Here is a 143,439-nt window from a genome sequence, read left to right on the forward strand (position 1 = left end):
TGGAACATTGATTTTAGTTATATAGGAACGCTGACTAATTCCTATATAATTATCGAAAAAAATTGAAAAAATCACTTCCGGTCGGATAATACACCGGAAAAAACTCTACTGATAAGAAGTTCCGACTACTTTGGATTTCACTGACTGAGGTATTATTTCATTTTCCTTAGTATATTCCGATGGGAAGTGATTTTTTTTTCTCGATAATTATATATTTATTAGTCGGCGTTGAATTAATACCTAAAATTAATGTCCTAACATAATTATAAGTACCACTTTACCTCAACCACTCAACCAGTGAAATCCAAAATCGTCAAAACTTGAATCTGTAGAGAGTTTTTCTTCGGTATTTACCGACCGAAAGTGATTTTTTTTTTCTCGGTAATTGTATAGGTAGTCGAGTACAGTTTAATGATAACAAAAATAGACGTCCTAACTCAATCAAAAATACCACGTTTACCTCAATAACTGAAGTCTGAAATAGTTGAAGTTCTAATCATTAGAGTTTTTCAGGTGTATTTTATTTCCGACCGAAATTGATTTTTTCCCGATAATTATATACTCGTCCACAGTGTAATGATACAAACAATCGTCATTATAACTCATTTATAAATACCTAAATCAGTGAAATCCAAAGTAGCCGAACTTCTAATCAGTAAAGTTTTTCCGGTGCATTTTCCGACCGTTAGTTTGATCTGTACCCGAGCAACGCTCGAAAATTGCCATCCTTTTCTAAAGGGTGTTCGGCCGTCAGTGGCCCAATGTCCCCGAAGGGGTATTTCATTTTCTCCACAGAAAATAGTTGTGTCAATTATACGCTTGAGTGAACCTCTGTTTTGTTCTTTTTCTTTCTTATCCAGTGAATCCAACATCACTTTGGTGCCTTCTATTCGGCCAGAATTGAACTTCGTAAAGTTTCTGTAGCTGTACAAGAAAATTTGTGGTACTAGAGTTGCTGTGAGAGTTGAATTAGCCTATTACACCTTTCCACTTTCTATAAGGCGTAGTTACTAAAGCTCCATATTTTTGGTATTTACCTTTTACCAGTGAACTCATTGGCAAATAACACACAAAACGTCCCCCGGATCCCCCGGTTTCGGACCCAAATTTTCGGACCCCCCCCGAACGAAATTTCTGGCTACGCTACTGTATGTTGATGTCGAGCAGCAATTCGTGGAGTGACGTCACGGCTGGCAGATAGATTCTACTCGTACATGGATCGATCAGATAGAAAAAGTTTTTATGTTTATGCTTATTACATTACTAAATTGTCATTTTATTTTATACATTTAAATTAGGTTATCTTTATTTTAGATTTAGTTCATATTTGTATATCAACAACTGTAATCACATTATGCATGGTTAATATATATCAAGGTGATACAAATTAACTTTCTTATTTTTATATAATGAATGAATTGGTTTATTTTGTGTAACATTGTTTTACACTGTTCTCTGTTAGAGTTGTTGCATTAGCTAATTAAGTTGTCTTTAAAAAGTTTTAACTTTAATTTTCTTTCTATAATCTGGTTACCTTTTTATATTTTACGATATTCTTCCTATTAATTACCTTCTTTTTTTATAACATACGTCTTAATTCCCACATTATTAACGTCATAATTTAGCTTATTGATTTCTTTTAAATTTCTCGTCACCTTTTATTTTTTTATGAATGTAGAGCAAAGTTAATTTCTAACGTGTCATTAACTAAAATACTCAAATGATAAAAGCCATTTAATCGTAATACGTTTGTGAATATAGCAAATCAAGTACAGTACAGTGAATTGGTGTAAAAAAAAGTCTTGCAACACAAAGTGGTACGTGACATACGAGTCAATGCAAGCCTGGATGTGACGCGGTATTACCAGCTGTAACGGAAGAATGGTTACTGATGGAATAATCGATTGAATTCAGCAATCGATAGTTCATTACCTTACATCTCATCTATTTTCCTGAACCCTATACCTTCATGATTTAAATTATCGCATGTTTACACGACACAGAACGTGAGCAAAAGATAACAATAATATAAAACATGCAGAATAATTTAATGCCGAGGAGCAAAATAGATGTAAACAACCGGAAGAAAGTGTAAACATAATCGCGTCGCCTCATACTGATAATCAGCTGGTAAAAGAATTTGACAACACCCTAAGGTAAGGGGGAGTAGGGTGCGTTAACTGCACATAAGCCCAGGCTTGCATTAATGCGTCTCATATTATAGTCACATTATTGGACAATATTTTGTACTTTCACAAATTATCCGCTGATTGTTAAATGAGATCGGCTATATTCTACCTAGCCTAATATCTAACAGCTGACATTTAGTAACAATTTTTTGGATTTCAGTAAAGTGTTATTTTCTCTTTCAACTTAAAGATCAACTCCACAGATGTTATGAAGGACTTGGTTTGACAGAAATATCAGATAGAAAACCAAACTTGTACTAATCTAAAGTTTACTAATCTATGTAACTTTGGTTCATGAACTGGAACAAAGCTCAAGGAGACCTCAAACTGAGTAATCCATCAGTGAGATTATTGGTACTTGGAAACCAGGTAATCCACATAGTAAAGCACTATGTCCTCCAGGCTTTCGGAACATCAATGCAACATATTCAGAGAACATTAGCTTAAAACCTTGAAGAACATTAAAATCCTGCATTGAAGAACATTAAGTGTATACTTTCTCTTTATGATAATCCACTACTGAATAAAAGGCAGGTTTTATAAGTAAAAATAACTATACAAATGTTGGTAAATTGGTTAGGTCCATCTTACTGAGTAATCAATTAATAAGCTAGTTTATCACAAAGCTATAAAGTTCGAAGAAGATAAAAGTTGCTAAATTTTAAACATATAAACATTACTAATAATGAAAATAAATAAATATTATCTTTTGATTTCAGAAATAATGGCCTGCAGTTATAGGCTAACAACCAGTAGATACATTTTAATATCATCAGAATACTGCTGAACGCCATAGTCCAGGAGAAATATTATGTAACTGATAAAAAATATGCATCATAAATTGGAGGCACTTTTGAATTAGGCATGAAATTCTCAGATTACATACCACCAGAGTATACAGTAAGTACTTTCCAGGTATATATATATATATATATCAGAAATATGCATCTCTGGTTTGATATTTCCATATGACAGCCAATGGTCTGTTTAGATTTATTTCTTAATGCTCTCATTCATCAAAAATTTTTACCTACAACTAGATAACCAAACACTTTTAAACCTATGTTTATTTTACTTTTAGTTCAAGAACTGTCTCTGAAAATATTTACTTTTCCTAGTGGAACATCCTGATAAAACATAAATAAAAGATAAAGAAAATTTGGGTTAAACCAACCAAAATTGCTGTCATTTGAAGTTTATAATGTACACATCTAAAATACACTGCGTGAAATACTGATTCTATCCATACAAACTGTCAAGGCATTACAAATTTCAGTAAATTAATTATAATAATATAGTGACCATCTAAATAATACTGGCCACACATATACAAACATATTTTTTCATATTTTAAAAGATTTTCAACCCTTGAACTGCCCGCCAGCATTTTTTCTAAAAATGCCATGGCATTATCTCTACTATTGCAAACTTTACAGAAATAATTAAGTACTGTTTCATTGTATTTTTCTTAGTGACAAAAAGACTTTCAGACACAGTAAAGTTGTAAAAATAATGCAAAAAGTATGGCTTTTCCTAAACTAATTTTGGTTATAAAGATACAAAACACATATTTACAACAATAAGACGATGTACACAATTTTTGGATTATTTTCGGCACTAAAACCTCAAAGCGTGGCATCAACAGTTGACTGCATCTCAAACTAGGTGGTGTTACAGCTGATCAAATATGGAACTAGTAAACACAAAAGTCAGGTCATAGACAGTGGAATAACTTGAATAACAGTAATCTGTAAATTATGTATCAGCCACTACATGTGATTTCATGTGAAAATTCTGACTGACCTTCGAATAATTAATAAAAAAGTGAGTTGGTACTATGTGGTACCAATAGACTTGTAGAAAGGACGGTTCTGACCGGCAGCTTGAGAATTAATCTTATTACTTATATTGAAAACTCTGGAGGTTGTGTTATCAATACACAAAATTTACTTGAAGTGAAATTTCTCAGCTACCTAACAATTAATGGGCATTCGCAAGTTTTATTGTTTGTACTTTTTGGTGATCAAAGAGAGGAATGCTAATGCACTACAAGTACTCAGAGCCGAGAACAATCGAGGGACTCTTAACCACTAAATATCCCATTGACCCAGACTTCCTTTGTTCTTAGAATTGCTTTGTACATTAACATACTTTTTATTGTTTGTACCGTACATCTGTTATATGTATTAAATTTAATACAAAAACATGTAATTAAATATCTGGAATGAAAAATATATATTTTGTGGTATAGAAAATTTTTTGATATACATGAGTTTTTTGACATAATATAAATAAATAAAATAGTATAAATATGTAAGTTGTAGAATTAAAGTGTCATATTATCCCATTTTATCCATGGTTCTGTTATATATTTGTAACTATTAAGTAAATTACCACATTATTCCTGTAAATATTTAAAAAATGCATGTATGAATGAATGAATGTTTATTCCAGCAACTGTACATGAAATACACTTACAAATTACAATAGTAATGCACTAAACAGAATTATTTTGAAAACAATAGTTTTACTAGTTGTCTAGCTAAGATATAACTTATATAATTAATAAGGAATAAAGCCTGCATGGGCATTCAGCCTGTACGCAGGCTTCAGTTGATCGTCCGCCACGATAATTTAAAATGAAGAACTTGATACCTTAAATAGCATGTAATAGATTGTGCTAGAATTTTTAACATACAATTTATAATTTAAAATAAAAGAAAGAAAAACGATTTAATATGAGAACTGGCTTGTTACGTTTGATAAAATAATAAATTAGTGTTAATATATTTATAATAAAGCAACGGCATCACACATTGTGCTTGACCCAGGGGAGATCAAGTCAGCATGGTTCTATGTAATAATATTATAGTAGTATGTGTACTAATGTAGCGTTTAGTTTGAATGGTAGCATAGTATAATAGTAGTAGTAGTAATAGTAGTAGTAGTAGTAGTAGTAGTAGTTTTTTTTGTTGTTTAAGATAGAAAATGCACTATGCACCGTCAGGGACAGATGTTTGCCCTGGTGAAACCTACCGGTCCAGGCATTGGAAACCCTCTCGGGAACGCATCTCTGCAACTACTTCAAGAGGGTGCCATCGTTCACCCAATGGGCATTACTTCATTCTAAAATCCACCGACATGAGCTATTCTGGTGCTTTAAAGCTGCTCTCTTCTTTTTTGCCTTAGCACCCTCTTGCAGAACGCAGCGATAGCGCTCCACGATTCGGGACTGGACAACATCTCTTTGTAGTAGTAGTAGTAGTAGTATGGTTTAGTAGTAGTATATGTGGTCGGGTGTAATATTAGGAAGTGTCTGGGATGTAGCAGAACATTATTATATGACACTGTTGTATACACCAATAAATATTTTAATCATTATTTACAAAGCGAAATAAAATCTCAGGATTGGGAGCTGGCCTCCCCCAAAGAGACATGAGTTTTTGGAAACTTCCAATTATCTGAAATTTATTTAATACTTATCAGTCTTTATAAAAGTTACCAAGAAACCTTGTTTGGGAATGAAATCCTAGTTAGGGAATTTATAGCTTAAATTATCAATAAAGTATTTAGAAAATAATGAAAAAGCTATTACTTATAAGTATTTCGTGATATGTGTACTATTTTCTGATCAACTTAAGTCCATGGATGATGGTAAACATTAAATAACAATTAATAACTGAGTCTAAATTTTACAAAATAAATAAAATTCATTTTAAATTTATGTAAAAAAATCACTTAAGTAAACATTAAAACTAATTAGCACAAACGTTAATTATCTACTCTTAACAAATCCTTGATAGTACTTTTCAATGAGCAACACTGGTATTGTTGAGTAACATATTTATTGGCTAAGGAAAAGGTTGTTGAACAGCTTAGAGCTGAAGTTTAAAAAATGTATCCTTCATATTACATTTTTAATTTTTTAGAAACTAAGCTGATAGTCATGATGGGTGCAAAATATCACACATTTGGCCTTAATTCAATGGGATGATGCAGAATGTAGATAAAGAGCGTAAACATTTAAAATTAACGTTTAAAACTGAACAACAATTGATATAAGACTGACTATAATGACAGTATACCTTTAGTTACCATGTAGGCTATGCTAGTTTATGCAATAACAACATTAGCACCAGCCTGCTATTCATAGCACTTTTGTTTATAAAAATACTCTGAAGTATTACTTTGTAATTTATCTGCAAACCTATTACTTTCTTGTACCTATTACTTACTACCTCTCGAGTGTATGGCTGTACTGTTTTCATCTGCCTAATGCCAGCCCTGAGGTCTCCTCTCAGAACAACAGTCTCTCACTCAGGATACTGTTATTTCCTATATGATAGGACCTTGTGGACCAGATAACATGTTAGTTTGTATTGACATAAACTTTTCAGTATCCTTGTAGAGTTATACATGATCAAACCGTTTCGGATTGAAAATTATAAAATAGAGAAGCCTCTGATTTTATCCATGTCCCAGAGGATGTAACACACATCATTACAACACAAGACGAGCGACAGATTTTCACCTTCCTGGACATCGACTTTCTCTGTTTGAGGAGAAGCCCTCTTACATGGGTTTAAAACTGTGGAACCACCTGTCAGAATACCTGAAGGGACATGGTGCGGCAAAATTCAAGAAGGAGGTGAAGTTGTGGCTGCTGCAAAATCCATTCTACTCATTAGAAGAATACCTGAACAGAGAGCAAAACTAACAACCAAACTGGACATTTACCTTCTGTCATTGTTTGTAAACTACGCAATTGTATTTATATGATCTGTAACAAATTTTGACGAGTTACAATTCTCAAAGATTGTGTCTATTGTCTATTATTATCACTGGACATTCTTTTACAGAACTGTAAGCAGAATAGTTCATCAACTGCATGAACTGAAGCTTAATGTATTCTGAACATAGACTTATAAATTTGTATACAACTCCTGTCCTTCCAAGAGCAAGCTCAATGACATGATTAGGGAACATAAGGTTGCTATCAAGTAAGAGACTGAGTCTTTTGATCTGGTCACTTATATTTTTAAATATACTGTCATGAGCTATTTCCTCTACCTATCAGATCCACTACCTGTACCAGATTGTGTGAAACAAACATGAACTGGCTATACTTAGCTTAAACACATTGTCTGGTAACAAGAAACTGTTATACAAGTCTTAAGTTTTATAGGAAATGACCCACTGAGAAAGGCACGTAGGGTAGGTAAATGCAACTAATATCCATTAGTCTGCAATGTTACATAGATGAGCCTTGCAATGTTGTATACACTTATGAAAGCCAGAAGTGTACCAGTTAAAAAGGGCTGGATGAAGATATCTTCTTTGAAGTACTCCTTGTTTTCAATAAGAGATGTAGCCACCTGCTTTCTACATAACTGTTCTCAAACTATAGATTTGCAAAATATAGTATTCACTAAATAGCAGTTTCACAGAAAACTGTAGAAACGAATCTTAACAACAACATATTTTTACTGTATATATGCAGGGAAAAGTAATGTTTTAAAAGCATATGTGTAGTACATTAAAAAGGAATTTTAAAGTTCATTGCCTCTCACCTTAATTAAATTACTGAACAAATTTTCATATTAGGTACTAGTGAAAACACAATGATTTAATTTAAAGCCAGATTGGGTACTTTCATGTTTCCACCATTTGCATTGTGACTAAGGTTTCCAAAAGTTAAGACAGCAGGTGATATTCAAGTGGATCTGAATTGTTGAACACTGTTTAGATGTGGTCCTTTAACCAGTATATGAACTTTCTTTCCATTTCTGAAGAAATACTGATTAAGAATGACTCCTTTATCAGATGTGCTGTATCGGTACTATATGCTCATGGTTTTTGTCTTATGTGTATAGATATTGTCTCCATATTGTAACACTAACGATAGTATTTTTTAGTAAGTTTTTGACTCATAGAAGCAAACTCATAATGAACTCGTAATTGAAAGAACATCTTATCACATGCACAAACACGTAAAATAGTAAATCACAAAGTGTGGTGCAAAATACTAAAGTATACTTTTGAATTAACAACTAGCAGTGAGAGTTGTGGGAGATTCTTGTTACAAAATGAAAGTTTGTATGGGTCAAAATCATCTACAAAAGATCCTTGATATGCCAGAAATTCCTATAGATTTGACCCAAAAATGGCATACCGTACACATTCTATGGAATAATGTTTAATGTTTAAGAACCATGAACGCTTTCCATACAACTACTGTGAACGTCTAGTATATGCAAATGGGTTTGACCCAAAATTGGCATATAAATTGAAAAGATTCTAATCTATGATGGTTCCTAAAGCATTTTGGATCCATTTTTCACACATCTATCCTAGATTTTTCCAGACATTTGCCATTGGTCAGTGATACACAAAATCAGTAACACCTACACGATTGAAAATTTCTGAAAAAATCCGGTTTTCTTCACAATCCTTCCATCGTCCCAATAAAATTTCAAATTAAGAACTACACTGGACCACATATATGGATATAGTTAAAAATTGGAATGAGCTGTTATTTACTGATCAACACATGGGAACAAAAAGCTTCATGGGAGTGGATCTTCATGACCAGAAACATTTTTCACACCCTTTACAAGATGTAGTTTACAATTTGGATGCTGGAAAGAAAACTGTGGATCTTTTTTGATCTTAAAAAGAACTTTAACAGAGTTAACCATCTAAGACTTCACATGAGAGTATGCAATTGAGAATATGGGAGTTCGAGGTCTATCATTAAAATGGATGCAATCTTAGTTAGATGGTAGAAATCAGTGTGTCAGTCTATTTTATTGGGAAAATCTCAGATCCGTACTGGGATCTGCCCTCTATAATATATGTCAACAGTTTGACACCTCTGTGGAGAATTGTCATTCAAATCTATACGGACAATATTCCAATCAGTTTTGGTTGTCTGTCTTATGACATACATTGCACTAACTCAATATTTAAAAAATTTAACCTTAAAATATTTAGAAAAATGATGCTGTGTACTATTTTTTTCTAAAAAGCACCTAAGGCCTATTTTATATTAACATGAATGTTTCAAAATTGAAACACACTCCCAATATTTAGGAACTGTCTGTGGGAAAGATACTATAATTTCTTTTGTTAATGAGATGGATATCTCAGTACAAAAACCCTTGACTATTAAAATTGTATTACATGTGCTTCATAGAAACAAGACTGAGACTTGGTATTTTTGTTGGGGAAAATTTGCTCAGGTGCAAATGAGAAGGCTCTTCAAGGCAAATTGGTATAAGAATAATTTTAGAATGAAAAAGGGTAAGTAATGCAGCAAGGCATTTAGGGATGTTTTTTTCTCACCTTATAGTCCATATATATTTTGGGGACAATTATTTTTGTCAGGTATCCCAAGGTCTTCACACCCATCACAGTTATGCTTGATAACAACACAAGAAGAAGACAGGACATACGCCCTGGACCTTGCCAACTGAATCTATTGGCTGCACTGCCACAGAGTTTTGGTGCAATCCTATTTAATAAGTTGCCTGATGAAATAAAAACCATTACCATCAGGTAACTATTTAGAAATTAAATAAAAAAAATACCTTTATTTCAGCAGAGTTAGGGCTATCAAGCCCTCTTTACTATAAAACTATTTAAAACATGGCTCTGGAAATTCCTGGTTGAGGTGTATTACATAGTTCATGAGTTTTTTTTATTAAAATCTTGAATTACTAAGTATTACAATTCTCATATATAATGTTTAATTTTTTAAAGTATAATATTATACATTTTAATATATGACAATTATGCAAATGTATCTAAATGTATAAATATTTATACCAAATTTTATTATGACATTTGATAAATACTACTTGTGTCACTGCCAAATAAAATATATTTGAATTTGAATATTCTACTGAAGAAATTAATACTAACTGAAAAACCTGCATGAAGGTGCTTAAGTAGATTACTCATTTAGTCTTATTACACATCTTTATACATGTTTTTTGATCTGTAATGGTTTTACCCTGATGAAAAAATACAAAGAAAAAGTAAACTTGTTAGAAAAGTATAAAAGGAAACATAAACCGCAATAAAAACTTAAGATTCTAATAGGATACAATACATGACTTTAGTATGGTTTGTATGCTATAAATTGCTGTTTGAATAACATAATTTATGGATTCTCCTTACAGCAAAATAAATGTGGAATAGAGATGGAAAATCCCATAGTTTGACAGCTTCTAGAAACTGGAATCATTGAGAGGCAAGAAGCTTCCAAAGGTAGAAAACATTCATTGGCTGAATGGTTCTACAGACAGAGCCAGACTCAGCTTAGACGGGGCCCGGCCAAATGTCTTTTCCAGAGAAGATATTCAGCCGGGCCCCGTCATGTGTCACTACTGCAACACGGTTTTTAAAAATAGACGTGTGGCGAGGCCCCAATAATATTGTCTAAAAACACTGGTTTGAGTACGGGCCTATCTACAGGGCAACATATTTTATACTAAAATCTTCAAAGACCGTAAATCATGAAAAATATAGAATGCAAAGTCCATGTTATAAAGTAATTTCTAAAATTTGATTATCACCCACTCTTGCATTGTGGTATCCTTCCTAGCTTACAGGATACGGGTGATCCTAGTTATCATCATCTCTACATATATCACCAATTTCTGGAAGCTTTCAGAGGGTAGCAGCTTTCTGAGACCAGAAGCTCACCAAGGGTGGAAACTGCTACATGTAAGATGCTTCTTGAGACTGAAATTTTCCCCCCAAAAGCTTCACTTGGTCTGAAACTAGAAGTAGTAGAAGTAGAAGTAGAATATATTTATTTCCTCAAAATACAATACATATTTACATGTAATTCATTTTACATAGAAAAAATTAAAACTAAAACTCAAATGCCTTATTGTCAGGTTTGTTTTAGGCTACAGAAGCCCTACTTAAAAATAAACTTTAATTTAATTTAATTTGATAGTTTTAAAACAAAATTATAAAAAAATGTTATTAATATGTTTGAGGAAATAATAGGGCCTCCAAGGCTAAGCCTGTTTAGAGGTTCCATCAATGTATTATGACAAATGGTGTACAAGAATCCAGCTTCAGAATTACAAAAACATAAAGTTCAACTTCTCGCTCAGAAATAAATGAAATAAAACACGAATCTATTTGAAGAGCTCAAAGCTAAAAGGATGAGGGTCCATTAATTGTCGTTTTGGAGCTAACACTGATTTCTTGTATTTTATTTATTATAAAATATTACATTGGTATTTAACTAAGCTGAAAAGATGAAGGTGTACAACCTATAGAGGTTTGAAAAATACGTGTTCTAGGCTAAAAGGATGAAGGTGTTATAAATGCTGGCTAAAAGGATGAGAGTCCAACCTAGTCCAGATTGCTGACCACAGAGGTCTCTGCTCTTAGTGCTGTTGTTTGTTGCCCATCTGCTGATTGTTTGTGTTTTGGAAATTTGCATTCCAGTGTTTATTTACAGCTTCAGGTTAATTGTAGTGTAGATTAGTGTTGTTTTGTGCAGTTTAAAATGTCTGACAACGAAAATTCTGTAACAATTGAAAACTGTGCAAAGAAAAGGAAAAGTTTTGGCGTATGCAAGATGTAATGAAAAGGTTGAGGTTGTGTAGCCATGACTTAGGACCAGACTGTAAATGTTTAAGACTTGAGTGTTTTAAAAACATAAGTTTAAGTGAAAGACAAGATATTATTTCTAAGTTCAACCTACTTTTCATCACATGAAAAACAATCAATGTATCTTTGTGGACTAATATTATGCTGTCCTGTCACGCGCCATAGGTCAAAAAAGTCTGAGGCTGAAGCAGATTTTCACACCTTTTCTTATACTTTACAAAGGTAAGAGTAATGAGAAATGACCAGGTAGTAGAAATACCTGTTTATTATAAGGCATTTCTGTCCCTTCACGGCATCACGGCCAAAAGAGTACAGAATTTACAAAAAGAGCCTAAAAACAACAGGTGTTAGCCCCTTTGGACATGCGAGGAAAGCATTCTTCTAAGCCTAATAAGATTCCAGATGATATTGTTGCCTCAGTATTTGACCACATTAAATCCTTTAAAACAAGAAACTCACACTATGGGTTAACAAAATCCAAAAAAACAATACTTACCTGAAGAGCTTAATGTAAGTAAAATGTTTTCTTTATACAAAGAAAAATTATCCAAACAATAAAAAAGTATCTCTGGAAAAGTACAGACAAATATTTAATACTAACTTTAACTTGTCTTTTGGCTATCCCAGATGTGACACCTGCAGCACCTGTGACGAACTTACAGTAAATATTGAATCAATTCAAAGTAAGTTGGCCCTACTTGCCGATAATCATAATGATTTTGCAAAACTAAACTGTGAACTAAAAACTCTTTAAAAAAAAAAAAAGAATTACATTTAAGGAGAGCTGATTCTTTTTACACAAATTAAGAGAAATGCTAGGCTTGAAGCACAAAGAGATAAAACAAAAGAAGCGATTACTATGGATTACCAGAAGAATCTGCCAATCCCAAACATTAGTACTAACGATTTCTATTATCGTAGGCAACTATCTTTTTACTTATTTAATATTCATAAAACTTTCAGACTCTGAATCTTTTTTTTTATACATATGCAGAAATCTATGGCAAAAAAGGAGGAGATGAGGTTTGTTCCTTGCTTTGGGATTTCATTTTCAACCACCTTGACTTGCAAGTAAAAGAACTTAAACTTTTCTGTGATTCCTGCGCAGGACAAAACAAAAACTATGTTGTTTTCCGTATGCTTCACTACATTGTACACTATACTAAAAGACTTGAAAAAATAACAATGATTTTTCCAATTAGGGGCCACTCATACCTGGAGTGTGACAGGAATATGGCATTGATTGATCAAAAATCTGTGGTCGAAACTCCTTCCGAGTGGAAACAAAGTTATCGAAAACTCCAGATCCAAACCAACTCCATTTAGAGTGATTTCTTGCGACAACCAGGAAATTTTTAAGTCTTTGACTAAATTTCTTTCTCATTTATATGCAAAATGTTGTCCTTTCAAAAACACAACCTGTTACGGCAACTAAGCATAGTTTCCCATCACCCTCGAATGATGTTACATCGTCCAGTCTTTTAATGGCATAAATGAAGAAAGTGTTGTTACTAAAGCCTAAAAGGAAACACGTTTCCCTGCCAGAAGGCTGTTTTCACACTGCCAGAGCTTGCATATTGTGGACTTTTACCTTTAAAAAAAGCAAAATACGATGATATTCAACATTTAAAAAGATTTTGCTCTGTAAAGTCTCTATCATATTTTGACACACTGCCATATGCTTAAACTGTTAAATGTATCCATTACAAACAATCTTGTTATTGAATTTGTAGCTGTAATCAACATAAGCAGATCTGTAAACAATTTTTGAAAATTTTAGTCTATCTGTATTTGTTTGTTTCATTTCAAGACTTGTTTAGTGGACCCTCATCCATTTAGCCTAAGATTTAGTGGGCATTAAAAAAATAAAATTACTAAGATTTAATTTTAAAATTTATAATTATAACCAAAATACATAGCATATACGTTCCCAGTAAGGTACTGCATGAATTTAGTAACCAAAATGAAGAGCTCTTTATTTTAATTATTTTTCAATTTAGTTTTAAAATCTTAAAGTCTTGATTTCTCAAAACTTGTTATTTTGGATCCTCATCCTTTTAGCTTTGAGCTCTTCATTTTATATTCTTAAATTGTGCCATATAATGTCAAATAAAATAACTCCTTGTAAAATATAAATTCACACATATGTCTACATACATACATACATACACACACATACATACATATGTACATAAAATAATATTAATACAGTCATTACAAATACAAAAATATATGAAATCAAACAATTAATTAACAATACCTTGCTGCAATGTATGCTACTACAACTTTAATTTACTTCATCCAGGAATCTCTAGCAGTGTTTCAATCTCTTTCATACTAAATAACCAATGTCTAAGTCTTTTTATGAATATATTTACATTTTGAAAAGTTTTAACTCTGAGAGATCAAAAGCTCACAAAGGCCAGAGATTTTCATTCCAAATGTCATGAGTTCCCATTTATTAAGCTCCTTTATATCCGTAGTTCCTACAGGCCAGGTGTTGCCAAAGGCTGGCAGCTCTAGATGTTAGAAGCTGCTATACGTAAAGTAGAAGGTGAGAGGGCCAAGGCTCCTATGGATCTGGTAGAGAACCACATACATATTACGGACTGTTTCTTTGGAACTCTAAAATGTTCAGAAATCAGTTAGCTTTCAAACACTGAGTAAATCTAAAATAATACTGAGTAGTATTAGAAAGCTGAAAGTGTTTAAAGACTAAATGATCCTTGTAACCAGATTCTTCTTAGCTAACATAATATTTTATCCAGACCATCTTATTGGGTTAAAAAACTTGCCTGATACTTTGGAATCATAAGTCAAAACCAGACTGAGAAAAAGTGAGAAACAAATTTAAATTACATTTTCATGCATGTTTGAACTTACATGGATATTTATCCAATACAATGCTATTGTATAGTGAAAATATTGACAGCAGCCAAGAATCTGAGGAAATCCTTCACTTTTTCCTAGCTTTTATTGAAAAACGTGGTTAACATGTAAAACAAGCATCCTTTTATTGAATTTATTCCCATTCACTGAGATAAAAATTTAAATTACATTTTCATGCATATTTTAATTCACATGGATTTTTAAGTAATTCAATACTATAGTATAGTGAAAATATTGACAGCAGACAAGAAGCTGAGGAAATCCTCACTTTTTCCAAGCTTTTTATTGCAAAATCATGGTTAACATGTAAAACAAGCATCCTTTTATTGTATTATATGCTCATTTTAAAATCAAAATCAACAGTCAAACATATAATTATCATACATACATCCTTCATTCATTCAGCAATCCTTCCACTTCAGGTGTTAATGTTGATCTCCTAATTGCCTAGTATCACAGTTATATGCCATTTATATTGTAAAATACTTATTACAGTATAAATGTTTTAGGTGAGTTTTAAACGCCTTGGGCATTGTAACATTCTTTATCCAGTTTAGCAACTTGTTAATGAAATCAACACATGACTGTGCGCCTAAATAAATAAATAACTATTTATTTTCCAACATTTACATTCATGTTTACAAATAAATACAATCATAGCTCATTTAGACATACAATACAGATCTGTTTTCTAATTTCAGAGACAACGGAATCAACAGTTGAATTTTTGGAAGGTTTCTCTGAAATTCTAATTAATGATCATGTGAATTGTATGTTTTTGTAATCTGAACACTCTCATCACTTAATTATTTTCACAGGCACCCTACAATACAACTCCAAAGAAGAGGTAGAGGTAAAACAGTCCATAATAAACCATCATCAGGACCTGAGGGATGCTAAATTCGGCTAAATACACCAAAACATAAATGCATTTGGAGAATAATTTTGTGCAAATATGGTCAATGTGACCATTCCAGCTGCTTGATGATTTGAGTGGGCTCTTCATCAGTGACAGATGTCAGTGCCAGTGACATCGCTGGACATGTGGGATTTACTTGAAGTTGTAATAGTAGGAGGCTCACAAACCATTCTCAACCCAATCAGCACAACAAACGTTTGTCCTCAATTTTGACTTTGGTTTATTTGTATTTTTTCTTTATTTACGATGCCCCAAACATTTTTAGAAACAATTGAATTAAAGAGACATTATATCATGTTTTTACTGCTTGAATCAGTTTTTTATATGTTTCTCTGTATTTCTTGAAAAAAGTTTTGAAGTCATTACTTGAAGTTTTTTTTTTAACTACGGAGAAAAACTTAAATTTTTCTCTCAAATTAAATATGACTTAATCCAGTTATTATGTGTCTTTTTTTAACAAACTTTTTTTGTATTACAGCACAAATTCAGGTGAAAACTCAGAACATTGGTACCGTACTGATTAAAGTTGTCGAGAGAGTTGAGAAGAGTAATGTCTTATGTCTCTTACTGTTTTTGTAATTTTGGGCACCCTTTGAATTTGTTTGCTATTAATCAAAGCCTCTTTTGCCCTATTGGTCCGAGATTACACTGTGACATTAGGAAGTTTGGAAATGATGCTGTATAGCTGTTTGAGTGCTATAGGATGGGGATAGTTGGTGGTAGGGGACACTTCCTGTCATGATCCCATGAGGACTGATTATATTACATTTAAACTGAAATATAATATAATTTCAATTCAGTTAAATTTTAGGGTCTCTGATAGAACCAGAAACCCCAATTGACACATTCTATACTTTATTTCCTAACAGATTTATTGAAAAACTAGTACATGAGTCAAATCAAAACTGAATGAGAGTAAATCGAACCCCTAGAAACATTGGCGAAATTAAAGTATTTTTAGGAATAAATCTTATAGGCATAAAAAGATTACAATCCCACTAATATTATAAATGCGAAAGTTTGAATGTTTGGATATTTGGATGTTTGGATGTTTGTAAGTTTAGATGTTTAAATGTTTGGAGGTTTGTCCTCGAATCACGCTGAAACTGCTATACAGAGTGTGCTGAAATTTGGAACAGGTATAGTTTTTGGTCTGAATTAATATTTAGAGTGCTTTTTACCACCCATAACACATTAATTTCACCAAATAAAGTCGAATTCAAATTGAAAAATTAGTTTGTTTACATTCGAATGTTATGATAAGAATGTAAACGTGTTTTATATTGGATCCAACAGACACGTAATACAAAGCAAACTGATACTTAACCGCTGTTAATACTTTCAGCTGAAGTTCATCAAAGAGGCAAAAACGTTTACATTTAAAATTTAGAAAATTGTTATTGTAAAGTGATTGACCAGTAGTGTAATGCAGGTTGCATACAAGACGTCATTGACTAAGTTTACATTTAGATTGTACCAATGATCAATAAACTATCTAATGCAATGAAAATATTATTAAACGCTATTATGAAAACAACCTCATTGTACAAATCCATGGATGTTTGCACATAAGGTAATCGAATTTGGTTAGATCGAAGGTAAATGAAAAGAGCTGAAAGAAGACGCTTTATGATCGAAATTAGTTTTCATTGATACATTTTCTTGAGGCACACTCCTCAATAATACTGGAAATATCTTAGACAGAAAATTAATTTTAACAGACCAAATCTGATTCTTTATAACCTAATTAGTTTATCGAGATTCATCCATATAAATTAATTGTTCTGAATAACTTATCAACACCTAGCAAAAACCACGAAAGATACAGGCCGGAAATATGTTATTATAATACATACCTTCATAATGCGCCCAAGAGGCTCATGAAGGAACGACTATCAATTATCTCAGCAATGTTTAGAATGTGATGGAAAAAGAATACGTGAATATAGTGTACTGTTTTTCAACGGGAAATTGCGTGTGAAACCGCGGGCAACTGCTAGTCATATATAAAGACTATTGGTCCTTAGCACAAGAGATATAACATGAGATACCATTTTTGTCAACAGGTTTGGTTATATTCTTACTAATTTCCTCATAAATGACAACAATAAAACCTCGCCCTCGTGAATTATTAAAATACAATACGTTTTAGAAAACTTATAAAAACTAATACTATACACCATGGTTTCAGTCATTTGATGAAATTATTGATTGCTCTCAAAGCTCATATTTGTATCAAACATTATTCACCAAAAAACCCACTAAAGGTGCCAACATAGTGTGAGTTCAAGCTGATCAAAGAGGTTATAATCTCAGTTTTAGCTTTGATTAATCAAAGGTTTTAGGCATATTAAGGAAAGAGGCAATATAAAATTGAGAATGATTTGGGCTTGAGGGTTGTTATTGTACTAATAGAGCATTTGTCAGGAAAAAGTAACAGTACCTTCCTTTCCTTTTATAACTGCATGGCAGCAAATGAAAATTGAGGATATGGCACTAAAAGACTGAAAAGAAAGTCTGCCCAAAATAATTTCTGTATCGCAAATATATGACAAGAGAGAGGTAGTGTACCAGGTCAGGTATTAATAAAAAAAGTAAAATAAAGAATTTATTATTTTACCAGATAAAATTAGGAATATTATGCCCTCTTAAAAACATAAATTGGGGACTAAAGGTTTAAAGGACGTCCGAAACCACCACCAAATCCCAGGCAGGTAGGCTGCTTTCAAGGACAGGATTGCTTAACAGTCACCTGCACCAATACAAAACAATTTAAAAAGGTGAAGTTTTTTATCAAATATTTAGTTAAAAAAAATTATAAATTTTGTTTTTTTCAATGAACTCACTTTTTTATAATTCTGTTTATTGTTGAAAATAACCCCACAAGAAAGCCTCACAATGCATGGCAGTATTTGTATCATAACATTTCAAAATTATAGTAAAATTAATTTTTGTGAATATAGGAAATTATTATGAATTTTTGCATACTAATACAAAAACCAAAACTTATGTTATATAAAAGATTTAGTACACATAATGTAGCTATGGTTGGCAGGGCTGATTTAATGTAAATGTTGAGTTGTAAATGAATTGCTAGTCCACTTTCGTCTTAGTGCAGATTCTGAGATCTGATGCCAGAATCTGGAGTCATGTTCGTCTGAAGAGATAAAAAAATATTAGCACCAAAGAAGCTCAAAACGACACAGAAGCTTATCATTTCGACATCAGGGACACCCACACTACAAAGTAAAGTTTAATCTAGGTGAAAAGGTATTCTCATTGTCTCATAAAGTGCATAATTGAGTGCACTACGACATTTTAGACACGATCTCAAAGAACGGCGGAGTGTTCTACACATAACATAGCTATAGTGAGAAGGGTTGATTCAATTTGATTTTTAAGTTTAGCTCCAGTTCACCTTCGTCTTAGTGCAGCATCTAAAATTTGACTTTGTTACAGACTTGACTCCTGGAATCTGGAATCATGTTCGCATGAAGAGATCCTTGGAAGGTGAACTGGAGCTGAACATTTAATCCTGGATGTCTATGTTACTCTGCAGTATGTGTAACCTTTTGCAGAATCAAATTGCATTTCTGGTAAATACTATCGAACCCTACAACTTTTGAGACGAGTCCTGAACGATACTTTTCATCACAATGCATAAATACACACAAAATCAGTGTTTTCTTAGATTTTCTGACATTTTATAGTCTAGTAATTATTCTTCCATATGGAAATATTAAACTGCTTTAAAATTTATTTTGCTGTTAAAAAGTGCTGTTTGTAATAAAAATAAAATGTATTAATGAAAAGTTCAATTTAACAAAAGTTACTGCTCTTTCTCATCATTTTACAACAAAAATCATAAGTACTCCTGTTGGGCAAACCGGAAATTTTCAATTTTTTATACAGGGAAAGTAATGTTTGCGAGAGTGAAAATCAGCTGACTTAGAAAAACAGGCTTTCCCATATCTTAGCTGTATTGGGAAAATAACCCATGACCATACAGAGTGATGAAAATATTATTATCAAGAATCTTTACATGGGAGTAATGTTCTGTATACTTATCTTCCTTCCTTCTATCACAATACTGTAGTTTAACTCCTTCAACTTTCTCTCTGTTCTTTTTACTAAGGTTCCATCTATATGTGACTCCTGTCTCTGTAGCTCAATTTTATTTCAAATATTTTGTCTCCAAGATTTTCTCACATTAAAACTAATCTACTCACTATATTTCTCTAATCAAATTTCATTCCCAATTATATTTGTCGATGGAAAGTTAACACCGTTATTTGTTTATACAAATGTTGTCTTTTTAACATTTAAATGTATAAAATAAAACCTAACAATATGGCAAGTAAGATGATGTTAATCTATACTTAACGTAACTATGGTAGGAAGGATTGATTCAATTTAAATGTAGGATTTAGCTCCAGGTAACCTTATTTTATTGCATTGTTTAATATCTGAAGCTGTCTGACTTGACTCTTGGATTCTGGAGTAATGATGAGATCCAATGAAATTCGTCCAAGAAGAAGCTCAAAACAAATCTTTACATTGTTTTGACATCAGAGACACCTAGACAACAAGATACAATAATATAGTATAATTTAGGTGAAGTGCCATTCTCATGTTTGTTTTCAGCTTCTTCGTCCTCGACTTTCTTCAGACCAATTCAGACGAACATGTCTCTAGATTACAGGAGTCAGTGTTTGTTGTGGTCTGAGACACCGCCAGATTCCAGACGCTGCATCAAGAGAAGGATGAACTGGAGCTAAACTCAACATTAAAAATGATGTTAATGTTTTTCGTAAACTTAAATTCATATGAATAATCAAATAAAAATATCTAAAATAATCCAATAAGTTTTTTTATCTGCAAATTTATATGTTTGACTACAGTTTTTATTGTCCAGGCAGATTTTAAATAGTTGTAAGTTTTCTTCCAATTTTGCCTCATGATTTCTAGACTGTACAAGATTATTAGTTTAGTTTACTTATCTATACTGTTCATATGGAATTTACTATGGGCAAAGCACAAATTGGAAAGAGGCGTCAGAGGTTAGAATAAAGTGGTCACAATCATTACCAAAATAAATTTCAGAAGTATTTTTACAGATTTCGAATTTAGGATTATAAGAAATGAACTGACTTCAATTCACTGTAATGTTTGCCAATAGGGTGTAATTATAAATATTAAATATAAGGAAAATTTGATAATATATTATTTCTCTGTGACAACAGGAGCCAGAACCCCTTTTCTTACTCAAATCCGTGAAAAGAATAGAGTTTTTATAATCAGATTAGTATTACTCTAATAATAATCCTACCAAACTTTAGGTATAGTAATTAGGTAATTAACTTAGTAATTAGGTATATGCTACTTTGTATCAGAGCTCAAAGTGTTTTTCCTCTTTGTCGTGGCTCAGTGGCCGTTGAAACATAGTATTGATTGTTTGTGAAGAACACAATTGTAAACATAATCAGCTGATAAACAATATAGTCGAACTGCCTGTCAAAAATATGAAATTCCCAGATTATATTCAAAATTATCAATATAGTTTAAAGGAAAAAAAACTGACCCGGAAAGATTTCACAAACAAGAAAATTACATTCGTTCCGAAGAGTAGCGCGAGATAGTTTCGCAAGTCGTCGCCAAAGCGCTGGGATCGCTCCAAAGACCGCTTACCGCGTCCTTTCAAACACGACAGCAATAGTAAGAGTAGAGCAGTGCTTGCCGTGGACGTGCGCGCGACATGCGCTAGTGATAGTGATACAGATTAGTGACAGTGATACCAGTTGGTGATAGTGATGATGAACGGACAATGCTTAGCCGCCGAAAAGACGAACAAGGATCTCGTCAACCCATTCGTACACCACCTGGAACTGACTACCACCTATGAGAAAATTAAAGTGAGCATAGCATATTCCACATTATTTTAATTAACCCTCATATTTTAATTCGTTAAAATATTGATATAGTTAAATTGGCTTTAGCGTGTTAAGTACGGTATTATTTCCAAGTGATTTTTTATGTGTTCCACGAACGAAAACAGTTTTGTTTGACCGGTTTTAAATTAATTCTTAGGAATGCCCATTGCCTCAAAACAACTTGACATAAGGCCTAAACACTTGAACGTAGATGCAGAACCACATAAATGTGGACTTAATAAAATAACTCTTTGCCCAATTTACATGTCTCTTACTGAATAATTCACAATTCTTAGTGAAACTGAACGCTCTTGTGTACTAAACAAAATTATATCAATTAAAAATAAAAGTACATAGCATTGTCTAAATAGGCAACAAAATTCCGCAATGTTCGTGGATTATTTACAAAGAAAACTGGCCGTACATTTGGGGTTGTTTGGGTTTAAACTTTAAAAAAAGAATTTCTGTATTTATAGTTTACTCTCTGAAAACATCATCCAACACTAAACATTGTAAGCTTGTCCACTACTTCTGGTGTTAAATTGCCTTAAGGATATCAGTGAACAAAAACTGATGCGAAAAATACCAAATCGGATATTTAAATGATTAATAAGGATACTAATCTAACGAATATACGTAAGGAATTAAAATTACCTTTAGCTCGTCGTAGTTTATTTGTTTCCCTCCTTTTTATGTTGCCCAAACAGTTACAGTGTGTCTGGTATGACTTAATATGCCCAAAAAGAAATAAGAGCAATTAAAATCTAAATTTCAGTTACAAATTGTAGAAGTTACCGGTTAAAATGGAGAAAAATAAATACTTCAAAGAGCTCTAAATTAGTTAAATTTAGTTGTAAATGATGTAAATGCATCTCGTGGTTGTATGTTGTAAGTATATCTTATAACTTACGTACATTAACATCACATAAACATGTCAATTAGTGATATCTTAGAGCCTTGTTTTCAGTTCAAATGTTTATCTTAAGTATGACTTCTATCAAACATTATTTCAAAAGTTAGATTTTAAAAGATCAAGAGTTATATCGTCCACGCTTGTTTATGAGTAGATTAAAATGTTATATCAGCATACAATGTAAAGTATTGAAACTGTTAAATTGTATTAAGTGTGGTATAAATATCTGTAGATAATAATTCTGTTCTATTTTAAAATTAACTAGTACCGATAACGAGCCTTGAACGTACGAGAATCTTTACATTTGTGTTAATCGAAATAATTAAAGTATTATTGATATGAACTTTATAATAACAATAAACAATATACATATATAATACGTCTAAGCGAACACTATATAAAGGCGGGGATATACAAAAATCAATGGTTAGTCTTAAAAGTATGATAATATTTTAAGAAAGATTTAGTAGAGCACAATAAATTTTCATATATTATGTCAAAATTTGCACCGAATGTTAAAATTCAGCCCTTGGTACTCATGATCTTCAATGATTACTTTCCTTCAGTGAAACTTCAGTATACAATATTATTGTATAGACAGATTGTGAACAATATCTAACTTTTCTACTCGTTCTCTTATCATTGTCTCTTAAATTTTCCGATTCTTTCCTAAAAAGGTTGGCTGCATGTTATATATGTATATATAGTACGTATAAAACTGTGCATGCTTATTACGAGGTCTCGAAAACTACGTTTATTTCTGAAAAATTATAAATCAATTCAATTACTTTGGATTACTTATATAAAAAAAGTAAAAGTTAAAATAAATGTAGTAGATCTAATTTATTAGTTTACTATCATTCATTGGGGTTACTAAAGTAGAATGGGGTTGAAATATTAATGACAGATCTTTAATAACGTAAGACTTCACTTAACATAGTAAATAGTTATGTCTGTTACTGTATTAGTATACAATTATACATAAGTTATGCGACAACATAAAATTTGGACATATTTTATTGGAAACTGTTTCTCGTGGTAAGACCAAACAAAGTAAAGTATCTCACAATTATTGTTACACACGCATATTACGTCATTTTGCATTGTGGCGGAAACAGAATTGTATATTATAATGAGTAAAATCTTGACAACTGATTTTTGCTCCATGTCCACGTTGAGAATAGGTAAATATTTCGTTAACTTCACAGCCCCTACAGATGTCATCGCTGGCAGAAAATAATGTAATTTTCCGAATAACTGTGACCTGTGACCTCACTCATAACATTTTATGATCACCACTTTATTTTCTATTTGGTACGTGTTTAAAGAAGGTCAGCAAAGAAACTTTTAATGAGCTCGATGAGTAGGGACATTGTTTCGCTGGCAAGCGGCAACTGGGACGCTGACATCGGCTTGTTGACCTGGGTCTTGTGCTGACACAGGCATTCCTACTTTTGCAAAGCACCAGTAGCAAACTGTGGCGATATCCGACGGCATTGGTTGAACGTGCCTGCAATACATTATAATTAGTTACGTTTGAAATTAAGTTCCGGCAGTCTCAGGATGTAAAATATGTAATTTAAAAATGTAAATTTCCAAAAAAGAAGGCTTACTAGCTAAATGTTTATTGCTTTATGTATACCATCAAATATCATTAAAACGAAATACATTTTGCGCATTAATTTTAGTCATCGAAATATCCGATCTGGGTGTCAAATTCTGTGCAAAAATTAGTGAATCAACAAAAGGTAAAGAATGAGTGTGGATACCCTGCGTCGTCTAGCAGATTTTACAGTTCCATGAGGTGTCCGAACCACACTTGTATTAGTCTGATTGGTTTTATCCTCTAATATGATGATGGCGATCTCTGTAAGACTTTCAAGACCGTCAGAGGACAATGTGGCAGCGGGCGAATACCGTAGTGTAGTCTACAGACTACAATATCCTGAAATGCTAAGTGTTAGAGTACAGTAAATCTTATAACGCAGGTTCAGATCCTGTCACTTTGTCAGTAGGTGCCACATTATTACATGTAAACAATATACCTGGAGCGTGTCCAGAATGTGGCGCAAGGAGCCGGGTAGCATCGTGTAATGACTTCAATGTCTGAACCAAGTTCCGTTTATGCGAAATAGATAAACTATATTGTTGATAAGTGTTTTAGTGAAAATTAATGATAGTATAGTTTTTAGTTTGGTTATATTTCAAAATTTTATCTCCCATAGGCTATTATTTTTTTCGACACTCTCCTGTTATATTACATAGCTATTTAGAAACGGTCAATATAGTGATAAACAGTTAGTACAGTGGGATTACAAAACAAATTAACACCATTTTAACTGGAATTTTGAGTTTAGCTTCAGTTTTCTTCCTCTTGGTGCAGCGTTTGAAATCTCACTGTCACAGACTTGACTCCTGGAATCTGTAGTCCACGTCCACGTACGTCTGAAGAGATTTGCATAGTTTGCATTGTATAGTGTTTTATTGAAACACAAAATCTGAAATCTAGTGGATCAGATAATGGTTGCCACTCTTTCATCAAATTCCAAACTTCAATTTTGAGAGGATAGACAAAATTAAGGTTACTCCAAAACGAAGGTTACTTCAAGGTACTTGATAACTGTCTCCTGAAGATTTTAATTTCATGTTCAGTACACTTTTTATAACAATTTCGGATTTTTATTTAGCTATAGACATATACATGACGTAGTTTTGGCGGGAAGGGTTGAATCAATTTGAATGTTGAGTTTAGCTTCAACTCACTTTCCTCTTAGTGTAGTGTCTAAAATCTGACGCTGTCACAAACTTGACTTCCATGTTCGTCTGTAGAGATAAAAGCGCTTACGAAGAAGCTCAAAACGAACTCTTTACATCGTTTCCACGTCAGAGACACCTAGACTACAATACAAAGTGTGATCTAGGTGAAGAAGCTCAAAACGAAACTCTTTACATCGTTTCCACATCAGAGATACCTAGACTACAATACAAAGTGTGATCTAGGTGAAGAAGCTCAAAACGAACTCTTTACATCGTTTCCACGTCAGAGACACCTAGACTACAATACAAAGTGTGATCTAGGTGAAGAAGCTCAAAACGAACTCTTTACATCGTTTCCACATCAGAGATACCTAGACTACAATACAAAGTGTGATCTAGGTGAAGAAGCTCAAAACGAACTCTTTACATCGTTTCCACATCAGAGACACCTAGACTACAATACAAAGTGTGATCTAGGTGAAGAAGCTCAAAACGAACTCTTTACATCGTTTCCACGTCAGAGACACCTAGACTACAATACAAAGTGTGATCTAGGTGAAGAAGCTCAAAACGAACTCTTTACATCGTTTCCACATCAGAGATACCTAGACTACAATACAAAGTGTGATCTAGGTGAAGAAGTGTTCTCATCGTCTTATCAGGTGCACAATTGAGTGCAGTAAGTAGTTATATACACGATCCAGAGTTTTCTACACATGACATGACCTTGGTTACGAGGTGACACCCGCCGCCTTCATACACATACTCGGTATTAATATTAATGCGAGTATGACAATACGAGATACCAATTAAAGGGCACATCCAAGCTCGGGAGGATCTGTAGATTTAATAAGTTGCTTGGTTGCTGATTAAAATGTTCAGACTTTTGTTTTTATAAGAACGCCTTTTGGGTTATCCTGTGGTCCCTAACTCAAGATAGATCTATCAAATATATTAGATATTTTCCAATTTAAAGCCCAGGGTTATTATTATTATATCGAAACGAAATGTCGAAATTAATATGTTTTTCAAACCGCCATCAAGATGTGTGGGATGTATGTTGCGTTGACTAAAATAAATAGTCGCTCCTGTTGTTTTGCAGGCGGTAATGCGAGTGAAGCCGCGGGTAACAGTTAGTACTAAATGAACTGCTTGTAGAAACAATAACAATGTTTATAATTAATAACACATAAAGCCTTATCAACTAAAAGAAAAATCTATTAACATGTAAACATATGCTCATCTCGGTAAATCTTCGCCAATGCGTTAGTCCGACACAATACTGTCAAGGTTAAGTTTAAGAATAGACCAATGAGGTTGAGATTTTGCTGCAATAAAGAAGAATTTCATCTCAAAATACACAGATTACATGAACTGAATGGAGTATGTTTTCGAAGCGGGATCTCAATTGTTGTATCGATAACAGTCATTAAAAATAACATTATAATGCTTCTGATTATTTCTGTATATAAGCGTGTGAAGTTGATAATTTAATTAATCATAAGTGCAGTAGTAATAAATAATATGATTGATCCGTACGACTTAAACAAATCAACCTTTTCCATGTAACGGTCATGTTTAGTACACAATTGTTTTAACGTTTTCTGTTCAATTCTGATCGTTCAAAATCGATAATTTAGCAATCGCATGGTGCGGCTGGCGTCTGTTTGTTAATCGAATGGTGTCACAGATCTACAATTTTCTCCCTATCTGACTCAGTGTTTTTGACACCTTTAATAGCAAAGGTTACGTTCGAACACTTTGTTGAGCTATATTTTTCCAGAAAAAATGTATAAAGGGTTTTTTTCTCTGCAAAAAATGGGAACATCCTGGCAGAGACATTAGCCAGAGCATTAGCCGGTGTTGACATTCAAAAGTCGTGGAGGAGTCTATCGCGGCGTACAATTATTATGTCAAAAGAGCGACTGTAGTGTTTAGAATAATTGCGGTTTACACACAAGCTAACTGCCGCTGCCATGCCGCGAACTACGTCTCCTAGAAACACCATGCCGAAATCACAATTCTTTATAATATTCGGAGATTTGATTATTTTTATAATAATAGACTTGAGTGCAAAATTGAAATTCATGCATCTTGGCAGAAATATGAATTTAACACTTTATTATAGAATACATAAAAGGCAAGATCCCAGTAATTCATATACCATGAAGAACGCTATGTATTGTTACAGACTACAATTTGTAAATCTATACTATCATATAGAAATCTAATGGTGTCTGTCTGTGTGTTACTCACTTTGGTATAAACTACGATTCTTATTTTCGAAAACCCCTCCGGGCTATGTCCCCATGGTCTCTAAAGTCGCGAAAATGCCACCTAGATCTCCAGCAAACAGATTTTATTAATTGAAAGGTCCTGTTAAATGTAATCAACTGTTCTGTGTTATCTTTGTTTCATGACAACACAACCATATTGCAACGAATTGAACCACTATTTTCAATTTGTTTATACTGTATTTACAGTCTTGAAAAGCTTTGAGCACGGAGTAAGAAAATATCGAGATAAGAAAATTAACAGTTTTAGTCCAAATATACTTTAAACTGTGCATTTTAAGTAAATATTAAGTATGCAGTGCTTGTTTAATACTATAATGGAGACATTAAAGAAAAGTTACTATCTAAATTTTTCTGTAAATTGAAAAACTGTTATAAAACCCATCTTAGTTAGTTGTCTTTTGACAGAAGTAGGCTTCTCAGACCTATGATTCAGATATATTTTCTTGATCGGGGAAACAAGGTACAAACAACAATGACACAACAAATATCAAGACTGGAGTAAATTACAAAGGTTATAAACATACACTTTTTGACACACCTTGATCGTGGCAACACGGCAAACTCAACATTGGCGTTGGAAATATAACTCACTCGAACCAGATGTGCTCATGCACATGCACAGCCTACGAAATAGCGTGCGAAGTCGCGGGTAACTGTTAGTGTCTTTTATAATTTAATTGATTGGTTTTGTTTGTAATTGTATAAAATTGATATATTTCGAATAGTATAAGGAAGTTTACTAACTGCTACTGCATACAAGAAGAGCTTGTGACAGATTTATATGGATTTCATTTTGAACACAGTAACAAACCAAAATCTTGTATAACCCAGTGTAGGTTTATTATTGAGTCCTAAATAGATGATAACACTAACTATTTATATAATATTCATATTAGTAGAAATATCGCTATATTGAAGTTAGTAAAATTACAATTACTTCATTCATACTAATTACCACTTAACTTTGTTAGTTAAATTTTGTTTATTATCTATATCTAAATTTAATATTATGTGATATGTAGTATTGTATTGTTACAGACTGCAATTTGTAAATCTAAACTATTATATAAACAATCTAACAGTGTCTGTCTGTGTGTCACCCAATCACCTAAAAAATACTGGACAGATTATACTAAAACTTTCCGTAGACATTCCCTTTCCATAGAGTCTCTGGTTTACATATCTTTAGGCCTATTCTTATTTCGAAAATCACCCACAGGTCTCTAAAGTTGCATTATAGCAAACAGATATTATCAGTTGAAAGAGCCTGTTAAATTTAATCAACTGTTTTGTGTAAATAATGAGCCTCTTAAAGTGTACAGTATATTCTATGAAGCCAATAACATTCCGTAATTTTGGCGGAAGTAAAGGTAAAGAGTCGTCTGACGAGTTGTTAACAAAAACAATTTATTTGTATTTTTTATTCTTTAAAACTGAAATTTGTAACCGACATCGTGTTAATGTTGATACAAAATGCAGTTCAGTTAATTTAAAAAAACGTTAACAGGTTAGGAAAAAGCAGTTTACATACATCAATTTACTTTTTCTGAATTGAAAATTAATTTTATCGTATTACACTCGTCGCCTTCTTTAGCAGAATTGTTTTAGTCTTTTATCCTTAGATTATCCTTTCTCCACCTAGTGAAATGTTTGGCCAACCAACTTTATAAATTTCTAAATCTATTATGTTTTATGTCCGCGGGTAATCTATGAAGATGAATGGATCGATATGATCGCCTGGGGTCCGGACCCGCACAGTTGGCACGGCAGGTACCGTTGCCACAAGTAGGCCTCTGGGTCATCTCCCAGCACTTTCTCGCTTCCTCTCTCCTATCAGCTGCTCTTGTGTTGTGTTCTGCTGAGGACAATGCTCGATTTACCGCACCCTCTCCCTTCCTTCAGGAGTAACCGCGCGCCTTCCAGACCATTCCACGTGCAGACAGGTGGATGCCACAATTCTAGCGGCAATTACAGCTCACCGATGCTGTAAATATTCGCTCCGAAGACGTAAAACTTTCTTGCGCCTCTTTCTCCCGACCTCGTTGCGCTGTATTGCCTTCTGTTCTGTCATCTCGAGCTGCAAAACGTTGCTCCAGTCACTGCAGTTTCTCCGGCCACACATGGTCGGTGCAAATTTCGGACCGAAGCCCAATTCAACGCTCTATTGGACACGCCCCAAGAGGGTATATGGGTTTACCGCTCTTTGATCGGACATTACCATATTGGTTTGGTTCTGGAAGGAATTCTCCTCCAACCCTCTTTTGGCAAGTACTCTCTACAGTCTCCAAGAGAAGTTCGATCTTATTGTAGCCGGTGATAATCCCGAATCAACAAGTATTAGGCCACCAATATCTAAATCAAAATTCTGGGCACAACTATACGTGTACTCTGGTGTAAACAAAAGTAACTAAACATCCCGTAAAATTAACATTTCGCCTTTGAAATTTTAACTTTGTTTTTAAAATCCGTGGTTATTTTAAATATAAATATATCACTAGATTACGAGTTTTGAAGGTACGTGGTAACATTGGACAAATTTACTTTGAACCATAAAACTTTACTGCTGAAAACAAAGTTTTCTCTCAAGAAATTAGAGTCTTCTTGTTGAATTCTTACAATGGGCCAAACATTGTTGCCGGGTTCAGTGAACAATGTTAATACTGAGCGAATCATCACTTCGGAAAGATCCTCCAGTTGGCCAGTGGAGCAAGTCGAGTGTTCGAACTCCTGGAGCGTGCAATTTCCGTGTCCAGATGTCACCAACACTGGAAGCAGATGTTTACAGAAACGTTGTTTGTGTATGACCTGAAGATATTGCCTAGAACATTTTATTACTCCATTCAGGCTGGGATTAGATGATTCTTTGTTAGCTTACAAAAATAGTTTATCCGAATCGGGATTTGAACCCGGGTCCCATGGTTGATTAGCTGAGACTGTTAACATTCTTGACAGTAAGTTAAGGTATTGACATTAATTCAATCTGATGTGATGCAATATATTTATGTAAGCCTCTATAGTAGATGATTCATGGCTTCAGTAGATGTTTTATGGTCGCATTAAAACAAAATAATGAGCTCTTGATGAATTTCTTGACAAGATCTTGGTCTTCTATAGGAATGAGAGTATCGTGACATCATATAACAGGAGCAGGAAGGTGGATTTATCGGATACCTGTACAATGCCTGCTACTAACACTAGGCCCGGTAATCCGCTTATAGATTGCGCCCATGAACCCAACTCCGTCACGTTGCGTCGCACGTGTTGATTCTCCCACGACATGTCGCTGTACGGCACGTACAAAGGGGTAATCGGTGTACGTGTTACCATCATTTTATCCTGGCCCCAGGAAAGCAGTGGGTTCGATCTTCTTCCTCAATTAACCAGCAAAAATACATAGAAACACAAACTAAAACGTCACACTACTCAGATCATAAGCAAGAAAATATTCGAGTTTGAAAGGAGCTTTACCTCTATGGTCTCTAAGGAATTTTACGATTTTAAGGTTATATTGTTTACGTCGCTAGATGGTTTTTCCAAAATCCAAAACGTTTTACGATTTCAGTTATGTAGTTATTTCTGGGTAATAGAATTCTTTCTAATGGCATTAGTATGAATCTTTTTCCAAAATAGTTTCAAGATCTTGATAGTTTACATCGATACAGCAAATTAAAAAAATGTTTCCCAAGTTTTTTTTAGCTTTTCTTACAAACTCGTTTGATCTATATTTTTTTATGTAGCGATTTTTTTTCAATGCTTAGTATTGTACTCGGAAAATATAAGGAAATGCGTACAATTTTAAAATAGGGTACTGTTATTTATCAAACCACTGTCTTTTTAAGGTGGGGTTACACCAATAACATTTTAATCTATTTAGACTAAAGGCTTTTAAGGAGAAAACGACCTAAAACTATTTTGGAATTTGTATATGCCTCCCGGAAAACGAACCTATAGTCTTCTACGCTGCGGTCAATGTTATATGAAGCCCTTACTACGAGTATAAGTATTTATCGAACTCCAGTAAATGTTTTTTTAACTATTACTCCCTCGACGGATGTATATTGTTTTTTGAACAATATAATCTCCTTCCTCCGTAATAGTTTGGTTTCTTTTGCAACAAGTCAAAATAGTCACCATAGCGAATTTAATTCCCCTTATAGAATTTTTACCAGTCCTTTTTGACATATCCAAGCAATTCGATTAACAATGTAAGGTTTACCAATCTCCACGGCTTCGTTGCGTCGCAGGTAGGAATGCACAGCTCAATACTTGAGTATTAAAAGTTTTTAAAACAGATTTAATATTACACAGAACAGTATATACGCGTACTCTCAGCTCTCAGCCTATTACGTTCTACTGCAGAAGATTACGCTGAACAATAGTGTCGTTAGAGGAGATGTGAATAATGCCGTATGCAGATTGAAACATTTTAAATTGTAATTTTAATATGGGGTAGAATATTAAATACAATATAAATTAAAACTCTTCCAAATTAAACCTCATTAAATGATTGATTGATTGTTCTTCGGGTTGGTCAGCATAAATGTTAAAACACTGTCATTGCACTTGGTAAAAATAAATGAATTTAAATTTAACCGTTGTAATGGTTTATTTAAATTAACATGGGATCTAATTACTAATTAAAAATGGAGCTTTAAAGTCTCTATTCAAATATTGTTCTGATCTGATACTGATGATAATGTTACGGTATGATTTAACCCCGCCTCTCTTTTGGTGAGAAGGTTCAAAAATGCAATTTTTAAGACGGATTTTGAATTAGAACGTGGGAATATCTAACAACTCTCATATAGATACCTTTTATTGTTAGAAATAATACTAATATTTTACACTGACAACATAGGCTTTTGTGGATATCCTTGACATCGTTTACACAATATATAAATAGGTAACCTTATGCCAAGCTGCACCTTGATCGGTAGATCAGGTTAAGTTCAACTTCAACTCATACTTCACTGTACGGATTGGTGCCACCGAGTGCCGATGACGTCATCATCTAAAAGTTCAAGTTCAATTTTAAACATTTATATTATTCTGTAAACGATTACTTATAATGCATATATTTCGTAACTCACTGAATCTCACAGAACGTCAATTCTTTATATTGAGAAGTAGTGATTATTCGATTAACCGCTTCTCATGGTATCTTATACAAGCCCGTTTAGATACTCTCAATTTTAGAGCTAGGTACACTTTCAGAGTTCTCCAGAGATAACATATGACTATAACATTCTGGGTAGAGAGGTGGCTGCACCTACGCCTATGGTCGGTCATGTTTTACACGATGCCAGCATAAATAAATGGGAAAAGACGGAAAAGAGTAACTGGCATGTAATTCACTAACTTCCAAATGCATGATGGTTGATGGACTAGCTGCTCTCGCAAACTTACCACAATTTTCCTGGCAATCTGTTTTTTTCCTAGCAAATTCTTATGACTACTACTTTGCAGAATTCATTTCGTTATTCTTCTAACAGTCAGCATATAAGTCTTAAGTGATGAACCTCGCATTCCGAGACGATGAGTAAACAGTACCCGTTCTGCCCGGGTGCTAATAATCCAAATATTTAGACATTTATCAATAGAAAGCTTTGAGGATCATTCCATGATCGTTGTATTTTTCGGCGAAGGATTGATAGGAGGTAAACTTTCATAATTGTGGATATTTTTCTTGCTCATCTGCTTTCAATCCAAATCACTGAGCCAGTTGAGGGTTTCTCATCGGGTTAGAAAAAGGAACTTGTTCTGGCTTAGAAGTATTAATGGATTCAATACATCTTGCTCATAATAACATCATGGCAGATGAACAAGCTCTACAGGCATTCAACTGATTGTTCACTTTAGGATTGAGGATCTGTGTAAGGAGGTGGCGATTCCAAAATCTGATTTGTTGAATAGCAGAAGACGACCCTCATTCTACTATTCCATTCATAGTGCTCTTACGTTATTCATAATTATTGTGAAAATATTGGCAGACTAATCTATAGAACCGAGGGCTTAGGTGGAATTTGATGAGCAACTACTGTCGGAAGTCGAGGCTGTGTTTTGTCAATAAACAGTTTCAGGCCAGTAAGACTAAAAATATCAAAATTTGATAAGGCCTTAGGCCTCTTTTCTCCGGTCATTTATCACACCTAAGCTCCTCGAGGTGGTTTAGGGTCCATGCGACTGGCCAAGGCTTCGAACCGTATATAGTCTACGCTAAATCATTGCTCGGCAGAGCCAACGACTTGAAGGTGATCTGTGCTTCGACTCCTTGACATCGAACCATAACACTATAAAATATATAACAATCTAATTATTAATTTCATGATATAAATTTCTACCCGTATAAAATGTGTTGTTTTAATTAAAAGTGTATTAAACCCCTTAACCAAAGTTTATTGTTCTAGATTAACCTTGAATTTCTGTTTTATCCTGCTGTTATTACTTTTATTACATGGTTTTTTACTCGTTTATTACGAGATAGTATAAATGTTACAAATAATAAATTAATTACAATTTACAAATTGTTTATACACACATTCTAAGCAATTACATTAAAAACATAAAACCAATATTTAATACATTTTATTGTTTTGTGAGGCCTTTCGATATCCAAGATATCTTCTTCAGACACATCACAAGAAGAAGATATCTTGGATATCGAAAGGCCTCACAAAACAATAAAATGTATTAAATATTGGTTTTATGTTTTTAATGTAATTTAACAGTGACCAATATAAGCTCCATCTACAGAATTCTAAGCAATGTTTGTTTTTTAGTATATTGTCTATACTTTATATCTAAATAAATGTCAATTAATTTGAAATTTATTTATTTGGAGATGTAATTAATTTTTGAATTGAATTTATAAGTAGTCAAATTATTACTTTTCTAGTATAACCTTAGTTTTGAGGTTCAGTCAGCCTAGACACTCGATACAATTTTCAAACCTTACAGTACAGTTGGTATTTTGTGGCGTTACTCTTTACTGAGACGTTACTCTTCACTTGTTGGCGTGAACTTATGGCGTGTGTATATTTTCAATATTTCCAACAGCCATTCATCTTGATCTTCATATACTGAATATGGGGTGAATTAGCTCAAAATATGTTCAAATGAAGACTAATAATAGATACCTACCCTAATACGGCTAGCATTTAAAATGGTACAAATTATAACATTATAAACTTAGCGATTTTTAAAATGTTATTCGCTGACTTTTCTTCAAAATTGTTAAACAGTATAATGATTGTATAATGTATATAAAATTTGTTTTGTCTATTTTTATACAATTTTCATCGACCTGTAATTTTGATGGAAGTAATTACGACAAAAAATATAAGAGAAAGAATCGTGAGGGAAGCGATTAATTTGATTTATGTTTCATGAAAGCTGTCTACGGCCATGCGATTCGCAGTATACAGCGTGTCAAGTATTTATTTTTGGGCAATTTCCGGGAACACATTAGTTGACTAATGGTAAATGTGAATGTTGCCTCAAATATTTGTAAGAATGGAAATCGTCTGGGATTGTACAAATTATAAAATCAATCTATTTAGCCAATATGTAAAGATTGAATCAAATTGTTTACCCAAAATATCAGATTTTGTTAAAATCTGATGGAGTTATACGATATATACAGACAAAAACCTGGTTTACTATCTAGGAAATTCATTGTGATACTGTTAAATATCACAGGCTGATGAGATTAGTAATTATACAGGGTGCCGTTCACCCTGCAGTTAGAAAGAAGGAAACTGGAAGGGTGGTTTCAGCTTAATAGTGCTTACTTTTTGAGGCATTACATTTTTCCTGTAGCAGTCTGTTTATGCCCATTTTCAAACTCAATCTGTTTTGGACCACGTTACATTAATTGATTAAGTCCACTACTTTTCGTCAAACAACTTTGGACAAATTTGATTAACTCCATTATGTAAAATACATTTTATACACTGCCATGATGGTGGATTAGGTTTTAATAGGCTTTTATTCCATTTTTTGCTTCTCGTAATAAAGTAATTTCGTATTGGCGAGCCTCCCAAACACTATCCATTGCGTCTTCAGACTATCGTCGACAATACTGTATTTATTGGAAATGTGCATGAATAGTTTAAAATTTCGATTTAACATTGTGGCCTACATTGATTGGTGTTTATACAATGAATGGAGAGTTAGTACGACGGATAAAAATATGAGAAAGGACAGATGACACGACTCGTCTTGATGGAGACATCATGAAACATTGAAGGCGGGAGCGAAGCGACCTAATCCATATATTGATCGGGCACAGCAGCGCCGAGCGTCTGTCCGAGGAACTTGGTCGTCATAGCAACCGCCGGTGTGCAACACAGGAATCACGGTCAAGGTCAAGGTCACAGACTCGCTGCGGTTACAGATAAGGAAGCCAGCAGAGGTGACTAATTGTGGCTTTCGTTAGGGTCGGCGCGTGAGGGTTGTTACTAACTCCTTTGCCGTCTTGATGATTCTTGCCGTTAAGGGATTCAACTCAGCATTTGACGGTACATTTGTTACATTATTACATGAATAAATAAACAACACAAGGACCATTCAAAACAAAAGTAAGCAAATTTCTATTACAAGGCCATTTTGTAATAACGATCCTTAACTGATTTAGAAGACGTAACAAACTAAACTATTTCATAGGAATTCTCCATTGTTAGTGCAGTAAATCAAAAGAATTTTAAATGTTTACAACGATTTAACTATGCAAGGTATCGGTAACGAATGAAGAACTGAAGGGAATCCGCAATGCAAGATCATAAAACATATTCAGAGAATTAAAGCAAAATACATAAGTATTCCCTGAGTAATTGTTTTAATCAAGTTTATTTAATGACGAATAGAGCTGAAAAAAATCAAATAATACTACTGCACATAGATTTTAAATATATTCATAAAAATGTAATTTTATACCAGAAACAATCAAGTGGTACATATCGAAGTTTGGGTTTTGGAGAGTTCTTATAAAGGATCGAACAGTACTTACTAGACACTACCTTGTGGAGTTTTAAATAGAGAATATCTTTATAGATAGCTAGATTTTGGATTAATTGGAAATTTAAAACTTCAATATAAGACCTAATAGGATCCAAAGTGAAACTTTACCGAAACAGATAGTCGAAATTGGTTTTGATTAGAGAAACCGGTAAAACATCTTATATGAAAACAATGGTACTCCAAGTCTATAACCAGGATAAACCTTAAGGGAAGAGCCAAACAGCTGACAAAAAAGACATAACCAGACCTTCATAAGCTCGAGTATGACAGCATCTAATTTGTATGACAACGATAATACTTGCAGCAGGGAAGGTTAGGTGTGGGTTGAAGGCCTTGGGCAACGAAGGCCTTGACTCAGATAATACAGACAGAGGTAGCAAAGGTTTTAGAGGCCTTCGGCACTTGAGTGTGGCAGCGATGATGTAGTGTCCTCTTGACATTTATTGGTGGTCAATGGACGTCATGAACACGCCGTCAAGAGTATGATGGATTGATCAAGGATTTTTGCGCAAGAATTCACCATTTTCATACACAAGTTAGAGATTATTTGATTGACAATATTAGGAGAGTGTACAAAGTGTTCAACATATCCCATTCTTAATTGAAGTCGGTTACAATTATGTCTTAATTCAAATTAGTTAACATGATGTACTTAATTAAAAACGAGCTATGTTCAGCACACCAGATTTGTGAGATAGACAGAGGTAGCAAAGGTTTTAGAGGCCTTCGGCACTTGAGTGTGGCAGCGATGATGTAGTGTCCTCTTGACATTTATTGGTGGTCAATGGACGTCATGAACACGCCGTCAAGAGTATGATGGATTGATCAAGGATTTTTGCGCAAGAATTCACCATTTTCATACACAAGTTAGAGATTATTTGATTGACAATATTAGGAGAGTGTACAAAGTGTTCAACATATCCCATTCTTAATTGAAGTCGGTTACAATTATGTCTTAATTCAAATTAGTTAACATGATGTACTTAATTAAAAACGAGCTATGTTCAGCACACCAGATTTGTGAGACAATGCATCCCAACAATTAAAGTACGAGTGTCTTATATTTTAACCAATTCGTGACATTTTATCATATCTTTTAGTTTATTGCGAGCATTTAAATACACACACCATCTTTTATATTAGACAAAAATGTCCATGTAACAGCAGTTTTAAGCTACTACCACGATCTTGTTGCTTAAATCTTTAATATTCATATTTTAAATGATGGACATACGTCTATACATGTACAGGGAGGTCCAAAAAGAACTGGCACGTTTTAACACAAATCAATAAATTAACAGTAATCAATAAATATCGATATGGCCATAGTTTATGGCTGTGCAGGTATCAAATCGAAATTAAATCTCCCGCCAAAATTTCTCAGTATTTCTTGAGTAATGCTTGTAATATCTTTCCTTACCCACTATCCTAGGTGCTTCAGGTTACTAATCTTTTCTGAATACAATATATTCTCGAGATGGAACCAGAAAACAAAATCCATTGGAGTTAATTCTGGACTCCTTAGTGGTTCTCTATTCCCAATCCATCGATCTCGAAACTTGTCATACAAAACTTGCCGAACATAGTTATGGAAATGTGGAAGAGTACGATCCTGCTGGAGTTAAATTGGGCCTTTCTCTTTTGATGTTTGTGGCCTCCTTGATGACTTGCCTTTCCAAACACTGCCTGTTTCATTAAACTTCTTTACACGTTGCTTGATTGAATTACGCGAAGGAGAGTAATTAACACCATGTTCAAGTCTTAAACGTTTTTGAACTGAGACTATTGATCTAAATTTAGTAAACCACAAGACGCACTGTTAAAACAGTTGTTTGAACAATGAACTGCAAACAATAGCTGGCAATAAAGCAATTACTCAAACAATGTTAATTCAATGCCCAATGCAGGAAAGGTGTATAATATGCTAAATTTTGAGTTCAAGCCTGCAGAGCCATACACGGTGGCCATATCAATATTTTACTGAGTTATAATAAAACCTTTTTGAGGTTACCATATAGTTAAATTACGTGAATAGAACTGATGTTAAATGTGTGAGTACTTTTTGGACTACACAGTATTTGCATTGATATTGTTGTTATTTTTGTGCTTTGTTTATAGCTGATTGTGTACTATGCATTAGCGACTGACTCAGTAACTGTTGACTGATGCCAGCTGGATTTTGATTGTGTTCCCCTTGTGTTAATATGGGAGACATTTTTTAAGCAATAGGTTTCTTACTGATTGTGTAGAGTAGAAACATTTTGCAAAAGAAAATAGTTTGGACAAGCGATGAAACAATGTACAAAGTTGTTTAGTCAACTTATTTCAGTTTTTTATTGATCATAACACAACACGGAATATGTTCCCGGGAAATAGAGTCCTAATACTGTATTGTATCTGCAAGCTCTCATTAGAAAATAGACTTGTATCCACACAGAAAATACATTTATGCGTCAATGGTGACAAAAATCGAGCCAATTTAGTTTACATGAGATTCCAAAAAGGGTTTTTTTAGGTTTTGGAAATCTTGAAATTGGGGTTTGGAACGCTGTCAGTACACTAAACTTTGGCTACCTCGGAAGAATAAACGTACTTCAAGAACTTCTTGTCGGTGCAGGAGCAAACTTAAACCCTAGATCACTTGCTACACGTCAAAGCCGGTAAGAAAGGGAATAGACGATGAGAAAAGCTAGAGTGCTGGAAAAGAGAAAGAAAGGTAAACACGAGGATATAAAAGATGAAGAGAGGCCCTGGAATTGACACAGTGAGTTTGTTTATAAAGCTAATTTTTACTCCAAACTTGACTATCCGAAACCTTTTTGTTTTTTATGCAATTATTACAAAAAGTATTTAAAAATATAAAAAATTAAAACACTCTACATGATATATCATGTTATTATTTAACTAATATTAAAATAACGGTAAAAATTATACAATCTGAAAAATGATGAATTCATATGGAAGCCCTAAATTTGTTTACTTGTATTTCAATGATTTGTATTTGTCCGTTTCTGTAACGATTATGTTTAGGCAACCAAATTACAATGTGATTGGAAGACAAAATAAGCAACTTTTAATATCTATTAAATTTGTATAGGTAGCGTTCTCGCCCAGCAAGTGTGAGATTCGGGTTCGAGTCCCAGCGGAGCAAATGGGTTTTGTGACGCCGCTTAAGATGACAAGAGTTGGAACATACGTGACAAACGCAATTTCTCGAGGGCACACAATTCTTATTTTTGACAATCGTACATCACGCCCTCATTGCCCAAGCGCGTTATTTTTTAAGATATGAATTTGCCTTGAGATCTGTTTGCCGCAGAACGGTTCTAATAGACAAAATTCAAAAAAAGGCGGAGAGTTCGATTGAGCTCCTAACAGACCTAATCTTGCGGGAGGCTACTGCTTCAGCTGGTCCCTGATGGTGACAGATTGACAAGTTTCTTAGATTTTAATAGACACACAAGAACTGGCTGGGGTTTAACCTTAATCACGGTTTCCGTTAAGTCTATATTTGAACACAACACCTGGAATAGTCGATCACTCTAAACTTTCCCAATACGGAAATATGACGAAAGTTTGAAATCTAGGTTAAATGCCACTGAAATGCAAACCTTAGGTGAATAAACACGTGTGGTTCACCGTAATGTTATTGTAGAGCTCCGAATGACCTTGTTTGTTAGGTATATGGACAAATCTGTATTGCTTATTATCACAATCTAAGGCATTAATAGGCATTAGAGATTCAATCACGACAAAACACCATAATTATGTTTGTCATATTTGACAAAGTTGACATTAATTCTAATCATAACAATATTATAATTTTATAATTTTATAGTCTATAAAAAATGAATAATGCCTGATTTTAAATTTGAATGACTAAAAGTGCATTTTAAATTAAATTGTAAAGTATTTGAGATTGAGAAAACTCAAAAACGTAATACACTGACCTTACAAGTATGTGTTACTAATAACCTACCAGTATCTTTAATGTCATTACAGGTCATACAGATTAATTGGCAATTTAGATATCTAAAAATTGACTTATTTCAATTATAACCTTGCTGTAATTAATTTTATCAAGAAAGTAATTATTATAGCTACATATTTTAACTATCGATGTGAGGATATGACATATAGACTGTACAACAGATTTACATGCGAATATTGAGTTTAGCTCCTTTTTACCTTCCGCTTAGTGCAACGTCTAAATCTGACAACTGTGCTCTTGAGATAATAATACCTCTTCATCTAGGTTACACTTGATAGCTGCTGGGTAACCAGACAGAGCTCCTTTGTTGCCTAGGTGTCGAAATGATGTAAAGAGTTCGATCTGAACGTCTTAGTCACCGACTTCATATGACTCTTTTGAGACAGACGTGGACTCAAGATTTCATAAGTCAATCTTTACCAGTGTCAGTCAGGTTTCAGACGCTGCACTAAGTGGAAGGTGAAATTCAGATACACCGATATTAACATTAAATCCGTCCTTCCCACAATGTTAAATTTACATGGTTTCAATACATTGTAGTATTATACATAATACACCATAAAAGGTGTAAGAAATAAATAATAAACAAATAAAAAAACATCAAATTATGGTATAAACTTCAGAACCGTGGTTAAATGGTTAAAAGAGTCACAACCGTTTTGTCTATAACAATAGTTTTAGTTTGAGCAATAAACTCATTCTAGTAGCAAAGATCAAATCTTAACAATAGTCTTCGAATAAAATCCCGATTGGTATCACCACTTTTGTTTGTTTATTAGCAGTCTATTATTCTCATAAGAAAAATGAGGTTAAAATGTAACAATCCTGACTTGTTAGTTTTATCGATATTGTTATTTATAGGTTATTCCGCAAAATTCGTGTTTGTACTTTATCGTCTACATGTTAAAAGATTATGCATTTTGCTAGAAAAACTAAACGTGTTTCGATCCGTGTTAGTACTATACTCGTATATATATATATATATATATATATATATATATATATATATATATATATAATAATATCTGTAGAATGAAACATCACTCATAATTCTTATAACACAAAATAAGTACGTAAATACGTTAACACTGTTTTTACGGTTTAAACAGATAGACAAAAAGACTTTCATATATCTTTGACCTCAAAACTGATGCCAATCCTCTTTGGACTGGTTTCTTTGGAAGTCTCTAGGGCCTTTAAATCGAGAATTATCGCATTAACTGGCGAATAGACGGACGAATAACGTCCCGATTTCAAGAAAGCCCTGACGGGTTCTTAGTGAGTAGTAGTGGTAATAAGTAGAGTACTTCGATGAAATAAATGAATGACCATTTAATAGCAGTAATTCTTCCTATCGATCAGTTATACTAATCCAAGTAAAAAAAGGGTACGTAAGTATATATATATATATATATATATATATATATATATATATATATATATATCGAAGTGGTTGGTGGGGAATTGTTGTTGAGTGGTTGGTGTTGTTATTGGTGTTGTTATCGTTTACTTACTGTATGGATGAGGTTTAGCTACAAACAATAAAGGGACTATATCTTAAATATATTTCATTTTTATTTGATACACTCATTGTTAGTTTGAAAGTACACTACTCTTCTGCTCCTAAAAAATGTAGAAAGTTTTCTGTCAGTTTCCTCGTGAGGCGTGCCATTTTTTATTTCACACCTGCAATTGACTGAAATCTTATTACTTTTAATGCATAATTTGTCTTGAAGAAATAGAGTAATATCACATGGTGCGTCCAAGGTCAAGCAAAAAAGGCGAATGGCGATCCCTTGGGTTTTGCATTTTGAACTCTCTAGAAACCTCTTCACAGACAACGTAGAACGATCAGACACATTCTACTGTTGAGAACCCATGACGTCATACAATTCGGAAGTTTTTTCTAACTATTTCACGGAGTTGAGTAAGAATGCCAAGGTAGAAATATCGATCCACAGCGTGACCTTCAGGAACCCAGTGAAGTGCATAAGCCCATGAATGTTGGAAAACAACCATCGTCTTTTTAAATCTTGTTTTACTTCTTCGAGATGTTTTAGATCTCCAATAAGTTTCCTCTGTGGCATATATTGGTGTTACATATCACGATCATACGTCGAAATCATTCATCACATGCGCTTCTGAAGGAGAACTGAAGGATCAATGCACATATATTCACATTGCTAGCTTATTTTTTGTAATATCGAAAGAATGATAGGTATCATTTTCGTGCAGAATTTGTGAATAGTAAAATGCTAAGCAATTCAATTTCCCTTGTTCATTCTTTGCCCATTCTTAGAGTTTAAGCAAAATAGTTAACCTCGTATATTGTAATGAGGTTGTACTTTCCTCATCGGTCTTGATTATGTAGAATTCGATATAACTTTTCTGATAAAGAACGGCCAACTTTACCTCGCTATGCCCAATCTTCAATGTCTGTTAGAGGCTCTGACTGCTAAGTCCCCGCTATGTTTCTATGTGGGTGTAACGGTCCTCTTGGATTAGTTTCACGAACGGGACTTTGGTTAGGCTTCCGATAAAGTTATTCGACGTGGTCTATTTTTCGTACACATAATGGATCACCAAAGCGCCTAGTCATATGATATGTAGCCTGAGGCCCCTGGTGTTACCATTGTTACCAACGCACTCTCTACTTTCCCCACCGCCGCCGCCGCTGCGTCACGTCTCCGCAATGGTAATCGTCCGGAACGGAGGATTCTCATTGTATACATGTGTGGGTGCGCATGATACACGTCAGTCACGTGGTAAAGACATGGGGAGTGATCGATTTATTTAGAACAGCACGTGAATATTTTCGTTACCGAATTCATAATGTAATTGCTAATCTTAAAGTTAAAATAAGTTGAATTTTGTTCATTTCAGTAATTAATTTCCTGTACTTAATTTACCAATTTAACTTTAACATTTTTTGATTTTAAACTTTATTTTTGTATCGGATGAAATCCAGATGAACTCCTTCAGCTGGCTAAAAAGGGAAAATATAAACTTAGCGCAGACTAAGAGACTTGAATGGAAGTAATAAATCTGTAATTGACGAAATATTTTTAGATTCTATGAATATCAATTCTACTACTGGCTTCTGTGCTATAATTTTGGAAATAAGTATTGTATTAGTTACACAACATATAATTCATTCAATGCTATAAATTGAGTACGACAAAAGTGACTGCCATTTGTGGAATGGGATGACAGGTAGCAAATATATTTGAACGGTAACAATCAAAATTACACCTAGCGTCGAACTTTGGACCTTAGCACATCTCGTTCGTATAAATGATTTACCTCCTGTGTAATTAATACAGTAAAAGCGAAACTGTAGTAATAAAAAAATGTATTTATGGTATATACGTAACTAGCTAAAAATGAATACCTTGAATTACTAGACTGAAAAATTCTTCATGATAACTGTATTTGGATTGTTCTCGTTTTCAACTTATAAAAATGAGTTTAAACGAAGAATTTCCTAAACGGCACCAAGTAAGATAGTAAAATTTACTATTTCTGACAATGGATTTTTGTTTTATCGTTTCTGTTTTGTGTCAAATATAATATTGCACCAATTAAATTATTTATGAAATTGATACTCACCATAAACCTAAATTGCTATCATTAGGCATGTACTAGCCGAAGCGTTGACTGGTGTGGAACTGGTTTAGACTATTTGTTCAAACAAGCGTACTAACATATCTAAATATCCTGAGATATTTCTATGAGTTTTCCTAATTTGAAGTCATCCAGGTGTACAGAAATATGTGGGTTTCTATTCGAATTCTTTTCGTCCATGATAAATGTACGTAATATACGATCACCAGCACCAGGCTAGGGCTGTTCATGCTAACATATAAGGAGTGTCGTTGAACGCGTTAATGGATACTTTTATCTTCATTTATTAAGTTTTTTTATGACGGGGAAAATGCGTTAAACTGGAGCTAAACTCAACATGTGTAGAAAACTCGGTTGCTCCACCGTGCATAGAAATTTTGTCAGAAACGTTGTAGTGCATTCAATAATTGTACACTTACGGAGACAATGAGAATACCAATTCACCTGAATTACACCCTAGTTTTAAATTTTGTAGTCTGGGTGTCCTTGATGTCGAAAAGATATAAATAATTTGTTTTGAGCTTCTTCGTTGCCGATTTAAAAAAATATTGTTTGGGAAGAACATGACTTCAGATTCCAGGTATCAAATCGGTGACAGTGTCAGATTCCAGACGCGGGATTGAGAGGAAGGTAAACTGGAGCTAAAATCTACATTCACGCTTTAGAAACTTTAATATAAACGATATTAAATTTGTCTTGTTAAATCAAATTGGTTGCATTAATAAGGAACTCGCAATGATAGACTTATTTCATTGTATCCAGTGTACAGATAACGTAGAACTCACTGGAAACAGAGGGAAGAGAGATCTCACTGGATTACACAGCGCGATCCTACGGTGATACCTTGGAACTATAACCGGCAGGACTTAGCGTACCCCTAGCGAATCCTTTTGACTGGCACTAGTTATTTATTACCCTCAGTGACACGTCTGGGCTTAGATTTTCTTTTATCCAGTGTACGTGAGAGCTCAAAAATCATTGACGATGAGCAGTGTGAGTTATTGATGACTCTAAATTCTATACTATTAGGTATCAGCTGTAAAATACATGTAGTCCTTCTGTTGTTATTAAAACAATGTTTTCTTTCTCCCATAACGTATTTTGATTACCAGTGAATGACTCCTTACTCCAAATCGTAACGGATACTTACCAGATCATAAAAACAGGAACTTTTGTTGGGATGGACGAAAGCAGCGGTTCTTCTTCAGAAATCGATGAGTATTTGTCTTGTATCACGCCTTCTCCATGAATACAACAGTCTGAGGAATTAATAATCAACTTTGGTAGTAATGGGGGCAAGGAGGTTTGCGTGTTCGTAAAGTTGTCGCGTTCAGGGGTTCGATAGCAGTGAATTGTTTATAGTATTGCAGTAGGTTCGTTGTTGGCTGTTGTGTATGCTACGTGGAAAAATATGGGTTAATTATCTTCAACATCAAAATACAGGACTTCTTGTTGGTTAATATAAGGTTGAAAGAAAAAGACGGTTTATTTTTAAAATTTTAGTTTTATGAAATGTAAGATGTCATTTCGATTATACAAGTACTTCTGTATAGATTTATGAATTATTCGATTAATCAAAATGTTGATGAAAGTCCCATAATAACACTGTGTTACCTTAAAATGGTCTAATTGAAATATTAATAAAATAGATGGTTACGTTTAAAAACATACTTGATTCTGAATTAGTGCTGTTTTGAAATTATGGATTAGGTAATGCAGTCCTGAAAGCATTACTATAAAGTAATATGAACTGTGCTATCACAACTGCATATATTAGCTGAGTTCATTTAACCTTTCCAGTACCGACGAGCAGAAGGTTCGCTAAACCTATGTCCGTACAGAACATCGCGAAAAGGACGAGGAGCGCGATATATCGATAAGACATGCAAGCCTTCGTAGTACTACGTTTCTCCGTAATTTGGCCGGTGTACGTTTTGTATTTATTATTTTTGACCAAAATTAACGTTCGATATAGTTTCTTGCAGTCAATTCTTACATATAACTGACGTTTAATCCATGCCTAATTAAGACTGGCACATTAATTAGATGGAGTTTGATAATACAGCTTCAACGTTCACTTAACACTGGAAATTTTATTGTAAAATCAGATAATATAGATATATCATATGTAAATTAGGTTTTTGTTATGTGTGTATATATGTATAGCACATTGTCTAAACGATTATTTAAATATCTGAAGTTTAATTGTTTTTGTTAATATGTTAAAAAAAGAACAACACAAAGAGAGGTTTTATGTAAGACATGACCATATGGTTCTAATTTCGCATCGATAAAGAAGTGTTTCTTCTTCTTCTCCTTACAAAGTACACTTTCCTTGATTAAAATAATGCCGCACCGAGACCTCTATAAAGAATAAAAAGTTGTGTACATTTTATATGTACATGTTGAAGTTTGTTTATTCACTTATGTATTAACGATGACATAAAAGCCTATTGTGTTAGTTTAGGCACAGCCTTGTGATGTTTAGGCTGCTTAAAAAAAATCAGCTTTGATTCCAAGGTGTCTAATGCTTCGAAATTCACAAATTAAGTTGTCATTGGCTTTACCTGCTCATGGACTTAATGACATTTTCACATAATGACGTAAACATTTTCACTATCCGACAGTAAAAAGTAATTCTTAAAAATGAACCATGCAGATGTTGTAAAAAACATCCATTTTTGTTGCAATACATTGTAATAAAAAACCATTAAGCCTTTATATTTTATGAGGTGCTAATATCATCCTAGATCTTAAAGATCCCTCATATTGACAAATGCACAAGACGATTAGAAGTGTATATAAGTTAACTGCTAAAAAGTACCAAATTCTGAATGTTTTTTTATCTTCTATTTCTGTATAGATTTGTAGAATTTCCTTGGAACCTCACCAATTTCTAGAGGGCCAGCGGTATTCAGCCAAAAGTGTGAACTGGCAGGTGAACAGGTGGGGATATTCGTACGGAATGCCGGTGTAGCGGTCGCTTAGGATCAACAATGCGGAGAAAGTCAAGTTCGTAGCGACTGGTCCCTCTCCTGGACAGATTCAGATTCGCTTTCTTTTTCTCCACTTCCATATCCTCCGCCCATCAAGTCCGGTCCTCGACTGATCCGATGCAGGAAGTTATATCCACCGCTACCGGTCCAAACTTAATCAGGACAAAAACTTGATGCCGAAAAGATCGAGATTCCTAAAATCCAATTTCTACTTTCTAAATAGGGCGTTGCCAGTTACATAAATAATTTTAACCCTATTACATTTTTTCTCACGGCTCTAGTTTTGTTTAAGATTTACAACTGGAAAGAGTTTCTGATGGGTTTGAAAGACATAGTATATCGCATTTAATAACTAACAATATTTACTTTGTGTGCGCTCTTGCTCTCTAATCATAAAAATAACTTTTTTTATAATGAGTAATAATTTTATATTGTTATAATTGGCTGAGCGTTAGTGAAGCCTAGCACAGGGGTTGGCAAAATTTATCTTCTCGAGAATGAACTGAGCTACGTAGTAGACACTTTGCATGAGGCTCAATTCTATATAGGGAATATAGAGTTCGATTATGGTGCACGTCCCTCCATGGAATTTGGCTGAGCGTTAGTGAAGCCTAACTGTCCGCGGGATATAAGAAAGATTCAGCTACAGACTTGAAATCTTGCATATCTTTCTATCACTCCGCTGGGAGGGGGTGGCAAACTTCCATTGTTTCTGGTTTCCAGTTTGTTTGCCTTTATTCCGTACGATATTTTGAGAACGAATTGAACTATGGACTTGAAAGACAAGATAGAGTTCGATGATGGTTCAAATACGTCCATGTGAGTTGGCTGAGCGTTAGCGAAACCTAACTATCCGTTGGGTTTCTCTAGAACGAATAGTGGTAAAGCCTATTACGTGATACGTGGTGTTGTCTACTCCCACCTAGTTTTAGTACATGGCTAGACGCGTCACGATCTTATCTATAAATTAGATTTTATGTAAAATTTAAAGTCTACAGCTCAAATTTTTTCTCCGGACAACCTGTGGACAAGCTTACGGAAGAGAAATGTTGCCAACCCATAATCTCGTAACTGTTTAAGTTCTCTCCTTTATTATTTACGTAACTAAGCATCAATCGTCTATTCTTTTCTGCCGGCCAAATTAAATCCATCATTGCTGTTAAACAATAAGGAAATTTTAAGCCTTATGCACAAGGACAATATACTTAATATTACGTTATACTATGGTATAACGGAACCCACAAAGAGTAATGTGTTTACAAAAACTGTGTTGCTACACCCATATGGTGAGATATTAAGCTAAAATTTCCACAGAGTATTCTCAACAACATGGTGGATTAAAAAAAAAAAAAAAAAAAAAAAAAAAAAAAAAAAAAAAAACTGTGATTGGTGAAAAAAATGCTCATTGTTTCAGTCAGTCGAATCAGAAATCTTCGAAGTGTAATGAGTCAAACTAATGGTCTTCTGTACTTTTCAATTAAAATATAATGGGAATAATTGTTACAAAGTGGCAATATATTATTAAACATTACTGTATATAATAGTTGTACATGTAAAAGTTATTTACTTGTGTGTGTGTGTGGTGTGTGTGTGTGTGTGTGTGTGTGTGTGTGTGTGTGTGTGTGTGTGTGTGTGTGTGTGTGTGTGTGTGTGTGTGTGTGTGTGTGTGTGTGTGTGTGTGGTGTGTGTGTGTGTGTGTGTGTGTGTGTGTGTGTGTGTGTGTGTGTGTGTGTGTGTGTGTGTGTGTGTGTGTGTGTGTGTGTGTGTGTGTGTGTGTTGTGTGTGTGTGTGTGTGTGTGTGTGTGTGTGTGTGTGTGTGTGTGTGTGTGTGTGTGTGTGTTGTGTGTGTGTGTGTGTGTGTGTGTGTGTGTGTGTGTGTGTGTGTGTGTGTGTGTGTGTTGTGTGTGGTGTGTGTGTGTGTGTGTGTGTGTGTGTGTGTGTGTGTGTGTGTGTGTGTGTGTTGTGTGTGTGTGTGTGTGTGTGTGGTGTGTGTGTGTGTGTGTGTGTGTGTGTGTGTGTGTGTGTGTGTGTGTGTGTGTGTGTGTGTGTGTGTGTGTGTGTGTGTGTGTGTGTGTGTGTGTGTGTGTGTGTGTGTGTGTGTGTGTGTGTGTGTGTGTGTGTGTGTGTGTGTGTGTGTGTGTGGTGTGTGTGTGTGTGTGTGTGTGTGTGTGTGTGTGTGTGTGTGTGTGTGTGTGTGTGTGTGTGTGTGTGTGTGTGTGTGTGTGTGTGTGTGTGTGTGTGTGTGTGTGTGTGTGTGTGTGTGTGTGTGTGTGTGTGTGGTGTGTGTGTGTGTGTGTGTGTGTGTGTGTGTGTGGTGTGTGTGTGTGTGTGTGTGTGTGTGTGTGTGTGTGTGTGTGTGTGTGTGTGTGTGTGTGTGTGTGTGTGTGTGTGTGTGTGTGTGTGTGTGTGTGTGTGTGTGTGTGTGTGTGTGTGTGTGTGTGTGTGTGTGTGTGTGTGTGTGTGTGTGTGGGTGTGTGTGTGTGTGTGTGTGTGTGTGTGTGTGTGTGTGTGTGTGTGTGTGTGTGTGTGTGTGTGTGTGTGTGTGTGTGTGTGTGTGTTGTGTGTGTGTGTGTGTGTGTGTGTGTGTGTGTGTGTGTGTGTGTGTGTGTGTGTGTGTGTGTGTGTGTGTGTGTGTGTGTGTGTGTGTGTGTGTTATAAATCTCAATGCTTGAATTGTTGTAAAGTGCAAAAAATTAGAATTTTAAAATTGTTTGATTAGTATTTAATTAGTAAGTATATTCATAAGTATCTCAAGTCATTGGACGTTTCAATAAATTAAGAAAATTAAGTAACGAAACAATTTAAAATGTAGAATTAACTTACAATATCTCTATATGGCTAGTCTGTATCTTGTACTAATTATAACTGAGTAGGGTTTTTACTCAGTTGACGAGATTGCGATAGGCCACTAAGATTTAATGTAGAGATTGGGATATTCTCTTTACATTTAAAAAATAATTTTTCTAACTCCCCTTCTGATATCCAAGTAAATTTGGCCACAATCGAGGAACCGGCGACATGTGTCATCTTAAAAGTAATTTTTATTTAATATTTATCTATTAATTTTTACTTATATTTAAATTGTTTATTTATTAGATTAGAACTTTTATTTTTATATGACGCTTCCAATACAATTATTGCTAATTGTTTCCTGCAATAAAGAATATTATTACTATCCGAAGATATCACAGTACTCAAAGTTACACAAATAATAAATAGCAGTTTTTTGGTACAGGTGCATTAAGGATTATTTGAGGTGGATTGAGGAGGAAAGTCCCTTCAACGCGTTTTGCCGTACTAGGTACGTCATGACACTTTTACTTGAGATCGCGTTTTGCCGTACTGAGTACGTCATGGAGTAGTCGGTTATTTTTGTAGCTGTAACAGACGACTATCGAATGTCTTCAATGAAAAATGTATACCAATCGAAAGGAGAAGATTCAAACTTTCGATTAATTGAGACGATATCTCGAAAAATCGATCTTTAGAAAAAAATATCTGAGAAATCAGCTGCATTCAAGACGACGTCATTGCCGTGCAGCCGATCGTTTGTCAGCTTACGTTTGTTGTTGTTTACAGTCATTGTTAGTGTGATGGTTATGTTCAACTGACATATTTTTGTGTGTTTTACGTTCCTTTGTTTAGTTATTATTATTAGTTTTACAAGCTAACTATATTGTTTTGAAGAAGGAAATCCCGTTTTGACAGGAACAATTTGTTGTGTTTTATAAACATGAGTTGGGGATGGTTTGTAGGTTAGCTAGCTTTTAGGGAAATTAACCTAAAGTAGGTTAATTTTGTTTAATTTGGCTAATTTTAAACACTAACAACATAGAAGTATAATAAAATAATTATAAACTTGGGTAATTTGCTTATATTATTTATAAAACACAAAATCTCTAAAAAAACCGCCAGAAAAATCAACGCAGGAGGGAGTATGACCATGAAAAAAAAAATAACGCGTTGAAGGGATTATTTGAGGTGGATTGAGGAGGAAAGTCGAAGATAATCAGATATGACCGATGTGTGCCTTGCGACCACTAAACCAAGCAGTGAAACGCGTATTTAATGATGGCTGCGGGCGGGAACTGTTCGTGCGCAGTGCGGTAGCCGGAGCACGCGGAAGCGCGGGAACGGAGCAAAAGTGTTATCCAAGGTCTGTTTTGGGCAGTTGCGTCACATGTAGCCTTGGAGACCTGCTACACCGGTCCGGTCAGGCTCACCGGTAGAGTCATCACCCTCACCGGTCAGGAACTGCTCTGGTTTTCCTTGAAAAAGTGGAGTTTTTGCGCGATTACATCAAAACCGCCACGCCAAAGTCCTAAACGTTTCCTGTTATGAATGTTGAACACACATGAATGAAGTGTACACTCTGCTGGCCTTGTCCTTAGAGGACTTCATAGAAACAACCAGTTCCGGGTTGCTTTCAAACTGAGAATACAAACAATTCCACGGAGGTTATTGGACAGATGTAGGCCTTGGGCACACTTTGAATGCGTCTACTCTTATCAACCTACAAACTTATTATCTACAGGTTCAGTGAAAAGGCTTCATAGTACTGCGTTTGATGACAAATACACAATGATTTATAATACATAGATGTACATTTCTATTTCTATAAGGAGACCTTAAAATTATTTTGCTACGCGAAACTCTTTATGCTCGCAGAACAATGTTTATACTAGGTTAGCTAAATCGCAGTTCTGGTGTTATTCATAACGTCACCGTGTGTAAATCAAAATTCTAATGGTTATGCCTGGTATGGTTTGGCTTTTAACAATGGACCAAACTTTACCTATTGTGGAAAGGGGAACTATTATTGAAATTTGATTTTGTTATAATACAATCCATCTTTTATCTGATATGTAGCAACTCATCATAAGGTTAAAATGTAGTTTGATACATTTACTCTGTTTGATTCATTCAGTTGTGTGTATGGTAATTGTTAAAGTTTTTGCTGGAGTCTACAGAACACATCACACACAGTCCACCACCAATTACAGTGAAAGGTTGTGAGATTACTTGGAGAAATCAACAACTTCGGGACCCCGTTACAGGTGGAACAGTTCAGAAATCCAATTAGCGTTGGAGACCGCTGGTGCAGGGAATTATGGTCTGAACCAGTGTGGTTTGCATTACACATCAATATTTCCCTAGTTTTCCCTATAAAAAAGGGCCAGAACTACGACACCAACAGAGCATATCCACTAATGCTAGATTCTATCAGTGCGATGTATTCGGGACGTATATATCAAGAATCAAGAATAATTTATTTTCCTCAGATGTAGGTATAAACAATAAATTGCTTACAATAATTCCATTCTATGCCACAAAATTAACCCACACAAACGGAAAACAATAGGGCCTCAAAGGCAAGCCTGTTATGAGGTTCCTTCATAACTTAACATAATAACATAACCTGCTGTCACCAGAATTAAATAATGGTAGGTACTATACTTTTTAGATATAATCAGTGCAGTCTTAAATAACAATTTGTCTTTGTAAAATTCAAAACTAGACACAAATAGATATATACAATTTACAACACAATACAAAACAATCAATTTATATAATAGATATACAGTAATGACCAAAAAACAATAAATAATACTTTTATCACCCAAGAAGTTATATTTAATTCAGCAGATCTTCTATGTGGCTTATGGTAAACAGCCATTTTAAAATGCCCTTCTTAAATTTATTAAAACTGCTTACATTTTTTAAATCATATGGTAGCAAGTTGTACATTCCTGGTGCGATAAACTTATATGTTCTTTAGAAAAGGTTATAAATGGTCCAGGGACATAAATATTTTCCCTACTTCTTAATTTATTTCTAAACATATTCATATTTCTTGGACAATTGCTTCTCTGTTTGTAGAATGCTGCCATAACCTTAAAAACAAAAAGATGTCTTAATGGTAGAATTCTCAAGCTAAGGTACAATGGCCATGAATGGTCAGAAACTTGTTTCTTGTCATAACTCTAATTAGATATTTATGCTGGATTATCTGTGGGATAAGGTTGCTGATGTAAGTTCCACCCCAGCATACCAATGCATACTCTAACCTAGTTCGCATATATGCACATATGTTAGCTTATACAGGTATGTAGCGTACTTGTCGGGGCGTTCTAATGTAACTTTGCTAAACAAGAACAATTCATATTACAATTCAGAAAAAACTGACGTCATGAAGCACGGAGTAAAGAATAAAAATACAGTGGAAAATACACAACAAATCTGTATCAACATTATTTCTACTACCACACTCTCTCGTGTTGTATGTAGTTGTCCACTCATTTTAAGAACTGCCCTGACATTCATCATTTTAAATCCATGCTGTGATCCTTTCTTATGAATGTTGACTTTTACAACTTATCTGAATTTTTTAACTCTTTTTCATAGTCTCTAATAATTTCAGGAGTTTTTAACAGTAGTTTAAGAAATAGTATTTATTATACGTTATGACTATGTTAGAAACATTGTAATATTTCTATTAACAATAAAGTATTATATTCTTTTAGTTTTCAGAAACAGAAAGGGTTAGTTTTTGGTAACTTACACGTGGTACCAATTTAAATTCATAAATAACATATTAATTTTATAAAAAACTAAAGATTATTTTACTAACTTAATTCATAGATATTTCGCTCCAATTTTCAAATATTATTAGGTTGTGCTTATAGAATGACAGAATTAGCGCACATTATTTGTGGTATATACACATGGTTTTAAATATTGTACGTATTAGTATGAATAAACCGGCCAATGCAAATCAATCACGCTAATTAATAAGCGCGTTTTAAAGATATTAAGTAATAAATACGAACTGCAGTAAACTTAAGTAATGGAAAATGTTATTAACTTATGTAAACAGTTGAACCTTTAGAATTATTAATATATACAGTCAATTGAAAGCGATGTACCTAGGCTAGGACTACTTTTGGTCTACACGGTATTCAACTTACTTCCATAACCGAAATTGAGGAAACCCCCTTGGCACAATAACCGTTATGTGAGTTAATCAGCCCTGGATTGAAATATATTTCAAAATATTCAAACATATTCATGTGTATGTATGTTCGAACAGAAGGAACTGCACGAAATTCAATGGAATTCTCATTACTTATTTTTACAACAGATTTTTATTTATAATTAAGAAATTTCAACTATTATCATTGCATAACGCCTACAGTTAATACAAAAGGCAGATCAAAGTTAGTTCCATTTTTTTTAGAAACATTTAATCCATAAAATGTTGAAGTGCTTAGAAATGAGTGATATTTTAGATCGAAGGATAGAAAAATGTTCCATAGAAAAGCATCCCGATACCCAACTTCGTTTATATAAATCAACCAACAATTTTTCAACAAGTCAAAATTGGCTAGTCAAAGGAACTTAATCGACGTAATGTATTAAAAGGAAGATAATTTATATAAGGATTTTAGAGGTCGTGTGGGAGAGAATCCGTGTTGTTCGCCTTGTGAACTTTTTGTGCTCTGACGTGCAAAACGCCGGCTCGTATACAGCAAAAATGAACAGTTCAATAGCCAGGTCGGACAAGGAAGACGACAATCTCCGCCATTACTGGCCGGTAGTAGCGCCTAATGGGCGAGGAAGTTTCACAATTCACGTTCCACAAAACCTAATAGTGCCAAGTTCGAAAACTGCAACGAAACAGGTTTTAAGGTAAACATTACGAGTAGTACAATTGGTGGACCAAACACGTAAATTGTGTCGGAGACAACTGACACCCTGCACAATTTCTTGACCGTTGCTAACTAATACAACGCTTGGGTGAACCGATATCACTTTGCCATTGTGAAATTAGGTGTTGCTAATCTGGGAAATCGATGTTATAGTTATAAGTTATAGTCCCAGCAACATAAAAGTACACCATATAAAGCTCATTAGATCTTATTATTGTAAAGTACATTTAAATTCCAAAAAAGTCGAAAGAAGAATGTAGGCTATGGTATTAGTGGACTGATAAGTACGAGATCTCGTATAACGGTTTTGTGAATGTGGTCAAGTTTGCAAAGACGAATTTCTCCAAGAGCAAATCTATATATCGCAGTTGTAATTAAATCCTCGGTGGTATGGATAGCTGAGATCATGGTTTTTAAAAGAGACTTCGATACAAAAAGCAGACATGTATAATTCATCCAAGAGTTTTGCTTAGTTTAGTTGCCAAGATTTCAAATGAAATATATTTAAAAATTAGTTTTAAAGTTTGGTTGATATTACCCAAACGCACACTGTCATTTTGTAAGCGATATGAAGCCCATGCAGCATAAGTTTACAAGAAGTCATTAAGAAGTTACAGTACAGAGAGCATTTCGTCTCTGTTTCACCAATTGAACAGTCAGCTAGAAAAGCATTCGTGGTTGGCTTAGGTAATTTCAAGAAACTAGATGTCTCTACTAAGAAAAAAGGTACCAAGACAACCGCGTAAGTGAATAAAATATCTTTGGAACACTTGCTTGTACCTCAACTTAGAATAGATTCACTAAACTTAAGTCTTCACCAGGATGAAGCTCCACTCTATTGGCACTATGATGTTAGATATTTTTCATCAATCCATTCCCTAACGATGGATAAGCAGAATGGTAAACAAATATGGTTTACGCCTCTAGCCACCTGATTCTCTTGATATCACACTAAAACTTTTCATGTGGACATATGTCAATGAGAGTGTTTGCATCCCACCTCTGCCAGCAACTCCAACCTACTTAAGAAAACGCGCTTCTGCAGCAATAATTTGCCTTACTTTTGCCTACTTGTATGTTGTTTAACACAATACATACTTATACACGTATGCTATGAGTTTTTTTACAGCTTGATTATTTTTATGCATGCAGCAAATGTGAGACATATTGGACATTCACAAGGGGTCTAAGCTAAGCTTTGAAATTTCATTTTTTTAAATTATTATGTGGATTGTTCATGTATAATGTACACTTCGTTAACGGAAAAGATTTAATTACATTGGGTCCATTTTTACCCCTGGATTTTGTTCATTCACTTAAAATGATGGTTTTTACGTACATACACGTATAAACATGTTAACATTAAAGGAAAAGGCAACACATTATAAACCAAAGCAGTTAAATGTGTTATGTCCTACCTATCTGTTATGGGTCGGTTGCAGTGATCTCAGAACCAGAAATACCGAGTGTCGGAATAATTTCGCCAAAAAATAATGTCACCAAAATGGTTCCTCTATGTATGACAACCTCCTTTAGCATACACATGCCAAATTAGTATAAGATCACATATCAAAATAGATCTCTCTGGAAAAACATCAACATTTGAAATATAAACCCAAGTGAAATTAAAAAATAAATCAATAAATGTCGTACTATCACGTCCTATCTTGTCGCCCTATGTACGTGATTTAGATTGCCACATCCTACTCTGAATGTGAAACTCAAATCGTATGGTAAATTAGTTCAAATATATATTTTTTTTAAATATTTTAAACATTTCAAAATGTAGTAATTTTATAATAATCAACTTAAAAACAAAATCGTTTTAAATAATGTAAAGTAATATTCCTAGAAAGTATCTGCTATATTCTATTAGGCTCGGATGACAATTTTTTTTGTAAAAACAAGGAGAGGACAATCCCCTTTTGAGCCTTATTCTGCCCGTCCTCGTGGGGCCCCTGGCCTGTGCTAAGATCTTATCAAACAGAATAAGGAGTAGAGTCGATACAGTACAAGGTCGATGGTACTGATAAAAAGCGCAACGGTCACAGACAGGATTTGATCCCGCGCTGTATCTAACTCAGGCCCAAAGTCCAACGTCAGACCACTCGGCCATCGGCACTCCCAAAAAGGTACACGTTTTACTGTTTAAATAAAAATACTTTGAGTAAATTGATTTATTCTTTTTATTTCAGAGTTAAGATAAATTTAATTTTCCCATTGGTTTCTATTCGATGCCCAGTGGATACACAATTGAGTGTAATTTGTAAAGCCATGTTTTAGCATTCTTTTAAATGTTTTTCTTTTACCTGTTAGAATTGAATTGCAACCAATGTTACACCATTTAGTATATTGTTTATTGTTATCACTAATCCTTAATGTATCCTAATAGTATAAATACCGTTACAAAATTAAAATGCTGTAACAAGCAGACGGCCACAGTTTAAGTGAAGCAATATAACCTTGTTTAAATGTCAGACATATTTGTTAATTTAACCATTTATTAACTTTTGTTCATATTTTTCGAACGCTCTATATGATTGGGAGTGAAAGTGCCACATGATTGGTTTATGACGTCGGAGTAAAAATCTGAGTTAGAAAAAGCGCAGGGTCAAATCCTGTCTATAACCGCAGGACTTCATCCTCAAACACTTCTATCCATTCCCCTTTATTTTATTTTATAAGATCCTTGCACAAACCAGTGGTCGATAAGGGCAGGCAGAATAACGTTTAAAAGGGGAATCGGCCTCTTTTCTAAAAAAAGAATGGGATTTTAAATTAAACGAATGATTTAATACTATACACAGATTTGTTCCCCTCCAGAACTTAAATCACGAAAATGCCACTGGATTGATTCAGAAAAGAGTTTGGTTTTACAAGAATTGAGGAACTTCTTACTGTATTTTTAGCCTTAAGCTTCGGGTTATTGTAGATTTCGTAACCTCTTCATCTTGACAGGTGAGAAACCTTCACACAGGTCTGCAAAATTCCACTCGTTGAATCATCTGTCGTTAAATCGTGTCTCACATCTCATAATATAGCTAATTGAGTAATACACATAAATAGGAATGTTTTCAAGAAATTTTTCTCAGGAAATATATATATCAAACTTTCCCACAAAAATCCTGTCGAACGGTTGTCAAAGTTGTAAAAGAGTAAAAAAATGCTCTCGCTGTTTTGCTTGAAAATGTAAGTGTAGTAAGAGAATGTTGTGGGAAACAAAAGAAACGTGGTGCATTATCCTCTGAACGTGGAAATGTTTAAATGTCTAAATTCCCCATATAAAAAAGAAAACAATCAGTAGAAAGTCGGAAAGACGGTACTCGAGGTAACTGGTACGTACCAACCAGAGCACTAGCTAGGTGTGTAAAACAGATTTGTTCTTTTCCTGACATGGGTCTCAACAGATTTCTCCACCTGCAGAGGTGGTAAGAAAGATAGGAAGTCACAAAGTAAGTTTCTTCTGCAGAATAGAAACCTGTCTTGTAACTTCCTATCTTTTTTTATGTTTTACTCGGCGGTAATGTCAAAATAAATTGTAGACGAATTCTAAACGGAATTCTTGAACAAAATATTAAATAAGCAAAATTAGAAAGAAACATCTAACGTGCATTTTATTTTCTTGACATTCTTCAATATGGAGATCTCGATTTACGAGGGTGGTTTGATGTCTGGTAAAAATAGAATAAATATTGTTTTGAAGGCATAAACTCACTTTATTTCTCGGCAAGTCTCCTTGTAAGGCTATACACTTGGTTCAACAAGTTTCAAATTTTTTAACCCTTCGGCAAAGTAGGCTTTGTCAAACTCTACAAAATAGTCTGTCACAGCGGTGGACATTTCCTCATTCGATGAAAGATTCTTCCCACCAAGCCAAATTTTCAAGTTTGGGAATAAGTCAGTCGGAGCCAAGTTTGGTGAATAGGGTGGATGAGGAACAAATTCGAATCCCAAGTCGAGCACTTTTGCCATTGCGATAGCTTCTGTGTAGGCTGGAGCATTGTCCTGGTAAAACAGCACCTTCTTCTGAATCCAATCTTGGAACGTTTTCCAATGATTTCCTTTATCAAAAGATCCAGCAGAGCAGCATAATGGGCCCAGTTATCGACACTCCTTTTTCTAAATAAAATATCAGGATTATACCCTGGACCCCTGGGAATCCCAAAACGCAGTGGCCATCACCTTTTCCGCTGACAAAACAGTCAGCATGGAGTGTAATAGTGGATCCAAGTTTCAGGCGCGGCACCAATCGCGCATAGAAATTTTTCATGGAGGATGCAAAGCTCTTGTTCGATTAAGATGTCTATAATGTTAGCTATCTCACGAATCTTTAATCTTCGATCTTCCATTACCATCTCATGCACCTTATCGATCCTTTCCTGTGTGGTGACTTCAACAGGCCGACCGGAGCGAGTGCTTCATCCTCCGTGCTTCTCCGGCCACGTTTAAACTCATTGATCCAGAAGTAAATGGTCTTCAGTGTTGGTGCTATAATACCCGTGGAAATATCAGACTTACAAACAACAGTGCAGGTTTCGAAAATTTCCCGCTCTTTCATACAAATTTACCAGACTTATAAAACCGCCCTGGTAAATGTCATAAATGTCCTTTAATCATCACGGACTTCCCCCTAATAGCGATGACATGGTATGCAGTTTAACTAACCTGCCTTTGAGGGAAAGATGCCAACAGTATCGAGGAAAACTAGTCTCTGGATAAAAAATCTGAACCCTACCCAAGGAAAATTGAATTCAATATAGGCAATACGCCAATATCTAGATAGCGCGTCCAAGTCAACTAGTTGACCGCGACGTATGTGTTCCACCTCAATAATGGTGATAATGAGCGCCTCTGATTTAGTGCACAAATTTATTTATAACCACATTTATATGTATTTTGAAATGTGGTGAGAACGCACCGATAAAAAAACAAGCTAGGAGTACGCAAAACGTACGAGTTCAAGGAGTAGGTCACCAAGTAGCTCACCAAATATCCTGCTGCAAACAAACAGATATCATACAGAGAAGACATTTTTACATCCCCCCACAGGCAAAAAAGTATATTTTGCCAGCCCACTGAGTAAGGGGCTTCAATGACGCAGAGCCCAATCCAATGGACGAACATGAGCTCATTCTTGTCTGTGTAAAAATGGCGTTTTATGCAAAACGTATAGTTTACAGATGTAATCTTTCTCATGATATCATGCCACTTGATAAATTCAGTTTTTTTCACTACTCTGGGTTTCATAGCATTATTTAAATAATAATAGACTAGAAACCATGCCATTAAGTTACGTGACGTCATGTGTTGACGACTATGTCACGTGTTAAAATGGCATATGCTTGTACTCAGTTTGTTTAAAAATTTATCTATTCTGCGATTTTCTTGTTAGCATCACGGTTACCTGTAAGGTAAATGTAAAAATTGTTCACTAAGCTCAGTCAAATCCGACGAAGTGGCATTCAACGAAGTGTTTCCTACATAGAAATGGAGCGTTGTGTAAAATGTCAAGTCTATAAGTCAGTGTGTCATCGATATATTGTGAAAACACACAACGATCAGTAATTACATTTTCCAGTCCCGCGAGTGATAAGCTTCGCTAACGCTCAGCCAATAAAAGGATTTGTATGAAATGGTGACATTCGGGTGCTGATATTTAAGAGCATTTTTTATCCCACTTAAAAGATCTTTCACAATTGTGAAAAGGCTGTTGCAACAAGTGGTTGACAGGTAATTATCAACCGATTTCCGTTAATTGTTTGTGTTCTCCCATGTCCTGCACTCTCTGTGGGTGACGGCAGTGACGGTTCATGGCGACCGCCTTGGCCTGGATAACCTTACTTGCAGCGGGCTTTACGTTACCCTTCGACCGACGCTACGTCACCGTTACTTTCGGTTCTTCCGCTGCGGCTTCGTCGTTATTAAACAGACATACACGACTTTTTATGTTCAAAATCAAATTTAAAAATGAAAAAATATCCACAACTCGAGAAATTGAATATCGCTTTTTCCAGTCCTGTATTAATAGTGTCATAAACTGCTGTAAAACATTTTTCTTGGACCGAGTAAAACACTATTAGGACATGAACATGGCTCAATAGTCCAATGCCTATTATTCCGTCTATAAAAATACATTTTCCATTTAAAGACTCATGCATGACTCACTGGTGGTTTAAGTTATCGAAATTGCAGTATTGTGTAATTGGTTATTGCGTCGTTGCTTTGTATAATTCCATTTACTATTGCTCTAGCGGTTGTCATTTTCTAACTGCTTTGATTTGAATCGTGAATCTTTCCAGCCGACGTAAAAATACAATTATACTGATTGTATGTGTGTTACAATACAATAACTAAAAATGCAAATTAACCAATCATTTTACAAAAAAAAAGGATTAGCATTGGAAGAAAATGCCTTATTATAGCATATTGTTATTTTGCCTAGCAAAATCATTGATTCACCTTCAAAGTCAGGTGTATTCACTTAACTACAACAAATTTTATATTAATGTCTTTTAATATGAATATAGTAAATTTTGGAATACACTGATATAGAAGTGTTAGTTCAGGAGCCGATAGCCAATTTGCATTGTACTTTAGTTTCTATATTATACGCAATAAGCATACAATCTAGGGTTTTTTGAAAAGGTAGAGAAATTTTCCTTAAGAAAAAAAATTTATGATTTTTCCCAGATCATATTTTTCTTAGCTTACCACACTAAAACCAACCGTCAGACACATAAATAAATAGTAAATCAGCGCCAGCTAACCATGTATAAACCCTAGAAGTTGCCTGGAAGAGGCGTCTTTCAGTCTCTTCATCTAGGTCTGACGATGATATAACTATTGATTATGTGTTTGATGGTCGTTTTAAAGTGTGTAACGATATTTTATAAGAAAATTATCATTTCATATTTTTAACTATTTTGATATCATTCCACTTCAAATTGTACCAAAACTAGAGCGGCTTACGTTCGATTTCATTCTTAGAGGATATTATTCTATCGATTTCAAGAACAACTAGGCTGTATACTGTGCAATGTAAATTGTCTCTTGGTTCCTAGACTTCATTGTCTAGGAGCTTCTTGGCCATTATGAAAGAGATACACTTCACTTCTCATCGTACAAGATTGATGTTATAGTGTAGAGTAAGTATGCAGTGCACTTTTAAGTGGGTTATTTCTTGATTATTAATAATTTCATACAAAAAATTTCTTTTATTAGTCAGTTGGGTGATGCAAACAATCATTAATTTTAACAAATGTTGTTATCCCATTTTAGATAAGATGACGGATCTTTTAATATAATTGTGAGAAGTTGTGAGATCTATAATACAGCTTTTATTCAAAGATACCATGACTTTTTGTAACAAATATTGGTTGGCCAATGGGTTTGTATCCTAAGTATTTTCTTGGAATTGATCGTCTTTTATTAAACAACTCTAACACCTGTAGACTATTTGTGACCTTTACATACATGTTATAGGCTGGTATCCTGACAGTGGTGGTGCTGCCAGTCCGGCTGCTGGTGATCGTCTGCCTTTTGGTGCTTGCCTGGCTGCTGGCATGTGTCGGCTTGATGGGACTGTCCGAGGCGGATCTTCAAGAGCGACCTCTCACACCATGGCGACGGTAACACTACATCCTCTGTCGATATATTGTACCTACTGGTAGAATATGTGGTTGTGTACTTGTATAGATGTACAAGTAGTTACAAAGCCACACTATAATCTTGACTCTTTACTAGAATGGCAAATGAAATAAAGTTGGACTGATTTACTTCTTATCAATTATTTTTAATTAAGCAGATGTTTTTATAGTATATATATTAGATGCCTGATTGTTACATTACATCATTTCGGTAGTCTGTACAGGACGTTAACGGCATTATTTTTAAAAAATGTCTTAAGTTGGCACATACTTATTTAAAATTCTTGGTAAACAAAGTTAACTTTTATTTTCTTTGCCATAAATATATTCTCACAAAAGTATTTTCTTTTCAAGTCCAAAAGACTACAATACTTTGTGATGAATTTAGTTTTTTTACAAAGTAAGTCAAGTGGTTCAATATTTATCAATTACTTATCAATAGATTACTTGAACCATATCAAATAGCCCCCTAAAGGGAGGGAATCCTTGTTTGAGTTACTCGTTTGACACCTAGAAGCATCGGTCCAGATAACAAAATTATGTTCACAGTGTTAATAAAACCTAGCCACATTAACAATACAATAGTTTTGCATTGGAGTTTAATGATTATTATTATTGTTTCATACCTCTAATTCAATATTATATGTTTATAATCAGTAACATAGTTACCTCAAATATAGTTTTAGTAATTATTAAATTGAGTATGATTTATGATATTAAAATAAATATTTTTAATCCATCATATTTTGGCAACCAAATTGTTATAAAGAACACTTTGTTTATTCTGTGTTTGTATATAGAATATATTATATATAGAACACTTAAGGTTTATCTACATAAAATCTTAAGATTAATTCTGAATCTCGATCAATCCTATCAGCCATTCAGGTAGTTTGTTCAGAGTTTGATGAAAATTATCAACCCAAATCATATTGATCGAACAGATTGATTAAGGTTAATCAAGTTTGATCTTCCAATAAATGTATGATCTGAGAATGTTCCATAACCCCAGGTGAATAAAATAAAATAAAATTAAAATTATTGATGTATTACTTTTTTATAAACATTTGATTAAATATTTTCAAAAATATTGTAACAGAATGTGACCCCCTTCCACTTGAGTGAGGAGATAAGTATTAAATAAAAAAATAATAAAGCTATGATATGAATTAATATTACAATGTTGGCTACTGAACCATATTTCTAAATCGTATAGTGATATTTCTATTTACCCAGAATGCCTACTCAAGAATACTTTAATTGACTGTGTATTAAATTTGAAGTCACATAATTAGCTCTAATCTTCACTGCTCAGTAAGAGGCTGAATTCAAGTATTTAAAAATAAGCTGTAAAGAGTAAAAATTGGTGCAGTGTTTATAATTAAGATATGGTAATGTTAAGTTTAATATAGTTTTTAAACAGATTATGTTTGTAAACTTTTATTTTTTTCTAATATTCCTCTGTGTACTGTTTGAACAAAACAGCATGTGTAATTGTAATGGTATTGTGTCTTTGAGAGTACTGAGTCATTATTGTCTGCATAAATGTCTTTGTTGGTGAAATGAGAGTGAAAATCAAATATTGTGCAAGAATTTTAAAATCGTTTGCTTACATTTTGGATTGCAAATGACCTTAAAACTGATTTGACATGAAATTTTAAAATCAAATTGTCATTTCAGTAATTAATAATGAATTCTTGTACTAAAATTGGTTATCACTCATTGAATATTTTTGTTTTGACTAATTTCTCCAGGTTGCTTTGCTAACATTTCCTCTGCAGTGTACATGGCTTTTACTAACACAAAACTTATGCATGACAGTAACCAAAGTGCTGTAAGGTGATCAGAATAGTGATGATCTATTAAAAAAACGAACTGTTCTTTTATCCCGAACAATCAGTTTCTTTACATTTCTTTAACGAATTGCATTATGATAATAACTATCTTAATAAGAACCCGCATAGGTAAATAGACAATCAAATTATTAAACTGAAGTTGAATGCTACTTTAATCGAGACTCTAAAATGGTTTTATTAAATAATGAAAGAGAATCTAACAACAGGTAAAACCTTTTCTTAGTTATGTTCATAAACATTTATTGCGATATATAAAATGGAGGAAGTCGGAATTCTTTTACTAACAGTCAATTTAAATACTAAAACTTTAAATACAAATTTATATTTATTTTATGACTGTCTTATTATTATTTATTTATGACTGTAGCTGGCAAATCAGTACCTTACCAAAAATTCTGACTTTAAAGATTATAGGGTTTAACGTAACGCTTGCTATAAAAAAATGTACTGAATTATCAAAAAAATGATGGGCGGACATTTAAAATTTTACTATTACAAAACTTATGTTTCAATGAAAAAAATTCAAAATTTATTCTAGTAAAGAATAAAAAAAAAACAGATTTTTGGTTACCCACTAATAAAGAAACAATCTAAACTGTTTGGAAAATTTTACATTAAGGAATAATTGAGTAAGTAGTTTTTCTACAATTTTTATGTAAATAATGAAACCTTTGTGTTATTAAGTCAATAATATATTTTATTATTTACCATGCATTTTGTTTCTGGTATTCAAACTGATAAGTATTTCTCATTCTTACTCAATTTTGTATAAAACCCGAATACTACATCTGATTGTCTTAACAATACAATAATATTCCGAATTGGGGGCAGGATGGTAATCTCAGAGTAACTGAAAAATAACAGATCTCTTGCTCTCTTTTCTTTTATACAATATCACCTTCTAAAAAAAATTATCAATCGCCAGTGCCTGTAATTGTAGACAATCTGTTGGAATTGAAAGAAACTTTCTGATCGCCTTGCAGCCTGGGTATATCTGCATGACCTTGCACGCAGGACTGTTCGTGGGGTGTCGGGGGTGGTTCTCCGCTGTATGATGTTCTTCTGGGGATTCCACTGGGTGCATGTGACCGGCAGGAAGGCCTCGAGATATTGTGCTCCTCTCATCGCTGTCGCGCCGCACTCCTCATTCTTCGACATCCTGGCTGTCCTCATCATAGGCGACTGCAGTGTTGTCACTCGCACTGAGAACCTTGACGTTCCTATTGTTGGAAGTATGACAGTTGCTGTTTTATAGCCACAGTGGGAGACTAAGATTTACTTTATTGGGAGGGAGCATTTTATTTAAAAAAGCAACTCTTCTAGAAGCATACAATAACATTGTTCTCTCAAAATTGGGACACGGGAAGAGGAAAATTTTAATTTCTCCTTATCCATATGATTATGGCACTGATTTTTTAAAATTGTCGGTGTAAGGAGGAAGGGAGTAGAATTGTATCCTTCCTTAACCTCTTGAATGCTAAGATTTCGATTTACCTCTCAAGACCTTATGGGTTTTAAAAAGTTCACACCTGATGAAAAATTTGTTATACATGATTGTATAGTTTAGTCTTTACTTAGCCTTACATGGACAGTATGATGAGTATTTTCTAAGATTTGTTTTGCTCACACTATGTCAAAATATTGCAAACGTAATTATAATCTCGAGATATTCCAGCCTCACTTTGTTGAGCCATCCATTCTCAGTCAAGAGATTAAAACTGAAACTTAAGGCAATCAATCAATTGATCAATACAATGTTTTGAAGTGGTGTGAACCAGAAAATCTTAGAAGATAATTATATTTTTAGTCTGTTGAATTTTATGACTAAGGATTCCAAATTCTTTCTTGAATCTCTGAAGATATTGTCCTTTCGTATGTTTTATTCCCATTTGTACCTCTAAGTAAACCTTCGCAATACATATAGCAGTGTGAGACTGCAAAAATTCTTATCCAGTTTTTGTTGATATCCCTGTCAACACTATCAAAACTTTCTCTAACTGTGTAGTTAATTAATGTTAATTTAGTGGTGGTCATATTATGAAACAAGCTTTAATTTAGTAATAAATTTAACTTGATTTTTACATGTATTTTATTAAGATAGTCTAATGAAATGAAATGGTGGACTAATTTACATTATTCATCCAGCACAACTGTGTTGTCCATTATAAAATGATGTAATTATGATTTTGGTTGAAAAAACACACATGTTAAAGTACGTTTATTTGTAATTTTGATTTAGCTAATTGATTTAACGAATAGCCTAGGTTAATTTTTGTATGAAGTATTATTTTATAAAATTGTTATTACATGGACATGAGTTTATCATTTAAATTCTTTAAATTTTAAGAAGTACATCAGTGTTCCATATTTAAAAATATCATTTGGACAAAATCGTGTATATACACTTTTGTTACCCAAAGATATTTGTTATTAAGAGCAGCACATCATTCATGCAACTTAAGAGCCAACTGTAGTAAAACAACCATGAGTTTGTCCCTATAAGAACAATTTTAAATTGTATGGACTTTTACAATACAAAAGCATCCATATTTTTCATTTTCTTATCGTATTTCTTAGCATAATGGGAGAAGTCTTGTTTTGATGGTATAATTAATATGCAACCAAATGCTTTTTGATTTGTTTTTAAAATGTATACTTTTTTGAATATTAAAATGACGGAGAATACAGAATTTAAGATTTTCTTCTCGATACTGTAAAAAATATCTAAAAAACTAAAAAGCGTTTATATGTATATCAATTATATATCTTCAAAATGAGACATCTCCATTATTCTACAACTAAAAATAAGATTCTAAAAGTATTCGAAATTTAACAATGTTCTTATGGGACCCAATAAAAATAGCTGCCAGTACAGCCCCTCTTAATCATTTGTCTAGGTGATTATGTTTTCTTCATTTACTAAATTCAGTTGTAAACTATCATTAGTTATTGTCGGTTGTTTTGAGTATTTCAAAACATATTAACACAATGTAGAATAAGTTGTAAAACTGCTTGTTGGTTGCTTCTAAACATGGTGGTGGCATTGCATCGCATAAACTCTGTATCTTATTATTGAATGGCAATGGTTGAATGAAATAACAATGTGGCAGTAACACAATTGTTATCTGTGCATTCTGCTTTTACTGTTTGTCTTTTTAATTAGTATGTGTATGTCTGTGAACTGAGAGTTCAAAAGTTAAATGTTCTTTTAATTTTAATCATTAGAAATCATTCTTGCTTTAAAAATATAACTCTATTACTGTGTAAACTTAACAACTTCTGCAATTATTACCGGTATACTTATACTTTAATTTAAAAAAATAATTTCATCCTAATTTTAGAAGTAGAGTATAAAAAAAACTACCAAACCAATAAATTACTTAATGATTATATTGTGTAATTTGTCCCACATAAACTAACTTAGCAGCAATCTTTTACATTATCAAGAACTCAAATTCCTTTCTGAATCCAGTCCCTAATCTTTTGATAGGTTCATCAACATACTGTACATTTCTTGTGTTTAATCTTTGCTTTCTGGAACACTACTATGTTTTCTGAAGCTTTGAACTTCCCTTTTCTATTAATCTATTAATGCTTTTTTCTTAACAAAGTGTTTATTTGTTCTTTTAACTTACTGTACATTCGCACCAACTTTAAAATGGTGTGAATGGTCTCTCTCAACCACGTGTCATCTTCATAAATCTGTCATTAATTTCTACTAATTCAATCTTATAGATTTATATCCTTTCTTTGTTTTACTATCATTGTTGTGTCTGTTGTTTGCTGATTTTGGGAAGGGGGTGGAGGACTAAGTCTCAAGGATAGCCCGGTTTCATGTAGACTTGTCAATGGGCATGAACCTGTTTGCAGCAAAGTGCGAGACCTGGTGGCATGTCTGGGACGGTGGACCTACTACGCAGGAGGCATGCGATACTCAGTTCGAGGCACCCAAGCTCCACGTCATGAAGCCCCGATTCTGGTCATCGCTCCACACTCGACGTTCTTTGATGCTGGGATCTGTTATGTCACCGGCTTCCCATCCATCATCGTCCGACGGGAGAGCGGTCTCCATCCCTTCATGGGCAGTAGGTCTCCGGTACACTACGCTTGGTGGTGGGGGGTCGGCAAAGTTCTACATAGGGTCAACATTAACAAAGATTTAAACAATCAAGTGGCTGAGCTTTCAGTAGTAAATTAGAAAAATCATAAATGTTCTATTCAGCTTATGTGCATTTTTTTAAAGACAAATTTCACTATTTGTGATACGAATTTGGTTGAATTTAATGCTGTGTTGAAATTCTGTTTGAAATGTAGCCTACTCCGAAATTCTCTTTATTCAAAAACTCCTCTAAACATCAGTTATAATAAATATACTTTATACTTCTGCAATAAAGAGAGTATTCTATTTTAATTATAGAAATAAAATTTAAACCTTAGTTCAAAAGATGTCTTATGGCAGTAAAAGTAGGCTATAATTAAGTTTAAAGAACTACATGGTAGATTAACTAACACATACTGACCTCTGATATACATTGATTTGATGCATGCCTCCAATTAAATACATACTGTATGTCACACTCATAAGTAGACATATTGCAACCTTTTTCTTGAAGGCTCAGTACTTATTCTTTATAGATAAGAAACTAGAAGAAATCAATTTAACAAACTTGATTAAAATTTATAGTATTGTCCGTTTTAAATTTAATTGATAATTAATTAGTTCTTGTTGTTTATTTTGTCAAAATTCAAAAAATTGGTGGTGTCCCTCAACAGTGCTATGTGTTTTAAGAAACTTACTCATCACACTAACATTAAAATAAAAATTTAATGAATGATTTCTTTATTAAAATAAAAATCACTATAATAATAACAAATGTAATTTATAATTACACTAAACGGCGTTGTTCAGTGTGTATGAAACTTTTGGTGTTATCTAAAAAAAACTGCTTGAAGTACAGTATAGTTAAAGCCCCTTTTACTCATATAACGGTGATGTATCCCTCATATGTGAATAAACTTGCAACTGTAATATAATATGTTTATATCAGATTTAAAATAATTTTAAATTATTAATTTCAAAAATAGATAAATAATAATATTCTACAGTATAATATGAGAATACTGGTTTTTTTTCATATGTATTTTACAATTTCATTTTCAGAATGAAGAAGGTCCAACACTTACATGATCCAAAAACTAAATTTTAGACCAAGATAATTGTCTACATATGTGTCTCATGTGAATGACAAATAATGGTACTAGTATAAATAATGCTATAAAGATTATTTTTTGATGGTCAAATAATCAAACAATTTTTGTGTGATACATAATTAACTGGCAGTGCCAAAGTTACTCCTGTGCAAATCTGTGACCTTATGATATATTATTATATATCATATTTATATATATTATATATAAAGCCACCTCCAATTACAAATTGTGTTGCTCAAGCCATACAATGATAATTTATTGAAGATATACCTGTTACTTTAGGTACGGTAAGAGTTATTTTCAGCACTAAATGATAATATCACTTCATAGATGGCCAATTACTATTCTTATGTTCAGAACTCATATATTTTTGGGGAGAGCTGAGTTAAGGGAGATACATTTTCCATTCCATGTTTTAAAACAAACCATCATGTGTATAGTGGAAAATACTTACTTTTGTAAGAAAAGTAGGCCTTTACTGTTCCTCGCTGCCTTTACTATGAGAGTGGACTGGAAAGAATGCTTCCCTAAGGTCTAACCTGTAATAACAAGAACGGATCAAGTACTGATTTTCGGAAGGGGCTATCTTGGTTAAAGTTGTCTTTACTGTACACAGGTCCGTACACAGCTTCGGCGGGCCTGGAAAAGATATTCTGCCGGGCCTGTCATTTCCTGCTACTATGCCCCCATCACACCTCTTCACTCCCCCTCCCCCAACCATTATCCAATCAATAACATCGTATTATTTTGTTAATGGTAGTAAAATTCAGTATTAAGTTACAGTTATTAGATTGAGCTCTCTTATCCGTCGAAACATCCCTTCAAATATAAGTGTGGTGGGGCCCGGCCCGGACTCTGAAAAAACTGGTCTGAGTACAGGCCTGCCTGACTGTACAGATGATACTGTACTTTACAGATGACTTAGCATTTCGATGGAACAAAACAAATGTTTGGGAAGAAATATACGCGTACTCTTACTGAAGTTTAATTCATTAGTTAATTTTCTTTTTTATGCTTACAACACGAGAGTGATTCATTTTTTGACAAAAAGTCTTTTATCAAAATCTTGGAGGTGGCTAGGCATCCCATTGTCTCGGCCTTAGATCTGCCACTGGGTTTATAACTTTTGTATTTTAGGAGCCAAGAGTTAATTTAGCATAAACAGTATAAACAAATACCCAACTTGGTTTTTTCTAGAAATCAATAGAGGAATTTTTCTAAGAAAGAAACTGTTGTTAGCCACACTAGTTTGGGTGGAGATCGAAATGGGGTGGTATCGAAAGGGTTAAAAATGTAGAACGATAATTTTTTCCCAGATCATACGTTTGTTAGCTTGCCACAACTAAAACTAATCATGAGACATAAATAATTTTAAATCAGCTTCACCTTCTTAGTGGTGACATACTTTCATCTCTTTATCTAGTAGGTCTGGCGATGATGTTATTATTATTTATGAATCTGATGGATTTAAGTGTCTCCAGCTGGGAAACTTATAATCTGGAAAAATATTATCGTTCTATATTTTTAACCCTTTTGATACTCACCCGTTTCGACTTCCACCAAAACAAGTGCGGCTGATGATTTCTGTCTTAGTCAAAATTCTTCTATCAATTTCAAGAAAAACCAGGTTCTGTGTTTACACAATGCAAATTGGCTCTCGGACCGTAGACTGTTAATTGGTACTGTGGAAGCACCACTCACTCTAACCGTAATCTTCATTAGTGGTCAGGTCTATCGAGCAAGGTAGTCTCTTTTTATCTGCGGTTCATGATGTAGTTCAAGTGTCATTTCAAATCTCAATTTCTGATAGAACATCAAATCAGAATTAAGAGTGTTTTCATGCAAATTTAGGCTAAGCACGAACAAAATCTTGATACAAATTAACGATTTAGTGTGATTATTAATAACGCTTAAATTTAAAGAGAAAACAGTGTAAAAATGCAGTAAATTTTGGTTGCTTTTATTATATATTTAAGTCAAATGGAAGATCATGGTACTCTTTGGTTCTCTAGGGAGGCCTCTAGATCTCCTTTAGAATCCATGCAATGCCACCACCTGTAGGTAGTAATTACAAATAGTTAAAAAACTATATTAAGGAGAAGTAAATTTGACATAAAATTACATTTAAAAATTAAATCTAAAGAAGTAGAGCTGAAATAAACTTTTTGTTGCTTATACCATCTCATTGCACATGTGGTGAATTTGCTGTTATGCTACAAATGTATGTCTGTGGTTGACAGAACTGATCAACTTCACGCAGCCCGTATATGTGTGGAGGGATGACCCCAACTCTCGCCAGCGAACCATCAAACAGATTATTGACCGAGCAACCTCCAGTCTTGACTGGTCCCAGGTAAAAACATATAGCATACTGAGCATTTATGGAGATGAACAAACATGTTTCTTTCAGTAACCAGTCGCAACCACATGAATCACAATAAAAATTCACAATTTAGTAATTTATGCAAATTGGCAGGCATGACTGAGCTGTCTATAGTGGTATTGGCGTTCTGCCAATTGAAAAGCATCAGCTTTTTTTGACACGTTGTTGCTCCCGGATTGTGCAAGCTACCTTTTAAGTGCTCATGCTCGCTTATCCATTGACGGATTTCATTGAAATAAATAATATTGGAATTTTAATAAAAATTAAAAATACATAGTTGGTGTCTTGTAAATGTGTTATAACAATAACTGTTTTTAACCATATGTTTTTGTTTTCTTAGTTTATTACAACCTATGTGCAAATTTTGGTATCTCTAGTTAGTAGAGATAATAATTCTATTATAAAAATGCAAAATGGTGGCTATTACATGGTACATTTCCCAACCTATATTTATAGGACATTTTTATTCAAAATAATGTGTACTATTGGCCACAGAAACAAACTTCCTTCCTTTCCTGAACACCTATATATATTCATATACGCAAGAGGTCTCACACAATAATTTGGTACATTTTCACGAATTTGTATTTTTATCTAGCAATGGTAGCAGTTTGAAAGTTTATATTATCTTTCCTCCAGCTCTTGAACACCACATACTCTGTCTACAACCTATCTTTCTTCACTAGTAAATTTTTTTACATGCTTTTACTATGAGAGTATAGCTTGGATGCAACATATAAAACACATTTCAGTTTAATTATGCATGTTTTTAATTTATATATTAATTAAAACAAAATCTATTTAGTTGAATTCCCTAAATTAATATGTGACCATGCAAATTGCTCATGCAAAAGCTCTTTGGTAGTGTAAATTTGGTATCAGTGTGTGCAATACTTTTAATATAGTATATATATATATATATATATATATATATATATATATATATATATATATATATATACTTAGTTATGACACAGGTATTTATTGTAAACTAGGTGTTATGTAACAGGCTTTGCTGAGGACAGAGTGAGGGACATCTCATGGAGGGATATTGCTGTATGGTTTTTCTATATGAATTCTTATTCTGTATGAATGGTTTATCTCTATTCTTATTCCAGATAAGCCATGCACATAATTATGACTTATTCTTAATGAATTATAAATTAAATACAGTATATGTTATTTTTTTGGTCATCTTGTTCAGGTGTTGATATTTCCGGAAGGCACATGCACCAACCGGTCGTGTCTGATCACGTTCAAGCCGGGAGCGTTCTATCCAGGGGTGCCAGTCCAGCCTGTCATTCTGCGCTACCCCAACAAGCTGGACACTGTTACCTGGACATGGGAGGGCCCAGGAGTGTAAGTTTACTTGACTACATTGTATTTGTATTCTTGTAAGTTTAAATTGAATTAACATAATGAAAAGAACAAAATACCATATTAAAAAGATATATTTAATTGCAATAAATTGGATGTAAATTTTAGTAGATAAAAATTAGACTTTTGCTTGGTGTTTAAAGATGTTATTACTCTAGTTCCATTATTGGGGCAGCAGGGAAGTCCAGTAAGTTGCCGGCGGCTATAGAATCCTCTAGTTCTTATGCTAATATATTAATTTAAATAAACTGCAATACAATGTTTTGCAATAAGAGGTTATGTTAGTGCAAGATTTTGTTTTATTGTACAAATCAAGTGAAACAGAACAGTGAGATTGGTGTGGGAGTTGCCCGACAGATTTTAATTTTGAGATTGTAGTCAGTTAAGGAAATCTGTGCAGTCAAAATTTCTGGTGACCAACTGTTTTTGAGTGGCAAAGCAGCAAAAGGTTTCCTTTTAAGACTAAAGGAAGTAGAGTATTGTTATTGACTGATTGATTTTTTGGTGTCCCAGGCTGAAACTTATGTGGCTGACACTAGTCCAGCCACATAGTAACTGCGAGATCGAGTTCCTGCCGGTGTACAGACCAAGTGAGGCAGAGCGCCGAGACCCCAAGCTTTACGCAGAGAATGTACGGCAGCTCATGGCACGTGCTCTCGGCGTGCCTACCCTGGACTACACGTATGATGACTGTCAGCTCGTAGCCAAGAGCAACCTGCTCCACATCCCACGATCTTGCCCAGCCCTCAACATCTACAAACTGAGGATCAGGCTCGGGTCAGTTGTTTGTAATATTTTCTTCATTTTTAACTCGTAGTTTTAAATGAATCAATTCACTCTCCAAAACATCTCTCAGTAAATTTATGATATGGTTAAATTTGATACCTTCCATGAGAAAGAAAAAAAAAACACTAAACAATTTTTGTACCACTGCGTTATAAGTGTCAAGGAAAAGGCACATATTGAGAATCAAGGAAAAATAGATGTAAATAATAGTTTAAGTTTTTTCATTATACATATGAACTATGACTTCAAGTAATGAGATATATTTTGAAATTAAATAAAGTTTATTAAGTGAAATAAAACTTTTGAAATTTGCTTACATGAAATATGATTTAAAGGAATTACATGTCTTATATATAAAGAATGGAGATTTTTGGGCATTGTGTGACTCTTCTTCTCTGACATGAAGGAAGATAAACATCAACGCAGGGGTTAGAAGAGGAGAATAGGAGTTATAAATTTCACAAAACATTGTAGAGAAAGGTGAAGACTGAGGCTGAATCTTATTCATGTATTTAATGTAAGCAGTTCATGTACACCATTGATAGGATCTGTCAGGTAGTTAAACTTCATACTAGGGTGAAGAAACTCTATGAAAAGAAAACTGACATATAATCAATCAACCTTCATCATGATTCAAATGGTATCATTAAGGTGGTTGGCAGGGGGTCTTGTAGTATAATTATATTTTACCACCATAAACAATATCCATTCTGCTCTGAAACAAAGCTTGAAAATTGCTGAAACCCTTCCTTCTTCTAAATCAAAAACTTAAAAGCTCTCAAAATGGAAGTCAGATTTGTTTAAAATAAATTTATTGAAACAGAACTAATCATAGTTTGCAGGAATGACCAGACAGATTCAAATATTAATTAAATTAATCTTTGCTTTTACAACTAATTTAAGTTTATACAAAATTAAGATGAACCTGAGAAAAATTTGTATTTCTTTGACTGTATTCCTGTCACTCCCATTAATTTTTGGTCGTAAGTGGTTAAAAAAGTCTTTTGCACGGTGTTGAAAATTTGTTTATTTACAAGAACTTGTTAAACAGGTTAGTTCGCAATCAGAGGGAAGAGAAGCTGGTAAGGGAACAGCCCGAGCTTCTGTGTTCAAAAGCTGAAGTGGGAGTGACCTGTGAACAGTTGGCAGCCCTGCTGGGAGTCCCGACAGACTCCACACTGCAGGAGCTGTTCTCCCTGCTGCAGCCTGATTGTAGTGGGCGAGTGGATCTGGGCTGCTACCTCACTTCTGTGCTGATGGTTGACCGGACCCACAGTGGTGCCCATATGTGGGAGACAGCATTCCATCTGTGGGGAGACCGAGGGAGACTAAGTCCCCAACAGTTGGCTGCATTGTTACGCCTCACCCAACAGCTGCCCACTGAGAGAAGTATAGATGTGCCGACCGATCAAGATGGAGTTATATCTTACAGTTAGTATATTTGTTCAATAATACCTGAAATTTCACAAATGACAGTTCATTTGCTGCTAGTTATTTGAATAACAGAAAACAATTGGTTTCAGTTAACAATAAGAATTCAGAATTAAGTAGTGTTAAAATAGGTTGTTCCACAGGGTTCAGTTCTTGGACAGTTTTTCTTCATTGTAGCGGCCAATGAACTGCCATCCAAAGTTTTAACAGTGGTGAATTTATGTATTTTCAGTGTATTGATGTACATAAAAAACATCTTAAATGAATTTATCATCAGATATATACAGTCATAATATGTGTGGGAAAAACAAACTGATATCCCAATGCATAGATTAACAAAGATTGTCAATCACACAAAGAGTACAGTATGGTATACACTTTTTCAATAAACTACCACTGTCTGCTAAAACTGCACCTATGCAATTCAACTAGAATTTACTATGTACTGTAGAATGTCAGTACTAGAATGTAAAGCTGGTTACTGAAAACTGCATTTTATACTATTAAAGAATTTCTTGGCTGTGAGATTACTGTCGATTTTAAATAGGCTTAAACATATATACTTTTAAAAGTAGTATTATGTATTTTAATTTTGAAATATATGGACGAAATCTATTTCATTACATATGATGAAACTGCAATATAATTGTGATTCAAAATTATTTAAAAACTTTGCTGTCAGATATAGTTTTCCTATGTTCTGATATACAGCCCCTCCACCACATACTTTTAAAAAACTGGATTTATTTCCACATCTGAATTTTTTAAGGATTTTTGACATAAAGAATCAGCCAAAACTTTTAAAAACTCGATTTATCCACATCTGAATTTAAGATTTTTGACATAAAGAAACTGCCAAACTTCTATAAAAACTGATTTTATCCATACATATCGGAATTTTAAGTTCTCGACATAAAGGAAGTAGACACACTTTTTAAAGAATTGATTTAGTTTGACAACCTTAAACCTTTTCATTTTTCTTTTTGACATTTCAAGAATGCCCACCAAAATATCACTGTGGCCACCAGTGTTCAGTGGTAGTGAGATACTCGTGGAGTTTAAAATTGGCAATGGTCCTTGTCAGCTATGGGTACCAATGCTGGCATGCCAATAGTATCAGCGGAAAAAGCTCTGAAAAAAAATTAACTTGTACTGATAATAAATCGAACTGGAGAATGCGTCACCTGTAAAAGAAGGACTCTTCACAACAAACGCCTCCAAAAAGTCGAAGAATTCTCTGCCTTTGGACTAGTCAAAATTGAACTTTCATAATCGAGATAGAGGAAGTTCATGATAAGATTAAAAATCTCAAGGATCCTGACGACTTGGAAACATCCCTACTCACAATAGGATGCTGAAGCTGGAAATTGCTTTGTTAGCTGAAAATAGAAATCTTTAAAAGAGGAATTGTATGATATGACACCAGAAGAATTTCTCAACTAAACTCAGCACATGAGGGTCACCTTTTGTGCTTGAGAAATAATTAATATATGAGGCCAACATTGAAGAAATTGAAAAGTCAGATTCACACCCTAGTACGAAAACAGAAAATTCCTAGGTTAGCTGAATCTTTACAGGGGGGGGGTAATATCTGAAACTTCAATTTTGTAGAGAAAAATGGAATCACACACCAATCTTATACAAGCTTTCGTAAGAAACAAGGATAGGGAAAAAAGAAATTGGCAATTTTTAAACTATCGAGAAAGAAAATAAAACAATATTACATACAACCTTAAAAAAATAATCTTAAGCGGTCCTCATCAGAGAATACTGACTCACGATAAGGGAAATTCAAAATTTTATAAAACCTCGGAAAAACTCAAACAGGAAACATACAATCACAGTGTAATGGTACATAAATTTATGGAAAATCAAACAAACCTTACTCTTACTCAGGATATCTGATAAGCCTGGAAAAGACCGCCAAGAGCAAACGGAAAAACTCAGCGTTAAGCACTACAGAACCAAGTTTCAGAGTTATGCCAACAAAATTCAAGGGACTGGCCACAGGCACGCATACACTATAGCAGGAAATAAAAGAAAAAACAAATGACCCATTTTAGTTGTATCCCTACAAATTGGCTAAAAATACTAGGATAGGGAAAAAAGAATTGGGGGCCAATTTTAAAACTTATGAGAAAGAAAATAAAACAATTACATGACAACCCTTAAAAAATCTTAAACGGTCTACATCCAAGTTAGGAATCCTGACTCAGATAAGGAAATCAAAAATTTATAAAACCTCCGGAAACTCAAAACAGAAAACATACAATCACAGTTACTGTTACTATATTTCTGGAAAATCAAACAAACCTTACTCTTATCTAAGGATATGATAAGCCTTGAAAAAAAAGCCGCCAAGAGGCAAACGGGAAAAACTCAGTGAAAAGGCACTTACAGAACCAGTTTCAGAGGTTATGCCAACAAAATTTCAAGACTGGCCACAGGCACGCATAACACTCTTAGCAGAAAATAAAGGAAAAACAATAGGACCCCATTATTAGGTGTATCCCTACAAATGGCTACTAAAAATAGGTTCAAGTAATCAAAATTCAAGTTGTAGCTCCTGCAACACAGATATCTAACTCCAATGCTAAACAGAGCAAATAGAAAATACGTCAGTGGTTTGGTTTTTTTTTTTTGGCCCTCTCCTTTTTTTAGGGATACTGTCTTCAATACTGACTAAAAGCACGCCTCTAATTAACTCAAAGCCACGAGCCTAAGGGATGAGGAACATGTGAGGAGTTTTTTGCCAAAAACAATTGTAGTTTTTCCTAAGGAACCACATGATCACAGCATTACAACTGCTTGGACAGAGAAAAATAACTCCACTGACCTATCTTTCATTCCTCGATCTCCTGTGCAGGCTGAAGTCCACCAACCACACAATTTTTTTTATTGCCACAGCAACATGACAAACAGCAAATTAAAATCATAACCAGTCCTTGGATTGGAAATCCTTCTCAACAAAGACCGTGTATACATCATTTAATCAGTCCTTCATCAGACATGTAGAATAGAATTAGTATAATAAAATTTGACCCGTTTTAAACCATTTTCTCCCAAATAGTGAAGCCACACACTTAATTGTTACATAACAGGAACATGGACTGACTACAAGATTCACATTCAAGTAACACTCGACTTGAAGATTTCGTGTTCTGATAGCAGAATATAGTCCGACAATAATCATTTGAAGGGAGGTGTATGCAATTTATTGTAAAGGCATCTCTAAGCGATCAGGTGGAAAATGGTACAAGTGCAGAATTTCAGTATTGAACTTGGATATTTGTGCGACGATAGCCATGGTGCGGACGTGAAAACTTTAAAACCAATTATGTCTATTATTAATGGGCATTTTATTACCGTCCTCCTCAGAGCTCACTAAAACTGATGAGCATGGGTGTGATTGCTTCTCAGTCGTTAGACACGGTTGCCAACCTGGAAGAGCCCAATTGTTTTTAATAGGTGACCATTAATATCGACTACGCCTTAAAACTCGAAAACATGACCAAGTTGCTATTTGATGAGACAACTTTTTAGACTACAAACATGACAAGAATCCCTCTTCCACCAACTAGAATAACACCACAGTCACACAAACATTCAATTGGACTGTGTATGTACTAATCAAAAAGGGGATGGGAGTGTCAATTAAGTTACTCTATAAATTCTGGGATTTCTGCGACCACACAGCCCATATTTTGCACGGCTCAAATGTTTTTACGAAGGATACTGGTAATGTTACAGGACAAAAAGAGAAATTTTAATGATGACAATATCCACAATTTAAAACTGGCATTGTCTAATGAAACCCTGGGAAGAGTCATCAAACTGTAATGACCACTGAAATCGCTTATAAAAATTTCTCTAACATCGCTTACATCAGCACTGAACCATAACATGTCCTATTATAAAAAATATAAGCAATGCAAAGGCAAAGACAAAACTATGGGATCCCTGGAACTGAACAATCTTCGGAGGCAAAGAAATTCTTTACGGTGCCAAATGATTCGTTATCTTCTTTATGGGATCATTTAGAACACAAGCAGGAAGTTGGCCTACTAAGAAAATAGGAATTATGACTTGAAGATTAAAAGATACTCAGACAGTCAGTCAAACTGTCGACCGAATAGCACGTTCAGAAAATATAACTAAAGCCCTATTGGAATATTATAAATAATGAAAGATAAGAACCAAGAAAATCGTTCTGTAGGCACTGAAATGAAAATTTAAAAAATTGACAATAAATACTCATCAACGATCCTCAGCAAATTGTGGAACATTTCACACACTGTTTTTACGACCATGGCTCGACTCTGCTAATTTTAAACAACCACATCCTCTAAAGGAACAGAACTCCTAGTCCTATTCACCTCAGCAGCTTGACACTTCGCTCTTTTTATCTCTATGACACAAACAAATTGAAGAAGTCATCAAAACAGATCAACTCAACTGCCAGCTAACAGTCTCTGCTGGTATTGAACGAAATATCTCACCAAAGTTGTTGAATGATGCTTGTAAAACATGATAATAGACTACCCTTTAACCACTCTAAATTAAAACATGTCCTTCCACATTCTGGTAGATTTCCACATCAACTAAATAACTATCTAAAAGTAATCACCCATTTTTAAACAAGGTGATCAATCTGAGCAGCATCAAACTATCGCCCAATCTCGCAAATTTCAACATTTCTCTAAAGTATAAATTTTGAAAGATTGTGGCTTAATTCGTCTCCTAAACTACATTGACATACAATTAATCTGCTTAATGATTCAACAGCATGGTTTCAACCAAAAATTAAATCTACATCGACAGCTTGTAATTTATTTTTATTGAATACGTAATAGATCAAATAGAAGCTAAAAATACACAACTAACAGCAATATCTTAGATTTAACGCAAAGGCTTTGAAACCCTTGACCATGAACAACTGCTGACCCAAAATAAATAACCATGGGGGAGTACGGGGCAATGAAGCTGAGTGGTTCAGGAGTATAACCTAACCAATAGAGAACAGGTAGTTGAAATCCGGCATTAATCACAAACAATAAAATTGCACACATCAGGATCCAGTTCCACTTCCAGTCTTTAAGGGGCGTCACCCCAAGGATCAAGTTCTGGGTTCCTGTACTCTTTACTCTATTACGGAACGATTTTACCTAAGTACTTAGATGAATTTGCTACAACTCTGATGTATGCAGATGATTACCGTTCTACTTTTTAGCCGATAGAAACCCCAGAAAAACCTGTGGAGATAGAGTCATTCACTGCACATGTGAAACATGGCGGTACAGTTACTGCCATATTAATAACCTGCGTAGTTAATGAAGCTAAAACCCAGCTAAAACCTCATATTGGGCCCAAAAAAAGGAACAAAACCTGTGCACCTGCCCTAACGTCCAAGCAGCATCAGGAGGCAAAGTAGTACTTGGTGTGACAAATAGATGAAGATCTCAAATGGACAACGCACATTGACAACCTGTGCAGGAAATTTAGGTACTGGACTGTATGTTGTTAAAAAGAATTAAAAATTCAATAAGTGATTGTAACCCTCTGCAAAAAAACAGCCTACTTTGCTTTATTTGAATCGTACCTTCGCTGATGGTAAGTCTCCTGTGTCTGGGGTAATTCATCTGCAGGAAAATCTCCAACGTGGTGGTGTTTTTTTGTGCTGAGTAAACACAGAAAGAAAAAAAAGCAGTGAGAACACCTCATTGCTGAACTTACAGCCAAGAGAGAGTTGTCGACCAGCTTTTATCATCCTCTTCAAGTTCTGACGGTTGTATCCTTGTACGTTGCTGGAGGCAGTGTAAACCTGTCGTGCACGAGAGAATAGGTTTTACCCAAGAGGATGTATACACACATCTTTACAAACACACACGACGAGCGACAGATTTTCATCTTCCTGGGGCATCGACTTTCTCTATTTGAGGAGAAGCCCTCCTTACATGGGTTTACTAAACTGTGGATACCACCTGGCCAGAAGACCTGAAGGGGACTATGGTGCAGGACAAAATTCAAGAAGGGGAAGGGGTGAAGCTTGTGGCTGCTGCAAAATCCATTCTACTCGTTAGAAGAATACCTGAACAGAGAGCAAAACATAACCAACCAAAAATGGACATTTACCTGTAAATTCATTGTTTGCTAAAACTACGCACATTGTTTTTATTATGATCTGTAACAAATTTTTGACGAGGTACAATTCTCAAAAGAATTTGTAAATAAAGAATTTGTCTATTGTTCTATTGTCTATTGTCTATGTAATTGAAATCAATATTCTAGTACATGTTTTAGTGTACCCTCTAAAGTAGTAATATAATAAGTGATGTTTTACTTTGAGTTGTCAAAACTGTCAATGGTGGATTTCTTTATCAAGGTTTGTGAAGATAAGAAACCTATATAGTTGCTTATTAATGTCAGAGTAGATAAGATGAAGAATGTGGATAAAATGTCATATTATGAAACTAGGCAATTGTTTTAAAATATCTAATGTAAAACTTGTATTAGTCCAATAATACTTCTAATAAATCTCATTGCTCAATCTAATGTTTTAAATTTAACTCAGGTTAGAACATTTAAATAGGTTCTTCTAAAGTTGTAAAATTGTGCAATAATGTTGTGTAATACATCTATTGCTATTTTGTATCTAGCAATTTTTAAGCTATTAGGAACATTACCTATGATGAGAGATGAATCTATTAAATGCATTAAGAGTTTTAGTAAAAATGAACGGGCATGCTTAATGACAGACAATGGAATGTCTTCATAGCTAGATGAGAATTTGTTACTGAAAGAGAAGATAATTCCATCTAATTCAATTTCTGTTATTGTTTTTGGAGAGAAATGGTAGGGGTAATCATAGACATTCAACACATTAACACCAACAGTATTAGTTAAATTAGGTAAAATTTGTTCCTCAACCATTTGTGTAAGATATTATGCTGGTGCCAGTAGTCTATTGAGAGCACAATATACATGTGTGTTAAATTTATCCTCTCTAGGACAGTGGGAAGTTGAAAAACGAAACATAGTTATTCTGGGAATTGCAACCCTATTTCAACACTTATGACAGATTGTTCTCCATAAATAATCTTTAATTTGTCTGTTGAGAGCATAAGGTGTAAATTTCAAATCTCATCGATCTATGAAATCGGGAAATTAAACAAAATTATAGTTCTTCTAAAGGATGAAACCCATATGGGTGGTTGATCTTCATAAAATTGCTTTTGTTTTTGTATTTAACTGATAAGGCATGTGTGTGTGTGTGTGTATGTGTGTGTGTGTGTGTGTGTGTGTGTGTGTGTGTGTGTGTGTGTGTGTGTGTGTGTGTGTGTGTGTGTGTGTGTGTGTGTGTGTGTGTGTGTGTGTGTGTGTGTGTGTGTGTGTGTGTGTGTGTGTGTGTGTGTGTGTGTGTGAAATTTCATTTTTCTAGGCCATCAGTAAGTTGAAAAACATACATTGCAACCCCATCTTAAAGGTGTTGCATCTCTACCTAAATTCAACCTCTAACTTCAACCTCTACAGGCGGTTAATCTGCATGAAAACCTTGTATTTTTTTGTTGAGAGCATGAGGTACATGTCATATCAAATCATATCAAATTTCGTTGTTGTAGGACTTCGGAAAGCTGGAAAACGAGATATAAATTTTCCTGGGATTGCAACTTTATTTCAACCTCTATGGGTCATTGATTTTAATAACAGTTTTTTGTCTACAGAGAGCATAATACGTGTGTCAAATTTCAATTTCCTAAGACATTGAGAAGTTGAAAATCAAAATATAATTCCTCTAGGATTGCAATCCCATTTCAACCTCTATGGATAAACATCTTTATGAAAATACTTTAGTTTTTCTATTTGTCATGAGGCATACATGCGCCAAATTTCAAATGTGTTAGGCCTATATTAAGAAGTTGGAGAATTAGTGATTAGTGAGTGAATGAGCGAGGGTTTTGCCTTTTATATATGTAGGACTATACATTATCAGTTGTTCATCTTACTAGTTTGCTCTGTACTCTGGGATCTATGTAAATTAACTTTTTACTACATGCTATGAAATAATTCAAGACAAAAACTGTAAAAATGTTTTAACTACAATTTCTATTGATAGTATGATTGAATTTACATGAAATAAGCTTTGTATTAATAAAAAAGTGATAGAAATGATAATGATTATGTTATCTTCACTGCAGGAGGTTTATCTTTATTGCGCCTTGACTGAAAGATTATTTTTTAGGTTCTCTGGTAATCTTATGTTACCTAAAAGGTTTCCTCACGAAAACCATGCTTTAGCTTCATTTTCAGGAGAATTTTTAATTATGATAGTATTTGACTAGTAATTTTCTGAAGCAAATTTTATTGAGACACACTCCTAATCTTAAACACTTGTTAATTTTCCATATTGTAGTCACATAAGGGTTTACTGATTTGGAATTATTTCCCTTTACAGGTAATTTTGAATCCTTCATGAAGATGAGGCCAGAAATGGAGTGGGGTAACAACAACAACGCAAGACCTAAGGTCGACTGATTGCCCTCTCATCCACCTCATATTGTGATAAGGCTGTGTCCACTATTCTGTACATACCACCACTTTAATGTTGTTAAGATATGACTTTATGATTAAGTCATTCATAATATAGTTGTTTTATTTTATTGACTGTCTTTTTTCATTTCACCACTATCACACTAGTATACGAGGTTTTGATTCTGGATTTTAGAACTTATATTAAGTGTATGTCTGGAGACAGTCTAAAACTTTATCTTGTAATTCTGTATAAAGCTCTCACTAACTGTGGCACCGAAAATTTGCCTTAAGTAAATTAGTAATGTAGTAATTAAGACATCTGGATTACTGTTGTCCTCCTCTTTACTAACAGTAATCTTCAATCACAACCTTGATACATTCAGTTTGTTAGTTTAGAGATTAACCCCTGAATCCATTAATTTTTATTGTGATTGATTTTACTATTTGTTTTTCACTGTCACTCAGATTTCACTTATAAAACAGCTGTTTGTGAATTTCACGAATGTGATTATCAAGTGAAACTGAAGAATATCTATTTAACTTTGTAGCATTAATAACTCATTCATAAACTAAATAGGTTATAATCAATGGTTATGACTTGATTGAGGAGTTTTGTAAGCATGTTTCACATTATTCTTGCTGAAAGTTATGATCTGATTGAAGTATTTTAGAAAATTTCAGGGACATTTACTCATCTTTTATGAACCGTGGGTCTGGCAGTTGAAAATCCTGTTATGGAAGGCACTTTTTTGTTTATTGCCTACATCATTATGTTAATGTGGAACGTTAATTATCCATGTAAAGTATAGATTACTATAAAATTAATATTTTCTTCATCAGTACATTACAAAGAAAACTCAAAAATAAGTGTCTTTTATTTCGTATTTAAAATCAGTATTTTTAATGAACAGCACAAAATGAACTACCACACTAAGTAAAAGTTTTTAACTAAAATACATAAAGTCCAAATATTTATATAATATGCAACAAAAATTCCTCTTTCAAAATAATTCATTAAAAAAATGTTATATGTTTTTACAAAAAAGTATAATATTCAGACTTTTATTAATATTTCAAATATGATGTACTTACAAATTATATTTGTACTTAAAATATAGTTGTAAGTAGTAATATAGTTGTAAGTAAAATATAGATAAAATTGTACTTAAAAATATATAATATAGTTTTGTAAAACATAAGATTTTCTACAAAAATATAAAATATTTGGTTGTTCTGGAATTTCACTTTTAGTTTTATTTTTGTTAAATAAGAAGGATTTGTTAAGAATTTTCAAATATCTTGAACTTATTTCAATGACAAAAAAGTTATGAAAATACAAAACATTTTTAAGAGTATAAAATGGTCAATTGTAAATAAGAAATCTTTTGGAAGCATCATGAACATATATAATATAATAAAAATATATTAACTGACATATATTTACACTGTGGTGTAAGTAGAGTGGAACATTTTATTACTGTAAAGCACTATTTAAAAAAAAATCCTTATCCTTAAAAAAAACACTCAACGGTGTTTTATATAAAACACTCAACAGTAAAAGTGGCATATAAATCACGCAGTCATAAAAATTATTGTAAATATATTTAATTTTGATTTTGTGTAAACGTTTTATTGAAACCATATTGGAACTCAGACATCCCAACAATCAAAATGGGATGACAGGGACTGTATAAGTATGTCTAGGTCCAACTGCCTTTGGGTAATAAAGGGAAGAATTTGTCATTGAACGTTTTACATTAAAAGACTGCGAATAAAGCCAATACTGCAGCGCAGTCCTTATGGATCAAATTCTATAAAAAAAACTTATATTTATCACCTGCCTCCCAGTCATTTGCCTAATACTGAAAGATACTTGTTAAGGAATAGTTGCTCTTATTAATAAGACTCGTAAATGATGGTATATTTGAAGTTACTATAATTATTGCAGGCTAAATTTATTAAAAGACTGTCTAAATAAGCTTTTACAACATTGCTGATTCCAAAACATTAATATTTTGCGTAGGCATTTAGTATAAATTATAATGTTATAAGATAAATAAAATTTATACCAAATAAATAGTAAACAATTAATAAAGATTTGGGAACATTAAATTGTAAAGAAACATAATACTGTATCATAGTTCATTTTTTAATTGGAAGTCAGCTTTTATAATTGGATACTAACTAATTTAGAATCATGGCTTAAAATGTGATCAACAAACAATTATCAGAAGTGAGAAGGTAAACAGAGATAATCCCAGTGATAAGAAAACAAGCTATTTATAACCATCATTGTGAGCAATGTGGTTGTGGACAACAGCTGTTACTGTGCTCTCAGTGTCTCTAGCTCTTTTTCTACACAGAAGAGATCCTCTACCCATCTATGGTATCTACAGAAGACCTGGCAAGTTCTTCTTCTTCAAGTATTGGATATTTAGATTTATACTGTACCTGAGAAAGGTAAGTAAAAGAAAATTACCAGTTATGTAAGCAACATATATTGACAATAAGTATCTATTGCTCATATATTAATTACAATTGTTTAAGAACCAGATGAACTGAGACAATGTTTAATTTTATACTGTGAGAACCCTGTTATATTATGAAACCATTGTCTCCTTTATTTTTGCTTACAGAACCAGTATTATATAAATTTCAATGGTATTATTTTTATTTAGTCATATGAGAGAAGTCTTCTTCTCATTAACATGATAAATTCTTTGAAAGCATTGATACTATACAAACGCCTGAAGGTACTTGGAACAACCATACGTTAACAAAAGACACCTCACAACATTATAGGAACAAATTTAACAGAGGAAAAACTACTTATAATCGAACATTGGTTCTTATGGGACAAAAGTCAAGCTGGTAGTGGCTTTTAACTTAGAAAAGTGGCTAATAGATAGCCTATTTATTTCTTCGTTGCTTTCTAAGATGTTTTAACTCCTTACTATCATGTAATATTATTGATAATAGACGTTTGTAATTAAAACTAAACTGATTTCAAAAACCTGTAAAAATGTTTGTAACAAAAGAGGAAATAAACAGTAAAATAAAATTTACATCTGTAAAAAATAAAGTTATCAAAGCTGATAACAAATAGTATCTTTTATATATCCAAAACATTAAATTGCAGGCACTATATCTTGAATGTGGTATAATAGGATGGTTGTAGATGGTCTAGCTTGAATCGGATTTTTCCTTATGTGTTCCCACTTATAAGGGGGATCTGTGGTTGTTATAAAGTTGTTATATAGATCAATGTACTCACTTTGTAAATTTACCAGACTTAAGAATCATTGTATTCACTATTAAAATATTAGTATAATTAATTTCTCTTTTTTCTTTTTAGTGTAAATACAGTACAGTGTAAAAAACACACAAAAATAATGTGAAAGTTGTGTTTAGCTCCAGTTTAAATTCATCTTAGTGCAGTGTCTGCAATCTGATACTGTCACATACTTGACTTCTGCAATCTAAAGTCATGTTCATCTGATGAGATACAAAACCAGTCAGTGACAAAGGAGATTAAAACAAACTCTTAATATTGTTTTGACATCAGAGACACCTAGAATACAAAATATAAAATATAGGGTAATCCAGGTAAAGAGGTATTCTCATTGTCTCATCAGGTACACAATTGAGTGCACTATAATGTTTTAGAAATGATCTCCAAATATGTTGGAGCAATCTAGTTTTCTATACATAAAGTAGTTATTTGTGGAAGGGGTTGATTCAAAGTCTTTTTTCTATATATTCTGTAGTCTAGGCATCTCTGATATTGAAACGGTGTAAAGAGTTTGTTTTGAGCTTCTTCGTAACAGAATTTTTTTTATTCTGTCAGACGGACATGACTCCACATTCCAGGAGTCAAGAAAGGAGTCTGGAATGTGACGTCAGATGTCAGATGCAGCACTAAGAGGAAGGTGAAATGGAGCTAATCACAACATTCACATCGAATCAACCCATCCCACCACACGTACATTATGTAGCCAAACAATGTTACTTTATTTGCGAAATCTTTTGAATACCAGAGAGAAAATTGAAAATAAAACTATTGTTACACAATACACACTCAGACAGAAATATACATTATTAATTCAGAACATATATAGATTATGAGAATTAATAGTTTGTATAAGTTACTATAAAAGTATAAGATCTTGGCTTAATATGTCCTCAATTTTTTTTCTCAAGAGACAAACAAAGAAAAATGCTGGGTTTGGATTCTTCAATAAACCAGCTGAGGAGATGGATAAAGCTCAAGAACTGTCTGATTCTCCAAAGGTAATTTGTAATGGCATATCAGAAAATAACTACTTTAGTATATTATCATAACATTGTAAGGATAACCAATAGTTTGGTAAACTATCCCTAGTTTTGTGGCACTCTCTAGTTTTCTTGGCATTGCTGAGTTAGTTTTAAAGCTGATGTACCATTTTTATTTTGAAATACTAAACCACGACAATCTAAAGTTGCTTGTTTGATAATCATTTAAGTTAAATAAATAAAATTAAAATCTCAGTTAAAAAAATTCATTTATTGAAGATGAAATAAAGTAATGATTAGGTGATTTTTTAAAAACTTAAGGATTACATCGATCAAAAAATGATTAAAAATTAGTTTTATAGTAATTACCCATTTTAAGATTGATTTAATGGATTTCCCATTTAATTACATTTAAATTAAAGCTAATCTGTATATAGGAATACTAAGGAATTATGTGATATGTATAATATGTTGAAACACTGGTATGCATATAATATATACACAGTGAGATATAAATCAATCAGTTTTGTCTACAATTCTTCATTGATTTTAGAATAAATTATTTCTGGGGGGGCGTAGCATCAGTGTGTTATACCACCAGGATCTGGGTGTGATCCCTTAGAAAGTTGAAAAACATATAATGGCTAAACACTACTTTTAGGCTAAAATTTACTGTATGAAACTTTTTAATCATTTAAAGTTAATACTGAATAAACAAATATTTCAAAAACACCACTTTATTCAAGTTAGAATGTCATTTGGTTTAAACATTTGAAGTAAACAAATACGTTTCTGAATTCATTTGACAAAAAATTCTTTTCATCCCTGATCTTGCCATTTCGTCAAGCACCTTGTCTACTGTTATGGCAATTCAGCACCAGTTACGGAGTTATTTGAAAGTTTTGTCACTTGCTGTAAGCAACATTACACTCCAGGAAAGTATTTGACAACAGATAATATGCTTGAGGCCTTCCGAGCGAGATGTGGATTTCAACAATATCTTAACAATAAACCAGAGATAAATATGGAATAAAAAGTTATGCCATGTCTGATTCTTGAACATTTTATGTCTTGAACATGAAATGTATCCAAGCAAACAGCCCCCAGGGCCTTAAGCATTTGACAACTCAGTGAGTAGGGTGGTAATGAGACTAATAGAGCCCATAGACAAATCAGGACGTAATATAAACATGGACAAATACTACACATCTGATACCCTAGCTAATGAATCATACTCATCACAGAACCACAATAGTATGGACTATAACAAAAAAATGAGATGGAAATTCTGGATCTATTCAAAGTGGTCAAAGGCAGATCAGTAGGTAGCAGCATGTTCGCTTTTAGCTGTGAGCCAAATCAAGCCACTTTAGTGTCTTATGTTCCAAAAAAGCAAAAAAACATTCTTATGCTATCAACATTTCATGATGATGACTATATTGATCCTGAATCAGAGGCTAATAAACTGGAGGTTATTTTGTTTTACAACTTGACCAATGGAGGGATAAGTGTTGTATATATAAAAAAAGGACTACTCTGTTAAATGCATCAGCAACAGATGGCCTTTGATGATTTTCTTCGGTATCCTGCATCTGGCAACAGTGAATGCTCAAATCATCCACAACCTGAATACAAGAGACACAATGCAAAGAAAAATTTTCATTATCAAACTTGCAAGAGATCTGGTGAGACATTGAGCTTCAATTCAGACCCCTTCCTTCTATTGAGAACAAGCATCAGAAGTTACCGGCGTGGAACTTCCTGAACCACCATCAGGTAGCAATTGATCTTTTTCCTCGAATTATTTGCACATTACACCATAAAATTTTGTGCATTAAACGTTTTAAGAATACAAATACTTCTGTCTTACAAAAAATGTCTCACTCTATCAAGATGCCTATTATATATTTCTTAAGGTGTAAGTTTCTTACTTAGTATTATGTATAAATTTGTTTAAAGCTGTAGAGGGACGAAAACCCAGATATTTTACTGCCGTCAGGAAAAACAGATATACACCGTTAGTGTTCAAGGTCTACTTGCAAGGAACATATTGCGAAAACCATGCACTGGTGCCCTAATTATTGTGCACCAGAAAAAATTACCTGTTTTTTATTTGTTATTTATTTTCAAATATTTGATATTTGATTTATAATAATTGGTATAAACAATGTTTGTTTGGTAAAAAAACTAACTTTATTTATTGCCTATTGTATTTTAATAAACTTAAATGTGTTATATACATGAGAAATAATATTTATACATTTTAAAAATGCAGTATTTTTAAAGAAAATTAAAAAATATTTTTATTATTTCTTTACACAAAAATAAGTATAAACTTATCCAAAAACAGATGCAATATGTGTAATAAGTGTAAACTAGCATATAGAAGCAAAAAAACAAATATGACAAACACAAACACACTATGTTAGATGGCAGCTATACAGAGGACAAACAACGCATGTGGATGGGACAGGACCTCTCACGGGTTAATGTGCAGTTGTATTAGTGATCAGTTAGGGATCTTTTATGGAGCATCAAATAGTAATAAAAAATGTGGTCACATTAAGTTCCAAGTCAATGACCACTCCTGAAATTAGTAACACGCTTCAAGGTTGAATTAGATTTTGTTACAAAGACACTGTTCTAGTTTCTCCTAGTTGTATTACCCCAACCTTTGCTTTTAACTCATTATAAGTCTAAACTCATTCGATTTCAGTTTTATATAACACCTTTGTGAAATTAATGTTTGATAACAATATTTGTGGGAAGAAATTTGGAATAACAGTCTTAGTTATTGGTATTAAAACTTACAAAGTTAACAAACTTGTTACCTAGGTTAAAAATATATGAGGCTATTCAAAGTTCAGTATGGATTATTTTAATTCAAAATGTTTACAAATATTGTTAGCTTAAGTGTAGTCAAAGCTAGACTAACAAATAACATTGTGTAGTTCAACTAACACATTAATAAAATTCAATTGGTGTAAAACAAACTTTGATTTATTTACAAATGTTAATTTAGTTAGATTACTTCAGTGTAAAGTGTTGGATTATTTCCATAAATTACAACTTTCAAGAATACTTTAGGTTATATAATATGCTCAAATAAATGGAGAATTTTCTTTTTAGTGTATATCTGTGTTTCTTTAGTTGTTATCAAACATCATCAATAAGAGTATTGTCAATAATCATTTAGTCCTCATAAAACCTCATGAGATCTGGAAGTTTCTGGTGTCATATAGGTTCCACTCTCTAAAAGTTTCCAGACTGTGGGATATTCTGTCCTCTGGAAATTACCTCCCAGCCTCTAGAGCTTTCTGACACTGGAGGCCAAATCTAGTTGTAGCTGAAATTTATGCAGATTCTAAATGGAGTACGGTAGGGAATTTAAAGTTGGCGAAAGAAGTGAGCATAGTTTACCAACTGTTTAAGAAGCATATAAGCGTGTGGGTGCATGGTACTCATAACACATAAACTGGAGATGGTACCATGATGTATGCACTTTTACAGATAGTTTAATACCCACTACAACCACATAGATTTTGCAGTCGGAACTGTGATATTAGGTAATATAGTACTAGGACCTACTGGTGGCGAGAGAAAAGAAGAGACCTGGCCCGTGCCGGCGCACAGCTGTGTACTAGTGTGTTGCCGCGCGGTAATTTCAGGCGCTTCGACCCACGGCCAACCTGCGAATTGTTTATCCTAGCAATGGAATTATTTGTTTTCAGTAATGTGGCATTCCTGCAGAGTGTGACTCATCTTAAATGTTAAATTTTATATACATAAAAGCACTAAATTTACATTATACATATATGAACATTAGTAATTGTTATCTTAACAATAAAAAAAAATCTTTAATTTCAGCAATTCATTCCTTTAATTATTGTTTGTTTACAACCACTGTAGAGCCTAATTATTAGAATTTATTACAAACATAAATTTTGCTCAATTTTTATTGATCAAAACAGTACCGACATTTAAATTATCTTATAAAACATAACAATTAGGCCGCAAATCAATCAAAACAGTGAAACAATAATGGAATTACGAAACAAGGCGCGGCAACATACTAGTAGTAGCGCCTGCAATTTTCAGATAGGCCAGAATCCAGGTCTCTTTTTTTCTCTCGCCATCAGTATAAACCTATACCGTCCTACAATAACACTATAACATTACAATAGATATTCCTCATAGTATTTAATGAAAATTTCACTTTTTTAGGCATTTGATGCAGTATTTTTTCATGCAGTAACTCAAGATGGCTTTTATGTCATAGCAGGCAGTGAACGCAGAAAACACAACATTGTCAATGGTCTATTCTATGTGGTGGTAAGTTTCTGGTTAGAATATATCTTTTAGATCTAACATTATGTATATTATATAAAAGTAATAATGGTTTTTTTTTTAACTAGCTTGATTGAACAGTTGAAGTTAAATCAGAAGTGACACAGTCTGCATATGATGTATCCTCAGATGTATTGATGTATTCAGTTTATTCAGTAAAAGTACCAATATTTTTTAAATTTATGGGGCTCAATGTACTCTAATGTATTGGGCTAAAATGTTTCACCAAAATATAACATTTTTACCTCTTTAAATGGATTTTTCTTGGAAATTGTGTTTATACGAAGTCCAATCAAAAAGTATCCTACCTTTTGGTGCAACGTAAAACTGAAGTTACCTGAAAAAAGCTGGCGTTAATTTTCTTCAAAATAAGCACCCTGAGAAGTAACACAACGATTCCAGCGACGTTTCCACTTCTGGAAGCAGTCTTGAAAATCACTTTTCGGCATCGCCATGAGATCAGCCGTCGTTTTTTTCATAATTGCTTCTCAACTTTCAAATCTGGTGCCTTTCAATGGTTTTTTTGAGGTGGGGGAAGAGCCAAAAATCGCATGGAGCCATATCTGGAGAGTACGGAGGCTGAGGAACTTGCGGAGTGCCGTGTTTCGCCAAAAAAGTTTGAATGAGCTGGGAAGAATGAGCTGGCGCATTGTCGTGGTGTAGTCGCCAATTTTGAGACGCCCACAAGTCAGGTCTTTTGCGGCGAATCGCATCTCGGAGACGACGTTGGACACTTAAATAGTACTGTGCATTCACAGTTTGGCCCTCAGGGGCATATTCATGGTGCACAACTCCACGGTGGTAAAAAAAACAGTAAGCATCACTTTGACATTGCTTCGAACTTGCCTTGCTTTTTTTGGCCGAGGATCCTGGGGAGACTGCCATTGTGATGACTGAAATTTGGTTTCAGGGTCATATCCATAGACCCAACTTTCGTCTCCAGTTATTATCGATGTCAAAAAGTCCGCATCATCCTCACAACATTGCAGTATGTCCTCGGCAACATCCAATCGCCGTTGCTTCTGCTCGTCTGTCAGCAATTTTGGCACAAATTTTGCGGCTACCCGGCGCAATCCCAAGTCATCCGTTAAAATTGCTTCAGCTGATCCGAAACTGACATCTAACTCAGTACTTACTTCCTCCACAGTCATTCAACGATTTTCACAGATCAAAACTTTTGCTTTCTCGATGATTTCCGGAGTTTCGACTTGTTTTTGGTCGGCCCGAACGCGCGTCACTTTCTGCCGAGGTTCGACCACTTTTTAAACGGTTATACCACTCTTTAATCTGCGTAACACTCATTGCCTCATTTTCGAATGCTAGCTAAATTTTCCGAATGGTCTCACTTTGTTTTTTCCCCGAGTTTCACGCAAAATTTAATGCAATAACGTTGTTCCACTTTTTCCGTCATCTTCACAGTTAGAGAAAACCGATACGCGCACTTGACTTATCAGTACATACTGACCCGTCTCCGGCGAACTAGTCGGGGGATCAAGATAAGACTTTGTACCTTTCCTTATCATAGTAGGAACTATTGTCGCAACAAATCTTATCTCATTATTGGCAGCAGAAGCGGCGATACACGACGAGGTCGGATACTTTTTGATTGGACCTCGTATAGGGGTTTTTGTAGCTTCTAATAGCTACTTATAGCCTAATATTTTTTGTTAAGAAATTTGAATTTCTTAGATTTGTTAAATCATGGAAAGAACATACACTTTTTAAAACAAAAACCACATCTACATATGTATAGTGTTTTAATACTATTTATTGAATACAAAAATATTATTCTTTTTCAAATTATTTAATATTGTCTTCTTGATGGTTCTTAGTAGGGATTTTGTTGCTGCTGGATGTTTCTTTGGAATTTGTCATTCCATATATTTTAACTCCATTTTTCAACTATGAGTATTCTAAACCTTAATAAATCTAAACAGATAATGTTTTTTTATCACAAAAGGATCATTGTTTTTCAGCACATAAATCTTACCTCCTACTTTTGAAAATGTTATGTGAATTACACACAAGTTCAATTTTATTCTTATGACACATTATTAATGAATTATCACACTTTTGATCCACTGTTTTAAATACATGAATAGCACAAACAAGTTATACCAGAAGTAGGATAATTAGAATTTTAATGATTTTGCTTTGTTATAGATGACTTACAAATGTTTCACCAACATAAACAGTTGCTATCTTTAAACATTTACATAGTTGAACTGGGCGACAATATTCTGGTTATCCTGTTTGTTACATAAACTCAGAATAGTTATTCAGTATATAGGCATATTCAAGCAAATGTTAGGCCTCCTCAATAAAATGTTCTACTACAATAAATCACTCTCAAATTTTTTCAATTCTATTATTCTAGTACTTTCAAGTTTTCACTATTAGTGAACCACCAAACTCAACAATTTTCTGGACAGTAGTAATTATGAATGACATCACTACCTTAATTTTTTAATATTACTGAAAATGTTTCTGTCAATTCTTACTGTGGTTCCCTTCCTTTAGTCACTACTTCCACTTGTTATATTTACAGGTACCTGGACTAGGTCTATTGTGTAGTCATAAAATACCTGACACTGTACTGTTTGATGCCAAAGATGACACTTTTGGAGCTGAAGGAATCTTGGCACAGCCTCTAGAACCGATGAAAAAATGGAAACTATCCTACTCTGGAGAAATGTGGTTTGTTTTTTTAATCATGTATCCAATTTTACTAAAATACTTAAATTTTTACTAGTAGAATGGTCAAATGTAATAAAATCAGTAAATAAATCAGATATGCCACATAGAAGTTACTATACAAAACTAAAGTCTTGATTCAACAAATCCACTTGGAAATTGAGGTGAAATATAACACAAAGTTTTGAAAAAATTGCAAAGTAGCAAATGTACTATGACTTATTTCTTGCATTTTCAGGCTTCATATCAATCCTACTAAACAATACAGAGTAATGTTTAACGGTGTTTGGACTTCAAATATGCCAATTTTCAATTTTGACACCGATTTGAATCCACATCTAGTAGCATCTGCTATTGCTAATGAATCCTGGACTCCAAGCTATTTCAGGATGCTTAAAAAGTAAGAAAATTATCAATATAATATATTACCATTATACTAATTATAAAACCAATGGGACCAAGTTGCAATATAGTATAAGGTTCATTACAAGTAAAGAATCAATTAGTAAAGTGCAAAGAGTCAAGAATTAGTAATAACAGAAACCATTTGCAATAAAAATGACACTAAAATAACATAGGTTTGACTCATTAATTACACTTAAAAAAAAACAAATTGTTATCTTATAAACTGAGAGATAAACCAATTATTTTATTTAGCTATGGCTAAAAGGCCTTTGTTCAGAAGAGGATGTTTATCTAACAGTTAATGAAAAGGGGTGCTGGAGCATTAACAGTGACAGATGACTTACAGCACAGAATCAGATTGAGCGTACTCAAGATCGCTCAGTATAGAGCTGAAGTGAAGATGATAGAGCATGCAGTTTAATTAACTACATGTATTGTTAATTATTAAACTGTATTGTAAGCGTTTTTAAGCGTAATTATACGCGTTGTGACGCATCAAAATGTCGTTATCTGACCTAATATTAAGAGGGTAAAAGTCACTATTAACTTCTAATAATGTTCCTACCTACCTTCTCCATTCCTAATTTGGTGTTGGAGACCATTTCGAGGAATCAGGATACACCGTACCCGGACGCTTATATCTGAGGTGCAAATGAATCTTCTTTGGTAAACTTGAAATTTGTTTTCTTCAGCTTGTTTTCCTTTTTATTTTTTTTTGGCGACCATGATAGGCGACAGAAGATTTTGAAATTATAACTTTCTCCTGAGTTGTCCGACCCTTAAATCAAGTGAACATCGCGAACTAACTGCAAACAATTTACCCAGCAGGGATCACTTCTGGCTGGTTTATACCTACCAGTTGAACCCACCACTGGGCACAGCAAAAACCGATGTGCCACTTCAATCTGGGCAACCTTATGAATGTCCAGTAGCAGCAGATCACTAACCGCAAATGTTGAGATTCTGGGGTTCATGGGCAATTCGATAGGTCTAGTCTACTGTGGAGGATGGCTGTTGGAGTTGGTGGGGTTTGTTCCCTTACCTCAGAGGCTCTTGTTAACCTCAACAAGGGTGTGCCACCCCCTGCCTACTTTGACTGGAGAGGCTGGTTCACAGCTGGCCTCCCTTCTTCCGGGATGACTTGAGATGTAGTGCCCTAATTCTTCCTAATGGATGTCATGGATCTCGATAGGAGGCGGCCCCTACTCCCTAACCTAGTCCAGAACACTCAGTACAGAGCTGATGTGAAGGTGTTGACATGTCATTTACAGGGTTACTCTGGCAGTGAAGTGATTGAAGAAACTTAAATTGCAAAGGGAAAAGGGATTGTGTATCCTCTGCCACACGACTGTTGGCCGTACAGAAAACATTAATTTAAAAAAGAACACTCTTAATGCAATCTTTCCAACTATGACCTTTCTTTCTGTAGAAAACTTTCACAATTGATGAAAAAAAGCACCAGAATTGGACAATACTGTAGATCTGGGGTTCTCAATTTTTCAGGCTTCGTACCAGGCTTAGTACACTGACATTTGGTCATGCCTCTCCTATACCATCAATCACCTTATGTAGCCAACACAAGTAGTAAAATTTCAATTTGAGGTTAGACTTGCAAGTTTTATAATGAAATATTTGATACACTTTTAACAAAATGTTCAATATTATCTCAAATACTTTGTTTATTGCACAGCCTACACTTATTGCCGCTAGTAATACTGTCTATTTAATAAATTGATGAAACAAAGAACTAAACAAATATATTTTTATGAAATTTACAAAAGGTAGTTAATTATGCTACTATATCTCATAGTTCATTAATATACTATATATTAATGAGAAGATTGGCCCTGTTTTATTTTACAATTTTTTTAAATACCTGGTTGTAAGTGTGACAAAGTACATCACAGGTAACTTTTGAAGTCCAGTTTTGCTCGAAATTTTGGCTTTAGATAAGCCAATGATAAAAATCCAGACAGAGTATGGGGATGAAAATTGCATTAATAATTTTGCAACTTCCAAAGCAACTTGCAGATAAACAGAAAGATAATTCAACTAAAAGTTTTCAAAATTCTTGTTTTTAAATTCCGCCAGTGCTTGAGAATCACAATTTATGTTGTTTGCCTCATAAAATCATAAAATTTCATTGTAAATAGTTGATTAAGTTATTTTTTTTTGTTTAATTTGTTTTGCTTCTGACTTCACCTAATGGCAGTATTATGACATTGTCAATGATTGTAAAAATCCATATGACTAATAGACTTATTTATTTAAATTTATGGAACTTACTTCTACAGACATTTAAAGCGATATGGAATGATGGAATGGCAGATCTTTCCTTGCTCTCTGGTAGGATACTTGATTTTAGATTGGATCTTTGGAATCCCATTGGTTGATGATAATTATCTAAGTCCTTTTTGTAGTGTTAAAATGTTGTAAAATTAATAAAATGTTAGTTGTAATAGGTTTTTGGATTAAAATGTTGCATTCTCTTCAAAAATTAATCTTTTCTTGGACTTTTCAACTATTTATCATGGAAGATGACCATATATTTTATGAGTCAATTGATATATTTTAGATGCATTTTAATTGTCTAGCTTTTACTTCTCCAGAATAATATTAGTAAGTTAGAGTTGTATTTTTAAAAGTGTTGTTTATTATTAACTGGAATGAGCGATACTTCACAGAATGATTATAACTGCCAAATATATTACTTTACATCTTTACCATACATTGCTGCATGCCGAAAAAACAATAGTACATAAACAGTTATATTATCAGTTTGTATTATTTTATTTATAAAAAAATTTTAACATTGTTAAACTTTTGTTTTTGATATAAAATGATACAAACATATTGCTTTGTTATGATATTTAGTCATATGGTTTATTGTTTTATAACTAATTACTTGCTAAATATTTATGATGAAACATCAGACACAGTTCATAGTTTGACACCCTCAAGTTTTTCCTACCCTCCTCTCATTGAAGATATACTTCATATATTGAGTTGCGTTATAATCTCCTATACAGGACAAAGATGATTAGCCATACTTATCTCACAAAACTACTGACAACTATAAACAGACTATGTTACGGTACTGCTGATTGTGTACAGAGCTCACCAGAGTCACTATGAGCAGATGGGACAGATGGAAGCAACCTTGGCAGTTGAAACCGAGACCTACAAGTTGAGTAACATGGCTGCCTTTCGTGACCACAGTTTTGGTGCGTAAAGTTGATGATTACCATGGGAAATCTTAAAGATAAACGAGTACACACTCATATAGTAATACTGTTTCATTAAAATGCATTTTAATCCTCTCTATCTGTTTTAATGCACAAATGTTTTGACACCTTGGACAAATTTTATAAATTTTAGACACTTCTTACTTTTTTTTAATTTCTAAAGTTCAAATTTTTTCTAATTTAAAGGAGTTAACTATGGTAGTGTTAGGCTACCAATAATATTGATCTACTAAAAAAATGAATTTAGATGAACAACTAAAATTTAATTTATAATAAACAAAGTTAACAAATTAAAGTTCCAAAAGCAATGTGTGTTCAATTTGAAATGGAAATTTAAAAGTTCTATTTGAAAAGGAATTTTTAAATCATTAATCTTATTTCTTTTTAGATCATCAATACTTTGTATTCAGTGCTTATTTTCATCAGAACGGGAAATTTTATATATATATATATATATATACAGTTTATATATATATATATATATATATATATCTTATATATATAAAAATCTTGAGTCACGATGTATGTTGCCAATAAACTCCAAAACGACTGAACCAATTTCAATCAAATTTCACATGTATCCGTAATTTAGTCTAACTTAGAAGATAGGATAGTTATTATCTGAATTATTCGCTTATGTCGTGAATATAAACGAATAAAATGAAGAAAAGTTTTCAAAGCGCTTGCACATTATAACCTGCAATTACGAGATAGATACGTATATTAAACAGTGAAACACTATTTGAAGGCGCTAAGTTATGATGTATAATTGTCTAAACTAAATTTTTGGTTGAACTTAAAGGTTTGAGTGGTAGACCACTTTGTAATAAAATACATTATGCATGTACAATACATTTTTGACATATTTTCTTGATCGTGACATCAAGGTAAAATCTACATCGGGGTTGGAAATATAATTTACTTCAACCAGAAATGCTCATACGCGGGCAAAACTTACGAAAAGCGTGCGAAGCCGCGGGAAACAGCTAGTATATATATATATATATATATATGTACAGTATATGTACATGAACTGTACATATATATCTGAAAATATATATGAACATAAAGTTAAATGTAATGAAGGTTGCAGTTTCATAAGAGGCCAGCACAACAATTGATTGTTAATAGTGAGAAAATAAAAATAATTATTGATTGTATAATATCAATATTATAATAATTTTAAATTTAAATGAAATGTTAAACAAAATTATATTTACAATTTGACGAGAGATATGAAACTAAACTATAATAACAAAATCAACTAAAACAAACAACAAATGTAACTAATCCAATATGTACAGATTTTAATTTCCTGGATACAGGTTTTATATTTTCTTGTTAATAGTTTTGCAGCAGGGAAACACCAAACAGTTTCCTCCTTTAATTATCACCTTCATCTCATGTTGTAAAATTCAAAATTTATTGTTTTCAGTATTACACCTTGTTGTTTTAAAGATTTAAAAGTTTTTCCTTGTGTACTTATAATATTTTCTCAAATGAAACGGCGATTCATAACATTTCACTTTTCTGATATCTTCACTGTTATTTATTTAGTAAACAAATTATATTTAAAGATATATAAATAGCAATATTAGGTTTAAATTGATAACATAAATATTTCTATTTGGTATCACATACTATTATCCATTGTTTTACCAGCCTGTTATTGAGCTGCAGACTTAATAAATCTGTTAATGTTAATGTAAATGTTTATTATAGTATAGAGAAGGGAGAATATAGAGAAGGGATGTGGGGTGGCTAGAGAAGGGGATGTCTGGTTATGACAACACTGTAGATATCTCCTGCTTTTATATTCCCACCTATACAATAAATATTATTACACGAAGACACTGCTACGCCATTGTACCGGTCAGGCTGTCACAACAGGGTTAATTGTTCCATGTTATTCAGTAGGTTGTATCTTATATAATCTGCTCTGAATTGACATCGTTGATCGTATTTACATTTTGTGACATTGTGTAGATGGAAAAGCTAACATTGAAAATGTACATGTGTGTGGTAAAATAAGTTCATTTAGCCTAAAGGATAGTAACAGAATTCATTGAAGACCACAGTGTAGGATCATCAATTTCAGCTGTTTTTGGAGAATAAACCACAATCAACAAAGCAAAATATTGAAATTATTATTCTAAGTAATTACTGACAGATGAAAATGTTTATAGGGTAAAGTTGATGGATATAGATATAGACAACAAAGCAAGTTAGTGGTAATAACGACTATGAAAAGCAGATTGTCTGTCTAAAGCACTGTGTATGTAATACAAATCTAAAAGATTATGATTGATTATAAAAAGAGAGCTAGGTTGTCAAGTCTGCAAAGTGTGTAGTCTAGAAGATGAGAGCCTGTACATGCATACTAGTTGGTTTTTTCTTCCTAAATTGTTAAAAGGATTTTCAGTAAGGAAAAAATTGATTTCTGCCATGCTAGTTTTGGCAGAGGTCATAATGGGAGGGTATCAAAATAGTTAAAAATATGAAACAATACTTTTTTCTAAGGTACTGTAATATTTTTTTCAGGGTCTGAAGTGTGTCAAGCTTACAAAAATATGACCTGATAAAACACTATTGCTTCATATTTTTAGCCTTTGAGACACCCTCCTATTTCAACCTCCACGATAACCACCATGGGTGACAATCAATTTCTTTATTAGGGGAAATTTCTTTGTTGATTTCAAAAAAACTAAAATGTGTGATTATATAATTAAAATTGCCTCTTGGTCTAGTAACTACACTAGGTGCTGGAAAAGCAAAAGGATAAAAACTATGTCAACCACGGGTTCAGGAACTGTAAGCTCATATTGGTCAAATGGAAAAGATCAACAACTATCTCAGAAAAAACCCCATGCAAAAGAATGTAAAGTCATGAACTCAGTTGATTTCATAATAAAGGACCAACAAGCAACAGCTTGTTGTTTGTTGTAACAACAAAGCACATTTGACCCACAGCTCATAAACATGCAAAGCTAAATAGGCAGTTTTCTTGGATTAAGACAAAACAAATCTTCAAATTATAAATGGTTTAGATAAGTACTGAATGCTTCAAATGTAGCTCGCTCTAAAGAAACCTGTGACATAGCCCATTAGGTCTCATACAGTGGCATCAAAACATAATTGTATATAAAAACATCAATCCACACAGCACCAGCAGTTTGTGAGCCAGTTAAATTCTATTGTCCATCTACAACTTTATGTAAATCTCTCCTTTTGAAAATCCAGATTACTTTACTGTATCAAACACAAAGAATATCTATGTAGTAAATAACCTCTTTGATATGAAAATAATTGATTTTATAAGTATATATAATCACAGGTACATAGTTTTCTACTTGTTCCTGGAGTATGAGTAAGAATAAGTGGTGTATTCAAAAAGTAACAGGAATATTTAAGTTTCGGGATTTGGAGAGTCCGATTGACAAGATTTTTTTATTATGTCGGTATTTATGCTTCTGAAGTATAATAAAATTTCAAACTGTATTCATGGTTTACTTTTTTAGTGGCAGCTGCTAACGTTACAGGTATTTTAAAACTCAGCAATTTGCGTTTGTTAGGAAAAAAGAATCAAAGAATTTGTATCTAATTTTATGTGAAAAATGTTAACAAGGCCTATGGTGAGTCTGCTATGAGTAATAAAAGGGTTTACGAGTGGTATAAATGTTTCAAAGATGGCCATGATGACATTGAAGATGATGGATGCTCTGGACGCCCCAGCACATCAACAACGTGAAAAAGTGGAAGAAATGATTACGAATGATTGCTGTATTATAATTAGAGAAGTCATTGATGATGTTGGCAGGGCCATACTCGGCTTTGGTGGATCCTGGAAAAGATATTCGAGTTGTCTCTGTAATGTCTTGCCACCTCGCTGTCCACCGACATGGTCCCTTGAAATAAAAGTGTGGCAAGGCCCGGCCCGAGTCCCCTGAGGGCCCGGATTCTGGTAAAATCATGCAAAAAAAAAACTGGTCTGAGTATGGGTCTGGATCTTGGCATATCAATTGGCTCATGCGATGAAACATTTTCTAATGTTTTGGATATGAAACAAAATTTGTTAAGAAATTATTGAATTTTGAACAAAAACAGCAGTGAATGGAAGTTGCTCAGGAATCACTAAATGTAGTTAACAATGATACAGAATTACTAAAATGTGTTATAACAGGTGATGAAACATAGCCTTATGGATATGACGTAGAAACTAAGACTCAATCATCTTAGTTGAGGCATTCTGGATTGTTAAGACTAAAGTGCAGTCGTGTGGGAAGTGTTCACCGTGTTCTTTCGATTTTAATGACATAGTGCATCATGAATCCTTGCCACAAGATTAAATGGTAAATAAAAAGCACTACCTGCAAGTTCAACACTATTTCCGTAAAGCAATATGAAAAAAAGGATTTGTGACAAAACAATTCATGGCTTTTGCAGCCAAAAACAGTACTGCAATGTTGCTTCGACCTCTCATTATTTCTAGAAATGGCTCAGTGTGATTTTTTTTTATTTCTAAAAATAAAGAGAATTTTAAAGCCATAAAATGTTTTATTAGCATAGAAGACATTAAAAGTGCATTGATGAAAAACCTAAAGGCTAACCTAAAGATCGAGTTCGGGAAGTGTTTTAGGATTGGAAGAAGTGCTGGCACAAGTGTACTATTATTTGAAGGAGACTATTTTGAAGGTAAAAAAAATGTATGTAGACAAATAAATCATTAACAAAAATGAAAGCATCCATTATTATTAAAAAATTTCTTGTAATACGTCTCTCATTATAGGTAGAGAGAGGGACTGGAACCTGATGCACCGCTACGTGTTCCACATGCTGTTCCTGGAGGACGGGACAAGAGCAGCTGTGGGTGCCATCTGTCAGCCTTCTACTTGCTCTGTGTAAGAACTATTGGTGATTTGTCCTGCCATCTTAGAAACTCGGAAAAGATTCCTGGGAGCATATCTCCTCAGCCCCAAGGATATCAGAGAACAGGAGCCCTCAAATCTGATAGGCTTCTGCAAAAGCCTCGGACTTTGAGGACACATATTTAAGTAAGGGAGGCTAAAAGGTCCTTTTAGGACTAAGTGTGGGGACAGACCGTCCTTTTCCCTCAGGACAAAAAAAAAGAACTATTGGTTAGACTTTTTAACACTATGACTATGATAGATGTACTTAGAACACAGTCAAGAAGAGTCAAGAGTCAAGAAGCTTTATTTGTCATTAAATACAAAATTGTATAATAGACATAGTCATAAACATAGTAAGCATGTACTATAATACTAATATAAACTAGATTACACTAAAATGTTTTCCTTTAAATTCTTAACAAATTTGTGGTCTGAAGAAAAATATTAATCTAGTGGTAGAAATTAAACTTTTATCAAATAAAATACATAATTTATTAAATAAAAATGCACAAAAGAGGAAGATGAAACAACTTAGTACCATCAGTGTGACTAGAAAGCTTCAACGTTAAACTTAAAATTTAAACAACGAAAATGATCACTTTAAACAATACTAATAAATAACAAAGCAAAGTTACAAACAGATAATAAAAGAAATTTAAAAATAACAAAGTTTACAGTTAAAATATTAAGGTACTTGTATCACAGGCAAAGAATTCATCAACAGTGTATAAGGGAGTTATCTTAAGCCAATTCTTAAGAACAATTTTAAATTTATTGATAGTTGTTGTCCATGCACTATCAGGTTAGGAGTCCATGCACAGTTCATGAGACATATGGATTAGGAGGTTTAACAAAACCCTTAGATCTTTAGACAGTTTACGATTCACCTATATGCTGTGACCATCTTGATTTTAGCCCCAAGTTAACTTGCAATACAATCATGACCTTACTTTTAGTGATAGAATATTGGGAGATGTTTCATTTTATAGATACAGTTAATACACAAACAAATGCTTTTTATTTTTTTTTATACTTTTATAGGGTATTAAGAAATAATCTCAAACATTTCTGTAATTTATCAAAAAAGGGGAAAAATTACGAAATTTGTAAAACTCTGTACTTTTACCAAACAAAAAAGTTTGATCAAACGAACTTGTATTGCTTTGAAACACGACTTTAATCATGACCAAACATTATGTAGTGTCTTTATTCTTTGGTCACCGGTGTTATGTCAGCGTAAACACTGGCTCTTATGAATCTTGTTGACTTTTACTTGTGCCTGTTGCTAGTGATAAGCACAATTTCTCAACACTAAATTCAATTAATAATTAAACTCTTTCAACAAGGACCCAAGAAAGATTTCAAGGACTGTTTACTCTACTAATGGGATTAAGACAGCTTATACAGAATTAAGTGAACTTGTGGTATCTTCCACAAAAATGAAACTTCAGAAAAAAAGATAAAATTATATAAATACGTGGCAAATTTGGTGAAGTATAGGACCAATTACTACATGTTACTGTGTTTGCTCTTCTTGTGTCATGGGTCTCAACTAGACAGCGTTTTCTTGATGTAGTAAGCTTTCTGCCCTTCTTGAAAATCAAATTTATGGTGTTCGCTTTACTAAAAAAGGTTTAATGAGCCACTGCTTTCAGGTGGATTCACAGAAATAACCACTCTGCTACTTAAATTTTTTATTTTCCTATATACCCATGTTATTCTTTTATTTGCTACAAAATTTAGCATATTAAAACTGTATTATTACCTTATACAATAACTTAAATAACTCTTAAAGAATAACAATTAATATTAAAATTTAAACACTCTGTTACACAAAAATACAACATAAACTTAATATGTACAGTTAGAATTTCTTCAAACTGGTCTTAAATATGTAAAAAAAAGAATCAAATGCTAGTGTTATTTATTTGTTTTCTCTGTTTTTTACATTAATTCCTTATTTGCTATGTAGGGACTGTATAAGTAACATCAACACAAATTTCACTAACATAGAATTGGAATATATTCCCTTATTTTAATATAAATACAAGAACAATTTGCCTTATTTAAAAAATTGTTTTACAAACATGTTATATCACAGGCATTATATTATATATAGTACGAAAGTTTTAGCAATATTATAAATATAATAAAATTTATAACCATCAATATCTCTATAAATAGAAACAGCATTCTATTTTAATATTGTTAAATATTAATTTGTATAATAGTACCTATTTTTTATTTCATTAAATTATTGAGAACACTACTTAATAAGCATAGTTCAGTTTGCAGACAGGCTATGTATACATGCCAAGTGGAGAGATGTGTACTCTGGAATGGTGCGACTTTAAATTGTACCAGCATGGAGAGTGTGGCAATCCACCTAAAGACTACGCCTTCCGTTTTAAAGCAGGTAAGTGAAGTCAAGTAAATTTCTGTATAGTATAAAAATGAGTTTATTGTTCACTTCATGCACGAAAAGGGAAGCACTGGTGATCTTAGAAATACATTCCCCTCAAAATTATACTCTTAACATAAACAAGTCACTGACAAAGTACTAATATTCAGATGAAATGTTGTACAACTTTTACAACTTCTTACTACTTAATAGGCTACAACTTCATATCATATCTTTTATGGCTTTATAATATTCGTCTAATTTATAGAATGGATTTCTAGATAGCCAGTCATGTAACACTACTGAAAACTTTTTCTCTGCTAGATTTTGCCATGCAGCAGGTAGACTATTGTACATTTTTAAGCCTTGATACTTATGGTAATTCATGGTTCTAGTTAACCTATACCTTGGTAATTCAAGCTTATTACTATTTCTGGTATCATGGTAATGCGTCATGTTTCTTAAAAGGTATTTGTTAAAATCTTTCTTAACTAAAAGTAAAAAACGTCAAATATATACAAATTTACAATGGTTAAAATACTGGTTTTTACAAAAAGTGGTCTACAATGAGTTAATGGCTTAGAGCCAGTTAATATTCTTACTGCTTTTTTCTGGAGGATTAAAATCTTCTCTATGCCTACCCCATTCCCCCATACCACTAAACCATACCTTATAATACTCTCAAAAAATGAGTAGTAGGCCGTTTGTACATTACTGGTAGTTACATGATTCCTTAAATTAGCAAGTAAAAATATTACTCTAGACAATTTTTTACAAACACTATCAATGTGACATTTCCATGAAAGTTTAGAATCAATATTTATTCCTAACAAGATAACTAGATTATTAACATCATGTTTTATATTTACAGATCTTAGAGAAACAAGTAATTTTTGAGTTTTATCTTTGTTCAATCGAAGGCCATTGATTTCAAACCAAGAGGTTGCCTCTAACAAAGTGCCCTCAGACAACAAATTAAGCTGTTCCATATTTTTATGTACATTAAGGAAAGAGGTATCATCAGCATAAATTGTGGTAAAGTTTAACAGATTGAAACTTAAGTCATTTATTAAAATTAAGAATAGTAATGGCCCCAAAACTGACCCTTGAGGGACTCCAATATTTATTTCAACAATCTTGGATCTCTTTCCTCCTATCTCAATTAATTGTTTACGATCTTTGAGATAAGATTCCAAGACAGCTAGGTTTGCACCATGAAAACCATAAAATTTAAATTTTGCCAACAATACATCATGCTGCACAGTACCAAAGGCTTTGCTAAGATCACATAAAGTGACCTGAGCTGCACAACCGCCTTCTAAAGTTAATAAAATTTGTTCCACAAGAGTATCTATGGCCTGTACAGTTGATCTTCCAGTGCGGTAGCCAAATTGACTGTCACTAAATAGATTATGGGATTCAAAATAGTGACAGATCTGAATCTTGAGCACTTTCTCATAAATTTTAGCCAACACTGGTATACATGAGATCGGACAATAACTACTTGGTTTTTTAGGATCCCCTTTTTTGAAAATGGGCACCACTCTACTTAACTTTAAAAAATCAGGAAATGTCCCTTCTATAATATTACGATTTATACAATATGTTAGAGGCTCCAATATTTCCAAAACAACTTCTTTTAAAAGATCACTGGACATACCATAAACATCTCTCGTTGCTGAACTTTTAAGAGATATAATTATATTATACACCTCATTCAAAGACACTGTACAAAAAGTAAAATTAAAAAATGACTTCATTGTAGTGCATGATCCAAGACACCTCACTGCTGAACTGGGAGAAGCATTCATTTTAGAACTGATTTCTTCCACTGAGGTTTTACAAAAACTGTTGAACTCATCTGGTTGGATGTTTGGTTTTGTAATATTGAAGGACAATCAAAGAGCAGGTGTTCAGCAGTTTCATCCTGCTCAACACACATTCGGACCTATAACCCGAGAAGTCATCAATCTACTTAGTGATAGGAGGTCAAATGCCACCCTGGAGGAAGGCGACTGTAGTAGGGTACCTTTCTGCTCATTCTCATACCCGGATACAACCTCCACCTTCTCTCATGTTCAACGCGAACCTATTTCGAGACAGCCCCAAAGGATTCACACCTTGGAATACCGCAGAATGGTTGAGGATGAGCACATTATTGACGGTGAGCCCCAGTTGGCCAGGGTATAAGCTCAGTCATTCCCAGGGATCCTCTCAGTCAATATTAGAGATTTTGGGCTGTGACAATAATTTAGTTAAGGAAAGTGGTGTGACAATAGACTGTGTATCAAACTTCTTGTTTGCAGGTGAACGAGTATTCTGTGTTCAGGTGGCGGTGGAGCGGGAATCTGTCCACTATGTGGGGTGGCGGTGGGAAGCTCGGATGGTGGAGCGGTTTGTTACCTACAGAGTAGACGGTGTGAGAGGGCGTGGAGTGAGTGAGTGGCATTATCACAGCTCCAGGGGACGTCCCCTCTCTGCTAGCAACCAGGATCCAGCATGGTTCTCTGAAGTCATGTCCGAGTACTATACTCAGAAACTTTGAAAACACCGAAATCACATCTCTTATATTACCTAAAAATATTTTTATAAAATAAAAGAAGAAATGCAATATCAACATGTAACTGGTGTTTATTTCTAATTACATACACATATTCTTAAACATAGCGCTGTGTTTTGCACAGTAGCACAAGTTGCTAAGTTAATAAGTTCTTATTGATCATCTATCCTAATCTACTTATTTTGCACTTGTAGTTCTATGATACCACTGAATGCAGATACTGGTTATTGTTACAAGAAATCACGATTTATAAAACGTTTTCAGTTTAATTATTTTTGGAGTCTCACGGAAAGAGTCAACTTGATGCAGCAGAAAGAATTCTTTTAAAATGAGTGAGAGAATGCCTACTGGGAGAGGAAATACATCAATGAATAAAGAGTTTAAACTTTTTCGTTCCCTCTTTGTAATATTTTGGTATGGGAGAAATATTAACTATGTCATTTTTCTATAAGATATGGAAAGTGTTAGTTTATTATTACCCTATTTTACATTATTATCTTCGGAATTAAATTCTCTAAAAGTTTTGGTTAAAAAGTTTGTGTGTATATTAACCATTTAACGAAGTTAGTGTACTTCAAATCTAAACAAAGCATGATTGAGACCGAATTTTGCATATTTTGTTTGATATCTCAGAAATGGGTGGCCTAACAGGTCTGGAACGTATTTAATTCAAAATTGTTCAGTTCATTGTGCATAAAATCCAATACATCAACAATCTTTACGCCATAAACAATTAGTTTCGCTTGATTTACAAGCATTCATAGAAAATCGGGCGAAATCTTTCGCTGGCTGTAGCTAGTTAACAAAGCATTTCCTGACTTATTTTTATATGAACTTTTTTCATTATTTTGACAAGAGGAAACCACCTGAGAAGTTTGTCTGGTTACTCGTGGGACACCCTGTATATTACTGGTTTTTGTATTATATTCACCAAATGGATCAACATATTATCACTTGCTACAGTCATCTCTTCCGATTTTGATAGTTCTGTAGTGTTTTTGTAGTAATTTGGTTATATTTCCAATGCAATTTGTGTGGAAAATATCTTTAGCTACAAAATAAACCAAAGAATTCCAAAATAATGAAAAGACTGATACTTGTTTGTCTCAGCTCTGTTACCAGAGCATGCAAATTATTTAAACATATGATTGTGTTATTACATAATACTATTAACTAAGAACAGATGATTACATTTTATTAGGGTCTTTAATTATTAGTATTTTAGTCTTTGCTGCAATGCATTTCTTCAGCACTCATAACTGTAGAGACCAGTGGGGCGGAGCCCTTACTTTAGAGAGATAAATCATTTCGTAGTGCGGTTTTACCACAACGGGAAACAACGTTTTTACCACATTCAATGTCTCCACCTGTAATGGATTTTGCTGGGTGTTGACAAATCAGTTAGTCAGTTAGAACATCTCTTATATTACATTTATTATACAGATAAAAGAACTAATCAAGACAACATATTTTATTACTAATACATAAACTACATCACAGACACATTTGTAGTTAGTGTCAACAAAATAAAATAATTAATTGTGTGATGTCTTCTAACATTTATTTAAAAGCTGAATATTTGCAAAAAATGCTGTGCATTATGACCATAACCTTAATTTTTATGAATAAATTCATTCCAAAGTGTTTAGTTACATTGTATTTTTTAAATGACTTTAATTATGCTATGTAACTGGTATAATAACTTAACTCTGACATAAACTATCATTGGTCGTCAATGATCCTCCAAGTCAACAGTTTCTCCGGTACTCCTGTCCTGCAGTTTAAGCCAAATCCCTCCAAGGGCAGTGGTGATGACGGTCCTTGGATGAAACTTTATTGTTTCTGGAGTCGAAGGAGAGCGGAGAACTTGGAACTTTCTAAGCAGCATTGCAAGTCCAGTCTTTACCGTCATTTTCCCAAATCTCAGACCTAAAATGCACATTGAGTTTAAGAATACAAACATGTCAGTGACTTTTATAGCACCATGTTTGGTTTTTATTAATTCATTCTAACAAATTAATGTTTTGTTACGACCATATTTCATTCCTGAAGGAGTTAGGGAGGACTGCCGCAGTTTACAATATTTCGTTAAAAATGTAATAAAAAATTCAATATTGTAAGGAGGTTGATTTTTACAGCTCGAAACACTTTACACAGCACAATTATTGCAAATTCAATTATTCTACAGAGTATGACATAAAAACAAATATTTAATCTGTTATATATTTTGGAATATAACTTAAATTGTTTAATGAGACCATAGCTGTATGTAACCATTTACTTTTATTTTAAAATAAATGCATGTTTTAAGATAAATAATGAACTACCTTATGGAACATGTTTAATCATAAGTTAACTATGTACAGTAGGTACTTTTCTGATGAACTTACTATTCTTAACATTGAAACCATTGACATAAAAAAGTTATACACATAATTTTACAGATTGTTTGAGAGATGAATATGCAATTTTAATTAATTAAATGACTTGGTAGGAGAAATAATTATAGCAGTTTTCAAAACGTCCGATAAAGCCGCGATAAATGGCTCTTTTCGTTTGCGAATGGATCCGAATGATCGTACTTTACGCTCAAAGGGTTACTTCAGAAGAACATGTTTGTTACTAATGTCACTGCTAATAACAGTGAGTATTGATTAAATACAAACCGTTGACTTACCTATGCAAAACCTTGGTCCCTCACCGAATGGCATGTACGAGTAAGGTTTGATGTTGGCTTTGTTCTCTTTGCTGAACCATTCAGGAATGAACCGTTCAGGGTCTGGGAACAAGTCTGGGTCGTAGTGATATAAACACTTGAGTGCCTTTCTCGATTACAATCTTTGTACCAGCAATTTGGTAGTCCTGGACACTCTCGCGGATTAAAAATGCCACAGGAGAGTATTTTCTTAGCGTTTCTGAAAAAAATCACGATTATTGAGTTTGTACTACTCAGCAGCTCTTCCTCTATGCTACACAATATAAGTAATAAAATATTAAAACTGATTCATTTTCGTCAAAATTGTGATTCTTTCAATTAATTGTGTTTCGTTACTGGGGTTTATGAATCTTACAACATTACTAAAACAAATAGCGTGTAATAATAAAATATTGAAAATTGGAATAAAGTAACTTTAAAATTTTTAACAATATTAGTAGTACAATCAATGAAATAAAAAGTAAAAATAGTTTTGGTTAAAAACTTGGTTCGATGATATCGGATACATCAGTGAACAAACATAATGAGTGATAGAGATAATTTGAATCATATGGATTTGTTAAAGTAAATTACAAAATGGAGTTAGAAAATGAACCAAATAAATCTGACTCTTATCAGATAAGATTTGAGGTAATGATTTGTTTTCTGTCTCTGTATTTCAAATATGGTGATGCATGCATGGTTTGACATGTCTACCGTCATTTAGATCTGAAGGGCCATTCTTAAAAGATAAATTTACTACAGAAAAAAATGAACATAGATAAACCGATCTCTTTTTATTTAGCTAAGTAAATTAATACTGAAATTAAATTCAAGAAATAAATAAACCGATCCCTATTTATTTAGCTAAATAAACTAAAACTGAAATTATATTCATTAAATGAACAATTTACAATAGTTACGTTGACAAGGGTCATTAAGTAAGAGTCTCTCGTATATCCTTTGTTCTGTATCCTTGACCTATAAAAGGCTACATACGAAAACAAACCTTCCAGGACCCACGCCATAATTGGATGAGCTTTATCAAAGCCTTTCAATCGATGGCCTGGAAATATTTCATTCTATCTGTCTGTCCATCTGTTGTTTGTCCCCACGGCATCTCGAAAAGTAACCGACCTGTATAGACTTGAAAATGTGCATGAAGCCTCATGTCTATAAGAGGAACAATAAGGTCTATTGGTGGCTTCATGGGAATTGGCTGAGAGTTATTGAATATTTTTACATTGGTCTTGTGAGAACCGTGATGGCTACGAGCAATAATGGTGGCTGTTATGATACGTGGGGGTGGCGTACTATACCTTGTATTTGCCCAGTAGACGTTTAGCCAGTGCATACTGTAGGCAGAGAACTGAATGTGGATTCACAAAACACAATACATTCGTAAATTCCTAAATCTATCCTATTTGGTTGCGCCTAGATTACTCTAGAGGCTGGAAATATTTCTCTTCTCTTTGTTTGACCACACGATATCTCAAAAGAGAACTTATCTATAGACTTTAATGGTGCATGAAGCCTTACTTCTATATAGGCTAAGAAACACTAAATTTGATAAATTTGGTGCATCTCAGTCCATGGGATTCGGCTGAGCTTTTATTTAGCGAATACGTTTACCTCATTGGCAACGCAAAAATTACTGAATAAATAAGTTTGTAAACAAACAGGGAACAATCATATGAAATTCTACCATTACATTCAATTTTTATTCACAGAGTATAAAGGAAATATAATAGAGTGGAAAATAAATCTTCAATGTCGGTTACAAAATTTGATTTGATTCAGTGTACTCTTGCGTTATAGTAGAGACCCTTCCTAGCTCAGCGGAACTTTTATTGTTTCAACACTATCATGAAACTAAATTAATGAGAAACAATGTGAATCCATCATGTGGAATGATATCCGTAGAAAGATTTAATTCTTTGATTTAAATTTTGCTTGAAACCATTTCTTAATCGACAAGAATGTGTTTTATGATGGCCCATGTTTGGCTGAACGTAATCTTGTTGTACATGTCTTTCCGTATGATTGTCTATCTATCTGCCCACATGAGATCATTTACTTGTAAAGATTTTGATCTTGAACTATTATTTACTTTTAATATTGATGTTTACCTAACATTACAATGAACTAACTGTTCAAAGGACCAATAAAAGTGTATAATATTAAACTCAAAATGAAACATATATATATATATATATATATATATATATATATATATATATATATATATATATGTATATACTAGAGAGTGATTTGTGTAATATTTTAATATTTCATAAAAGTTTACTTAATTTTTATATACAAAACTATAATTTAGAATAATTATTCAATACTTGTATTGTGAAGAATATTACTGTAAGTTGGCATAATTATTAGACATAAAATTTGATACGTTAGTTATAAAGGAGTTATTTTATAAGGAAGCGTAATTTATATCAAACGATGCAAAATAAAATATAACTAAAGGCATAGTTAAACTATTTTTTATTTCAGTTACGCAATGAAATCTAATAGCGTCAGGACTATTTTTCTAGTGTTTCTAAAATTTGGTGTAAAACAACTAAATGTATAAGATAAAAATAGTATAAAAACGTACATAAAACCATCATTATTCCTGTACATAGTGGGTACTTAAGACACAACATACCGTCCACAACCATGTCGAGGTACTCCAAATTTGGTAATGCTGTCATAGGATATCTCTCGGAGAGAGTCGACCTCCTCTAGAACCCTCGCCTGTACTGCTGGGTTCATCGCCAGCTCGTACAGGCAGAAGCTCATGGTCCGTGACGTTGTCTCAGACCCGGCCACGATGAACACGAATGCTTCAGCAGCCACTTCCATGTCAGAGAATCTTACTTTTGCATCTGTCCAACATAACAAATTAGCTTAAAGAATTAGTAGTATCTCAATACGTAAAAAGGAGAAAACTTCTCAGCAGTGAATATAGCCTACTTTAATTTATATTTAATTTAGCTAACTGATCCGTGTCGAATCTTAAGGTGACTGCCACAAACGGAGGAATGAGTTATTACATTAACAACGAACCCTTCCTTACCACGAACTGTCATTATTTTAGCATTCAGACACAGTGGCCCTTCCTTCACCTTCGTATCTAGGAAAGTATACAGAGAATGTTATTTGAAAATAAATCGATATGACTGAGTATCAACGGATTGGACAGGACCATAGGCGTATCTAGGATGACCTAAGGGGGGCTTTTTAGCAGTTTTTTAGAAACAAGTACATTGAACCTAAAAAAATAAAACTGATAAAATTTAGTATGAAAAGTATCGAAACACATTGCCACATGACAATTTGAATAAAATATTCAATGAATGAGATGTTGAAAAACAAATCAGTAATTGGTTGAGCTAAAGCTTCTTAATCAGGAAATTAGAAATTTACAGGCGAAAACTTCAAGATGTTTATATTTTACATATCAATAGCCCACCAGAATTAATAGTTATTATCAATTAAAGAAGTTTTAACATGAAACTTATTACTAGAGTATAATTTGACCATGCCAGGGGCTTTATTGCTGCTGTTGGCAACCTAGAAAATTATCGCCAATTCTATTTTATTATCCTAATTTATTTATATTTTATTTCCTAAAATTGATGTAAACAAAACATTTTCTAGAGTGCAAAACAAAACATTAAAAATTATTTGGTTGAAGTTTGTTTTTAACTATGTAAAAAGTTGTTGTTTATTACAAATTTTGTTTATGAAAAAATTACAAACTTCAAGCCAGGTATTATTTAAATGGCCGCGATATTTGTTTGCTTTAAGTATAGACTTACAGTTTTTGAAAAAAGTTTGATTAAAATATGTTATAAATAAATTAAACGGGTTATTGTATAACATCAGATATATCAGAAGTTCACCACCAAAGGGTTAACAAGTTTATTATTTTATTTTTACAGTTACATCAACTATAAATATGTTTTGATAATCATCCTATTTTGTGTGCATCTTGCCCAATTTCGGCTGAAACAATAGAGGAGAAGTGTATAACACTAGCAGCAAGTAAAATTTAATTACTTTTAAGAATTATAATATTTCTAAATTGTAAAATCAGGAGTCTAGAGGTTTTGTACTTATATTTTAATTGTGTTAGTACTGCCGCTATCTGTATTTATTAATGGTGTTATTGTCACTAATACACGACTAGCGCCATCAATGAAAGCAATGAAAACTACGTTGACTATTACTAATAAGCAGTTCATGGCCATAGCTCGCTGTTTCTCTCGCCCGAAGCGCGAGAAGTAAGGTCTGTATTATGTGTGTCAACCCCCACGGATCGCAGTTGTACTCATCATTCCGAAAACTTACGAAGCATAAGTCTTGTGGTTTACTATATGTCAGCTGTTATAGTTAAAATATCAAACAAATTAAATCAATACTGAACTATGTTACATTGTTCGACCTTAAGAATACTTTCAGTTTTCAGCAAGTTAAGTTATAACCCCTGAAAGGCCCCTCTGGATACGCCTATGAACAGGGCACAACGAAAGACTTATCGCACAGATAGACAGACAGACAGGCCTCTACCTTTTAGCCCAAAATTAAATACAACTCTTCCTTGGAAAAAAGAGAAACCTATTCACCAGATTTCAAGTTGCTAGGATTTATGTGCCAAAGGCATCACACAGACGGGCAGGTGGACAGGCCTTTGACGGTTTGACCTCAATATCAGTAGAGTTTACCTTGAACCAGGAGGAACATTACACAGACTGCAACTGCTCTTTTAGATTTTTACCCAAAAAATCAGTAAGGTTCTTTGGACCGAGAGAAACCTATGTACCAAGATTCTAGGATCTTTCTATAAATACGTATAGTGCTGACGTCTGTCTAGAGAGACAGACTGCCCTTTGATCCCAAAATCAGTAGGTCTTCTTTTCATTTCAACAAGTAAAACCTTTGAGAGGTGGACAGACTGACGGACGTAGACACGATTTTAACAGAGCCTTGTCGATCCTTAATCCTTAAATAAATCTATTTTTGATTAAAAATTATTTAGGTAATCACTTAAAACATGTTACAAGATTAATGTTAACATATAAATGCTATTTTAATCTAATCATATCAAGGCTTTTATAGAGAAGAAATCATTATTTCTGATTTTTCTCACCTTCAGTTCCAAGAGATCCAGAATCGCGCAGTTGAATCAGAAGTTGCAAGTAGTCATTCCTAACAGCACCGTTGGCTTCCCTGTACTTGATGGCATCCATCACAAGAGAAATAAAGAATTCGGATACATCCGGGGGTGTTACTTTCATCTTTAAAAATCGGGATACGTCGTTGTTGAACCTGAGAAGTGCTGTCAGTAACCTTTCTGCCGTAGGAGCGAAAAGCTTGTTGGCCATCTTGACAAACATGGAATCCTCATTGGTCAAAGCGTCGCTGTCAAGGCCGAAGGAAGTGCTCGATATAACAGCTAACCCATATCTGGAGAACAACCTCTGGCAGTCGACAGACTTATTGTCGGACGATAATTGTTTCGCAACTTCGGTCATCACTTTGGCACATTCCACGATGATGCTGAACATTCCCTTCATCTTCCCCGATGAAAACGTCGGACTTATTTTTGATCTGGTCGCCTTCCACTCTTGCCCGGCGAGCGCAAAAACGTGTGCCGAGAGAGGATCGACTTCTTTGTTGTAATACAAGCCTCTGTCTTGGAACATGTCAAAATCTTTCACTAGGACGTCCCTTATCACGCCCGAATCGACGATGAGGACTTTCTTCTTCCACAAGGAAAGATAACCGACCACTTTGTGTTCTTTGTATTTAGTGTAGAGATCGGCTAAGATGCTAGAGAATGACTTATGTATAGGAGCTGAAGAGATAAGACTGGTCAGGGATAGAGATGGGCTGTCGAAGGGCATCCCTCGCTTTTTGAAGTAACGGTTGACAGATTTTGTGTAGAAGACGAAGCAGAAGGGGAGAGCCATTATTAAGGTACTAAGACAGAGCAGAAGTGATGTTATTAATTCCATAATTTCTTCTTTCTTTTCTTTATTATTGGTAAAACTTGAAGGTACAACTTCCCTTTTCTAAGCGTTAAAGCCTGGAATTATATATTCTATAGTTAGAGCACTAACAGTATCAGCATCAACACTTAGATGTAAAATTATCTTAATTTTTTAAAGCTTTTTAAATTATTTATTAATGTAACAAATTTAAATGTCATATTTTTTAGCCTAACCTACTAATAGTTTTTATTTTTATAAAAAATACTAAAGAAACAACCTTTCTATGGAGTTTTTAATAATCTTATTCTCAATTGATTATAACGGTAAAGACATTTACGCACAGCGCCAAACATGTCACAGTTAGAGATTTCAGTTGTTTGTTGTTTCTTGTGCAAACGTGACCTTTAAAGTGGTCGTGCTCGCTTATGCGTCCAAAAAAGTACCGTTGGAATTGCTGTAAAGATTTCAAAGTATTTGGCATCTCGTAAATTGAAGAATCTTGGAGCACTGGGAAAAAGTTTAATGTACTATCACTGATAAAGGAATAAACAATGATGATGAACTCATTGATTCCGAAAGAATTTGCGCAATAATACAATTAATATTGGAAAATGTTTTATTCATTTACCAGTGCTAGTAAATCTCGTAAATTGTTTATAACTTATGTAATGCAGCTGATGCATATCAAAAGACCAAATGTTTGCTGATCCCAGCTATGCAAGTGGTCGTGCTCGTTTACGAATTTCGACGGATTTCGTTGAATCGAGTACCGTTGCACTTGCAATGAAATTGTGAAAGTGCACCTACAATTTATTAGCAAATCCGCTTCTTGAATACTTTTCCTTTAAGCCTGCCTAGGCCTGTACACATACAATATCTCCATCGGACTAACTTCCACTTTCTGGAAAGCTGTGTAGTATAGTGGGACAGAATATTGCTGATGTGCTCTCTCCTGGCTCTCGTGGGTTGGATAATGCTAGCAGAGGTAACAATACCTTCAATTGTAGTTATTAAGTGATGAAGTTTTACAACGCAATAAATTATTGGATCTCAGTTTAAAATTGAAAATTAATCAAATTGTAAGTAGTGTTTTGTCCCAACACTTATGAACTGTTTCAACCAGTTTAACTCCTTGTTATAATTTTATATAAAATATTAATGCATTTTGAATACTATTAAACAATTTTTATAGATTTGTTTATGTTCAAGTGTGTGTTTATTATTTTTGTTTATAGTAGAAATGTACCAAAATGTTCAGAAAAATTTTAAACAATGACAAATGGATTTCTTCTTTTATTAACATATTGTAATGTTTACCTGCTGAATCATTGTAACAATGAAATCATGTTATGGTCTGCACAATTAGGTAATTTAACATTTATTTGAAATCCAATGCCTTAATGGTATGGTTGTTGTGAAAGTTTGGTGAGCTATAAATGAAATTTCTAGTAATGTTTTTCTTGGTATTATTATTTTACATTGTATTATATTTTTACATTGGCTATAGACCCATATAGTGCATGATTTAATCTGAATGTTGATTAGCTTTAAAATAACCTGATTAAGTTATGAAAGTAGTGTAGACAAATATTTTCTAATGGATAAAAGTACCTGTCAATCACTGGTGTAAACTGATTGAGAAATGGAAATCTCGCTACAAAAAGAAGGCTAGTTAACCGTATTTGTGTTTGTACATAAAATATTAAAGTGTAGAAATAAAAGTGAAATTTTGCATTTGCAATACCAGGTAAATGCAACCATGAAAATAACCTATAATAATGACTAATAAAACCACTAAAATATGTTTATATTGTTTAATATGGGTCCATAGTAATAATTTACTTGTAGTTGTTTGCTACTATAACATCCTTTACTTATGGGTTTACTTTAGAAATATCCACTTAAAAATGTGTTGAGTTAGGTTACACAATTTTGGCATATAAAGTTATGGAGTTGATAATGATAACAATTATTTACAACTGATAATTTACATAATATACATTTACTAGTAGACTTTAAACGCTAAATATGTCAATTAATGTTTGTATCAGCAAATATGGCGAAAACTGAAACTTTGATAAATATTAATCAGTTTAGAGCCAATTACCATAGTTAAAAATTTGGTTGCCAACGTTTGGATGTATACATTTTATTGCCATTTACATACATGCTTAAAACTATATTTGGGAGTAAATAATTTATTGCCGCGAGGAGATGGAATAAGTTATTTTAAAGAGCCATTTTGAGTTTTGGTCGATGAATTAGACGTATATTAATAATTTATTGTTTTGAGAACAGTAATAATAATTATAAATATCGTATGTAAACTTAACATTTTAGTTAATTTTCATTGATACTGTAACCATTCCAACTAAATATTTTTGTTTTATACCCAGTATTATGTACACGTAATAAAAATTATTATTTAGAAATTTAGATTAGCCTTGATTCTATTCTTTTCATGCATTACTTTCAGGGACATTCCGGGGAGTTTTGGATGTTGCTGTCCCTATCTGGTCAATACACTACCTTATCTGGCACTGCCTACCACACAACTGGTAGTGCTTGTCAATCGTAGAAGTCCAACCACATTTGGATCTCTGGATTGTCATAGGCCGCCATCTCTCTGCAGATTAGCTCATGTGAACATTCGTTCAATTAACACGGGGTTCAGTGAGCTCTGCTCTGTGGTTGAGGATTTTAACTTTGATTTCCTGGGTATCTCAGAAACCTGGCTTACTCCTGATATGTCTTCGGATTGTTACAGTTTGAAGGGCTATTCATTTTGGCGTTTTGATAGGACGTGCGGCCCTGGCTTGCCTTCAAATGGCGGCGGTGTCGCCGTCTACTTCAGGGAAAGATTCGATATGAAGCGGATCTATCTTGATCATATTGATGGCCGGCTGGAATACATATGCGTGTTGGGAAAAGTTCAGGGATTACGCTTGTGTGTCTGTGTGGTCTACAAGCCTCCGAATATCCCTTACTCATGCTTTACTTCTCTGTTCCACGCCCTCTTCATTGACATGCTCTCTCAAGTTGATGAGGTGATTTTGATGGGCGACTTTAATGTTGATCTTCTTGGGAACAATAAGCCGGAGTTCAAGTATTTCAGGAATCTTAAGGTTCATCGATATGAACCTTGCTCAGATCGTCAATGAGCCAACCCGCGAAACAGACAATACCGCAGCCTTGATTGATCATATCATCGTTAGGAATTCCCTGAGCAACATGACTGTTGGTGTGGTTGACACGTCTAAGATCTTGGATGGTCGAGGCAAGCGTATCACTGACCACAAGTTGGTTTTCTGTGACTGCCCTTGCAAGACTAAGGAAAGGATGAAGGAAAAATTCATTTACTACAGAGAACTGTCAAAAGTGGATCTGCAAATGTTTTCCTCAGAGCTTTCCTCCATTGAATGGCATGGGATTGAACTTCAGAGTGATGTTGACGATGCTGTGGATGTGTTAACCGCGGGAATTACACAGGTATTTGATGCATGTGCTCCATTGGTAAAAAAGCGTGTGACCAAAAGGAAGGCGCCCTGGCGAAATTCAGAAATAATGCTTCTGACATGCACAAAAAACCAATTAAAAAAGATTTACTTTGCCGTAGTGATGCACGTGCGAAAGCGGCGTACTGTAGCGCACGCAATAAACTCAATTACGTCGTTATAAAGGCAGAAAAAGATTATTTTGCGGCAAAGTTAAAGTGCAGTGACTCAAAATCTTTCTGGGCAACCTTGCGCGCAGGAGATCTAAAGGTGGGCACTGCTGGCGGTTCTGTATCGGTTAATATTTCCCCGGATGAAATTAACCGCTACTTTGCTGGCTTGGGCGGTGATAACAGTGTGAACCCGGAAAGGCTCGGTTTTTATAAGCACGCTACTTGCGAAAAGGTGCAAGATAAATTCCAGTTTCGGCAGGTGAGCGAGAGTGAGGTAAAAAACATTATCAACAGTATCTCCACAGCGGCTTTTGGCATTGACGGAATTTCAATCATCATGGTCAGAGCAGTTAGTCCTTTCTATATCGGGGCTATCACCCATATCATTAATCTCTCTCTCTCCTCTGGCCGATTCCCCCGAGCTTAGGCCCATTTCCATTTTACCAGTTCTGTCTAAGGTATTGGAAAGAATTGTGACAAAGCAGTTGGTTTCCTTCCTGGAGTGCAGCGGTGTTTTGCCCGATAGTCAGTCTGGTTTCAGGAGGGGTTTCAGTACGACATCTGCTCTACTAAGTGTGACAAGTCAACTGTTTTCCGCCAGAGATAAGAATTTATGTAGTAGTTTAGCTGCTCTTGATTTCTCACATGCATTCGATTCAGTGAATTTTGATATGTTTTTGGCTAAACTGCATTACTACGGTTTTGATCAGGTTTCAACAATGTGGTTTCGCTCTTATCTGATCGACAGAACCCAGGTAACCAGGGTGAATGATCGTCTTTCAGGGATTGCTCTCAAGGAGTCAGGGGTTCCTCAGGGTAGCTGCTTAGGTCCTATTATGTTTCTATTGTATACTGCGGATCTTAATCTTGAGTTATCATTTTGTACCCTTTACTCCTACGCTGATGACACTCAGCTTGTTTTGTCATATCCTCCATTACAGTCTTCCTTGGCAATGCAGCAGATTAATGCTGATTTGTCGAGGGTCAGGCTTTGGGCTGACGATCACGGGCTTCAGTTGAATCCAAGAAAGTGTTAACTTGTTAATTTTTACTCCTCTTCAAATGCAGTCTTTCTTGGTAATGGACCCTTGGGAGTTTCCTTGGGAGGTGTTCCTTTGCAGGTTTCGGATACAGTAAAAATCCTTGGCGTTACTTTTGACAAGCAGTTAACCTTCTTGAACCATGTTCAAAATATCAATCGTGGTGTAATGAATAGGTTAAGAGTGTTGTTTAGGTTTAAGGGGTTACTCCGGGAGGAAGTGAAACTGAAGATTGTCAAAGCTGTGGTTTTCCCAGTTATTGTTTATGCTCTTCCTGTATTTGGGGGAAGATTGACCCTTGAGGGTGCGGTCCTGATTGATAGGTTACAGAACTCTGCTGTAAGATTTGTGTACGGCCTGAGAAAATTTGATCACGTTAGCCAGTATCGCCGTACAGCAAGGATCCTCCCGATAAAGTGCATTTTCAAGCTTCAGGTGGCTTGCCTTGTGGATGCTTCCTTTTGGCAACACATGACCAAGGGTTCCTATTGGGAATTGGCAATGGTCAGGAGCTGCAAGAAACTGTAACCTCCCAGACATGAGGGATTTTTAAAGCCTGAATCGTACCAGAAGCGGTACCTGGGGTCGGCAGATCTCTGATACCAAGACTTGCTAGCGACTCGGATCTGCCAGAGGTGGGGAGTAGGTAGAAGCTCGAGCTGATTGAGACCTGAAGTTCTCAAAGGCCGGGAGCTAGAATGACCCCAGAGGCCAACGGCTGTCTGCAATGGGCAAGAGCTCCTAGCCATTGAGAGCTCTCGGGGCCTGGAGTCTCTCAGAGACTATTTCTGTCTAAAATTTAAACTCTCTCCACTTTAACTCATCACTGTTAACAAGACAATGACAGTAAAAACAGTTCTTAAATAGAATCTGTTATATGTCTTTTCAAGAATGACATACTAAAAGTTGAGAGTTGTTCATTATAATTAAAGGCGTAATTAATATTTTTGTAAAACCTTACGAAATTGGTTATATTTATATAGGCAAGTAACTAGTATTTTTATATTTAGAAAGCACTGTATGCTGTACAAGAATGTTTTACTGTTATTATCATCCTGGGCCGGAGAGCGGAGTGACTCTCAATAGATAGATATTTTCCATTTTCAATTTCCATATAGAAGTAGTGAATGTGGGTTTGCATACGGACTTTGGCCTTGGATGCCAAGCCAAAATGATTCACTTGCGTTTGAAAACTTATGAAAATAGATAAAAACAGACTTGATATTCAGGAGGCATGTGATAACCTATCCCTTCTCTCTTAAGGGTACTATCCTAGAAATAAATGCATACGAGTATTTATCATGCAAAGCAATAAACTGCATACCACTGTTATTCAGTTCATAGCTGTGTTCCATATTTCAAGACTCCAGGCTTTTGTAAAAATCTTTTTTAACAAAATATTTATTCTTTAACACATAAAACAATTGTTTTAATAACTGTTAAAAAGAGTCAAGTAAAACCTAAAACATGCAATGTCAATACTGTTACTGATATTTCTTCATCCATCTAGCATGTGAGTCATGAGCCAAAAACGTATTTGTTCACCTCGACAAAACAATGTTCTCAAATTCAGGTCACGTGCTTCATAGAAATAACTTAACTTTATTCACACCACGAATATTTTACATGAACATAATACATTTTAGTAATTGGTGACGGTGTTTTCTTTACCTTACTGCCTAAGATGATTAAATGTTTCCAAAAACATTCAGGAGAGTATAAAATCAAGATATATGTATAATATAGCTGTAGCATAAGACGTTAAACGCAATGGAATTAAAAATCGTTAAAACGTGTCTTTGAGGAAAAGCCAAACGTTTTATACGGAAAATAGCAAATTGTGTAGACTCTGCGATAGTAAATTAAAGATTAAAAATCGTTATGTCATACCCACAATTAATTTAAATAGGAGTGCTATATTTTATCTATGTTAGTTACTGAAACAATTCCTTAACACGAGATTTTTACAGATTAAATGGTTCACAAAACAACACTAATTGATGGTTTAAATTCTTTTTATGTAAATTATCCCTCAAACATTTCCAGTTCTAATTTCTTGCGCTATAACAGTAATACAAATTTTCCAATCATTTAAATTTATTGTATAATGGACTTTAGATATCAAAGGCATGCTATAGGAAAGAGCATTGACGTAAGTTTTGATCGTTTTCGCAAGAAAAATATTTAAAACGGATTTAGTTAAATACGCAAATAAAGCAATACTGTCCTGCTTGAATCTCAGTCGACTTTAATTTAATGTATCTTGTAGTGTACAAATAATTGATAATCAGTATCTGTAAATTAGTAGTTTATATAGAAAAAACGTGTTGTGTTTTGATCAGTTTTCTTAGAATTTTATTTACAGGTGCAATTGTCGTTTCTGTAAAATTATTTTCTACTAAATCGGCAACTTCAGCTATACAAGGTTCCATAATAAAAATATGAGCACAAATAAAAGTATACCCATTGACTAATTAAATAGTTACATATGAATTTCTATTATTGAGCTATAAGTTATATTGTTCTTATTCCATCTGGTTAAGGTGAATTTTTGAGGCCCATTGACTATTTACTGTCCTTAAAATATTTTCTCTTTATAAACCTCGGTAGGGGCATATACCTTGATGTCCCCCACCCTCAGCTATGCCACTGCTTTTGACAGTACAATGTAGCAGACGAAAAGGTCCCTTCAAGTTTCAACGACTGTATTTGAGTACAATCCGTTCCGGAAAAAGAATAACTGATCAAGTTCATGATCTGTTCTTAACAATTAATAATCAGATGCAGATATATTGGAGAACTCAGATTCAAGTAATATTATACAGACTGCCGAGGAGGCTTTGGCCTTCTACGTAGGAACATAACTATCAAAATTCAATATAAGACAATTCGGCCAATTTCTCCTGCAAAAGAGAGGTACGCAGTTGTTTTGTCCTATGACAAAATACAGGAGGCTATACGAGATTGCTGCCTATTGATTTCGGTATCACAGACGCAGAATATAGTGTTATACTTTAAAACTGAACAGATTTAATGGCATTTTAAATTATTAATTGTCATGTCCCCTCTAAGGTTCTGATTTAATCAATTTGGACCAATAGGAGGTGTCGATGCTATACAACACCACCAAGTTGAGGCTGGCACACAGCACCGACACAAACCGCAGATTGATAACAGCACCGAGACAACCGAATAATCAATCGCATCCACGTACGAATTTAGGTGCTATGATACTACACCAGAGCAGGGCACATCGCTCCACCAAAACCGTTCGATCTTGACCTGGCAACCGGATATTCCTAAACTGATTACTTTAGCACTGATGTTAACTCTTGGCCAAGAAGGGACTACTATATCTTAACTAAATATGCGGATACAGTTTATCACTTTTAAATGTTTTTATTTTTAATTATATAAATTTTTAAGTTTTATTGGCTGAGCGCTATCGCAGCCTGTTACTCTTAAAACTTAAACAATTTTAAATAAACCTATACATTTAGCACGGGCCTTCATTTCTATATTACAGACAGCAGGGCCCGATTAAGGTTTTTGGCGCCCGTAGGCTATCTTGTACTTCGCGCCCCCCCCCCAACGGTTTCCGGCCGGCTTCCCTCTGTCAATTTTCAATAATAAAAAGTGTTCTGCTGTATAGCGGCCATATTATATTTTTGTAATAAAATTTCAACTTACTTAAATTTAAAGACCATTACAGAGAGAGACCATTTAGAGTATTAAACTTTAGGAAAAGAACAACATTCAGCAACTAACTATAAACTTTAATTATTGTTCAAAGGTCTAATGATACATGTATGTATAAACTGCTATGTAATATGTTCAAATTCAACGGTTAAAAGAACTATGCTGTTTGCTGTCATTTCCTAAAAACACACAAACAAACGAACAAAAACAGCAAAATTATAAAAAGTGCAAACTTGCAAAGGGAAAGGATGCTTACTGCTGAGCATTTATTTGTATCTTTAAAATGGAATATGGTCTATTGTTGTAGACTTGTAGGTAACATTCTTTAAAGAGAATCAAGGGTTCTTATTTACCACTGGTTTTGTAGGACATACAAAAATGTGTCCTAGCTACAGCCAAACCTTACATGAGTTTTTAATTCTTATACATTTTTTGTAGATTACTATCATTAAATAGTCACAAAATTCAAAGTTCAGCACTTTGTAATGTTACTTTCAAAAAATCTGTAGGCTTATTTTTTTCAAAATAAATTAAAATGCATACTGTAATTTTAAGGCTGTTAAAATTATGTGAATTTTATCTCTTACTTCAGTATAAATGCTGCCATAATAATGGAGATTTTATTGTTGTCCATTTTAATAAGAAAGCTTAGTAGCTACGTATAGCCTGTTTAATTAGCGTTTTAACTGTAAATCACTGAAAAGGATTTATAATAAATCAATGAACATGGTCAAATTGGTCATCAACTTTCTCTGGTTTCTTCAAGTACATTATGTTACATAGAAATGACATTAGACTTTGGTATACAACTTGGTGACTTGAACATTTAATCACAATAACAAACAATGAGCTAGAACTATAAAATTATTAGGCCTACTGTTAACAAAAGAACTTTTTATTTTCTCATGACGATATATTCCCTGATTAAACAAAGTCTTTCTTCCGTGCTTTTGATGAGGCAAACGCATCGATCAAGTCATCAAACGGAACGAGCTGTACATAGTCACTTTCTATAAATAAGAGAGCGAGTGCCTGGAGTTTTTCTTGCCGTAGAGTCGACCTCAAATAATTCTTGACTCGAGTAAGAGCAGAAAAGGATCTTTCTCCGCTGCAATTAGGCTAGACACCGCCATGCTCAAGAAGATCCGCAATGCCACTTCCACGTTCGGAAAAAGAGATTCAAGTTTTAGGGTTGTTACATATTTCAATAGCCTGTAGGCTTTAGTCCCGGTCGGTTTGACTTTTTTCTTTTCCTCCATTCTGTCTGACAGTACATTTTCCTCTTCATAGAATGTATTATCATCTTTTAAAAATTTTTGAAGATACAAACACTCATCTGGAAATGAATCATCTAGGTCTGTTGAATATTCATTCATTAGCTTTGTTGCCTTTTCCTTCAAGATTGAACTCTCAATTTTATTCAAATTCCATAAAAAGTTGAAGGAGTCTCGTAGTGTGACATAAATTGATTTTCTCCTTGTTAGTTGCCCTAGGAGTGTATCAATTGCTTTGTAGTAACAATTTATCAGGAATGATTTCCGCCCATCAAACTCAGTGTGCCCCTCTTTGCTTTCTCCAAAAGGGATTTTTGGTTTCTTTTTCCTTGTATTGTCTTGTTTGTACTCTTGAGAATTGCACATAAGCTTTGCCTCACTTTCAAAGTTAGAAAATTGTTCCTCATTTCTTAATGAACTTAGAAAAGACTCTAGGAGCTCGTACGAAAGTGCTGTCTGATCTAAGTCTCCATCTTCAGATTGAAGTCGTACACTGATGTCATGAAACTTCATGAGTACTTTATTCCAAAAACAAATCATCATGGTCATTTCCAAAGACTGGAGCTTCTCTATCAGTTGTTTGGCTTCAAGTCGTACGTCTTTTTTATTTTCTTCGTTTGAAGTGATGTCTTGTAACGCTGCGATTATTTGTTTATATGACTTGTGCATGGCTTTACTGGCATCTGCTCTTGCACTCCAGCGAGTTTTCGAAAGGGTCTTGACTGTCAAACATTCTTTGTCATATTGCGACAAGAGAATTTCCCATCTGTGTGTAGATGAATGGAAAAAGTTGTACATTTGCTGTGCCAGGGCAAAATATTCAACAGAACTACTACTACTTTCTGCAGCGATCGAACCTACTAGCTGTAACGAATGAGCTGCGCAAGGAACGTAGTGAGCAAGAGGATTTTGCTCTTTGATTCGATTTTGAAGCCCCTTGTAACACCCAGACATGTTACTTGCATTGTCGTAACTCTGACCTCTACAGTCACTGATATTTAAGTTCAAACTTTCAAGAGTATTTATCACAGCCTTCTCCATATCTTCCCCTTTATGGCCACAATTTGGGATGAACGTTATGAACCGCTTATTAGGTGACCCGTCAGGTGCTACAAAATGAATGACAAAAGTCAATTGATCCACATTGGAAACATCTGGAGTAGAGTCGACAATAATCGAAAAATACTTAGAATTCTTGATATCTGACGCGATTTTGGATTTAAAATTGTCAGCTAACAGAGTAATAAACTCGTTAACGATCGTGGAAGATAAGTATGAGGGCACTCCTTTACCTTTATTTCCGAAACGAGCAACATGGTCAGCCATGAAAGGATCAAACTTGCACAAAAGCTCGATACAGCCAAGGAAATTACCATTACTGGTTGACCCCAAAATTTTATTTTCACCATAAAACGGAAGTCCTCGAGAAGTTAAATACTTAACTACTTCAACAACTCTTGACAATACATCTCTCCAATACTTCACTTCTACTTGATGCTGCTCAAGTAGTTTTGCATCAATTCTCTGAGGTGCATTCATCCGGGTCAAATATTTGTTCACACATTCTCTGTGCTCTAGACTATTATCATGTTCTTGAATTTTGTGTGAATTTTTCCAATCATTAAAGCCGCATGTAGCTAAGGCAGTCGTCCCCCCATAGAGCTAACAAGGAGCACAGTATACATAGCCAGTTGATTTGGAATAAACTAAATGAGTTCTTTTTACAATCTCTCCATTTACAAGTTTTTTGAAAAAACAAGCTTTGTTCAAATAACGGTTTTGGTCAGAATACTGCCGCTTTGATTGGGAAAAATCCCCACTGTCATTTTGATTGATGCTGTGCACTGCAAAGTATTCACGCAATGCCTCATTTACCAGCCATAAAGCGGGATCATCAAGATTTTTTGAATCGGTTACCTCTTTATTTGCTGATACACAATCTTGCAACTGATGTCCCAAATCTGCTATTTGCTCGGTTGATGGTGGTGAAGGGACGTGTACAGGTGCAATTTCCGTTGTGGTGTCTGAGACATCGGTAGCAGTGGCACTGGCAGGCTGCTGAATCACTTCCACTTCCACTATAACACCGCTGTCCTCACTCACAACGTTTCGTTCAGTTCCCGTGACGACCGGCAATGTCTCAGCAGAACAACTGGGAGTTTCGGGTTTATTGAAAAAATCGTCTAGTCTATGAATTTTATTTAGAAGAGCACTTTCCCGTTCGTTACGCTCCCGGGCCCGTTTACGGTATTCGGAACCACTTGGTTTTTTACTCATAATGTAGCCTACATATGTAAAACAAGCAAACCACTGCTTCTTCTAATATTTCAGTATCAAACACTCTACTCGACTTACGAATAAATGTCAGTGTTTATAATAACGAGCAATGACACCAATTAATCACAACGAAAGTCCAAATAATTCATAGGCCATAGGCTTAAAACAAACAGTGCAGACGAGGAGACGACTGACTGCAGCTGCAGCTACACTCTGTCTCTATCTGTCAGAGAGCGTCAGTGTTGCAAACGGCGAAGGGCGGCGGCCGGCGGCGCCCCTCGCGCGAAGCAAAATTTCCCTTTTAGTTTCCCTACCGTTACGATAATTACTATGCGTTGTCACTAATCGCTATTAATTAATTTCTTTTTCTACTTAATAGTTATTTTTAAGTAAATGGAGTAAATCTAAGGTCTAGGTGGATGTGTAAATAATGTACAAAAATGTATAGTGAAGTTTTAGACCATACCATTTTATTTACTACATATAAAAAGCACTTCATCTTGAACTCCGAAGCGCCCCCCTAAAATCGTCACCGGTCTCGCGCCCTAGGCTGCAGCCTACTTAGCCTACTGGTTAATCGGGCCCTGACAGACAGAATTGTGTTCGATGATGCTGCATGTCACATCATGGGATTTGGTTGGCCGTTTACGATTATTTCACATTTGTCATTTTGGTGACCACAATAACAACGATACAATTTTAGAATAAATAAATTTCACTTTAATACTGCTGTATCGGTTTTATTGTATTAGACAAAACAGAGTTCTATGATATTGCATGTCTCTCTATGGAATTTAGTTGAGCTTTAGCAAAGCCACTAATGTTTAATAATTCGTTGTGATATTTTGCTTTGCTGTTACTAATGGTTTTGGAAAAATCTCTCCTATGCCTGTGTGTCTTTTTTCTAGTATTTTATGTTTTAATTGAACTGTGGACTTTTCCAAATTTTCCAAGAACTCCAGTGAAGCGTTTTACGCAACTTTATTACTATTAGTTTAAGGTATGTTTGAATTATTATGCTATTTAATTGGCCAAATGTACTCAACATACAAAAACACACACAGTTTTTGTAATAGGTGTTCAAATTTCGCCAAATTCAACAGAAAACTTCTTCAAAATTAAGTTTGTTATTTCAAACAATTGGATTCAAAGGCATTAATATTTTATGGTTTATATTTTAACCTAAAATGAATAATGGAACCGTTTGAAATCAATGCCACTTTAAACAGTCCCTATATGAAAACCTATATAACGTCTTCAATAACATTTTATTGGAAGATCTGTTAGTGAAATGTCCTTAAGAAAATGTTATATGCTAGTTCACCCCAAAAATAAGTCAAATTCCAAAGAGCAATTCCTTCTGAGGAGGATCTATAATCAAGGGCTCTAGTAAGTGACTAATATGGACCTTTTATAAGCAGATATATCTTACTCAAAGGATTGTATTTACACCAGTAATGATAATGAAAAAGTTAGATGTCAAGAGTGTAGAGACATTAAATTAGCTACTACAGGCGACAAAATTCTGACAATACGACAAATGAATTCTTTTCAATAATTTACTACTGATGTTTTATATATATATATATATATATATATATATAATATAAAATTTTTATATTATAATAATATTAAATTATAAATAATATATAAAATTATATATATAAGCTGCGGTGACGGCGGCTTCATCCACGCAGTGAGAGGGCGACGCCAATCCTGAGGGAATTCATGGCAGAGATACAGGCAACGTTATTGGAGCTAGACTACGGATAATATCTTATAATTTTTGTGGATTAAGAAATAAGTTCAGTAACATGGAGTCTTTAAACCTAATAAATAGGAAATTATCACCTTTTCGGAAACTTTTGTCATGGAACAGGGTGAAGAGTTGTTTTGTAAAATTTTAATTAATTTTAAGTTTGAATTTGAAGTAGCAGTCAGAAATAAAAACTTCAGATTTTTTCTAATTTAAGTGTTATTCAAATCCAACGCTGTAGGGCGATTGCATTCATTGATCATAGTAAGAGTAATTTATTTTCTATTAACTGTAATAATTGGGAAAGTGATTTCGAAAGCTAAAATAAATTTGTGTTATTAAACTCCGAAAAAAATCTAGTTATAATGTATGACATGAATGGGAGAATAGCAAATTAGCAAAAACTGTCCGTTTATGATTATTTATTTGTAAATTCGATATTTAAGTCTGAAAATAAGTCATAAGTCAAATAAGTCTTGGAAATGTGTCACAATTTTGGTTTCGTTATTCTAAACGGACGTACAGAAGGAGGGCGAGTACATTAGCACGTTGGGCGCTTCCGTTCTTGTAATCAGCCAGGTAGGGCCGTCTTGTAATCAGCTAGGTAGGCCGGATCTTGTAATCAGCTAGGTAGGCCGGATCTTGTAATCAGCCAAGTAGGGCCGGGTCTTGTAATCAGCCAGGTAGGGCCGTCTTGTAATCAGCTAGGTAGGCCGGATCTTGTAATCAGCCAGGTAGGGCCGGGTCTTGTAATCAGCCAGGTAGGGCCAGATCTTGTAATCAGCCAGATTGGGCCGGATCTTGTAATCAGTCAGGTAAGGCCGGATAGTATGCAAATCGAGCTCAGTATTAAGGTCAGTGACAACGATCTGGACAGAGAAAGGAGCCAAAATATTGTACTCTCTTTATTGCCGAGATTAAAATGGTCTAATAAAAACGAGAGTGAGTATAAAAACAAATTAAATGTTTTAATGGTTTTGTTTATGCTATCGGTTGATGTTTAAGAAAATCGAATTACATGCATCAGGAGCTCTAATAATTTCAAACCAACTTTTAGTCAATCAACAATAGTTGAAAGACATCCCTGGTTTGACTTTGAGAGTCCCCCCCCCTAAGAAAAAAGCTGTTTAGACTTTTAAATGTATTTAGGAAAACAAACCATTTTGCTATAAAACAGAAATAAGTTTTATACACACACACATATATATATATATATATATATTATATACTATATATATTATATATATATATATATATATATATATATATATAATATATAAAATGTGATATGGAGGAAAATAAACGGTACAATCCTCTTTGTGAAAACAAAAAGAGTTTGTATCAAAACAGCCTATATGCTAGGCTAATTGACAAGGAAATGTGAAAAATAATTCAAACGTGTTGAATAGAAGAATTGCAACATGCATTTATGTCATCAAAAGCATAAAGAAAATATAAGAACAAATATTAAAATCATAGTTAAATTATTGCATGAAAATAATGTTGTAAAACGTGGTCATACCGACGAAGATTAAAGAAACAAATTAAAATAGCAGAGTAGAAGTAGTAGTAGTAGTAGTAGTCATAATATTTTCGTCCTTTAATTGAAATCATCAATAATATCATTTATTACTGCGTTACAGTAATAATAGTACAGAAAGTCTAAAGTATGACGGACCTCCTACGTGTCTGACCGTCATGGCGTGAGATCGGAGGCTGAAAAACTACTTTCGTACTTTTAACAAAAGTGTGTGAACGAGCTCTTTTAAATATAAACTGTTATACTTGTTCGAAATTATTTACCAAAATTGTTCGTAGTAAACAATAAACTATATTCCCAAATTCAAGGATTTTGTTATTAGTTTGAAAAACTAACAGTCATCCAAGATAAAATATGCACCACTAAAAAAGACAAATGGTTTTGTAACACAGTTAAGTTCTGTAACTTTGATAGTAGACTGTAATGTACATAATTTGTCAGCAACAATTGTTTTTAATTGTGTGTAGTAATCTCACAGACATTGGTTTTATCTATGCAAATGCCGTGCCAACAACTAATGTATTTAATTATACTTATATAACTGAATGGTTCATAACTTGTTTTTGTGATGAAACCGTGAAATGTGGCTAAGCGTAGTTTTTGTGTTAATTTCGTTTATGTATGATCGTTTGCCTGTCTATCTGCCTGTATGACATTTCGAGAATTAGTTGCAGATTTGAAATGTCGCATGCAACTTCAATCCTCGCGACATTTGTTACGCGATACGTGGTATGGCGAACTCCTTTCTTGCTTTTACGAGGTGTTTACAAAAGTGTCTCCCAGGCGTTTGGGCTGATAGTACTCATGATTTCAAACAAAAATGTCATATAAACATTGGTTGAGAAATGTGTTGTTTAGCCGCTAGCCGCCATTTCATATTTTTAATAAAAATAATGTCTTTAGCACTAGTAAAGCTACATATACTAAACATTGCACATAGGTTATGAAAAATAAAAGAACAACTCAAATATAGCGTTACTTGCCTTTATATTAACACAATAGCGCCTATTGAAAATATTTCAAGTAACATAACAAGGAACTAATTTATTTATAACAAATTTACAATATGGTAGTTATTCTGCAATTTTCATCACAATTTCAACGGTACTTTTCTCAACGAAATCCGTCAACACATAAGCTGTTACCTTTGTGTAATTTCACTAACCTGTTTACCTCTCTAACCTATCCTACGCACCGATTAATGAATTTAGTAATAGCATAAAAATACCTACACGGCCTCGTAGTATGCAGAATACCAGTTTGCAAACTAGGAAAGATAGTGAAAGGTTGTGGAACCTATATCTAATAGATATGCCACAATCACTAACAACTATATACTATTCCGCTCCCAACCTATCCCAAAGTAAGAAAATATCATAGTCTTTTAAATAATATTTCACGAGGTTTGTATTCATTACACTTTTTTATTTTACACAAGAGCACATTAGGTTTTTGTATTTATCAATTATATGAATAAAATATAACTAAATTATATATTAAAAACGCGTTATTAACGTTAAGCTCAAATTTAAATAATCTCTTCATGAAAACTGCATCAAACCTACCGATAACGTCCAAATTTTGCACTAAATAACATTAAACGTTAAGCTGTTTTTATTTCAAGAGACAAAGATAAATGATTTAGGACCAAAGTAAAGAATTTAGTTTTTGTAAATGTTTAGATTTTAGTTTCTACTCATGCAACTGACCAAGAATTTAAAACACATTGTTGTTATTAAAAAAAAAAAAACTAATATAATAATAAACTAATAAAGAGGAAAGTGTTAAGACACTATCTGACCGAAAACTATCTTCTACAACTCTCTCGCGGTCCGATACATCAGGTAATCCCAACAAAAATAGTTTGAAATTTCGAAAAAATCCCCAGAAAACTATACCATACACGCTGCTGCAAGTTCCATGGATTTTGATTCTTTCTTCCAGATACTGATACTATGAGGTTAGTTCTGTTTTTTTATTAGAATGATTACAGGAATGGATTTAATGTATCAAAGTTGTTGACATAACATTTCTGTTTGGATATTTCTTTGAGCTACGTCAAAAGCCCTTGTTCACCATGCCATCATTAGTTGGCTTGTTTGCTCACAGATCGCAGCAGTGATCGAATAACAAAATAGTGCAGACTAGGGCAATGGTTCGAACACGACCCCGTGCAAATTCTTGCCTCATTATTGTATTTACCTGTACAAATTAATAATAGACGTACATACATGTTCAAAATATCTTTTAAAACTATACCGTATATATGGTGCCGGTATATATTTCAAACGGATTGAGATATCGATGTAAAATCTTCACCATACCTATTAAAAATAATTTTATGAACTTCTTAAGGATAAAAATTGCCCCCCCGCTTTTTCAAAAGGATGGTAAGGGGTAATTTTAAATGTCCAATTTGCTACCCCTATCTTGTGATATGTCATTTGAAAGGTAAATTCAAAAGAAACACAATGCTATGAAGAAAAAGTTATGGGAAAACAACCCCTTACATCTAAGAGTGTAAATTAAGTCCTGATACGCCTGGATATATTCCAAACGGATTAAGATATCAATGTACAACATTCACCATACTTACAAAATTACTTTTTTTATTTTGTGAGGGCAACAAAAATTTCACCCCCTTTTTGGAGGGGGTAGAAAGGGGTAAATTATTTTTTTATTGCAACTGCTGTCTTGTGACATGTCATATTAAAGGTCTATTATATCTCAAGGACAACTTTTGTCTTTATATAAAAGTACAAAACCCAATCTTTTCTGGAAAGTTTAGAATCTTCCTTGAATGGATGTTGATTTTGTTGCGTTCAGCAAATTTAAAAGCAAGTCGGCGGAGATTCTTTAGACATAAACCATAAACAACTCGTCAACAAACTCCATCTAGTACAAGCCTTACCCGCGTCATGGGTTTCAACATACCCCAAGTTGACCTTTTTTCAAAAATACAGGAAATTATGATTAAATAAAATCTTTTACCCTCACTAACTTATAACATGGACGAAACAGGTATCAGTAGAGTACAGTGGCAACTATGTTCCTCCACAGATCATTTTTGGTAGAAAAATATTGCAACCTGAGCTGTATGGGGCAGCCCATGATTAATGCTGTTCTGATTCTGGTTATAGTAACTCAAATGTACATTCTGTCTGGCTTCAGTCACTGTGTTCTTCCACCGAGGTAGCTTTGAAAACACTAAAGCGATGTTCCTTGTATGCCTAGAGTTTGTAATTTGTTTGTGACTCAGGCTAGCAAGTCCCGGAGGATGCCTGTGGCCCTTCCTTAAGTTGCATGAATGATTGTTCCCACTAAGTGATTATGGCTGTGAAGGTGGACTTACCTTTTCTAAAGCCATGTTTAAAAATTCGAATGTATTCTAGATGTGTGAGCAACCTTGCACATTTTTTATATCCCCTTTGATAGTGTGCAGATGAGTGATATTGGTCTGTAGTTGTTGGTTAGGAAGGTGGGTTCTTTCATTGTTTCGGGTAGATCAGTGCACGTTTAATTAAGGAGGGGAAAATATCTTGTTAGTACAACTCGTTACAACTATAAAGGTTATACCATTTTTGCAGTATCTCAAGATTGTTGATGATATTTCATCTATTCCAGTAGCTGATTTTAATTTTAGGGATAATATTATTTTGACTCCCGTACCTCTGTTTTAGTTATTGGTTAAAGACACCCAACCCAGTTGTTGTTATCAATTTAAGAGACCTGAAATAACTTTCATGATACACGTTGAATGTATTTTTAAGGGTGGTCATTGCGTATTTCATAAAACTTGTTCAGCCTGTTTAGTCAGTTATTTTGCAGTCTTAAGAGATTTTATGTCATTGTTTTAGTTCAAAATAAAAAAATAAAAATCTTTTTTATTGCAGCGACATTGTATATACATTGTATGGCAAACGTCAATACGGGGTTTCTAAAATTCCAGGCATTCATACACACAATACACATTCATACATACAATTTTACAATCACGCCCCTTTCATTCTTTGCCAATGCAACCCACTTAGTACAGCAGAGTCAGTCTTGTAATTGGGCGGTCTCCCAGTCGAATCTCAAAAACTCACCCGCATTATAGAATGCTTGAGACACCAAGAAGCGTTTGAAGTGAGTCTTTAACGCCTTAGGCGTTGGGGCATGTTTAATTGAATTGGGCACACCCGCTTGCGAGGGTAGGCGTTCATAAACTACCGTTCTGTATCTCCCAGTCCGGTAGTTTGCTCTGCCACGCGTCTCATACATGTGTATGTCTTGGCCTCTGGTTAAGGCACATTTACTCATACAAAACAAAGTTGTTTCCAAAATGTAGAGTCAACAGCTGCAATTTCTTGAAAGCTTCCCTGCACGATTCTCTAAATTTGATTTTGGCGATTACTCGAATTGCTTTTTTTTGGAGTCTGAATGCTCTTTGAAACTGAATGTTTACGCAAAGCTCCCCAAAGGACCACTCCATAGGCAAGATGGGGGTAAATCAAGCCGTAATACGCCGTAATCAGTACCTGACTCGGATAGTATTTGGCTAAAGATCTCAAAACAAAAATGCCTGAGCAGAGTTTTGCGTAAATATGGTCAATGTGCTCATTCCAAGTCAGCCCTCGATCGAGGTGCATTCCTAAGAATTTTGAAGAGCAGACTTCTTCCAGTGTGGAGTCATGTAACAAAATGGCCGGCTCACACTGGTTGCCCGCAGTGCGCAAGGCAAAATTCAAAACGTTGGTTTTTGAAGAGTTTGTTGTTAGATTGAGTCTGTGGAAGTATTGGACATAGTTGTTGATGTCAACAAAAGCCTGTTGTTCCAAAACTTCGCTTGACATTGCATTGAAAAAGAGAGTCGTATCATCGGCAAACTGCACCAATTTTCCATGCAGAAGCGATGATTTTATATCATACACGTAAAGCAGGAAAAACACAGGACTGAGGATAGACCCTTGAGGGACTCCATATCTCAGGTCTATTGGTTTGGATGATTTATTTGATATTTGCTTGACAAGACTCACAACTGCGTCTGTTTCTGCGATTTGCCCTTTCTGAAACCAAATTGTTCACTTGAGAGCTGATTGTATTTGTCCAAAAAGTGAAGCATTATTATAAGAAAAAGCTTTTCAAAAATGTTGTTTATCACAGGCAAAATTGAGACAGGCCGATAGTTAGTAATTGAAGCTGGGTCGTCTTTCTTAAAAATAGGAATAACTTTAGCAATTTTCAGGAGAGAGGGAAACACTCCTTTTTGGAATGAATAATTTACTAATTGGGTTAAAGGTCTCACTATATGCTTGCTGCATTTTTATGAGCCATGGAGACATTATATTGAGGTCGTTTGATTTTTTGGCTGGGAGCTGCTGAATAATTCGGTGAAGCTCATCCTCAACGACGGGCGCCAACACCATTGACGATGTGGGGCTCTGTCTTCGCAAGGGGCGTACTTGAGGTTCAGATGGCCGAGGACCCCGCCCATCAGCAACGGATGCAAAAAAAATTATTAAACTGATCGGCAATCTCCGTTTCATCTTCCAAAAGCCTAGACCCAATTTTAATTTTGACTGATTTGTGAGTTTTCGTTTTATTATTAATGATGCCCCAAGTTGTTTTTGAAACGATTTTGGAAAAGAGAATAGATTTTGAGACATCATATGCTTTTGCAGCTTGGATCACTTTCCTGTATGTTTTTTTTGTAATTCTTGAAACATTTTCTAAATTGTTCGTTTGAAGTGTTTTTGTAAATTTCGTAGAAAAATTTTGGTTTTTCTCTAGAAACTAAAATACCCACTGTGGTCCAGTTGTTTTTGGAAGCTTTTTTCGCAAACATTGATAATTTTTGTAGGGCAGCAAAATATGTTAATGTGGAAATTTAATCGTGTGGAGTGTCGTTAAACAATCTAAACTGCTGCTCTAAAGGTTGAAATGAATTTAGAAAATCCCATTTCAACCTCTGGCCTTATGTCTCATACTGTTTGTTTAATTTTGAGCTCCCTTTTGAGTTGTACCCCACTAATTGTGTTGTAGCCGTCACTCTCGTCGGAGTTCTGACTAGCAACTCCAGGTCAAATGACCTAAGTAAATCAATGACCTGAGTGTTGTCCAACGCGTCAATGTTGAAATCCCCAATCACGACAGATTCCTGACGTTCGTTAGTCAGGCATGTCAATAATTTTTCGAATTTAGAAAAAAATTGTCTACAGTTTTTTGGTGCAATGATTATTATTTATTATTTTCCAGACTGTTCTGGTTTGGTTCTTGGCATTTGCAATGTAGATTACTGCAGCTTCCCTTTTAAGTTGTTAAAATAGTGATCATACTCTTTTTTTCTGTCATTGGCTTGTATTTTGTTTTCTTCAGTGCATATCAGTAATGATCTATTGAGTGCTGTAGTATATACACCTTTAAGCCTCATTAGTTCATGCTCTTGTTCTTGATTTCTGTGTATTTAAATTTTCTTTGCTCTTGAATGTATAAATAGGCAGGCTATATGTATTGTTTCTCGTAAAATCTTACTACATTTTGTATAATCATGTTCTGAATTTGGTATGTTTGTAATAGTTCCCCAAGTTTATCATGGTATAATAATTATCATATTTAAAATTTAATTTATTAAAAAGACACTTTGTATCTCACAATTACGTTTTCCCATTGTTTATTTGATTTGTTAAAATTTTTTATAAAAATATATCAGTGATTTTGGTTAAAATTTGATATTTATAACAAAGTAAATTATAATATTTTAAAATAGCACAAATCAGAAGCGCATAAAATGCACAAAAGTGCCAAAATTAACACTGTCGTCCTATTATATTTGAATGACAAAGATGTTTGAACAAAAATGTATTATTTGATAGACTTTTAAACATTATAAACCGAAAAATGTAGCCATTTAGTTTGATTCTTTGTTTGTATTTTTAAAATATGCCCTTTTTGTGATAGGGAAACATTCAATAATTACATTAAACTTTACCATACCTTGCTTTTCTAAATTTTTATTAAAAGTCTAGGAAGATTAAATTTGTGTAATAGGCAGATGTTTTACTGCGGACGACTCTGCTTTTCTGTTCGAGGGTGAAAGCTGGGAGGAAATGAGGGATGTGGCTGAGCACGGTCTACTCACTGTCAAGCACTGATTTGAAAAATATCGGCCCACAATTAGTATAAATAAAACTAAATGTACCTATGCCAATCTCAATACAAGCTGACGGCGGTCATTTTGTTTTAACTGTCAGTTACATATGTGTGGTGGCCGGGATGAATGTGTTTTGTCTCAATGTATTGATAGTTGAGTAAGTATAAATACTTGGGGTGTGGTTTTTGATTATAGTTTGAAACGGATTAATCATGTATCATACAAGCGGAACACACATTAAACATTTATATTTATATTTTGTTTTCTGTGTAATACATTTGCCAAATATCTATTAAAAACTGTGCATAATGTTTATGTAGAATAAATACGTCAAAATGTTACTTTAGCAAGGGGTGACTTTTAAAAATAACCTTAATCGCTCATAAGTTGTTAAAAACTACTACAAAAGTAGCTATGAAGCGAAATATACATATAGCCTACATCCAATTTATTGTTTGTTGGATTAAACGTTTTTAACGTCCAACAATTAAATATACGAAAAATAGGTTTTTATTTTTCAACATCGAGATTCAATTTTCACTGGCAGCCATTTCACACGTTTTCACTTCACAACAGAATTATTGTTCCTACTAGACCCTTTAAAATGTATATTTCAACAAAATCTCGCTACATAAGAGTATCTAATACAATTTTCTAAAACTTACCAAATTATATAAAAAACCCACAATCTTGTACTGTTACCACATATAAAAAATGTATCAATAAATGGTTAATAGACGAGATGTGTTTCGTCAGTATTTTTCATCTCTCATGATCATGCGGAGGAAGCGTTTTCGGTGTTTAAAAACCGTTTGGACTTTTATTTCAACATCACTTGCCCCCCTATAAGTCATTCAAAGAGCGATCGAAAAAAGCACAACACTTGGATTAATCAAAACATTCTAAATTTAAGAAAAACATTACAATTTTATCATTCAATTTACATTGAATTGGCAAATGAAGAATTCAAAATTTTCTTACGAGCATACAAGATAAATTACAAAATAAAAAAAAAAGCCGCTAAGGCTCACGATACCGAAAATAGGCTAATGAATACTGAAAATTTCTCTAAAAGTGCGTGGAATATGATTAAAAATACAACTCAAACACAAGTCCCAAAACATTTCAAATCTAAACTTAAAATACATGGTAAAATAACAAAAAAATCCGCGTCAAGTGGCAAGTGAGTTTAATAACATTTTCTCCACGGTTGCTGAGCCGGACCCATGTTTTAACGAGAAAAGCACCCGAGAGAACTTATTGACGAGACCGGTCTCGTCCATGGTCCTGTCTCCTGTGAGCGAGGCGGAGTTGGTCCGTATAGTGCGGGAGCTGAAGCCGAAAAAGTCTGGTGACATCAACGGGATATCTGTGTGGTTACTTAAGCGTTGCTTTAAGAACATTTCAGTACCACTCACAAAATTGATTAACCTGTCGTTCGCACAAGGCGTCTTCCCGTCCACTTTGAAGACAGCAAAAGTCATTCCAATTTTTAAAAAGGACGATCCTTATGTCGCAAATAACTATCGTCCTATTTTTATTCTTCCGGTCCTCAGCAAAAAAGCCTTCCTTCGACGATTAGAATATTTCTTCAATAGTTTTGAAGTTATTTGTCATAAACAGTTTGGATTTAGAAAAAACAAATCGACTACTGATGCTGTCAAGTATCTCATTGATTCTGTTGTCGATGGTTTGGAAAGGCGGGAACATGTGCTTAGCATATTTCTCGACCTCTCAGAGGCCTTTGACTGTGTGCATCATGAAACACTGTTGCACCAGTTATTGTCATGCGGTGTTCGTGGTTTGCCTCACAAATGACTCTCGTCATACCTAAATGATAGTGAGCAGTGTGTGCAGATTGCGAATACCCTCTCAGGCAAAGTTAAAATGCCATATGGAGTCCCACAGAGATCGATCCTAGGGTCAGTCTTATTACTCGTCTACGTCAACAGATTGAGTTCATCAATCCATAATGGAAAGATGAATCAGTATGCTGACGATACGACTCTGCATTAAATCAAAAGCCAAACCAGATCTTGAAATCAAAGCCTTTGAAGAACTCAACTCATGCGTTGATAATTTTTCCAAAATCAATTTGAAAACAAATTGTTCAAAAAGAAGCGTGATCAATCTCTGTTTTCGGCAACATGAAAACAAAATTCTACCAATTGTGATGGTGGATGAAACCATAATAGAAGAAGAAGAATCCACCAAGTTTCTTGGGATGCACCTTGATCAAGGGCAGTTGCTTCAGGTATTTATGTCTTATGCAATTTGGCAAAATTCCGTTCATTGGACATTCTAAAGACAGTTTACTTTGGCCTAATACATCCACATTTAGCTTATGGTCTGAGATTGTGGGGTGGCTGTTCTAGATACAGATTTAATAGAGTGTTTAGAATGCAAAAAAAGCTGTCAGAATCATATACAAATTAAATCAAAGAGAGTCGTGTAAAGTGGCCTTCGGGGAGCTTGGATAACTGAATTTACCTAGCCTCTATATTCTCGACGTCGTGCTATAATGCCGCCGATTCAGATGCGTCTCACTTTGGGGCAGTGACGAACACCAATACGGAACTAGAGGCCGGGACAACTTTCGTATGGCACAGCAAAGAACTACTGTTTTTGAATGCTTGCCATCTCAGGTTGGTGTAAGGCTAATCAATAGGCTCTCTGAAGAGATCAAACGCGTCAATAAGCACAAACAATTTAAATTAGGTTTAAAATTCTTACTGTCTATGGCATTTTACTCAGTTGACGAGTTTGCAATGGGTCGCTGGGGTAGTCTTCACTAAAAATAATTTCTAACTCACCTTCTGATGTCCAAGAAAATTCGACCACTATCGAGAAAATGGCGACAGGACTCACGTACCCAAAAAGTAATTTTTATTATCTTTACAATGCATGCCAGTGAGGTCGCGTGGTGCGCGCGCGCGTGCGTTTGTGTTTTGTGTGCAAGTGTGTTTTATAATCAAATCAAATCATATTTTATTGCATTTTTACATTGCATTGAAAATGTCAGTCAATCATTTTATAAATAGTTATTCATTCACACACGCACCCAAACTTACACTTCCACACATTCACTCAAACACACTCTCACTGACTCCAGATCCTATGCCTCCCATAAATCCCAGCGGCTCATATGAACTCATCGACAGAGTAGAACGCTCTAGCACCAATAGGCGTTGTATACAAGTTTTGAATTGGTTTTTACTGTTGGAGTTCTTTATAATTGTGCATCTGTTTAGGATGACCAGGCATGAAGTGAATAGATCCAAGTATCTATTTATTTTGGATCACTCTATATCATATTCTTTTTATTGTCTGTTTTTGTGTATATCTCTCTATTAATCGACCGAAAGAAAACAGCCATATTTATATTCTTCATTTACATTACCTTTTTAATTTTCCGACTTTCATCTTCTATTGAAGCTATACTACT

General features: G+C 34.1%; 2 protein-coding genes and 1 pseudogene across 3 annotated transcripts; 2 read left to right on the top strand and 1 right to left on the bottom strand.

Moving 5' to 3' along the window:
* The first annotated feature begins 21,128 nt into the window (after window positions 1–21,128).
* Window positions 21,129–84,215, top strand: LOC124354256 (lysophosphatidylcholine acyltransferase). 2 transcript variants are annotated; one of them, XM_046804576.1, is made up of 8 exons: window positions 21,129–21,545; window positions 62,351–62,496; window positions 65,385–65,602; window positions 71,822–71,934; window positions 73,169–73,323; window positions 73,855–74,118; window positions 75,179–75,558; window positions 84,011–84,215. In XM_046804576.1, exons 1-8 carry the CDS (start codon window positions 21,444–21,446, stop codon window positions 84,088–84,090), a joined length of 1,458 nt encoding a protein of 485 aa, XP_046660532.1. In that variant the 5' UTR covers window positions 21,129–21,443; the 3' UTR covers window positions 84,091–84,215. The 2 variants fall into 2 exon arrangements, with proteins under 2 accessions (XP_046660532.1, XP_046660533.1); XM_046804577.1 differs by lacking the exon at window positions 65,385–65,602 and adding an exon at window positions 68,241–68,455 and having other exon boundaries at window positions 21,130–21,545.
* A 2,147-nt stretch (window positions 84,216–86,362) lies between these two features.
* Window positions 86,363–108,982, top strand: LOC124354257. Its single transcript, XM_046804578.1, has 9 exons — window positions 86,363–86,547; window positions 88,288–88,377; window positions 92,584–92,691; window positions 95,255–95,403; window positions 95,639–95,800; window positions 98,920–99,029; window positions 103,837–103,948; window positions 106,246–106,373; window positions 108,665–108,982. The coding sequence occupies exons 1-9, from the start codon at window positions 86,389–86,391 to the stop codon at window positions 108,901–108,903; spliced, it is 1,257 nt and encodes a 418-aa protein (XP_046660534.1). The 5' UTR covers window positions 86,363–86,388; the 3' UTR covers window positions 108,904–108,982.
* A 1,492-nt stretch (window positions 108,983–110,474) lies between these two features.
* LOC124355696 lies at window positions 110,475–117,633 on the bottom strand (annotated as a pseudogene).
* Window positions 117,634–143,439: the final 25,806 nt, after the last annotated feature.

This window comes from Homalodisca vitripennis, chromosome 2 (assembly GCF_021130785.1).
Source record: "Homalodisca vitripennis isolate AUS2020 chromosome 2, UT_GWSS_2.1, whole genome shotgun sequence".
Lineage (NCBI taxonomy): Eukaryota > Metazoa > Arthropoda > Insecta > Hemiptera > Cicadellidae > Homalodisca > Homalodisca vitripennis.

What these genes read in the sequence shown, in the direction of transcription:
- LOC124354257 (XM_046804578.1), top strand. Translation starts at nt 86,389, where the DNA reads ATGTGGTTGTGGACAACAGCTGTTACTGTGCTCTCAGTGTCTCTAGCT. An exon ending in TATTTCAGGATGCTTAAAAA is followed by an intron (nt 95,801 to 98,919) that starts GTAAGAAAATTA and finishes GATTGTGTACAG; the next exon opens with AGCTCACCAGAGTCACTATG. An exon ending in CGCCTTCCGTTTTAAAGCAG is followed by an intron (nt 106,374 to 108,664) that starts GTAAGTGAAGTC and finishes TCTTGTTTGCAG; the next exon opens with GTGAACGAGTATTCTGTGTT.
- LOC124354256 (XM_046804576.1), top strand. Translation starts at nt 21,444, where the DNA reads ATGATGAACGGACAATGCTTAGCCGCCGAAAAGACGAACAAGGATCTC. An exon ending in CCAGTCTTGACTGGTCCCAG is followed by an intron (nt 71,935 to 73,168) that starts GTAAAAACATAT and finishes CATCTTGTTCAG; the next exon opens with GTGTTGATATTTCCGGAAGG. An exon ending in AAACTGAGGATCAGGCTCGG is followed by an intron (nt 74,119 to 75,178) that starts GTCAGTTGTTTG and finishes CTTGTTAAACAG; the next exon opens with GTTAGTTCGCAATCAGAGGG.